General features: G+C 34.5%; 18 protein-coding genes across 24 annotated transcripts in view; 11 read left to right on the forward strand and 7 right to left on the reverse strand.

Annotated features, from left to right (window-relative positions):
- Positions 1 to 4032: 4032 nt before the first annotated feature.
- Positions 4033 to 6866, forward strand: LOC130644719 (uncharacterized). The gene is made up of 6 exons (XM_057450435.1): positions 4033 to 4094; positions 4221 to 4310; positions 5154 to 5359; positions 5714 to 5788; positions 6354 to 6417; positions 6696 to 6866. The coding sequence occupies exons 1-6, from the start codon at positions 4073 to 4075 to the stop codon at positions 6779 to 6781; spliced, it is 543 nt and encodes a 180-aa protein (XP_057306418.1). The 5' UTR covers positions 4033 to 4072; the 3' UTR covers positions 6782 to 6866.
- Positions 6867 to 9527: 2661 nt separating this feature from the next.
- Positions 9528 to 13358, forward strand: LOC130644718 (uncharacterized). The gene is made up of 8 exons (XM_057450434.1): positions 9528 to 9578; positions 10124 to 10207; positions 10291 to 10344; positions 10871 to 10951; positions 11659 to 11727; positions 12375 to 12464; positions 13034 to 13194; positions 13279 to 13358. The coding sequence occupies exons 1-8, from the start codon at positions 9561 to 9563 to the stop codon at positions 13322 to 13324; spliced, it is 603 nt and encodes a 200-aa protein (XP_057306417.1). The 5' UTR covers positions 9528 to 9560; the 3' UTR covers positions 13325 to 13358.
- Positions 13359 to 14183: 825 nt separating this feature from the next.
- LOC130644710 (homeobox protein MOX-1-like) lies at positions 14184 to 19856 on the forward strand. Its single transcript, XM_057450425.1, has 2 exons — positions 14184 to 15530; positions 18994 to 19856. The coding sequence occupies exons 1-2, from the start codon at positions 14900 to 14902 to the stop codon at positions 19302 to 19304; spliced, it is 942 nt and encodes a 313-aa protein (XP_057306408.1). The 5' UTR covers positions 14184 to 14899; the 3' UTR covers positions 19305 to 19856.
- A 2379-nt stretch (positions 19857 to 22235) lies between these two features.
- On the reverse strand, positions 22236 to 24714 carry LOC130644709 (uncharacterized). 2 transcript variants are annotated; one of them, XM_057450424.1, is made up of 4 exons: positions 24028 to 24714; positions 23786 to 23832; positions 23158 to 23199; positions 22236 to 23034 (listed from the first exon to the last, which is right to left on the reverse strand). In XM_057450424.1, the coding sequence occupies exons 1-4, from the start codon at positions 24563 to 24565 to the stop codon at positions 22900 to 22902; spliced, it is 762 nt and encodes a 253-aa protein (XP_057306407.1). In that variant the 5' UTR covers positions 24566 to 24714; the 3' UTR covers positions 22236 to 22899. The 2 variants fall into 2 exon arrangements, with proteins under 2 accessions (XP_057306407.1, XP_057306406.1); XM_057450423.1 differs by having other exon boundaries at positions 23786 to 24713.
- Positions 24715 to 30830: 6116 nt separating this feature from the next.
- LOC130644720 (uncharacterized) lies at positions 30831 to 46855 on the reverse strand. 5 transcript variants are annotated; one of them, XR_008982622.1, is made up of 4 exons: positions 46552 to 46837; positions 46121 to 46455; positions 42203 to 42332; positions 30831 to 37166 (listed from the first exon to the last, which is right to left on the reverse strand). XR_008982622.1 is itself a non-coding variant. In XM_057450436.1 (3 exons), exons 1-3 carry the CDS (start codon positions 45552 to 45554, stop codon positions 37153 to 37155), a joined length of 330 nt encoding a protein of 109 aa, XP_057306419.1. In that variant the 5' UTR covers positions 45555 to 46114; the 3' UTR covers positions 30831 to 37152. The 5 variants fall into 5 exon arrangements, 1 of the variants encoding a protein (XP_057306419.1); XR_008982619.1 differs by having other exon boundaries at positions 30831 to 42332; positions 46552 to 46842; XM_057450436.1 differs by lacking the exons at positions 46121 to 46455; positions 46552 to 46837 and adding an exon at positions 45369 to 46114.
- A 23-nt stretch (positions 46856 to 46878) lies between these two features.
- On the forward strand, positions 46879 to 50960 carry LOC130644715 (40S ribosomal protein S4-like). Its single transcript, XM_057450431.1, has 6 exons — positions 46879 to 46956; positions 47088 to 47165; positions 47250 to 47430; positions 49061 to 49158; positions 49525 to 49771; positions 50745 to 50960. The coding sequence occupies exons 1-6, from the start codon at positions 46954 to 46956 to the stop codon at positions 50915 to 50917; spliced, it is 780 nt and encodes a 259-aa protein (XP_057306414.1). The 5' UTR covers positions 46879 to 46953; the 3' UTR covers positions 50918 to 50960.
- A 3107-nt stretch (positions 50961 to 54067) lies between these two features.
- On the reverse strand, positions 54068 to 60601 carry LOC130644703 (BLOC-3 complex member HPS1-like). Its single transcript, XM_057450412.1, has 8 exons — positions 60051 to 60601; positions 58454 to 59185; positions 57944 to 58264; positions 57045 to 57209; positions 56647 to 56768; positions 55963 to 56214; positions 54919 to 55209; positions 54068 to 54660 (listed from the first exon to the last, which is right to left on the reverse strand). The coding sequence occupies exons 1-8, from the start codon at positions 60309 to 60311 to the stop codon at positions 54483 to 54485; spliced, it is 2322 nt and encodes a 773-aa protein (XP_057306395.1). The 5' UTR covers positions 60312 to 60601; the 3' UTR covers positions 54068 to 54482.
- Positions 60602 to 60672: 71 nt separating this feature from the next.
- Positions 60673 to 70807, reverse strand: LOC130644707 (zinc finger-containing ubiquitin peptidase 1-like). 2 transcript variants are annotated; one of them, XM_057450420.1, is made up of 10 exons: positions 70721 to 70807; positions 66090 to 66201; positions 64718 to 64758; positions 63708 to 63946; positions 63432 to 63597; positions 63081 to 63335; positions 62462 to 62567; positions 62115 to 62254; positions 61406 to 61644; positions 60673 to 61031 (listed from the first exon to the last, which is right to left on the reverse strand). In XM_057450420.1, the coding sequence occupies exons 3-10, from the start codon at positions 64725 to 64727 to the stop codon at positions 60996 to 60998; spliced, it is 1191 nt and encodes a 396-aa protein (XP_057306403.1). In that variant the 5' UTR covers positions 64728 to 64758; positions 66090 to 66201; positions 70721 to 70807; the 3' UTR covers positions 60673 to 60995. The 2 variants fall into 2 exon arrangements, with proteins under 2 accessions (XP_057306403.1, XP_057306402.1); XM_057450419.1 differs by having other exon boundaries at positions 64714 to 64758.
- Positions 70808 to 70912: 105 nt separating this feature from the next.
- LOC130644712 (cathepsin Z-like) lies at positions 70913 to 74162 on the forward strand. The gene is made up of 4 exons (XM_057450427.1): positions 70913 to 71147; positions 72131 to 72366; positions 72461 to 72661; positions 73644 to 74162. Exons 1-4 carry the CDS (start codon positions 71038 to 71040, stop codon positions 73994 to 73996), a joined length of 900 nt encoding a protein of 299 aa, XP_057306410.1. The 5' UTR covers positions 70913 to 71037; the 3' UTR covers positions 73997 to 74162.
- A 5677-nt stretch (positions 74163 to 79839) lies between these two features.
- On the forward strand, positions 79840 to 81506 carry LOC130644713 (cathepsin Z-like). The gene is made up of 4 exons (XM_057450428.1): positions 79840 to 80035; positions 80398 to 80633; positions 80727 to 80927; positions 81079 to 81506. The coding sequence occupies exons 1-4, from the start codon at positions 79917 to 79919 to the stop codon at positions 81420 to 81422; spliced, it is 900 nt and encodes a 299-aa protein (XP_057306411.1). The 5' UTR covers positions 79840 to 79916; the 3' UTR covers positions 81423 to 81506.
- Positions 81507 to 81629: 123 nt separating this feature from the next.
- Positions 81630 to 89565, forward strand: LOC130644702 (patched domain-containing protein 3-like). Its single transcript, XM_057450411.1, has 4 exons — positions 81630 to 85344; positions 87168 to 88107; positions 88719 to 88856; positions 88999 to 89565. Exons 1-4 carry the CDS (start codon positions 83956 to 83958, stop codon positions 89100 to 89102), a joined length of 2571 nt encoding a protein of 856 aa, XP_057306394.1. The 5' UTR covers positions 81630 to 83955; the 3' UTR covers positions 89103 to 89565.
- Positions 89566 to 89852: 287 nt separating this feature from the next.
- On the reverse strand, positions 89853 to 90943 carry LOC130645955 (uncharacterized). The gene is made up of 3 exons (XM_057452083.1): positions 90392 to 90943; positions 90215 to 90265; positions 89853 to 89924 (listed from the first exon to the last, which is right to left on the reverse strand). Exons 1-3 carry the CDS (start codon positions 90941 to 90943, stop codon positions 89853 to 89855), a joined length of 675 nt encoding a protein of 224 aa, XP_057308066.1.
- A 19966-nt stretch (positions 90944 to 110909) lies between these two features.
- On the reverse strand, positions 110910 to 111782 carry LOC130645956 (myb-like protein X). The gene has a single exon (XM_057452084.1). It carries the CDS (start codon positions 111780 to 111782, stop codon positions 110910 to 110912), a length of 873 nt encoding a protein of 290 aa, XP_057308067.1.
- Positions 111783 to 115042: 3260 nt separating this feature from the next.
- LOC130644716 (BTB/POZ domain-containing protein KCTD6-like) lies at positions 115043 to 121331 on the forward strand. The gene is made up of 2 exons (XM_057450432.1): positions 115043 to 116041; positions 119842 to 121331. The coding sequence occupies exons 1-2, from the start codon at positions 115698 to 115700 to the stop codon at positions 120176 to 120178; spliced, it is 681 nt and encodes a 226-aa protein (XP_057306415.1). The 5' UTR covers positions 115043 to 115697; the 3' UTR covers positions 120179 to 121331.
- A 2702-nt stretch (positions 121332 to 124033) lies between these two features.
- LOC130644714 (craniofacial development protein 2-like) lies at positions 124034 to 127341 on the forward strand. The gene is made up of 2 exons (XM_057450430.1): positions 124034 to 124869; positions 126562 to 127341. Exons 1-2 carry the CDS (start codon positions 124756 to 124758, stop codon positions 127339 to 127341), a joined length of 894 nt encoding a protein of 297 aa, XP_057306413.1. The 5' UTR covers positions 124034 to 124755.
- A 2427-nt stretch (positions 127342 to 129768) lies between these two features.
- LOC130644717 (chromatin complexes subunit BAP18-like) lies at positions 129769 to 131139 on the forward strand. The gene has a single exon (XM_057450433.1). The coding sequence runs from the start codon at positions 129810 to 129812 to the stop codon at positions 130470 to 130472; it is 663 nt and encodes a 220-aa protein (XP_057306416.1). The 5' UTR covers positions 129769 to 129809; the 3' UTR covers positions 130473 to 131139.
- Positions 131140 to 131837: 698 nt separating this feature from the next.
- LOC130644708 (WD repeat-containing protein 54-like) lies at positions 131838 to 136278 on the forward strand. The gene is made up of 8 exons (XM_057450422.1): positions 131838 to 132232; positions 133027 to 133089; positions 133166 to 133229; positions 133316 to 133372; positions 133796 to 134003; positions 134492 to 134654; positions 134901 to 134951; positions 135465 to 136278. Exons 1-8 carry the CDS (start codon positions 132005 to 132007, stop codon positions 135594 to 135596), a joined length of 966 nt encoding a protein of 321 aa, XP_057306405.1. The 5' UTR covers positions 131838 to 132004; the 3' UTR covers positions 135597 to 136278.
- A 2257-nt stretch (positions 136279 to 138535) lies between these two features.
- LOC130644711 (cathepsin Z-like) overlaps positions 138536 to 141347 on the reverse strand; it is a 6064-nt gene continuing 3252 nt past the window's right edge. Inside the window, exons 2-4 of the mRNA XM_057450426.1 lie at positions 140830 to 141065; positions 139451 to 139651; positions 138536 to 139084 (exon numbers count right to left, since the gene is read on the reverse strand). Of these exons, the coding sequence (XP_057306409.1) occupies positions 138738 to 139084; positions 139451 to 139651; positions 140830 to 141065 (784 nt within the window). The 3' untranslated portion in view covers positions 138536 to 138737. The remainder of the gene's footprint in view (positions 139085 to 139450; positions 139652 to 140829; positions 141066 to 141347) is intronic.

Below are 141347 nucleotides of genomic sequence, written 5' to 3' on the forward strand. Positions count from 1 at the left end.
CGTGTTTAATATCGATAGTCAACAGAGGTATAAAACAATAAATGCACGGTTTTTCTTTTAATTATAAGAATATCAGGGTGGAATTCCAGGTTAAAACAATAGCTATATTGTTTAGAACAATAGAGAAAAAGAATAATTTTGGTGAGTTTTGGTATTCTTATAAAAAAAGCGTGTATATATGTTTATAACGGACTATATTGTTTTGTTATCTCCAAAAAAGGTAGATATTCAGAGGTAAGAATTTAACCACGTTTAATATGACAAAAGAATATTTTCAAAAATCTACTTTTTCGCTGAACCTCTTTCGTCCCTAGGTATTTTTCTCGCCGACGATGCCAAAATAGCAAGAACCGCTGGGACGAGGTTGCACTGAATTGTATTTGTCGGTTAAACCCATAAATAAATGAAAGGTTAAAAGATGTCATATCAAAAGACAAAAAACCCTGGGGACGAGGGTGTAGGTTGGATAACCAACAAGTACCCCATGAACCACCGCGGTTGTTACCCGACCTAGTGACGAAGAAATAAAATCTAATAATTTTTAAAGTCAAAATAATCTTTGAATTTTTAAGTTTTTGAAGTTCGGCACGGGGTTACTACTTTTTCGATTTTTAGCCCAACATGCTGCAAATTATTTTAACACGTATATAATTTCAACACGTTTGACATGTCCATTTGTAGCACAAGGTGTAAACAGCAACAAAGATGAAATGTGACTTACGCTGAGAAATCACGTGATTTACGTATAGGAACTTTATTGGGCATACAGCAAATAACAATCTCGTCCCCAAGGACTATCTGATACTCAACGGCGCTGCCCTTTCTGATAGCTCCCGGTGCTGTGGTCGAGCTTGAGCAAATAACAGATTAGGTAGGCACATATAGACCACTTTCCGCGTGACGTGGTTGTTTTGATTTCATTTTGAGAACAGTGGGCATGCGCGCACTTTTGTGTAGGTAAAAAAGCAGGACTCGCACAGGGTAAAATAGTTAGCTATTAATGAAGTTTAAAGTATTTTTTCGGTAGCATAAGAGCCCAGAGGAACTGAAATAAAATTTTAACTATATTCTTCTAATTCTTCCTAAACAATTTCATTAATTTTGGGCAAACATTTCTTTTTTGGATGAATTTCTTTGATTACTGTGTTCTATTGTTTACATATTCTGCCTACAGAAATGCTTGCGCAAAAAACCCGCAAACTTTTTAACTTTTGTAAACATTGGCTCTATTTGAATTAGTTAAATTAATCTGTAAAAGATATAACATACGAATACATAAGATTTATACATTTTTAAAGCATATAATCACAAAAATAAAAATATTTTTTATATTTTTCTCACAGCTCTTTAATTAAAATTTTATCTCATTTGAGTCCTAGTACATTCTCTAAAAAAGATGATGTGTTATATGGAGACTCATCATTCGTTGTCTCAACTTCGTCCTCAGGGCGATCGCGTTGTCTGTCTTTTGGGAATCTGGGAGTGAGAAAACAACTTGAGACACCGTGCCAATTGTGTATTAATCATGCCAATAATAACATAATGATTTTTCCTATCCACCCGAGTTTAATTTTTGACGCATTCCAGTTTTACTACGGACGGTCGGTAATGAGGTTTCTTTGAGAGGTATTTTTCTTCATTAATATTTTTTAATCATACTGGTAGACCCGGGCAAATAAGGAATTCTATTTTCAATCTGACGTCAAATAATAATATGACGTCATACTATAATGAGTGTTTCAGCAGAAAGCTAATTTCAAGAACACAATGAAGGCCGCTTTGTTTCTCGCATTCTGCATGTTTACTTTCGTGAATGGAACAGTCATCACAGATCTTGAGAAATGGGTGAAGGAAAGTGATATTAATATATTCAATCCAAAAAAATACGAGCCTGCTTATAACGAAACTTATATACAAGAAAAATGGTCTTTAACTACCTATACCAAAATAGCCGAAGATATTGTTAAGATGTTTCATCATTCGAAATCATTTCTTGGTAAGTCCCTTCATATTCTCGCAACGGAAACAACAACACGAAGACAGCAACCCAATAGTATATTGAGACTTGAGATTGTTTTTTTCAGCACCCCTTAACCCTTGCCCCCTAATTCAATATTGTTCTAACAACGGAGCTTTAATTTTGATATGGAGAAATGTAGGGCTTAGAACTTGTAAAACGCCGCGTTTTGAAAACTTCCATCATATCTGCCCAAATTCTCCTTGATCATATTTACGCAATGTAAACATATTTTCTGCTCTTTTCAGATCTTCTCAAAGATTACATTAAAGCAACGTTTACAGAGCAAGAAACTGCAAAAACACAGAACCAGGTTACAGATGAGGTACAGTGATAGATAATTTTGTACATCCCTGTTCATTAAATGCGTTAGATTTTTTAATAAAGTGGACTTTGGAGGTGGATTCGATTTTTTAGGGATTTGCTATGACATTTGTTTGTGTCTAAACTTTTGTTTGAGAGAAACTGAATTTCATATTTTCGAAGAAAGCTTAGTTAACTAAGCTAACCCTAAAGATGATATTCCATGAAAAAGATAAACAGCTTGCTGATTCTCACGCTCCTAAAAGCGCTCATTTATTTCATTTAGTTTATCAGATTTGAGATCCCTTACTTCATAATGGCTGCCATACCACTTGTGTTAATGTTCATCTTGCCAATCATTGGATGTGTATTTTGCAGAAGACAAAGCAAACGAGATAGAAAAAATAAATTATCCGAAGTAAAAGTGATTGGAAAGCGAAAAACGCGACGTTTTTTGAGCGCATCTTTTGTTTTAACAGCTGCTACTTTCATACTGTATGTAATAATTTTTTCTAATTTAGTAAGTCAAAGAGTAGATAGTACAAGTAGCTCCCAACGCAAAGGAAAGGAGAACCATTGAAGACAACATGGCAATTTTTTACCAAAACGTTTTTGTAGCATAGAATCCCTATACTTTTCTATGATGAAAATCAACCAAGGCTTCACCAATCTATTAAGAATTAGCAAGAAATATTATCAAAAATGATGGTGGTCTTATTTATGCTGCCATTGGGCTTTTCTTATTATCATATTTTAACAGTACAACGAGATTGAGGGCTTTTAGTATAAGTTGGAAAACGTTATCAATCACAGCATTATAAGACACTTGATATTGCCTGTCTAGTTGAAAGCTAATGATGCTATATCTATCAATGCTAAAGTGATATCATTGATAGATGCGTCAGAGATGCTCATCATATAACATAATTAGCTCTCAACTAGACTAACTAAGAACAGAAGAGATACTTGGTTGAACAATAATACAACAGTTTAACTTTTTCTTATTTATGTATTTTTTTTCCCGCGTAGAATTGCAGGAATTGCATGCTTTCTAGCATCAGAACGTCTAGATTCAGGAATCGAGCTTGGTAAAACGATGTTAATCAACAGTATGAATAACATAGCTATGTTTGCAAATAAAACTGCTTCGGTAAGCTTTCTATAAGATGTGTTTACAGCTACTGTAGTTAAAATTTGTCATTTTTTGCGCATTGGTTGAATAGAGAAGTGGAAATTAACAACGATATTGGTGGTGGTCCATCATACGAAAAACGCGCCAAAAAATGATTACAAACATTTAAACGGAGGTGACAACGTGAAATAAAATGAAAACAACAATGGCTACTGCCGGAATTGCAGGAAAAACACAACAATCATTTTCTTTGCATGCTTTTTTCATCAGTATTTTTATAGGACTTTTACTTTATTAAAATAATTCACGTTCTACCGAAAACCTGAAAATTGTTCTTTTCGGGTTGTAGAAAGAACGGCAAATTTGTTTTGGGGGCTTACCCTGATCTGCTCATGCGCATTGGAAAACTTTTTCTCAGTTGTAAATAGAACCATTCTTGTTTCGTAAGATCGCTATTGGCGTTAATTTTCGCTATAAAGTGTAAAAAAACAAACGCCCACGGTCAGTTATATAGAATTATTTGTCCCATGTTTAACTTTATTTTCATTCTAACTCCTTATCCATCTATTCGGCAGACATTGCATGTACTTTTGGGCGATGATTTCGATATTGCAACAAACATGACGACTAAAGCACTTGACAGTAAGGACATGATAATGTTATGTTGAGCAAGTTTTGTAAGCATTCATTCGAAAGGTTAAAGTTTTCAGAAGCTCCACAATGCTTCTGCTCTAACCCCTATTGTTTTAACTCTAAATATTTTTTTAGCGCTACCTGAAAGGCTTGCTGTCGAGATAATACATGGTATCAATCTAGTAACAGAACCATACTTCAATAGTGTACTGCAGCTGGATAAAAGTAAGTAGCGACACTGTTTTTTTTTAAAGTCTGTCACTTATGAGGACTATATATAAAGCTACATCCATACTACATCGAGAGTAGTATTGATAATTAATATATTAAATACTTAATTAGAATCTGAGTTAAGATTATTCCTCTAATATAAAATGTTTCGTGAATGATTAATGTTAAATTATTAGCAAATCAAACGATAAGCATTACTTGAGTACCACTTCACCCTATTATATGCTAACGCAACAGGTAGAATAGGCCCTGGGAACAAGGTTGAGCATAATGGAGTCTAACCTGATGACCTGTTAGTAGCGTTTCTAACAGAGACATCTATAAATGGTTGTTTTACAAGATAGTTGCTCAATAAAAAAACGCGTAATGCTCTCCGGGTATATTTTATTTCCTAGATAAAATAAGATATTGAGATAAGATATTGAGATAAACCTCAATTGGTTTTGAGGTTTATCTCAAAGAGCTCTGGGGAAAAGAATGCGGATATGTACATATATGGTGAGGCACATAGGGCGTATAATCGAGTGGTAAGGACATTCGCTTCGTAATCAGGAGGACAGTGGTTCGATTCCCGGTTGAACATGTAGAACATTGTTACAGGTTAACCCATGTGGGGAAATAGGATGCTGATGTTTATCTAGTCAATGATATTATTTCTTAATGTTTAAACAAAGTATCTATTTTAGCGTTTGAAACACGTTTATCAATGTAAATCCTGTGTTTTAAATGAATGGCTATCCTATATCTATAAATATAAATATTAAAAAATAATACTAAAACCGTGAAATAATAAAAACTTAAAAGATTATGCGAAATCGTTTTATGTTTGAATTTTAGTTGTAAACGACAATCTCGACTATTTCAACACGATGGAGAGTAACAGGACGCATATTTTAACGCTAATACCAAATGCGACGACGCTTATCGAAAATATACAAACGAATTTAACGAAACTATATGAAGACATGTGTGTGGATAAATCTGTTTCATACTGTCAAGTGTTGAATGTAAAGAATATGAAGATCACAGAGAACTTTACGCAGGTATGGAGACGTCACAGGAAGGAGGTGTATCTGTCCACTGAAAACCTATGCTTTGATAATTATGTTTCTGACTTGCGGTAAATCCCCACTTTTTTAAGAAAAGGAAGCGCACATCTATGTTTCTCCCACGGCCTTTTTTTGGTGATTTTTTACTGGGATAAAGATTGATAAACATGGGCTTTCATTTCATGAGGGCTAACACGAAGCTGGCATTTCTTTTAACGATTATTTTATATCATATGGAGAGCTTTTTTGCTTGCTGTCCCAGACTTTATATTTCCAGAAGGTATTGGTAACGTATCACTTATTTTTTTAAATTTCTCGGATACATTTTAATTTGCGCTTACCGAACAGATCGTCGATTTATCAAATACAACATCGAGACTATCTGGACTATATGAAGATCAGCTTGAAAAGAAAGTAAATCAGGTATGGGTTTTGGCATGTAGCTACAGTGAAGCCTCTCCATACTGGTTTTGGCATGTAGTAAAGCCTCTCTATATAGCGGATACCATTGGGACTTCAAAAAGGTACCTGCTATGAAGAGGTGTCCGCTATGTATAATTTTTTCCCAGGTGGACTTATATTGCTTCAAAAATTATAGTGAAATTGACATTAGTGTATCAAGACGCTGATGTTGAAAATATATATTTTAAATATTCTATCTTTCATTTCAAAAATGAAACGGACTTACGACTGCACAAAAAACTTTGAGATTTTGCTTTGTCTTTATATGTTTTATATGTTATATGTTTTGTATTTTATACTTAACGTTTTGCCAGTATAATATAACAAACTTGTTATAAAAATTGTTTAATATCACCCCATTTTAGGGCGTGTCCGTTATAGAAGGGTCATGTTACCCGTTCCTCGGAATAGTATGCGTTGTAGAGAGGTGTCCGCTTTAAAAGCTGTCCCCTATAAGGAGGTTTTATTGTATTATACATAGAGTCAGCGTGCGCAATTAAAATATGAAATATGTTTTCTTGTTTAGTCACGCATGAAGATTGCAACTATCAGTGACGTCATTGTCAAGTCAAGAAATGACACTGCTAGTTGTAAGTATACATACATTCTTAAACCAATCGCCATAATACTTTCTATTTTCGCATTTGTAACCTAAATTTCGCAAATTCAATAGCAAAAAATTTGTGCAATTGTTCTACAAAAAACATAGTCACAAAACTGAGTTACTCGAGCCTGCCAATATCAACGGTTTATTACTTTTTTATTGTCTTCTTCAAGAGTTTTCACTTCTCATAGCTATCTTCACATGATATTGTGAATATACTCTGTTGTGAGGTGATAATGCAATAATATTAAATTCTATTTTCAGCTGTTAAAAATATGACAAAAGAAATTAAGGAATTCAAAGAGAAAATGCTAAATTCAGTTGATGCTACCAAAGATATGGTAAGTTGATTAGTTTGCATAGTTTTTATGGGGCAGCTTCTGAATCAAAGAGGACCTGCAAAATCTACACAAGCATCAGTTGATTACAAGAGCGTTTTATATAGGATTCATAGAATATGAAGGGGAAATGGTTTTTTTACTAACACTTCAGACTCGACTTTCTTAGTTGTAGACTAACGGACAAGGACAAGAAAAGGGTGGTGTGTGTGTGGACGTGGTCAGCTAAGACCACCTGAATGTGTAATATCAATGTGTCGATAAAAAAACAACAACATATAAAATTAGTCAAGAGGGCAAGTATTTTGCTTCCCAGAAAACTAAATAGTTGACGAAAAGACGTTTCTAGTTCGAAACTAGAATAGAAGTTAGAATAAAAAGTATAAATTAAAGTTAAATTAAGTTGGGAAACGTTTAATCATTTCCCCTGATTTTTATCTCCAGTAGACCTGCTCTTATAACAATTTGTATATCTCATGTTCAACGTTTAAATGTGTTTATCGCTCAGATCTTAAAAAGAAGATATACTACAACCGGGTTTATTTATTTGTCGGCCTAAACATTTCTAATTAACTCTTAAAAACATCATGACTCAGAGCTACATTCCTTCCCGCCGTTAATATTACAGCTTTTTTATGTCGATTTTTGTCATTGCTTTTAACTTTCTAACGAAAACTCAATTTAGGTCCACAACATGATATCGCCGATGAAACAAAAGTTGCAATCAATACGTAGTGATGCGTCCTTTAATAAAATTGAATTAATTATCTCCATCATATTGAAACTACCTTGTCTTTGTATAATACTAATGTGTGGCCTGCTATATGGAGGACTTGCGATTGGTGAGTTTGGTACCGCGCACACGTTTATTTGGGAGATCGACGAATTCAGTCCATCGATGAAAATGGCAAGAACAGGGAAGGATCTCATACTCAGGTTAGTTTGATGCAGCAAAGGATACCATTTTGAAGAAGTATTTCCCGTACATCCTACACCAAAAAAAGCCCTATCCTTCTGCGTCGTGACAGTGTGTGTCAACTAAGAATATCAATTCCAATGTTTTTAAACACTTTGTTTAGCTTTTATTTTAAATACAGTACTATTATCTTCCATTGTTATATTTTTTTTCAGCTTTATATATTTATTTCTCATGGTCTGTATCTTTCTGTTGCTCTTACTATCCATGACAACGTTACTTGGAGCCAACATGACGCACTTTTGCACGACATTGAAAGATAATACACTCATTGAAAAGGTAAAATTTCCTGTGAATAACTCAATAATGGTCAAAAACTTGACTGCTACATATTTAAACCGATTTTCAGTGTGTGTTTTAAGCGGGAAATAGGAATTACGACCGTAGCCGAGCACGTATCATGGTTAAGTTTTCAATCCATCTTACTTTAAGTCAACAATGACTGTACCTAATACATCATAATGTCCAATCGTTAGAATGGAGGCATCGGCTTCTGTTAAACACGAAATTAAAAAGTTAAAGAAAGCAACAAAAGCATTATATTTTTGCTTGTAAAACAACCTCGTCCTTAGGGGATTTTGTCTCTTTCAAACCGAGGCCGTCTTTGCCATAGGCAACAAACCCTGAGACGAGGATATTTGTAAATGTAATTCATGTGTTCCATATGGTTGTATTAAAAACGTTTAACAAATAATTCACTACTCTCTGCAGGAACATTTTAATTTAAAAAGAATAATACTTCCGCGGTAATATGAGGCAGGTATACTATTGAATTACAGAAGGGTTACTATACAACATTCTCCCCAGTGTCCTGTGACCCCTGAGCAGTTATTACGGAATAGTCAACAATTTTCGCCGTTATCAACAAGGCAAAATGCCCTGAGAACGAGGTTGATTATTATACAGTAAATACTGACACGAAGAGTACAAACTGACAAAGTGAACAAGCATTCTTTCACATTTATTTTAATGTCAGTTTTGTCACCATTAACTGTAGTTAGGACATTCAAATTTCTCTTAAAGAGAACCAATTTGGAAAAGATATTGAAATTAGAACAAGCGTAAAAGAATAATTATATGATCTACCAGTACATTGCCTTTAGCCAGGAACAAATGTATTTTAATGTCACGTAGCGTAATTTCGTTCCCAAGCCTTTCCGTCTACCTCATTATAAAAATGTATTTTTTAGGTGATTGATGACAATGAAACATGGAGTGGTTTCCCACTAAGTAAAATGTTGCAACATGAAGCTGGGGTGGAATTAAAGGTTTCTGAAATACTATTAAAATGCGGGAAAGGTGAATCTATTTGGCAGGTTCTACAACTTGAAAAATTAATAAATACTACAGGGATATCAAATATCAGAGAGGTAAATTTTTCTGAACTTTTACTTCATAAACTTTAAACTGAAATTCCTACGTGCATATTTTTTCCCCATTTATTTAATATTCTCCATACATTCGTGTTTAGACGTTTCCATCCATAGATAGCACAGCGGATATGAGTAACATAAAATCTGCTAATTATCTCCCTAATATCACAGATAAGCTATCTTCAGAGGATCTTAATTTAATTCACTTCAACACAAGTAATATTACGGTGAGTAACATGCAATATCACGTGGTTATCACGACTCCAATCAAAATTCAGTTTATCTTAAAAACAGCGGCTTGCTATGTACAGACTCATGAGAGTTCAGTGAAACAATGAAATATGTTAGCCTAAAGAAATATTTTAATTTTTTATTTTAGGCTACCAACAAATTTGTGTCTTTTAGTATAGACGACATCAAAAATGGTTTAACCAATTTTCAAATGGCTACGCCAAATCCTGTACGTATTATCGACATTGTGTATAAAAATCAACAATTAGCAATATGTTAAACTATTTCAAGGAGAATTTAACGGATATGTATGAGCCAACCTCAATCCCAGGACCTGTAGTGATTTTTGATATGAGGATGAACCACCTGATATGTGAGGTAATAGGTACAATCGCGGATAACTTTCACACGGTTAGTTTACTTTGAACACCTGATTATAATAAGATCTACTTTGATACCAGGTCATTTTGCGTTTATTATATAGGTCATCATATAGGTTATCCAGGTTGGCAATCATACTACATTTTTTCTTTTTCATAACCTGTATCACAGGTCTTAACCTTTCTACCTGAAGGGAGGAAAAAGAAGGAGAAAGATCCACTAATTTTTTGATATGCAATCCGTTACTTCAAACCTTATACCATATGAGACGCCTACGACAGTATTGGAGATTTTGATGCAAGCTTAGTTCTGTGCCTTTTATTTATTTTAATCAGAAATTCTTAATTATTACCGCATTTCGTTGTTTTTTTACAAGCAATCATTTGTTTTTAGGGAGATGCTGCCTTTTCATATCAAATTTTAACACAGTTGATTTTGCTAGATGGTACATACTTGCAAGAAATGATGAAAAGCTTCGTAAGCACGTCATCATTTGGTCATTTTGACAATTCAAGAAAAATAAGATTGTTTTTACTCTGTACACATCCTCTTTTCTTTAGAAATTCATCAATGAAACTGAACGGAAAGTACACGAAGCAATGGAAAACATGTTTGTAAGATCTTTTTTATTTTTTTTTTTATTTCAATCTGGTTTCCTGTCTTTGTTGCAGCCATTTTTGATCAACATAACTAGCACTGAAACCATAATGTATATCCACTAAGCATTAAAACGTCCCATATCCATTGAATATCTGATCTTCGTGAAGGAGAGATGTCAAATTACATAAAAATTCATCATCTGGGCCACCTATTGTAAAAGTAGACACTGAGAGGCTTTTTAAGTCAATTTTCCACAAATTTTAACTCTACGTCCGCAAGAAAGTACTTTAACTTTAACCCCACCCTTCCCATCCTAATGACCCAGGACCTGATCACATTGTCTTGGCATAGCAAAGAGTAGTAGATAGTTTCCTTATAACTGTTTTACTATGTCACAACCTCGTTTCCAGCGCATGCTGTCTCTTTTTTATATTTAGACGGCCAGACGAGCATATTCGTATCGCCGTCCCAATGTCAGAAAAGATACAAGATTCTCTGGGGACGAAGTTGACTATGTTACTATTTTTTTACTTTCTTCAGCTTGTCACAGAAAAGTTGGAAAAGCGAACAGTGGAAATGCAGAACTTCTTTGAGAATGGATTTGACAAATTAATAAATCAGGTTGATTTAGAATATCCTCAGTACCAATTTTTTTCAGCAATTACACAGTTTTTAATATTTAGATTTTCTCTAGGTTGAAGAGAACATAAATAACGGGAAATTAAAAAGAAATTTTAAAGGGCACTAATTTAACAGTTTCTTCGGGTATAATGAGATGTCTTCGGGTAAAAAGATGCAAAATGCAAAAACTAAAAATATTGTTTGGTCGGAGCGGTAATACTAAAGAAACAAAGCATTATTTTCTAGGCTTTATAAAACCGAAGTTTTCAATTTTCGTTAAAAGGACCCAATGTTGCTTTTCTAAAAATCGCGTTATTTACAAAACGTGTTCTCATATTACTGTTCAAATTTAAATAATTTAATTGGAAATTTTTACGGATTTTGTTTTGTTTTTTATCTTTTTTGCTTTCTTACGAGAAACTTTCACAAACCTTTTTTTTATTAAAATATGCAATTTTTCGTAGATACTGATTAGCAGCCCTTTATGTACACCTATTCTTTACACAAACTAAACCAAACTTGAATAAATAAATGCTGACTTCCACTTGCAAGGGAAGGATTTGTTTCTACTTTTTTTGTTGATCGATGTAATTGATTTAAATAATTTTTTTAGTATTCTTTAGTAAAATTGTTTTACTTATATTATGCGTTCTATCTAATCAGCAATACCTAACATCTAAATATCCATTCGACCTTAACTCTTTTAGACATTACTTATACAACAAGATGGTATTCTTCGAGTTATGGTGAGATATGGGAGTTACGTTATGAAAGAGGTTAGACTGAGTCTTCTTTTACAAGATAATATTAACCAGGAGAGACATTGGGATTTCAAAAACAAGAAGCTTGATTTGAATATCGTTGTAAACAGTATATTTTCCATTTCCCTCCTGAATTAGATGAGTTTAATGACACAAAAACACTTGTTTTATAAATTAAATGTGTTTCTTTTTAATTATTACTCGAAGGAGTAAATGGTAAGGGGCGAGGCTCCATCTCCACTTCAAAAGAATGAAGGATATATTAGCGATCAAGATTTAAGTACCATGAAAGTTCGGTTTGTAAATATGAAGAAAAAGAATGGTTGAACTGTGACCATTAATACTCCATCTAGGAGTAGCTACAATAGCCTGATACATGGTTGCTTCACCAATTCCTCCTTTTGTTTCTTCCCATTCATCCTTCGTATTTCATAATCAAATGTTAAATTTTGTACTTTGACAATTAATAAAGTTTGGCAACAGCAATGAAAAGCAGGGAAGATGTTTAGAAACTTGTACACAGACACAAAGACAAAATTAACTACTCGATGATAAGAATGAAAGAAAAACAAACGCAAAAACTAACATCTGAACTCGAACTTAACAGGGAGCAAGTTTAGCAGTCAATATCAAAACCTTCTTTGTTTTTTCTTTTGATTTAGTTAACAACGAATATGGGCATGTGTAATATTTTTCCTGAGACATATGACAATATGAAAGGCTTGTTATGTTTTTATCTCGCCGACTCTGTGGTACGTTCTTTATTTTATTCTTTTCTCCTATTTCTTTCGTTCTGTATTGTCATATTTTTTTGCATGTTTATTTTCACAATTTGTTGATTTTATGCATGTTCCAGTTGTTTGTGTATCTGATAATGAGAGATTAATGCTTGTTTATCTTGAATTTAATTAGATTTTAATGATTCCTACCCGCTTCCAACGAGCTCGTGCTAAATCTAAATGAAAGTTCACGATGACATGTTTAATGAAACATTAGCAAACAACATTTGTATGCAAGACGAGTTAATTATTAAGGTTCTAGTTACACACAGCGAAAATTCCAGAAAAGGTCTCCTTAGTACGAATTAGTCTTCAGATTTAGGCGCGATAAAATCCCAGCTTATTGCTGAAAACAGAGGCGACCATCTAAATAGTCAATCAAAATCTTTAGTAAAGCATGGCAAATATGAGTTGCTCTTGTGGTGGCTAAAAAAGTCTAATCACATAACCTATTTCTTCCTTGTGCTTTTACGCTCACAAGCGGAAAATGTGTTATTTCTGAATCGCGAAAATATTAATGCACTATTTATTTTTTTATTTAGAACGCTATCTGGCTATCTCTTGCAATCGTGGTGTTTTCTTTTATATTTTTTTCCCCAATGTACATGGACTTAATAACACACTATAGAATAGCTGCATTGGATTTTGAAAGTGAAAACGGGCCCTTAACGACTGAAGCTAGCGACTTAAAGTTTTCCATAGGGTAAGATGTGTTTGAGGCCTTATTATATTTCTAGCACGACTCTACTTAAACAAAATGTTAAGGGATACTTTTTTTCCTCCTTAGGGCTGCGCGACAAGTGTCCGAACGAGCGGAAAATCAATGGATGTAAATATTTTAATTTTATAATTATTTAAAAAACTTGATTTTTTATTTATCAGATTCTATGCACCATTCCCGTTAAAATTTAAATTTTTCCTTTAAAGTTTAACTTGTAAACGAGGCCGGCAGTATTGTTAACATTCAACGGAAAGGAGGAACGCACTAAAACACGAAAAGGCAAGTTAATATGGAAGATTAAGGCTTTTCTGGTTCTTTTAGTTCTAACATATTAGAATCATTTTTAAATTTTTTAGAAATTTTTATCGATAAACTGCGTATGTTTTTTCTTTAATTCACTTAAAATTTGCGAGAGTTTAAATTTATCCCCCTCTAGTTACCGATCTTCTATTTTTAGCGCTCGATTTCGCGCGCTTTCACAAACCATCATTTGGTCCACACTGTGCATTGAGCACTTCATTTTTAACGCCTCTTTCTAATTAACGCCCCACTGCTAGAAACTTGAACAAACGCCGACTTTCTGTTTGATGCCGTTTTAAACCTTCGCATGCTTCGGGAGCTTTATTTACACTAAATGCACAGTTTAAGAATTTGCAAAACAACCAATGCTGGCCTGGGACGCCTACAATCCGTCAAATAACCGGAGAGAGTGACGAAAAGGTTCCATTCATTAGTCTGTTAAGATCTCTTCATCCCCTTTGTTTATGTGTTGTATATATACTTTTCCAAAGTTATCAACTTGTTGGGGCGTTTTAATTTGTTCTAATTTCTCTGCTCTATCAATCTGAGATTTAGAAAGAAACTTATGAACTTTAAACAAGCACGCCCATTTCTAATTGACGCCCTTCCTAATTATCGCCGCCATAAGTATTTGGATATTAGCTCAAGGCCCTGGCATAAATTAAATGAAAAGGTTAGCCGTGGGATACAATAGGGTTTTTTATATTCTTTTTACTTTTCTTTTTGTGACCAACAGCAAAAGTATGATTTCATTACATTCGTTTTTTTAGCACCCGACAAGCCTCAGTCAAAACGCTGAACCACATGGTAAAATAATCACGTGGTCTCTTCTAGTATATATAACAACATGTTTGTTGATATATATTATACATACAATATTTATATACTATATTTATTATCTATTTTATTTACATCCACCTCTATTTATCTATTTACTTAAAACATTGCTGTACTTTTTTCTGTTAATCTCTAACACCTTCGGATTGGGTTTGAGAATTTATTTTATTCCTTTTAAAGAAAATGTTTTTGTAGTCTTTATTAAATCTCTGACAAAAACGCCGAACATGTCAGTTTAATACGCTTTAAGAATTTTACTCTGAGGATTTTTGTTAAAGTATCAGAACTTAAAGCAAAAGCCAATTCATCTATCACAAAGGAATGCAATTTTGATGAGAAGGCCAGTGAGAAATATTTGAAAAGACGCACATTTACATAAGTCAATCATTCGACAATTGATTGGTTTTATTTTTAACAGAGTCTGGCATATTTATTACGTTTGCAGAACAGTAAAAAACAGATGGCAAGGACGTGAAAGTGATCAGAGAGTTTTTAACATAATCTTGTGATGTAGTAGTTTAACAGAAACACCGGTTTAATTAAAGGCGATATGTATGTTCGCAATAATATGCTTACTGATGAAACGAGTTTGCCAGTTCCTCCTCGCTTGTCACATTTACCTCATACATTAGAAGCAACGCATCACTTTGGACAGCATTATCAACCATCAAATACTGTTCTGGGATATACATCATCAACAACGAGACATTATTTTAACGTGGCCACAACTAATGAAATGGTGAAGACAGTGCTTGATAATATGAATGAAATTCACTCACAAACCACTCAACAACAACCACAACAACAACAACAACAACAACAGCAACAACAAGAAGTAGAAATCCATTCAAATATGATTCCAGGCTTGTATGGCGGGAATTACACTCGAACAACACCTGGAGTATATCCCTCCCTGCAACAGAGCTCATATAAACATATAAATCACACCCTTCCAACGTATTTAAAAAACAACAATGAAGCAGCTCAACATCTACCAACTGATGGTACTATGCAATCTTATAAACCTTATAAATCGCCTTATGACAACTTTTTAACGACTGGTCAATCAAGTCTATCTAGTTGTATTACGTCTTCAATGTTCTCTCATGATCCGTATGGTTACAGGGCAAACTTTATTGCAGCCTCTCAAAGTTTATACGATTCAACGCAGAAGTACAGTGGTAAGTTGACTTGTTATTTCTGCTACACCTGCACGCAAAGTTTAATAATAAATAAAGATTATCAGCACTAGTAAAATGGCCGCCAACATCATATTTCATGAAGGTTGACATTCTTTATAAATTAGCTTATTGCTGACGTCGGGTTTTTTCGAGGATATTGTGAACTAAAGTATGGCTGATTTTCATTTAACAAAAATTGAGCAAAATTTTTATTATTATTATTATTAAAATTATTTACCCAGGGTAGCCTCTTCACTTTGTATTGGTATTGCTATCAACGAGGGTCGTGCGAAGGGGGTCCTGGTGTTTTTAAGCACAGCAATCGCTTAACTAAACAACCGACTCAGATATGAATCTTATTTCATGCTGAGGGCTAAGCAAAAAGGATAGATTCACACTTTTAAGTCTCTGGCATGATTCAACCGCGGTTTGAACCCAACACCTTCCGCACTGGAAGCAAAGGCTTTACCACAAAGCTACCAGTCGGTAAGTGGATGTTTTCCACTGAGCGTGAGAAATTTTTTATTTAAATTTCAAACTTTTGGCGGGAGTGTAAATACAATGCAAACAAACATGGCTGCTGTCGTCTACGTGTAACGACACTCTAATTCTTTCGACCATCTTTATTGTTATGTTTTTGTGCAAAAATCATAATGTCAAAAAATAAATGAAGCATTTGGATTGGTCAATCCTTGTCAGGGTTCAAGAAGTTTGGCGTTTAAATTTCAAATTTTTGAGGTTTTTTTTCTGTAGGAGCTTGTTCGATTTTTGCTAAATTTAAAAACATTGCAACATCAAAGCATATTTTCCACCTGCTCTGTCTGTCTGTTGAGTTTTGTTAAATGGAAACCCAACTTTTAGTTAGAACTAAATTGTATATCATTTCTGTCACGAAAACTTATTTTTATTATTGCAAAACTAAAAATAATTTGCCATCTTAGAACTAATTTGAGAGTTTAATTAAGGTCAACTTTACAGAAATGTTTTTTTTAAAAAATCGAAAGTAAAGTGAGTAACTTTGAAACTGTTATTCGCGAAAATTAATTTTCGCAAATTTTATTTTGCAAACATTTATCTGTGCGAAAATTTTTCGGAAAGGTCAATTCGTGATAGAAGAAATGACTTATTCGCTGCTAAGATTCACTTTGCGAAACATTTGGAAAAAAAGCCTCTATTATATGAGCAAGGTTAATTAAAGGCTATCTTATGTCAATAAAAAGGCCTGAAATAAATTAATACTACAAAAAATACTGAATTAGTGAGTATAATTACTATAAATAAATATAATTATAAATAAAAAAGTTAAAATGGTTCATTCGCGAAAAAAAATTTTCGTAAAGTTCCTCGACATAACTGATCTGCAACAATTAATCTTTGCGAAATGCATTTCTTTACACCTCTTCTATTTTTCGATACATTCTTATAAAAAACTCCGGTGAACTGGAACCACGGATAACTCCACCCCCCCCCCCCCCCCCCCCCCTTCCCCTGAGGCTAATGTTTTTGGATAACTCGGACTTTTTACTCGAGAATAGGAAATCGAATGTAATATAGATAGATAATGTTGTCTGTCAAGGAAAATTTAATTTACAAGACACTTGCATGCCTTTTTTCATCGCCAAGATAGCACCTTTTTCCGGTATCTGTTAATTGTATGTTCACACTAACACCTGATAACATTTAAAAAAAACTAGCGATGCTCATTTGAAAGCGTAATAGTAAGCGGTGACATTTCTTATTCAAAAATGCTGCATCGCAATTACGTATTAGAATCTTTTTAGATTTTTGACAATATTTTATTCCACTATTTCGTATTGTTTTAAAATGTCAATTGTAACTTAGCGTGAGAACATCTGTTTCAAACTAAGTTCTGATGAGAAAGTACTAAAAGAGAGTGAGAGAGATTCGAAAACTAAATGAAAATATATCGAGGCATAACCGTAACTGTATGTTTAAGGGGAGAAAATTTTTCGATATCATGATTTTTGGACAATTTCACGAAAGTTCAGGCTAGTGAAATATCGTATATCAATAAATCGCGAGTGTTATTATCCGCGATGATTGCAGCAAGAAAGTGTTATTCTGGCTCCATACATTTGAAATCTTGTTTCTGATGGGTTTTTTTCTCTGTCAAAGGTTTTGTCAGAAAAAATTGGAGAAATCTTTGTTTTATTTTACACATTCTATCCTAAGTAACACTTTCAGTTCTTTGTTTCGGTGGAGCTACAAATATTTCTCTGTATCTTTTCTGACATTGGCTTTCTTTTTTTCCCATTTGTATCTTTGAGGTAATTTGCGATAACTAGCAGAGGAAAAATAACGGAATTGAATCCAGCCACCCTATCTTTAACAGGGAAGGGATATAAATATTTGTAGTTACATAAATAAAGTTTCATTTTTTTCTATGTTTTGGCAATTAAATTATAGGTACAGTTAACTCCCTGTAAGTCGAACCTCCAAGCGACCACAGAAAACAGTTCGAATTAGCGAATGTTCGACTTATGCGAAGCTCCCGTTAATTCGAACTTAGACAAAAATGAGATATTAGTTCGAGTTAAGGAACATTTTTGCTCCTTTGTAAAAAAAAATCATTTAAGAGCAGCTTTTTCGAAATTTCTGGCTACAATACTGGCTATAATACACCAGTATTCATTTTCCGAACATTTATTTTTACTTAGACACTAAAAAGTTTGAGTTATCCGGCGAAATTAACTTAACAGAGACCTCAAAATGGTTCGAGAAAACGAATGTTCGAGCTATCCGGGATTCGAGTTAACGAGTAATTTTTATAAGGAATTATTAGGAAATGTCCAAGAGACCGTAGAAAACAGTTTGAGCTAATAAAAGTTTGAGTTAACCGGTGTTCGAGTTACTGGGATTCTACTGTACTTTTAACTTCCGACTTGCAAGATATTGAGAAAATTAAAAATGTGACTTGCTTCTCTTGATGAAGAGCATTTTAAAAGTAAAAAAAGACAGGGGTCAAGCTCTATAACGTTTTAGTGAATCTTCTTTAAGGTTAAAATAATCAGGTTGAAGGGAAAAATGTATAAAACAACGTATATATTCTCGTTAAGTAAGACACTAAGTGGGACTTTTGCTAACTCAAAATTCCCCAGCCCCTTGAATTAGTCATAATCATAAAATGACTGTTTCAGAGGACAATACCCGAAGTACTGACCGACGTCAAAGCATTGCCAGAGCTTTAAAGGGTGTTGCAAGTTGGTCCTAAAAGTAAATAAACTTGTGGCAAGTGGGACAATTTCACATGTTTTTTTTCAAAGTCCAACTTACAAGAGGAATTTTACGGTCCACTGAGAGTTCGGCGAGTATACTATCAATTTTTAAAAAAAATATATCCCGCGAAAAACGTTCTTGCAAATGATTGAGTTTTTGCCTGCTAATGAAAGTGTGTACACTTATAAGTTCAACTTTTAAGCAAATACATATTTTTCTCTTGTAGAGCCAGCTGTTTCAACAACCACCCCAACGAAATCACGTAAAGAGAGAACAGCATTTACAAAGGACCAAATCAGAGAGTTAGAAAACGAGTTTAACCGAAACAATTATTTAACAAGGTTAAGACGATACGAAATAGCGGTCAATTTAAATTTAAGTGAGAGACAAGTAAAAGTTTGGTTTCAAAATAGAAGAATGAAATGGAAAAGAGTCAAAGGACATCGAGGCAAAAAGCAAAAGGAACATCAGCAGCAGCAGCAGAAACAAAAAGGAGAGGATTCAAAAACATCTACCACGCCTTCCAAAGTCACCTAAAATAATCGCGCTTTATGTGAAACAACATGGTGACCATCGACTCTTTTAAAAGCGTGAAAATTCATTTTTTTTCATTTTTGAAAACACATTTTTAAAACATAATCATAGGTCAATTTCAAGTTAACTCAAAAGTTATTTCAAAATCTAGAGACCAAGCCCTGGAAATATAGTCATCGAGAGCTACGGCTGCCAAAAAAAATCACCGTCCATATGGTTACGAAAAAGCTAGGCTGTCCATCACATATTGCTCACACTTTCTTACCTTAAAGCATAAAACACTGATTATATTTTACTTTAACAAGGCAAACCACGTTGTGATTTTAATTTTTAAGATATTGTGCATCTCGATGAGAGCAAAACTGACGTGAATTTCTTTATAAATGTTGTTGTTGTACATATTGGCTAGCAATTATTAACTTTATATTTTGTATATATTCCCACAGTACGTAGATTCTATATACTGTAAAAATAGATGATGGACTAATGTTACATTTATGTGATGTAAGTAGAATATATTATATCAGTTGTTAGAAAAGTAAGTAAAAAGTTAACTTGTGGAAATTATAATTTATTTTGAACAACGTCTTATGTTTTTGTCTTCAATTCTGTTTTATCTTTAGTGGCAATAAAAATGCATTTATAAAGAAACAAGATCCAGTTGCGAATAAAGTAAAATTCCTATACCCAGTACATAATACAATCTTTGTAGTCACCATCTTATGCCCAAGTCGCTCTCTGTCCTTTTATCGGGACAAAATAGAGCTCCTTGGAAAAGGTTACGTAGCTAGATGATAAAAAACAACATTAAGGCAACACCACCAGCTACATCTAACTCTACTAACACTCTACTAACTCTACGATATTTTGATTCTTATTTGATTGAGAGTAGAAAAATATAAAAATACTAGTCGTTAGCCCGTGGAATAATCCACGGGTTTGCCCGTCCTTGTTATACCGCATATTGCGTGCGTCTCGCTAATTGCGCAGCTAAGGTACCATTTTGCGTGACAGACAGACGGACGGACAGACGTATATGGGAATTATAATATGGATAGTCGTTGGCTTGTGGATAAATCCACGGGTTCGCCCGTCCTTTATATATAGCATTTCGTGTTTCCGTAACACGACTTTTTCTCGCGCACAAACAGACAGACGGAATACGGCTATTATTAAAGAGTTAGCCGGGAAACCCGGCGTCGAATCGCCGGGATGAGCCACAAGTAAGAGCCACAACAGTTGTTGAACGCCCTAAGGAGCGCTTAAAAAGAACTGCAAACTGTGCGACATAGTCAGGTGGAGCGCTTTAGTACAGGTATGCAATATGTCGTAAATCCAGTGAAGAGCACACACCATTATAGTGTTGCGACTGTAACATATTTTTCAAGAAATAACTTTCCCACAACAAAGGCTAAAATAAAAACACAGTTTACAACCGTTGTGACTCCGTAGCAAAAACAATCAGTCAATATTACTTGATTTTGCGGAATAAGTCTTTGTAAAAGTTAAAAAATTAATCGTGACACTGGAGTGAGCGCTTAGTACAGTTAAAAAGTGTTATACAGGTGTATAGCGATAATACCCTTTTGAAAAAAACTTCCTTGCGGACTCTATCTAAATAAAAACACAAGAAACAGTCCTTTGCTAGCACAGGGCTAAGCGGTTAGTCAAGGAAAACATTGTTGCACATTCGTAGAGGCGTGATTCCCAAGAAAGTTTAAAAATTAATTGTTACAGTGGGCTGACGCGTATAGGCATAACAGCCTTTTCCAAAAAAAAGTTTATTGTAACACTGAGCTAACCGCTTAGTACAGTAAACAGACTTGAACTTCGGTTTTAATGACAACACAGGACACAGCACGTCGTTGTCGTTACCCCCCCCCCCAGCTAAAGCATTTGCTCAGCCATTTTATTTGCAAAAAAAAAATAAGGAAAATAATTAAAGATGTAGCTACCTAGCTAAACTGCACTTAGCATAAGATTTATTGCTGAGAATATTGTGATATTGATAGACAAACTGAATTTTTTATACTCTCACTTTTTAGGTAAATATATGAGATAGCTAAATGGCTATTTCCTCGACATAAAAATAAATGTTGGGTTGCAGAAAAACCTCCTATACCAAACAAAATTAGTAAAAAGTAAGGTTATTAGCTAGCTAGCCTTCAAAATATTCGTACCTAGCCAACAATCCTAAAACTGATGCGTTTAGATCTGTACGTAGCTAAAAAACGTGACAATATATTTATCTTCAGATTTTAGAGCATAAAAAAACAAATATTACAAATATAAAAAGCTTATAGAAGACACAAAGGTGAAACAGACTTAGAAACAATGGCCATCGTGTTTCTTCGTTGGCATGTCTAGGCCGCGAAAGTCTTGGATTGGTTTTTCAAAGAATCAGGCGTTTTGTTTGTCAAACTGTCAGTAAAACCATCCTATTGGTTTTCTGTGGCTCCTAGCGGAATCGGCGATAAGGTCACGGGGGTAAATTATTATTAAAAATGGCGCATTAAAATAATGAATTCATTGTTTTTTAAATTAGAGGTTTATCAATTAAATTAATTAAATTATGTAAGGAAATAAATTAATTTCTGTAGTTTATTTTGATCAATCATAAGATTTCCAATTAAACAACCCCCTGGTTTCTAAAAATTTGCGGAAAGATCAAAGGAACATCGGTCACCCTTTTGAACAGGCAAGATACGGCTATTATTATAGAGACTAGCCGTTAATCCGTGGAAAAATCCACGGGGCCGCCCGTCCTTTATATATCGCATTTCGTGTTTCTGTAACAGGACGCGGTTTTCGCGGACACAGACAGACAGACGACGGCTATTATTAAAGAGATGAAACAGTGATTATAACAAAAATACATAAATAGCATTTCATTTTTCATCTCTGAAGAAATACAAAATAAATTTAAGAGCATCTTATTACAAAAACATCATACAATTATTCTTACGTAGTTCGATTATCAATGAAAATTACAATGATAAATGTGAACGAAGTAGGAAAACAAGATCTAAAAAAGCAAGGTAGAGTAATCTGTCAATAAAATGAATTTTCAAGAAGAGGTCAGAAAAATCTCGGTGTGTTATTTTATGATTGTAAATTAAAAATAAAAGTGATATTTTCATGTTAGCAACACTCTCTTTATGACAGATAGAAAATACAAGGTACATATATAGGCGTCTGGTGAATCTACAACAACTTAAATGTGTAATATTTTTGAAATATTGATTTTTCAATTTGGTAAAATTTAATCTTCATATATCTAAAAAATTTAAACTTAAAAACATTTTTTTTTGTCTCCATCGATGTTTAAAATCTCCTTTTTGGCAATAATGATTGCACTAGCAACTGGAAAATTTTTAAAGTATAATTTATTTGTATTTTGTAGTGCGCAATTTTCACGTTATAGAATATAATCTACTACTTCCAAATCTTGATATAAATATTTTTAATACCATTGTACTTTTGTGAAGTTATCTGCTGCAATATTTATAGCAGGAATAATAATTCTTTCGAAATAGGAGACTGGACAAATATGGAGAATAAGAATAAAAGTCTCCTTTGGTTTGCATAACACAATTTCTCAATTTTTGTCCACAGTGGTACTCGCTGCTTGTGTTACAACTGAAGAACTCTCCACAGATCTCAGTTGTATGAATTGATTTTCTTTAATTGCTTTTCTTCTACGCTGTGCACGAGAGGTTTTCTGGAAAAAATCCTGAGAAAAAATTGAAAAGAAAGTAAGTTAAAATCCTGAAAAACAATTCAACTTCCTTCCTTGAACAAAATAGAGAGAATAATAAGACGCTGAAAGGAGAAACACGAGTTAAAATCTTATTACCTTATCGTAAAATATCGCTTCACGAAATAAAAAGTGAACACCCTAAAACAAAAACAAGGGATAGGTCACATATCTTCTCTCAACAGAACATTTACAAAAATAAATTATTTTTTCAGGCTAGCTCTGATTTTGAGGCAAGGATCTTTTAGTGATCTTCTGGGCACACAGTTTAAACAGATTTTAGATCATAACTGTATACTTTAAATGCAGAAACGTTCACGACAGAAACCTTAGCGAATTAATGCTGTTGAAAAATTTAGCGAATCACAAAAAGGTGACTTTAAAGATTTATTTTATTATCAAAGCCTAAAATTTTCATTCTTCGCCACGGAACTTTTTTTCGCCAATAATGAACTTTCCCCAATTGCAGTTAAATTTATTTTTGCCTTCTTAAACTTTCCCTAATTAATGATCTGAAAACTTCACAAAACTTTTCGCACTTTGTAATTATGTGGAGTCTTATATTAGGTGATTTCCTAAGAAGAGTGGAACAAAAATCTTTTCTCAAAACAAGCCTAGTAAATCAAGCTAAATTTGAAAGAGAGAAGGAATAAGGTTTCAGCGAAGTTCGTACAAAACGGTAATGCCTGTTCCAGATTCTACCAAGTCATTAGAAATGATAACTTACAAGCAATGCATGGAATGTCACAAACAACCATTGAACCACTGAACATTCTGTTGAAATGTGAATTACATCCAATATGAACAACACAAGTAATATAATGCCCAAAATAAATCCATTCACAAGTTTTTTGCTTTCTCTTAAACGTTTTATTTTTGTTTTAAAATCAAACTCACATTTTCCAAATAATTTCAAATGTATTTTCAAAACAAATACAGATATGCTTGCACCCAAAGCAACAACGATACCTTGTATAGCGATTATAATCCATTCATTGGAGAGGACGTTGTTCCATGAAAAATGTGTTCGATGTGTTAAGTATCCAATCAGGATGATAACTAATGTAAACAAAATTGGACAAGCATACGCAGTAAAATAGAACTGCCATCTTTTATTGGCAGCAGCGGGAAGGTATATGGTTATATACAAAAATAAAATATACAGACTTAAGAAAAGAAAATAGCAGACCATATTTACAAGTAAGATTGTTACAGAAAGTAAAGATTCTGTTATGTTATCTTCTTTGATGCTCTTCTGATAAGTTATCCTAATAATAACCAATGCTCTCCACAACATCAACACCACACAGCAAGATATAATGATGATTGCACGTGTTCTTCGCAGTGGATGATTTATAAGTGTCTCTGAAGCACTCAGCTGCTTCATATTTAACATGTATATACATGTAGTGACAAATTCACACAACATAGCAATGGAGTAAACAGTAATAACATAATTTTTGACATTGGTACTGAGGGAATTAATATTTTCAATTGTGAGAATCATGATCAAGCTTTACCATAAATTAGAATCTATCTATCTTGTCTGTATCTGTATGTGAAAAAAAAATAAATTCATCACAATTAGATATTTTCATGCTTTAAGCTTCTCTATAAATTAAAATCTATCTACCGTTGTTCATCTAAAGAGAATAAATTCATCACTAAATTCTAATGAGGTATTCTTCTCCTTATTCTTTATTGTTTTTCAGTAATTACTTCATTTGACACTAATTAGCACAGAATTTCTTAATTATGTTGTGAACGATTATAAGACTTTGACAAGAAGCGTCCGTTTGAGTAGATATGGTACATAAATACTGAATACTTTTTATAAACGGCAAGAATGTGTTTCTGAATGCATTGTTGACAACAGACAAGTTTAAAATTGCTAATTATTCAATATCGTGAAATTCTTTGAACAGGTTAGACTTTAGAACATAAAACAACTAAACTTTGCCCATAAAAAGTTTTCCCTGGTGGAAACTACAAGCTGTATGACCATGTTTTTATGCAGGCAACTTATGGCTTCTCAAAAAGACAGTTCAAGCAAAAGAATTCAGCCGATTAAAAAGTGCTCCGCTGTGTGTTGACACAAAGGCGACATTTACGACGTGCAAGTCATTAATGAAGTTTCTTCTCGGTTTCGGTAACCAGAAACGGGGGAGAACCCGTGCATGTTACTTAACAACGAGGGAGAACTACTTAATTTTTTTACAGGAAGTTTTTTCATTCACTGAGTCAGAGAAACGTACACACTTCAACAAGTCTAAATATACTTCTTGTTATCATATGTCTGCATTAAGGGGGTTTTATTGTAGAATTCAGAAAAAATTACATTTTTACATAACTCCAAACACGACGTAGGATACTTCACATAATTTCCAGAATTTTAAGTGGATAAATCAACGTGATTTTTTTATTTTTTCGCGAAAATAACCTAACGCAAGAATTACCATTCACGAAAGCAAGTCCATGCAAATTATTTCGGATTTGTTCACCTCCTTTCCTGGTGGCTTTTAACATTAATCAGCACACTCTCCCGTATTAAAGATTTAAACCAGAATACAATGCGCTTGAAAAATCACGCTTTTGAATCTAACTTTCGAATATTATACACTCACAATACTGAGAGAATTAGGAAATTAGAATTAGAAATAGAAAATTGAAGAATTAAAAGGAAATATTAGAAATTTGAATGCAATTTCATAGGTTCATGTGGTTTTTTTAAAAAATAAACGGCTAATGAGAAACTAGTGGTTGAAGCTCGCAAAAAATGAGAAACTTTCAGTACGGAATGCTTTAGTCTCCAAAAAAACTAGTTAAAGTAATTTTCCATAAAACATCTTTTTACTGCCAGTACTTCCATCAGTTTTGTTTTTTAAAAAATTCGTGCAACAATAAGCCTGATCAGAAACTCGTGCAGATTTAAGGGAATTGGGTTCCTAGTTAGCAATTAGAAAAGTTATATCGCCTGATCTAGTTGGAATATGAAATAGTGCTTTTTCACCCTTTTTCTTATAGAAATATTGTTTTCTCGTTTCAACATTAATATTCTTAACTTTCTGGGAAAAATCATCTTGATATATTCTAAGCACAGTTAATATTGAACGATCTAAAAAAGCAAATTAGAGTAAAAATCAGTTTAACTTAACACTGAAAGACAGACAACTAGATTTTTAGGGATGGAGATAGATCCTTTGCTGTTGAATGTCTCAAAGAAAATCAATCAAAAAAAATTTGACAGAACGAAACAATCATCGATTACTGACTTTTTTAAAAAACAGTAATTCTATGTAAAATTAATTGTTAAAAAGATAAATGATTCTCACAAAAATACCTCGTATTCTTACTTATATAACAATAATGTGAGTCTTGTGTAATTACACCCTTAATTTGTGTCTGTTCTTTGAAGCTAAAAACAGGACCGTTCCGTGCGAGATTTATGAGTAAGTGACCCATATATCTCGCACGGCAACGTTTAAATTTAAATTTGTTTTTTCAATATATTAGCATAGAGTAAGCATACTCTAAGTCTGATTGTGTTTCTTCGCATATCCCAGCCTAATTTCGAATTATCCATTGTTTATAAATAAAAAAATATGTAAGGCAAATTGGCAATTTACCCTTATTTATAGGCCAGTGCTTTTTTAGAAGGTACGAAAATGTCATTTTAAAACATTTGATAACACAAATGATTTAAGATTTTAAATTTTTGGCTCCAGTGAGCTTTTGCCATTATACCTATTAAACTAAGGAAGAATTATTCCATTTGTAAAGTAATCTATATGACGCATCTGTGAAGCTTTAGGCTGAAAATGTTAGGTATGAGTAGCTTTAGCTGAGTTTTTTTCCTTAAAGCAAAAAAGTTTAAAGAACATTTAAGGAAAAGATATTCCAGATTACAACAACAGGGATAGCTAGTCGTATCACTTTTCGGTAAAACTTCAAGTAAGATTCATTTAGAAAGCATATTTTTCCGCAAAAAAAAGAATAAAATTAATGAAGTGAACCTCAGAGAGGATGAACGTATTTCATTTAAGTTTTTTGGTAAAAACAAGTATGCGCAGTGAACAGTTACTCCTGCTTACAATTGGATTCGACAATGTTTTGTATGAGTTATTGAGTAGACACATTTTACAAACACGACGCCCTGTGAGTCAAAATTAGCGGCTTTATGATTATGAGCGATCTAGGTACATCTTGCTGAGATGACAAAGGTCGAGAAGCGATAAATTGCATTAATTTATTACAAGACAATAATCTTTTTTATTTTGAATATTCATTGAGATACAAAATAGGATTTTACATATTTGGAGCATATTAGAAAGGAATATTCCAAGAGTATAATATGCAAATATTGCAATAGGAAAGTATTAGAAATTATCAAAGTTCTAACAGAAAGAGTAGGATTCAAAGTTTCTTTGCAAAGTCGGCCAGAAGCAAAGCAAAAACAAAATATTGTGAATTCTAAAAATTTGGTTTCTTTGTTTAACGTAGAAAAAGAGAATTTTAGGAAGCTTATTCCATGAGTCAAGAATAAGAGAATAAACTTTTAAAGTGCAACAAATACGTCTGTCCTTTTTAAGAGCTCTAATAATCGCATTTCTAAAGAAGACATTGCATTGCCATAAAATCGAATTTTAACAAAGTAAACAAACTTCAGTCTTCCTTTGGTTTAAGTTTTATTTATGAGCTGATCAACAAGTAATTTACAATGGTTTCTCTTTGTCGAAGTAATGATTTGAGCACGATTATTTCGTTCGTTGTGGAAAATTGATGACTTTCTGGTCTATTTTAAAGCAAAATTTGTGCAAAAAGATATTCTTTCATAAAATCTGTGCCTAATTTGGATATCGTATGACATGAGCAAGCACAAAAATATACCTCATCGGTGTCCATTATCTACGGACAAGAGGAACGAAGAATTAAACATCCAAATCATGTACTTTAAAGAACACTGGACACACACTGGGTACGAAGTGATTAACATAAGCACCAATCATATCGCACGACTATATATGACGTCAAATTGATTTTGCGTCATCAAGAAAATGTTTATAAGTTTCATTCGACGTCAAAATATCCAGAGCAAGTGGTCCGTCTTAGAAAAAATATAAATAAAAAAAATAAGATGGATTGCTCGCCTGAGTATGTGAAAGATGTTGAAAGTAAACAAAAGCCGATAGCTTGTGTTGGTGAAGACCAACTGATGAAAAGAAAAAGCCGGCGGTCACGCCATATGACTATGAAATATGACAACATGTCAAAGATGATTTCAGATCTTGATGCAGCGAAGCAGCTTAACGAAGGTAATATTTCTTGATGAAATATATCTAGTTTCAAACTAAGTATTCAGCATTTATGCGTTGCTGAGTTAGCTATAGATCTTTAATAAGCATACTGGCTTTTATATATATAGGCGCATCGATTCAAAAATCTTCTGCGCATGAAAAGGAACATATGAAGCAGGGCACGGAGAAAGGTGGGCATGATACCAACCATGCGGTGGAGGATTATCAACGGGAACAGCCAGGAGACAAGGTAAAATCTTCTTTGGAGAAGGGACAAAAGCAGGAAGTTCAGTTGATAGAGAATGCAGACGATTGTGTTGGTAAGAACAAAGTAACACGCCGCGAGTTAACCAGGAGAATGCTGGGATTTCACAAGTTGCGAAAAAAAGTGATCACCATTAAGAAGGAGAAAGCACGTCTCACGAAATCCATGGAAAATCTTATTCAAAAACACCAGAATACAAAGCTGAAGCTAGTGGAGGAAAAAGAATCTGCTGAAATCAAAGCAGCTGAATTGAAGTCACTCAATTTGGTTCTTATTGAAAAGGAAGTGGAGCTGAAAGAGAAAGATGAGGAAATTAAATGTATGAAAGCCGATGTGGCTGATATGAAAGTAAGTTGACAAATTATGCACAATCTGACCCTCAGGACGTTTTAGGTTTTTTATATACAAAGTTAGTTCATGTTCCTTCCCACATAAAAAAACCCTTGGAGACGAGGTTGAGTTCCATAAGTTGATTAAATTGAAGTTGAATGTAACTTAAAATTTCACATTTGTATTTTTTGCTTAGGCAACAGTTGGTAAATCCATGCACAAGTCGATAACTACATTAAACACAGTAGAAGATACCATCAAAGCTGATATTGAAAAAATTGAGAGAAAGCTAGCACAACGTTGGCGTATTGTCGGAAAGAAAAAACTTCTGGTTGAAAAGCAAAAGCTTGCTGCCATGCTGGATACAATCTGCACAACATCGCAGACATTACAGGAAGATGCTGTCCTTTTGGACACCTTCCAATTTTAAAAACATTTTTATAATCATGTATATTTGAAAGGAAGCGGTGGTGGTTGTACATTCGTTCGTATTGTACAGATGACCACTTACTTTTGCTTTCACGAGCACAAAACAATAGATTGATTAGTGAACTGACTGTCTTGGTCCTCACTGGTAGCTCAGTTGGTAGAGCGTGACATCAAACAGTGTCAAGGTCGTAGGTTCGATTCCTACCCAGTAACTTGACCAAGACATGAAGCTTAAGATCTTTCTGTTGTTACAACATCTCAAGTGTTCGTATGTTGCAGAAAAGTGGTCGTCAAATGTGTTGTAAACTTGTTGTTTGTCTGTTTTGTATCGTGCAACTACGCCCTTCCTTTTCAAATCTTTTTTTTTTATTTTGGTAATATATTTTCACATATTCACACTTGTTTCCTTCCACGGGGTGTTGATGTGTGTTTGCCACGACTCCTTGATATTCTTTATTGCTAACATACGTGAAATGAGTCTACGCGAAAGGTAAACCTTGAAAACGCACTTCGTCGAATTTTCCCATTTCATGATTAAATAAAATTGATTCCTCCATTTTCGACAAAAATTGGAACAAAGAATAAAAAGCATGCCAGAAATGAATACCGATTTCCTCAAATAAGCGAATCCCCGCTACTTTTGCTAGAAAATATTTAAAATAAGCGCTTCCCTCAAATAAACGTCCCTTCTTTTTTAAAAAAAGCGATTCTTCTACATTCGAATTATTTTGTAACACTATTTTTTTTATTTTGTTAACCCCCTACTCCTTTTTATTACCCCCTATTTATCCAGATTGAAAAGCTTTCAGTACATTTGGGAATCGCAAACTAACGAAATGTGCATTCTTCAAAAATCTTAAAACTCCTAAAGGCATTCCATGTCAAGATTAACATTGTTTGATTAAAAAAATTCATCCTCCCCCTCCACCCCCTATATCAGACCTCTAAATGCCCGGCTATCGATTTGAAGGAAATTACCAACCCACGACTCCTCAATAAGCTCCCCCCCCCCCCCTCCCCCACAATTAGGTTACCAAGAGTACACAAACTAAAAATTTCTGATCAATTTGTTTATATTTGTCTTTTTTTCTTTTAAATTTTTGTAGACAAGTTAAAATTATTTCATTGCTGCCTCGATATATTTAATGAACGCTTGTAATGATACGGGCTTCTAAAAGTTCCAAAATTCTCTCTGATGCGAGTACGATACGGTACCGCCCTTTTGTTTACAAATGTTGCAGTCTTTGAGTCTTATGTTACTTATGTTGTTGCAAAAACACGCATGCTTTGATCTTGCTTACAATCGTGAACGAAACAGAAGAAAACGCCCTAAAAATATTGATATTGCGCCCTGGACCAGCATCTCCGATTCGTAGAGTGAATATTTTAAAGCATGTGTTTCATTAATTTTGTTCTTGACCAAACTTATAGCATTTAAATTAAAACTCAGTAAGAATATTGCTAAATAATATCTTCGTTATATGATATACAATAAAAATAAATAAAAAACAAGACTTTTTCCAATCTTTTATATTATATTTTAAATCAGGAATATTATATGTGAGAAAATAATAATAACAATTAAATACCACCTTAATTCATTAAATTGTCACGCCAGTTTAAAATTCGCGCATTTAATTTTCGCGCACCTTGGCTTAGTGCACATTTAATTTTCGCGCACCCGTTTAAAGTAGTATATAAGTAAACAAACAAAAAAATATTTTAGTGCAACCATCTGTTGATGCGCGCGAAAAATTCAAGAAAGAAGGTATTTTGTCACACGTATCTTAAAACAGTGGAATATAATTTTTTTAACAATCTCAACTGTTGCTTGTTGGCTATCTACTTGAAAAAACTAATTTTACGTGTTTGCTTTCTCAGTTTGGCTAATGCGCCGATCAAAATCTGATTTTCATTCTCGTCACGCTTGTGGTTGCATAAAACTTGAAGCTGTTGTTGTTGTTTCGTTCTATCCCTGTTTTTTTATTTTCGCCCTCGAGTGTTATTATAATAAATATACAATTTAATATAAATATATAATTAAATATAAACTTAAAATATAAAAAACCCCTAATTATAGCATTATATACAAACAGTAAGGGTAAAGGATTAGCTTCTAGTTGTTCTATGGCACCTACAGACAACATCTCCACTACTACCATATTTTCGCTGTTAGTCGGTACAAATAATTTAACTTTTAAATTTTGGAGTCACAAGTTTTGGCGAATTTGGATTTAGTTGTAAATAAGCTGACAGTGATAACATATCAACTTTTTTATCCAACTTAAGTTGAATGCTAATAATAATAAATAAGCACAGCTCGTGGTCGCGCTTACAGAACTTTATAAAAATATTAGGTTTGGTGAAAGCTTTTTGGTGAACATAAATTCCCACACAATATACTCGTATGTCTGTCACGCAAAATAGTACTCAGATAGCGAGACGCACGCAATACGGTATAAAAAGGACGGGCGAACCAGAGATTTTTTCACGGACAACCGACTAGTATATTAACAAATCAAATAATACTTTAGGATCCTCCAATAATTATTAAATTAATTTGGATCACTCCGTTTTAGAAGACATTTCAGAATAATCCCGATATTTTTAATTGAATTTCGCAAGCAACAACAAAATATACAGGAGACAAACATAATGATTCAGCAGGATTTGGCATACACCAGGATACAACTTACCAATGCGCAAATACAGCTTTTGTATGATAAAATCAGGAGTCGCAATATCCGAATCAGTATCAGTATTGTGTCACCCCACGAAAATATTTTCGATCACCTTACTTGGTCGCTAATGACTTAAACCCAAAGCAATTAGGTGCGACTGAGTGTTCTTCATCCAATGATGTTATCGGTACGGATTAGCCAAGGAGGCGAAGCCATTTAAAGTTACATCAAGGACATAAACAAACAGCGCTCATATCTCTAACTCTAAAGATTAGGAGAATACAGGGAAGTGCGAAAAAAGACAGAAAGAGACGAATATAACAATGGCATGATCCGCTAAAAAACTTCATGTTTTTAAAAAACAGTCCAAACTTTTCGGAATAATTTCCCTAAATATCAACAAAATCAAAAATTTGTGATTGCACTGGAAAGTGCGTAGGAAACACATTGGGTTGATTAAATTCAGTAAAAATACGCTTTACTTTTTCTATTTGTGGCTGAAACATATTCTGTACAAAAAATAGTGACAATTTGCCCTAAGCCATATTTGGAATGAAAGCATCTCAATAATTCGACAAATATTATGAAATAGGCAAAATCTGAGGTTAACACTAAAGAAATCTTTCTACCTGATTTATCACTTTCAAAGTCTTTTATGGTTTATTTTCACTCAAGCAAGTTGCTTAAAATTATTAGTTATTACTAAAAATCTTTAATTTTGTAAAAAAATAAAATAAAATGTATGATGATTGATCTCATCAATTTCGCCAAAAGTTCTCGGACCGACAATACACTAAAACGCTTTCTCAACACTTTAAGTCGATTGTGTCTATACTCTCAGTCTTGGTTTCAAATTAGTTGTAGTATTAGTAGTAGTAGCAGTAGTGTTGATTTTCCATATATAGGCAGTATACAAGGTAATAACTAACTAAAATATACAAATAGAGGGAGGCCTCCCAATAGTAACACTAAGAGAGAGGTCACCACGATAAGAGGATATATCAACAGTTTAGGAACTACAAGAAACAAGTAAAAAATTGCATGCTAAAAGAAAATAAAGAAAAATTGATAGAAAAACTTGGAAAATATAAGTAAAGTTGTTTTATTGAGACAAATCAAGTTAGATATTGATCTATAAGAAAACAAAAATGTTTTTAACTTATTAATAGAAAAGGCGTGTGTCAGGATGATGTTTCTGAAAGCTGTTCCAAAGGATTATTGATTGTATGTCAAGGTATGACATAGAGGTTTCATGAAGTAGCCCGTTGCCCTTCCTCTGGTTACATGTTCCACAGGATAATAACGAAGATCAAATGTGTTGATTATCTTTAAGGGAGTAAGTTTTTTGGAGATTTGAAAGATCAAAAGAGCATTGTGGAATTTTATAAGGTCAGAAATTTCAAGAATATTTGAGTTGAGTGATCAGTAAATTTGGAAAAGGTGATAAGTCAGATACAGCGCTTTTGAAAGAGAAGAATTCTGTTAGTGGAATTTAATTTTGACCCCAAACTTGACAAGCATAGTTTAAATGTGAGAGAAATAGTACATGAAAGACAGATAATAAGGATTTACGAGTTAAAAAGTGCCTTAGTTTAGCAATAATACCAGTTGCATTTCTACGCTTCAAACAAATGCTATCAATACGTTTGTTCCAATTCAAAAAAGGTTCAAGAAAACTCCAAGATACTTAACCGAGTCACTATATACAAGACACTTACCATTCAGTTTCAGTCTAGGAAAAAATTCAGGTATTTTTTTCGGTTTCTGAAGAGAAGAACCTCAGTTTTAGCAATATTCAAGGAGATCCTATTAACACATAACCACCAGAAGTTTTAGGTCAATGTTGACACGTTTATGGATTCTTCTTGAATCTATTATATCCGGTGCACATAATAGATTCAAGGTCAGGTCTGCGGGTAGAAGAAAGAGTCTTTTTTACGAAAAGGGATGTGCCACCAGCAGTAGATTCAGTTAGTGTATGATAGGAGATATAGTGAACAAGAGAATAAGATGAAAGTTTAGAAAAGATTCTGGTTTCAGAAAGAGCAATAACTATAAAGTCATTTACATATTGGAAAAAAAAGTTCAAACTATCAAAATGTTTATTTAAGGAGCAAATATTTATGTGAAAAAAAGATAGCTGGTCATTCTGAAAATTAAGGGAGTTCTTGAATATCAACATTATTGCAATCAAAAATATTAGCAAGAGAAACATCGTGGCTTTTTTGACATGGCTTTTTTTTCCTCCCAGTTAACAAAGGAGTTTGTAGGTCAGGTCTATTCATTAGAAACAGCTCACAGTTACATTTAAAACAAGACCACAAGCCAGAGTTATCTGATTCCACAAGTTTTACATTTTCAGTTTTACATTTTCTATGAACCCAGAGTTCACAGTAGTCACAAAAAATAGCATCAGATCTAGCTTGTTTGTCACATATTAAGCAGAGATATGAATTAACAGACATGCAAGGAAAATTTAAAAAAAGGGAAAAAATTAAGTTTGAAAAAAACACACACAAAAAGACAGATGTAGCTAGCTAACTAAGACAAACAATTAACGAATGCAAGCAAAACAAACTTTTACGGAAAATAGAGATATTCCAGACCGATATGACGTAAATCAATGGTTTTAAGTTTCTTCAATTAAGTTTTAGCCAATCCCAAAAATTTTTTCTTGTCAAATCGAACAATAATTCTTTTTGGTAAGTTACTTGTATTACCTTCCGTTGAACTCGATAATCTATGACATGCCACAATGTCAAATGGTAAAACACGTATACCAATTACATCGAATAGTTCAATGACTTTGGGTTCAAGTATATCATTCACAATTGAGTCTGGAATACCAGCTGTCTTGATGTTTTCCCATCTTTTATATTGGTCAAGACTGTTTAAATCCAATTTTAACTTTCTAATGATTATTTCTTGAGAGCTTACTTTTTTTTAGTTCTAAATTTTCACCAGCTATAGTTTGGACAACATCTTTAAGATCAGCGATATCTTCCCGTAAATTCTTTATTTCGTTGAAAACATTTAAGTTTGAACACTCACTTGGGTTGTCTTGAAACTACGCACTTTGCACTTCTTTGACCATGATGATAGTAGTAGTTGAATTGACGATAGCTATAGATGATCACAGGTTACTTCATTAAGTTAACGTTTGTCATGTTTGATTCGAGTGGAAAAAAAACTAACTTATCGGAGGAGCTCTAGAGCACACGTCCGATCGCTACGAGAGCTAGCGATGAAACATATGTTATATATCATCAGAATAAGATTAAAATAAATGTGCATAAATTTTCTTGGTGCACTTCAATGAGCACACCCTTAATATTCGTTCTGTTAAGCTCTATATAAAGTCAATCCATCAAACAAGGCAGTTACCTTTGGCAATAAGCCCAAATTTTCGCTCTTTCAGTTCTTACACTATTTAGTCAAAAACACGCATGCTTTGATCTTGCTTACAATCGTGAACGAAACAGAAGAAAACGCCCTAAAAATATTGATATTGCGCCCTGGACCAGCATCTCCGATTCGTAGAGTGAATATTTTAAAGCATGTGTTTCATTAATTTTGTTCTTGACCAAACTTATAGCATTTAAATTAAAACTCAGTAAGAATATTGCTAAATAATATCTTCGTTATATGATATACAATAAAAATAAATAAAAAACAAGACTTTTTCCAATCTTTTATATTATATTTTAAATCAGGAATATTATATGTGAGAAAATAATAATAACAATTAAATACCACCTTAATTCATTAAATTGTCACGCCAGTTTAAAATTCGCGCATTTAATTTTCGCGCACCTTGGCTTAGTGCACATTTAATTTTCGCGCACCCGTTTAAAGTAGTATATAAGTAAACAAACAAAAAAATATTTTAGTGCAACCATCTGTTGATGCGCGCGAAAAATTCAAGAAAGAAGGTATTTTGTCACACGTATCTTAAAACAGTGGAATATAATTTTTTTAACAATCTCAACTGTTGCTTGTTGGCTATCTACTTGAAAAAACTAATTTTACGTGTTTGCTTTCTCAGTTTGGCTAATGCGCCGATCAAAATCTGATTTTCATTCTCGTCACGCTTGTGGTTGCATAAAACTTGAAGCTGTTGTTGTTGTTTCGTTCTATCCCTGTTTTTTTATTTTCGCCCTCGAGTGTTATTATAATAAATATACAATTTAATATAAATATATAATTAAATATAAACTTAAAATATAAAAAACCCCTAATTATAGCATTATATACAAACAGTAAGGGTAAAGGATTAGCTTCTAGTTGTTCTATGGCACCTACAGACAACATCTCCACTACTACCATATTTTCGCTGTTAGTCGGTACAAATAATTTAACTTTTAAATTTTGGAGTCACAAGTTTTGGCGAATTTGGATTTAGTTGTAAATAAGCTGACAGTGATAACATATCAACTTTTTTATCCAACTTAAGTTGAATGCTAATAATAATAAATAAGCACAGCTCGTGGTCGCGCTTACAGAACTTTATAAAAATATTAGGTTTGGTGAAAGCTTTTTGGTGAACATAAATTCCCACACAATATACTCGTATGTCTGTCACGCAAAATAGTACTCAGATAGCGAGACGCACGCAATACGGTATAAAAAGGACGGGCGAACCAGAGATTTTTTCACGGACAACCGACTAGTATATTAACAAATCAAATAATACTTTAGGATCCTCCAATAATTATTAAATTAATTTGGATCACTCCGTTTTAGAAGACATTTCAGAATAATCCCGATATTTTTAATTGAATTTCGCAAGCAACAACAAAATATACAGGAGACAAACATAATGATTCAGCAGGATTTGGCATACACCAGGATACAACTTACCAATGCGCAAATACAGCTTTTGTATGATAAAATCAGGAGTCGCAATATCCGAATCAGTATCAGTATTGTGTCACCCCACGAAAATATTTTCGATCACCTTACTTGGTCGCTAATGACTTAAACCCAAAGCAATTAGGTGCGACTGAGTGTTCTTCATCCAATGATGTTATCGGTACGGATTAGCCAAGGAGGCGAAGCCATTTAAAGTTACATCAAGGACATAAACAAACAGCGCTCATATCTCTAACTCTAAAGATTAGGAGAATACAGGGAAGTGCGAAAAAAGACAGAAAGAGACGAATATAACAATGGCATGATCCGCTAAAAAACTTCATGTTTTTAAAAAACAGTCCAAACTTTTCGGAATAATTTCCCTAAATATCAACAAAATCAAAAATTTGTGATTGCACTGGAAAGTGCGTAGGAAACACATTGGGTTGATTAAATTCAGTAAAAATACGCTTTACTTTTTCTATTTGTGGCTGAAACATATTCTGTACAAAAAATAGTGACAATTTGCCCTAAGCCATATTTGGAATGAAAGCATCTCAATAATTCGACAAATATTATGAAATAGGCAAAATCTGAGGTTAACACTAAAGAAATCTTTCTACCTGATTTATCACTTTCAAAGTCTTTTATGGTTTATTTTCACTCAAGCAAGTTGCTTAAAATTATTAGTTATTACTAAAAATCTTTAATTTTGTAAAAAAATAAAATAAAATGTATGATGATTGATCTCATCAATTTCGCCAAAAGTTCTCGGACCGACAATACACTAAAACGCTTTCTCAACACTTTAAGTCGATTGTGTCTATACTCTCAGTCTTGGTTTCAAATTAGTTGTAGTATTAGTAGTAGTAGCAGTAGTGTTGATTTTCCATATATAGGCAGTATACAAGGTAATAACTAACTAAAATATACAAATAGAGGGAGGCCTCCCAATAGTAACACTAAGAGAGAGGTCACCACGATAAGAGGATATATCAACAGTTTAGGAACTACAAGAAACAAGTAAAAAATTGCATGCTAAAAGAAAATAAAGAAAAATTGATAGAAAAACTTGGAAAATATAAGTAAAGTTGTTTTATTGAGACAAATCAAGTTAGATATTGATCTATAAGAAAACAAAAATGTTTTTAACTTATTAATAGAAAAGGCGTGTGTCAGGATGATGTTTCTGAAAGCTGTTCCAAAGGATTATTGATTGTATGTCAAGGTATGACATAGAGGTTTCATGAAGTAGCCCGTTGCCCTTCCTCTGGTTACATGTTCCACAGGATAATAACGAAGATCAAATGTGTTGATTATCTTTAAGGGAGTAAGTTTTTTGGAGATTTGAAAGATCAAAAGAGCATTGTGGAATTTTATAAGGTCAGAAATTTCAAGAATATTTGAGTTGAGTGATCAGTAAATTTGGAAAAGGTGATAAGTCAGATACAGCGCTTTTGAAAGAGAAGAATTCTGTTAGTGGAATTTAATTTTGACCCCAAACTTGACAAGCATAGTTTAAATGTGAGAGAAATAGTACATGAAAGACAGATAATAAGGATTTACGAGTTAAAAAGTGCCTTAGTTTAGCAATAATACCAGTTGCATTTCTACGCTTCAAACAAATGCTATCAATACGTTTGTTCCAATTCAAAAAAGGTTCAAGAAAACTCCAAGATACTTAACCGAGTCACTATATACAAGACACTTACCATTCAGTTTCAGTCTAGGAAAAAATTCAGGTATTTTTTTCGGTTTCTGAAGAGAAGAACCTCAGTTTTAGCAATATTCAAGGAGATCCTATTAACACATAACCACCAGAAGTTTTAGGTCAATGTTGACACGTTTATGGATTCTTCTTGAATCTATTATATCCGGTGCACATAATAGATTCAAGGTCAGGTCTGCGGGTAGAAGAAAGAGTCTTTTTTACGAAAAGGGATGTGCCACCAGCAGTAGATTCAGTTAGTGTATGATAGGAGATATAGTGAACAAGAGAATAAGATGAAAGTTTAGAAAAGATTCTGGTTTCAGAAAGAGCAATAACTATAAAGTCATTTACATATTGGAAAAAAAAGTTCAAACTATCAAAATGTTTATTTAAGGAGCAAATATTTATGTGAAAAAAAGATAGCTGGTCATTCTGAAAATTAAGGGAGTTCTTGAATATCAACATTATTGCAATCAAAAATATTAGCAAGAGAAACATCGTGGCTTTTTTGACATGGCTTTTTTTTCCTCCCAGTTAACAAAGGAGTTTGTAGGTCAGGTCTATTCATTAGAAACAGCTCACAGTTACATTTAAAACAAGACCACAAGCCAGAGTTATCTGATTCCACAAGTTTTACATTTTCAGTTTTACATTTTCTATGAACCCAGAGTTCACAGTAGTCACAAAAAATAGCATCAGATCTAGCTTGTTTGTCACATATTAAGCAGAGATATGAATTAACAGACATGCAAGGAAAATTTAAAAAAAGGGAAAAAATTAAGTTTGAAAAAAACACACACAAAAAGACAGATGTAGCTAGCTAACTAAGACAAACAATTAACGAATGCAAGCAAAACAAACTTTTACGGAAAATAGAGATATTCCAGACCGATATGACGTAAATCAATGGTTTTAAGTTTCTTCAATTAAGTTTTAGCCAATCCCAAAAATTTTTTCTTGTCAAATCGAACAATAATTCTTTTTGGTAAGTTACTTGTATTACCTTCCGTTGAACTCGATAATCTATGACATGCCACAATGTCAAATGGTAAAACACGTATACCAATTACATCGAATAGTTCAATGACTTTGGGTTCAAGTATATCATTCACAATTGAGTCTGGAATACCAGCTGTCTTGATGTTTTCCCATCTTTTATATTGGTCAAGACTGTTTAAATCCAATTTTAACTTTCTAATGATTATTTCTTGAGAGCTTACTTTTTTTTAGTTCTAAATTTTCACCAGCTATAGTTTGGACAACATCTTTAAGATCAGCGATATCTTCCCGTAAATTCTTTATTTCGTTGAAAACATTTAAGTTTGAACACTCACTTGGGTTGTCTTGAAACTACGCACTTTGCACTTCTTTGACCATGATGATAGTAGTAGTTGAATTGACGATAGCTATAGATGATCACAGGTTACTTCATTAAGTTAACGTTTGTCATGTTTGATTCGAGTGGAAAAAAAACTAACTTATCGGAGGAGCTCTAGAGCACACGTCCGATCGCTACGAGAGCTAGCGATGAAACATATGTTATATATCATCAGAATAAGATTAAAATAAATGTGCATAAATTTTCTTGGTGCACTTCAATGAGCACACCCTTAATATTCGTTCTGTTAAGCTCTATATAAAGTCAATCCATCAAACAAGGCAGTTACCTTTGGCAATAAGCCCAAATTTTCGCTCTTTCAGTTCTTACACTATTTAGTCAGGAGTCCCAGGGCAAAAACACAGATTTTATTTATGATTTTATGCCAATTTAACCCTATTTATGCTATTTTTTGCCTTTCACTTCTAATTTCATGCCATTTTTTATGAAAATTGAGCTAATTTTATGCGAATTTAATGCCAATGCCTAATTTTGATAACCGTATGGATCAATGGTCCTTACTAATTTCTCCTTCCTACAAAAACTGGATAACCTTGGAAAACTGGGTAAACACATAAAACGTGCTTTGAATTTGCTTTGTCAGTCTATACTGTTATTACCAAGGTTCCTTCCTTAACATGTGGTTAAATCAATCAAGTCTAATGGTTTGCCTCTAAAAATGTTTTCTGAAATCCGTGTCTCTAGACCCTTCTAATCTTACTAAGATGAAAAGAAAACGATTAACCAAACACATTTTGGAGAAATCCCTTTGAACAGTTGAAGAAAAACAAAAAATAAGGTTAAAGTCAATGTCACTAACGGCAAACAGAATTATAAGACACACTATAAAAAGAATGTCATCAGTGATCTCAGAGCCAGATCAATAAAGTATAACAGTTTGTCTCTCAAATTTGTTTCTGAAATCATGACATTTTATCCTAGAGACTCTCACGAAGATAAAAAAAACGAGAATCTAACTCCATTCGCTTTACAAACTCGTCGTAATGTTCAACAAGATAAACGGCAGTACAATGTCTTACAAACAAAGAACCAACATACGCACACACAACCTTATCATGACAGTTAGACCAATAGGATAAGTATGCATCATACTGCTTCTTCACTTGATTATTTGTATAGTTTTATCAAACAAAAAAGAATATGGTACATGTAACTCCAGCCTGAGAGACAGAAAGAGTTCAGATGAGCTAAGAAGCAGGCTAAGTACCCGTAGATAAGAAGATAAGAAGATTGAATTGTCTGGGGCACTTCGAAAGAATGGAGGGGGATAATTGGAAAAGAAAGTGTAGAGAATTGATAGTTCCTACGGCAAAGCCCAGAGGCAGACCGAGAAAGACTTGGCAGGAAGTTATAAGGACAGACTTGATACAGAGGAAGTTGAATTTAGATCTAACACAGTCTAGATCAGATTGGAAGAGGGTCGTTAATATACCCCGTCCAACCCATGCTAGCATGGAAAACAGATGTTAATCCAAGAATGATGATGATGATGATGATGTGCATTGTTAACATCATATATTAATTTCTTTCTAAGGTTTTCTGCTATTCCAAATTTTATACTATACCGCGCTTTAGTGTCTGCCATACTGTAAGATTTAGCAATACTAGAACCAGGAACATTCAACGAAATCTTTCGCTGTCCTCCTTAGCGGAGGCAAACAAATGGTTTTTATCAACTATCTGCAAAGCTTGTAAAATTTCTGCGTTCGTTTACTAAATCTTCTTGTCTTAAGAATAAACTGCCTTGACTAAGACTTAACTTGCCATCTTCGGAACTAGTTGTATATGTCCTCTGGTTGATAAGATCTTTTTTTGATTCAGATGCATGATACTTTGCATGTAATTTTAGAGAGTAAAGAGCTAAAAAATATAAAATAACTGCATAAACAAAATTTTGGAGAACACATGTTCAAAAATTATGATTTTTTATGCCAAGAAATCAATTTTAGGCTAATTTTATGATTTTCGAGAAAAAAATTGCTCATCTTATGATTTTTTATGATTTTATGCCGGCTGGGACCCAAAAACCACATATGTTACGTCATTATCGCAGAAAAATGAGAGTATTATATTTCGTAAAGCTTTCTTTCATGAATAAAAACGTTAATTGTCTTGCTATACACTGAAAATCAGAGATTTCACCTTTAAACTGAAATGACAGTAAAATACAAATACATGTATTACCGTGATTAGTCTCCTCCGCACTGACCTTCTTTAATTGTGTTGTCGTTGGTGAACTCACAAGAGTTCTAATAAATTGACTTTCTTTAGCTGCCTCTCTTTGACGTTGTGCTCGAAAAGGCTTGCGGAAATCCTGAAGACAAGAAAAGAAAAGTTTAATGTATATACCTTGTAATATAGACACTTTATGAACACCTTTCATCATCATCATCATAATCACCGTCATTCTCAGTTTAACATTTGTTTTCTATGTCAGCATGGGTTGGATGGCATACATTAATGGCCTTTTTAATCTGATCTAGACTATATTAGTTCTAAACTCAAATTTCCCTGCATCAAGTCCGTCCTCCTGCCCAGTCTTTCTTGATCTACCTCTGGACTTTGTCCAACCAACTTAATCTTCTTATCTGGATAACATCTCTAATGCTATAAATACTTAACCTGCGACTTATAGCTCATCTGAACTCTTTTACCTCTCAAAATGTTGTTACACATCCACCTAAACAATCTCATATCATGCTGAAAGGAAGGATGTATTCTAACTTTTATTATTTTCAATTGTGAGAATCATGATCAAGCTTCTCTGTTAAGTAGAATCTATCCTAACTATAAATATATGCAAGGCAAATAAACTCATCACAGTGCAATAAACAAACTCAAAGCTGCTCAAAGAAAAAAAGAGCAAATTTGTTACCATATTCAGATTATTTCTGTATCTGTACCGTATTTTAAAACTGTTTTTATCATCTAAGAAGCAATCCCAAAAACTATTGTCTGATCATGTCATTATTATGAATTGTAAACGCATTGGTGTTAATTAAACAGAATACAAAATGTTCTTTTAAATAAGCCCTTGGCTTACTTTAGCCATGATCAAATCAACATTTAAAAATCAATATACACTTGACAAATTCCCTAATTGATAGTTTAAAACACCGTAATTTTTTTACTGCTTTACAAATAAATTACTTATATACTTAATTAAATAATAATAAATACACTAATCAAAAAAAGGTACTATGGAGCCACAGTTATATTCATATTAAAATAAAATCCATTGTGACACCATTTGTTTACTTTTTAGTGGTAAGCTCCTTGGCTCTGGCATTTGCGTGAGAGGAAAAAAGATGCTATGGAAGAGCTTACTACTGAAAATTTAGACAACAGAAATTATATATCTATAGGTTTGTTTAATCTCTAGAATATAACTAATGGTCTCTGATGTCAAAACTGTAAAAGTATCCAAGCTATAGCTTGGTGCAATGTCAACAATAGATATATCCAAAATATATTGAAGTAGCAAAAAAATTAGAAGTTTTGAGAAAAGTAAACACAAAAACGCTTCATAAGAATTTTGTTGACACTACTTTGATAGTTTTTCACCACATCGTTTAGTAAAAAGCATGTAAAAAATTTTTTGCAGAGCTAAGGGAAGCCCATTTTCTTTTGTCAATAGTGCAGGTGTATATAAAATTTCGGCATTTTCCTTACATATAGGTGAAATTTTGAGTTGAACCCACTTGTTTTTAGGCGACAAGACACTTTAAGCGCAGCTGCGGTCACTTCTTGTGAGTATGGTTAACAACAAGGCAAATAGTCTGGGACAAAGTGATAAGTGCATATCCATTCTGCAGCATTTCACTGTCAGACTTATGTCTTTTCAACAACGCAATGCCCCCTTAAATCCTCTATTAAATAAACTTGGTATTCTGAAATTCTGTGACTTGATTCACCTTAAAAAATGTGATATTTCTTCACAGTTTGTATCATAAAGATCTCCTCCAAACACTTTAGTACTTTCAATAGTGACTTCACCCACTCTCATAGCACTCATGGTTCTGCTCCTGGATTAAAAAATCTCTCCACTGTCTCCACTATATCATTTGGTTCTAATTCAGTTCGTTATCAGCGTGTTTTTCCTGGAATTTTTTACAAGGTTCCCTTCTCTCTAAAAAATTTGTCTCTCTCACCACTAGACTAAAGTGCTGACTCGCAAGAACCGCCGCCAAAACCATGGGGCTGTCGGCGACTTCCGGCGTTTTAAAAAAATTCAAAGTTTTGCCCAGAGAAACCCGAATCAACCCGTGACATTTTTTTAAACATTTAATACCATGATGTATAATTTATTCTTTTAATGTCGAGCAGTTGTAGTGGATGTTAGACTTACTCTGGTTATGATGGAGGGTTAGTAAACGAAATAATAATGCATATTTTTATATTAACATAAACATCTGTCTTTTGTGTATTAACAAAGTCTGTAGATACTTTACAGTACAGCTACCGCGCCATTACAGCGCATTTGCATATCGGCACATAACAACATGGTTAAGGTACCCAATACCCACACAGGGGAAGTTCTGAAAAAATTGTTTTTTATATCATTTATTCAATAAATATAGCTGTAATAAAATCCCACAAATAATAAACTGAGAGTAAAACGACAAATTAGCACCTTCCTTCTTCGTGACAAAATTTAAATAAGAACAATGAGCCTTGCGTGCATTGCACAATTCGGGCGGTTTCGGACTGGGCTCAGGCTTTTCCGTGCAGTTACAAAAGAAAACCTAGAAAACCCCCGAAAAAACGCCTGCGACCGTTCTAACATATACAGCGCACCACTAGTAATCTTAAATTATGTCTGACTAAAATTTTTCTCTCATTGTATAGCTGAACTCACCTATTGTCTATTCGGAATCATTTTTTATTATCTATGATTGTTTACTTTTATTTTCCTCAAGCTACTAATGGTGGTCTCCCTACAGTAAATAACACTAGTAATAATAATAATAATATATATAGTAATATAATAAATGAAATAATAATGTTTCTCTACTTTTATTTGCTTAACTCAAATGTAGTTATTACTGTTAAATAAATATAATTCACTTAATTGATTTATTCATTAAGCTGTATTTTACAGCTTATTTAGGAGATCTCCAAATTAACCTACATCATCATCATCATCATCATTCTCGGCTTAACCGTTTTCCATGCTAGCATGGGTTGGACGGGGTATATTAATGACCCTCTTCCAATCTGATCTAGACTGTGTTAGATCTAAACTCAACTTCCTCTGTATCAAGTCTGTCCTTATAACCTCCTGCCAAGTCTCTCTCGGTCTGCCTCTGGGCTTTGACCCAGGAACTATCAAGTCTTTACACTTTCTTACCCTATTATCCTCCTCCATTCTTTCCAAGTGCCCCAGCCAATTCAATCTTCTTATCCGGATAACATCTTTAATTCTACGGAGACTTCTTAGCTCATCTGAACTGTTTCTGTCTCTCAGACTGGCGTTACACATCCACCTAACCATTCTCATATCATTCCTATGTGCCCATGTCCCATGTCTGCCCATGTACACATTGTTTTTTATAAGAAGAAAGTTTATAAGAACAGAGGCTTCAAAACCCCAAAAATTAAGAACATGTTAAGAACATTATGAAGGCTTCAACGCGATTGGACAAACAAATTAAGGTCAGAAAAAAAGAAGAATAATAAATCACAAATATATTCTTTTTCTTAAAATTAACAAAAGACTTAAGACAAATAATCAGTATATTTGGGGTGTGCGATGATTCGCACGTGTAAATCAAGTAACGTGTGCGATGTAAAAAGCACGTGCAAAGAATGTTACGCATGCGTTACGGGCTACGCGGTTATTTTTGTTGCGCATTCATTTTGCGGTAGAAAATTGGGACACTTCTGACAAGCAAATAGCCCTTGTAGCAAAGTTGTTGTTGTTCTCAAATGAAACGAAATTTCATGGCAAATACTAAATTTTGGGATTCGCAAGTTTAATAACTTTTCACAAAACTTAATTCACGCAAAAAGAAATAATTTAGGTTCCGTGAAATTTAGTTACTTCGAAGTATATTATGTTGAAATGTATTTACTACAAGAGTAGTTTATACTAAAACTTACATCGATACTTTTTTCTTTCGCTATGTCTAGTTTTTAGGGGTGTTCTATTTTCCAAATAATGTTTAATTCACAAAAGTTCAAAGAAAATGCCAATCACAGTCTGCCTGGCCAGCCATTATATCAGCGTTCATAATCCAGTCACCATGACATAACCAGTGCAAAAAAAACATAATCGGACCATGCGTAAATAATCAGGCTGTCCCGGTTGTAAACAGGCCGTTTTCGCAATCCAGGGCAGAACACCCCAGCAACCAATTCAATCTTCTTACTGGATAACATCTTTAATAATATGGATACCTAGCCTGCTTCTTAGCTCATCCGTACTCTTTCTGTTTCTACAATAAATATTCCTCCAAAAGATGTTGTTTTGTATCAAGTTTATTTCTTAGTAAAAGTTAGTTACATCATGACAGACCAAAAATTCAACTTACATTGCAGATTTATATTCAAGTACATTCAAGATGGAGAGAATTAAAAATATTGATCTACACCTAGATCCCTGTCGGCATTCAATATACTTTTAGAAAAAAAGAAAGTAAGAAAGACGTGGGAACGTCTGAGAAATTGTCAGGGGGCAGCTGGCTGCAGGAAGGAATTAAATATTTCTTATCAGGAACGCGAATGCCCTTTATTATGACTGGTCTCCATTAACCAGTTTTTCGCCTCGTGATACAAAGTACAGATCAAGACGGTCGAGATAGATACTGCACCCCGAAATTCATTCCCTACCACCCCTGCACAGATAAGTTGGTCATGATTTTATATTAGTAGACAGCGTTTGCACTTGGTAGTAGTTAGCGAGTAAAAGTTTCTTTTACAGAGGAACAACCAAAATGGTGAGAGAACGCTTGCCTGGCTATATGATTTATATCTGCCTTCATCATCCCTAAGAATTTTGTTTGTTGTTAATTGACAATGAATAGTCGCTTTTCATTACTTTTTAAACGTTTTTTTGCTACGATTTCAGGTTCGAGGTCCAAAGAAGCACCTCAAGCGGCTCAATGCCCCTAAACATTGGATGTTGGACAAGCTCAGTGGAAACTTTGTAAGTTAGGTTAAATTTCGGTTGTATTTAACTTTTTTTATCAAATATTTTTTTCTGAGTAGTAAATTTTATCTGTCTGTTTAGGCACCACGTCCATCACCTGGTCCTCACAAACTGCGAGAATGTTTGCCATTAATTGTTTTCCTCCGAAACAGATTAAAGTATGCTCTAAATTATACAGAGGTTACTAAGATTATGAAGCAGAGACTTATCAAAGTTGATGGCAAAGTCAGAACTGATGTATGCTATCCGGCAGGATTCATGGGTAAGTAAAATTGATGCATGCTATAGACATTTTCGGCAAATGTTGTTCTGTTTGGAGGTAAAATAAATGGATTATGGGTACCTGGCCAGTCAGAGACAACTGCAAATTACTTTGTTCAAGCAAACGTTTTTGTACTTGCTTTGTAGCTTGTTTCTTCGCGCAAAGGTATCATCACAACTTTATATAAATATATGTCAACAAGAAGAAGTTATCCATCTACACTTAATAATAGGTTAAAGCCTCAAAAATGTTTCTGTAGAAAGAATTGGGATGAAAAAGACCTTTTCTTCAGCAAGCTTTATTATTGTGCTTTGCTTTAAAATGTGAAAAGGTTCCTGATAACTAGTTAAAAATAGCGCACGAAAACTTCATTTAAACGAGATGCCTAGTTATCATTAACGGTTTAATGACGCGCATTAATGGCTGGATGGAGGGATACAATTTTTCGAATTTTTGACCGACTAACTGATTCTATTTTTGGTGTTCAAAGGACTCTAACACTACATATTTGGGTTTGAATTAGAAATGTATGTTTATCTCTCGAAAATTTGGACGTTGGAGCAGTGTAGACCACTGTTTATTCCTTGTTGCCATTTGATGTAATAGCAATAATTTTTAAAGGACATTTTATCAAGGTTTAACTTAGCCTTATGCATTTGTTGTTGTACTTTTGCCTGCACAATATTTTTTTATAATGGAGACAAGATGTTTGTTCGAGTGATTCTATTTGTAACGATGTAATGATGAAATCTGTTGTGAAATAAACCCGTTAAACCCGTCTTCTGTTGAAGTTGACTTACTTTTTGCAAAGAGAATCAGGAACGCGAATGTCCTTTATTATGACTGGTATTATGACTATGACTTTTTTGCATGTACCTGCTATATCTAAGATAATTTGACTAAATACTATTATAAAATAATGCTGAATTTGAAGTTAATTGTTTTGGTTATTCAAATAAAAACATTATAGAATTTCTTTAAACCTTTTTTGAGCCAAAGTTTATTCTTGTTTGTCAGAAAAAGAGTCTAAGAATTGTAACGATTCTCCAGCAATTTTATGTTTCATATAGCTACCATTTCCCATATTAACCAGTTGAAAATAGCTATCAGTTAATAATTACCAATATAGAACAACAAAACCTTATTTTATTAACAGGGTGTCAACTATACCAGGTATTTTAATTATAAATAGTTAATCCCTCAAAAACAGTTTATCAATATGGTTGTAATTTTGCATGTGTAGGCAATTTGAAATCCCAAAGTTATACGTTTTGACTAAAAATAGCTAGAAAAATCGGGAAAGTTTACACTGAGTGTAAAGCTCATCTGTAACTCAGACCTTAAACCAATCTCTGCCATATTTGTATATGTAATTTTTTGATTTTTTTAATCAATTTTTTTCGTTTTGTTTTAAAAGTAAAAACAGATCATAATTCCAAGTTTACGAGAATTCATTACTTGCTCTTATTTTATGGAAAAATTCAGACTTCTGCTTTTCTTAGTTCTTGTAAACAATTTGAGCCTGAAGTTGTAAATAGAAGGCGTGTAATTGCAGGTAGCAAAATTTTCAAGGCAAAAATTATTTGAAATTGATATTAAAATGAGTTAAGCTAGTTGTTATTTGCTCTAGATGTGGTCACCATTGACAGAACTGGAGAATTTTTTCGCCTCCTGTATGATGTTAAGGGGCGATTTGTTTGTCACAAAGTCAGTGCAGAAGAATCTGCTGTAAGTAATTTTTTTAATTTCATTGATTTGTCAAGATTGTTTGGTGCTAAAACTTTCTCTAAACGTAATGTGGCATTCTCTAAACATGGCATAATGTGTTGCCTTAATTCTTACTGTTTGTGTGACAAATGTAGAGCACACAATTCTAAAGGTTAATGTAAAGCAATATGCTAGGTATTAATGCAAAAATAGACTTCCATGAAACTGATTGCAGAAATTTCATATTCAGTCCAAAACACGTAATTTTCAGAGAATTTCTTCAAATAAACAAAAAAGCTAATGTTTTGACAATAGACAAGTTTAACAGGCTTAATGTGTATATTTGTAGATTTAATATAACTGTTTTATATACACATTTTTTGTTAGTACAAACTTGGCAAAGTAAAACGTGTCGGCCATGGAAAGAAGTCGGTTCCTTACATTGTCACTCATGATTCTCGAACCATCCGATATCCAGATCCATCAATAAAGGTTAACGATACTGTTGTTATTGACATTAAGACCGGTAAGGTCACAGACTTCATTAAATTTGACACTGGCAATACTGTCATGGTTATTGGTGGACGTAACACAGGTCGTGTTGGAATCATTACTCACAGAGAAAGACATGCTAGTAAGTAGTTTTTAACTTGTTGTTCAAATTTAAAGTTGTGTATATTGGTAAATGTCTACAAGTTAAAAGTCATTCATATAAAATCACCTTAGAAAATTGTTTTCTTGGCATGTAGTGTAATAGGATTTTCTGTGGCTCCCAATTTTGAGGTCTGAATTGAATCCAACTAGCTACCAGACAATGTACTTGCGATGTACAAAGTAGCTCTTTTATATGATTATACTGATAATACTGCCCTGTTCTGGTCTGGCTGGGGTGTACCATTCTTGGTACGGAGGACAACATATGATCGATCAAGAAAAACGTACAGTTTATATAGAGTTGGGTGCTGCTATCTTACTGAAACTAATGTTTTACTGAAATAAAGCAAGTCAAATATAGAAATAAATTTAAGCAAAAAATTTTGTTGCAAATATTTTGTTAACTGATTGCTGTAGAACTAGCTTCTCCATTTTGGACAATAAAATCGAGAAAAATGTACAGCGAATATAGATCTGCTTGCCGCTATCTTACTGAAACCAATAATGTTTTACTGAGACGAAGCAAGTCAAATATTGAAATAAATTTAGATTTTTGTTACTGATTGCTGTAGAACTAGCTTCTCTATTTTGGACAATAAAATCGAGAAAAATGTACAGCGAATATAGATCTGCTTGCCGCTATCTTACTGAAACCAATAATGTTTTACTGAGACGAAGCAAGTCAAATATTGAAATAAATTTAGATTTTTGTACACTTGGACATTTTTTTTGTTAACTGATTGCTGTAGAACTAGCTTCTTTATTTTGGACAATAAAATCGAGAAAAATGTACAGCGAATATAGATCTGCTTGCCGCTATCTTACTGAAACTAATAATGTTTTACTGAGACGAAGCAATTCATACATCCATTCACAATACGGTCTATAAAATCTCGGTTATAGCGAAGTGTTTTTGTAACACCCATTAATGTGAAATCTTCTGTTGTTTTTAGGCTCGTATGACATTGTTCATATCAAAGATGCAGCTGGTAACCAATTTGCCACTCGTCTTTCCAACATTTTCTTAGTTGGCAAGGGAAACAAAGCTATGGTCACTCTACCGAAAGGAAAAGGGGTCAGACTTACCATCTCTGAAGAAAGGGACCGAAGACTCGCTCACAAATAAGTTTGTAAAATCACCTGTGAATGAAAAAAATACTAGAAATACATCCTTTTTACGTTTGATTTTACCCTATATCTTTCTTGAATTTATTTTGATAACGGGGATGCTTCTCATCAGAATCATATGCGACGTTGTGATTTTCACAGAGCGAATTATTCTGAAGTTATTTTGAATTCTTTCCAGTAAAGACTTTCTAAAAATAAACACTGAATATTGGTAAGAAAAGTTTCTATTTTTCAGCGAATTTTTTCGAAGCAAAATAAAAACAAATAAAACAGCGCATGCCTCAGATACATTACGCCGTCCAATTCCTTTTGTAAAAATCCCTCTTCAGATAAGTGAGCGAAAGGTAGTGTTGGAAGCGTCTTTTTATCGCAGAAAAGGAAAAGTTTGCGCACGGCCCAGGTGTAATAAGTACACGTCTTATTTACTTTTTTTTTTCGGCCTCTGTTATTACGAACCTTTTAAACTTGCAGTTGCTTGGTTTCCGAGTCAAATTTTAGCGTTAGCTCAAAGTAACTCTTTCTATGTCAGGGTTCTCACGCCTTCTAATAATTCTAAAAAAATGAAATCCTAAGTAAATTCATTTTTTTAACGGATTCTTTTGTGGGGTACAACTCCAAATACTGGATCAGCTAAAATGTGGAAATGAAATTTGATATTCTAGTTTGTGGGGAATTCTGTATAGTATCAACTATACAACTATACTTTTGCAAATACAGCATTCCATTCCACAATATTTTTCTAATTTCGGTCTGTTTATTCGAGATAAGGAACTTTCTCAAACCAAGAGATCTGACAATGCAACCTCGTCCCAGGGTTTTTTGGCTTTTTGAAATCAGGGGCTGGCGCTAGCGGTTTTGACAACGGGCAACAAGATGTCAAGAAAGAAGTATAGGAATTAGTGGAAAAGTCTGGCGTGAAGATTCCGGCAGTTAGAAAGCCAGGATTTAAAAATCACTGAATTTACTGAAATTTTAGAATTCAAATCTTTTTTTTTGTAAGTAACCGATCTGTAATGCAAAATTTTACATTACAAACAACACCACTAAATAAATAAAAAAATCAAACTTCAAATTTCGCATACATATTGCAAAAAAGTAAAAACTTTGAACTTTATCTTAAAATTGATCTAGAAAATTCTGGAAATTCCATGATAATACAAATCCTGTTATGTAAAACTGAAGATTCGAATAAAATAAGTTGTTCTCAACAAGTTCAATGAACCAGGTAGACCATCACTCTATCAACTCCAACAACATATATCATCCTTGAAATGTTTCAGTATCCAGGAGTTTGAAACGACTATTTTGATCCAGATTTTTTGAGAATGTTCTGTATAAAAATTGACCTGAATCTAAAAGGATGTTAGAATTTCCGCGCCCGAAGGCGTAGGAAATTCTTTAAAACCGTCGTTTTTTTCTTTCGGAGCATTTTTTGAGAAAAAATCGACCATGGGATTTCACTTTGCTCAGTCACAGATGTAAACTTCGTACCCAAGCTCCTTAACTACTGGGAAGTCTCGTATTGACGTTTCAGGTCAAAACTGCTTTATTTTCGACAAAAATTGACACAGTTAATAAAAAAGTATGCTGAAAATGATGGTCAAATCAAAATTTTGATTTTTTGTCAACTAATGCCGTTTAAGACCATAAACGTTTCAATCGCAAGACTTTCAACCATGAATGATAGGCCGTATTTTTTGTTAGCAATTTCTTTTAAAATGTGAGTTTAATGACACGTTTCGATTTGTTTGCGTTTGTTGTAAGATATAATGTCAGTGGTGTGCTTTATCTTCAGAGGTTCATGCACCGAACCCCTTCGAATGTTTGGCACAATAACACAACGAATTAGCAGGTTTTCATCAAATATTTTGGTAGCGCGAGGAAATTCTTAGAGCCCCCAGGGCTTCTTGTTAAAAATTTGAAACGACAATTTTAGCAGAAACTGAATTACCTGGTGTTGCTATTCAATTATTGACTCAAATTTGATTTATACTTTGATTTTTATTTGACAAATCCGTAAACTTAACTTGCCCAACGCCTAAAATCTTGAATTCCATAAATAACGGATTCAACAAGTTGGATGTTGTATCTACCATCTTATCCAATTCACTTAATGGTGATTGCCCTTTCTCAGGCCCATTTCGTTAAAAATGGTTGAAACGATCAACTGTATTGAACACGGAGGGTAACTAGTGAATTATTGTTTTGAAAGTTTTGGTATTCTAAAATTAATTTCACAATTTTTTCATATTTTTAGCTAGTAAAAGAAGTGGGGTTAACAACAGACATAAATAATAGGGCAAAAATGTTTCACAGGTTATCTCTGAAACATTTTTATATTGTTTTACGGTGCTTTTTATATTTACAGGGTTCTTACGCTGTAAAATAAAGTATTTGAGGGTTTGCAATTTTTAAAATTCAACATCTTTTGTTTTGTAAGGATAGTTTGAACAAGTTCAAAGAATTTCTCAAAAAAAATTAAAAGATATATACATAAACCGAAGTAAATTTAAAAAGTAAAATTTCATACCACAGAGAAAAGTGCGTCTGGTTTGCCAGCAATAAACCAACTTTTCTCACTTTTTTCAATGATTCTTGCCTGATAAAATCATGAATTCACAAAAAATATCAAGTTCTGTATCTAGCTACACCTAGGGTCTACAATCTTGGCGAAACAAAACAGCTAATTTCGAATTTCGTCACCACAAGCAATTGCGTAGGCCCATTCTATATTAGATTCACAAATCTTGAACTTGTCTATGTTCAAAGTTAACTTGTTTAAGTCCAAATTCATAAAATCAGCTGATTGTTGCTGACTTTGAGACCCCCTCGACGTGAATTATTTCGGTACGCAGGCTTGCTAAAAAATGTGACTAGCAACTTTTCAACGCTATCTACTTTTTGTACCTGTATGTAAAAGTAGCGACTTTTACAGCCTGCTGGCCATATTTAGAAAATAAGGAAAAAACTGCCTCCATCTCAATATTTTTGTCCAAGATTGTACATCTATCTTTCTAGGTTACACCAACCAGCACAGTAAGAGTAATTATTTTTAACCACAAAACGTTATGTTCACACGAAGAATACTCTATTCTTAAGCAACTATTTGTGTTTAGATTGGTCAGGAGCATCCAGGGAGTTATGGAAATACCGAGAACGTTTTATTTTTTTATTTTGTAGCAAGTTTGTTGACAAGTGTAGACAAAAGAATCCTATATATTACAATTCATTGTTACATTATAAAATTTCTGAAAAAATAAATTGGTATAAAATTGAAGGTTTAACAAACCAAGCCAGTAAATATCCTCATATTCACATATTCAACGTTGAGGCTACAATGTATGGCATAAGCCAATGTGTTCAAAAAACGGGACTAAAAACAAATAAATAAAAAGGGTTGGGCATAAAACAACAGGAACCAACATGTTGTCCGTAGGAGAACTCAGGTTTGCCATATCATAAATAAAAGTTAGCAAGAAGCTAAAGATTAAATTGTAAAAAAAAAAAAATGATGAAAGGGTCAAGATCAAAAAAAGTTGGGCACGAGTTTGATTAGTACCAAACTACAACAAATTAATGGGAGAATTTGTTTCACCCGACGACTCCCATAAAACTTTGGTTAACTTTCTACAAGAGGTCGCGACAAAGTGATTGCTAACGGCGCCTATATGCATGCATAGAAGTTCGTAACATTGCACTGAAGAAGAGGATTCCGATGGAAATAAATAACGAATGATGTCTCTAAAGAATAATAACATTGTTCCAAATTACAGCTTGAAAGTAGCAAAAATACAATTTGAAAGTAGCAAAAACACGGTTTGGAAGTAGCTAAAATAAAGTTCCGAAGTAGCATTTTACTAATTGAAAATCTTAACAAGGAACTTTCTATAAAAAATTCAAGTTTAAACCAAATCTACAAAGTTATCGTAAATTCTGTATTTCCAAATATTCCGAACGATGAAATAATAACTCGAAGAATTCTTTAAAGTAGAAACTTACTTGTAAAAAGTGCCCGACATTATTCCACTCGGTTTATTTTCGTTCAAGTCTTTTAACGACTTTTTCGTGTACAACGGTTTACCCAACAAATCTTCGAACCATAAAAAATAAGAAAACATGAAATCGCCTTCTCTCACCATGATAGCAGTGTAACCATTGGTTAGCATGGTTTCAGAGTATTGCCACATGTCCCATATCCTCTGTTTGATGACGATGTATATGGGAAGTTTGTGTGGAGACTTTGAATCTGTATTCACATTAATTGTGGGCGCTATTAATTGATCAGTACTCCTGAAAACAAAAAAAGCTAAATAAAAATCGCCTAACAAAACTTCGACAGACAAGTCTATCAAGGGTTTCACCTTCAATTTATCTTGAATGAACATCTTCTGGGAGTTACACATATATTTTAGCACTTAAGAATTTTCATAGTTTTACCTTTTTTTTCTTTTTTTTTATTTGTTATTACGGCCTTTTATTAAACTGCTTCCGCGATTATCCAGATTATTATTATTCCGAATATTTATACAGGATATAACCACTTCAGTGTTGGAAACACTGTTATCAATGTGGGTCCAGTGTTCGGAATGTATACATTAAGTATAGACCGGCAGTACGTACCCAATTTCCTTCACATGACATGGGTTGACCCGTAGCTGTAGTAAAGGCACTTGCTAAACATGCCCGCGCTGAGGACCGAACCACGGACCTTGCGGTTACGAAGCGAACTCCTTAACCACAAGACCACGCGCCACAATAAGAATTTTCAGAATCTTTAGGTAATAAAGAAAAATAACATGTGTACAATTACAATAACCCATTTTGAGAAGAAAAGTTAAGAACTTCCCTAACGCAGCTATTGCTGAATCCTCCATTCAGACCTCAGAATGAAAATTAACCCACTTCAATTTATTAAATCCTCCCCAACAAACACCCTTCCCTCTTCATTGAACAATTGCTTATTAAGAGTATATCGTGCTTGCAAGTACGAGACTTCAAAGTAGTATTAAAATGAAAAACAACAAATACAACAACAAAACTCACCTGTTTACGTAAACAAAATGAATAAGACCAGGGAAATCATTATGATAAGCTGTCATGGTCACATTTCTCTGTCCTCTCACTTGCAAGTAAGAACTGAAATGACGCAGTCGGCGTGTGGCCATTTCCCGTATGTTTAAGATCACTTTTAACTGTTTCTCGTAGCGAGATAGACGTCTTTGTGTTTTACTGATAAATAAAGAAGTGAAGAGAGCTTTCGTACTTTTAATCAACTCGTTCAAAGAATTTTCCAACCTAAAAAATATGAAAGAAATTTTCACAAAGTGAATACGATGAAATTTGTTAAAATCGGACATCTGTTTAAGGCGGACACGTACTGTTCGAACGGAATGATTTACAGTCAAATTATATAGAAAAATCTGTAAAGCGGATATTATATAACATATTTTCTAAAATCATTTCATACATTTTTTTTACTTTCGTATTTACTACTTTTCCTAATGTCTTCCCCCGTAACGATGACTGTTGGTCAACACTTTTTATGTAAATGGACATAACTGTGATAAAACATTTTCAAATTGGCAGCAACAAATATAACCTTCCTAAAAAAACTTAAAAAATCCTCGAGGACAGAAAAAATGCGATGCGTATGTTAGTTTCTTCTGAAGGTCAAGCCTGAGCATTCAAGACTTATCAACTTGGTTGACATCTTATGTTCAAACTAACCTTTGTGGTATCTCTTCAGCCGTCTGTTCGCCATGTATAAAATCATCAATGCCACCGTCTTGAACAAGTTTCCAACACTTTTCAAACATCCTAACGCTCTGTAAAAGTCTTGTTGATTCCAACTAAAAGCGAAACATCACTACATCAATCTTTTAAGCACTAAGTACTGTACAAAACTGGTATGATACATGTAGCCATGTACTTCACGATTAATTCTCAGTGCGTTCTTTGCGTTGTTCTCTACAATATTGGCCTCTACCGTTACATGTTGCAACTGTAACAATAAGGTACTAAGACCAAAGGTAAAAACTCACATTTTAAAACCGACATCTCTCTGGTGATGGTTAGGCGGTCAGTACACTTTTAAAACAATATCTAACTGTATTTAAGGAACTTACATCGACTTGTTTGTATACAACACCAAGTATTTTATTGATGCATTTCTCACCATCATCCAACAGTCTGGCACGATATGACGGTAACTTGTGGATGTTCAACTTTAAGATGGATTTAAGACAACGAAGAAGATTTTGAATGTACGTAGCAAGGTTCGTGTGACGATTCTGAGGAAAAAAATACAAGACTTCCTAGTGGGCACTTCAACTTTAAAAGACGTTGCATGTGACGTTAAATAGACGTTGATTTCGCATTGAAAATGACAGATTTTTTGACGTCTTTTTCCGACGTCAATTTAACGTCAGACATTAACGTCTTTTTAACGTCTAGCAACGTCTCGCAACGTCTAATCAACGTCTCGCAACGTCTAATACGTTGTTCAGAAATTTTGCCGCAATTATTTACAGTTACAGCTGATTTATATTACATGTTTTTTTCGTGTGGCGATTCTGAGAAAAAAATATGTAGTAAATTTATCAGAACACGGAAATTCATTGGTTTTAATTGCTGAACCAAAGGACAAGGTGAATGTAATCTTTCCTGAAGCACTTAGAGTGCTTTGCGATTTTAACTGTTATAAATATTTCACACATTGCTATATAGCAATTTAGCTGCCATTTTAAACAAAATTCAAATATTACGTTACATTCTAGTAGTTTACGCTCATACTCTCCAATTTTTTATCATCCAAAATCTGGCACTTTTTGCCAAACCATTCTAATCTTAAATGGGAATACATGGAGTATTACAACAAACAGATTAGTTGCTTTTCGCATTCTGAAAGTAATTTCTTTCTCGTAGAGACAATCTTTTTGGGGTGTTTGAATTTTAATGCTTGATTTGTTTCGCAATTCAACCGCTTATCCACAAAGGACCTACCTCGACAAAAATATATATTTACCTGAGATATGATAATAAGTACCGTAGCTTTGTCGAGTAGCAAACAATGAGCAGTATGAGGAGCGTACCCACAATCCCCTGCACGCAGAAATATAGATTGCTGAAAATATTGCGAAGCTCTCTCCTCCTTTGTGTTTTTAGTCGACCCATCATCCTCTGCATCTTCATCATCTATAGGCTCAAAGTCAAGAGATGGTGTAGTTGTGGAGGAGGAATCAGAATGTCGAATCTCCTCCGTTTTGTTGCGATCGTCGTCAGTTTCGTCGCCGTCGTCGTCATCGGTAGAGTTCGAAACATATTCAAGATCTGCTTCGTTCATCTTCTATAAAAATAAAAACAACACTAAATTTATAGTATTTTTCTTAAACAAAAGCAAAATTATGGAATTGTTTAATTTTTCGTCCCTTTTGTGTGAACTTCAAGACCGATATCAAAAACAACATATTTTCTCTTTCAATTTAAAAAAAACAAAATAAAAATCGCAAACCACGAAAACAAAAAAAGGAATTACCAAATCAAAGTCGACTACGCCGTCAGCACTGGGATTGTCACCTGCAAATGCCAATGTCGTTACCTTGGGCGTATGGAAGCTATTACTCTGAGGTGTAGAACTGGCAGAATGAAAATCCTGTTTTGAAGACGAACTGGAATCTTCATCAATAATCACATCAACAGGTTTTGACGTTTGACTTTTAAAATGAAACAACCCTTCGTCGCTTGCAAGTTGCGTTGAGTGGCTGCTCAGCGGCGGCGGCGTGCGGTGACAACTATTCGGTACCGTATCATCACTGTATTTAAACTTATTTTTTACAATCACTATTAGCATTAAAATATCTGAAACTCGTAGCTCAGGCGAGTTCTCATTCGAGTATAAGCCTAACAATTTATTATTCACTAAAAGCAATGCATGGACAGTATGCCCGTCACGGTTCGTTTTTAACAGCACGTCACCTAATAAATTTAACGACACGTTATTCAACTGTGGATTTACATGCAGACGCTCCAGAGCTTCAGCTAAAAACATTTGCTCTTGTTCGCATAAAGTCTGCCATGTTTGTAGCAACTCTTCTAAGTCCTTCCACGTCTGTTTGCGTATCATTGGATACTGTGATTTCAAATGATCCGACGCACACGGTCCGTAATAAAGTCTCAACAAATAATAAAAGACGTTCAATTTACGCCGTAAAAAAAGTTCGGACTCTTCACCGTCTCCACATGCTGCGACGAAGTATAAATTAGATAGCTAAAAATAGAAATGAAAAAAAAAAATCAAATAAAACACGTGTAACGTGTTTTGTTTAAATACCGTACAAAAAATAAATTTAATAGCAAACCAATTCAGTAAAAAATTAGGAGGCCTTGGACGAGCAAACGAGTGTCATTTTGGAAAATTATGTTAATCAATTCACCTTTATAATATCTATGCATTGATAAAGTTTGTGTGCATATCCCTTAACAGGTCTAAAAGTACTGATGACAGAAAATGTCAAAATTTGCTATTACTTAATTGTGACATCATAATTTATGCAGCATAATTAAATCTGAAATTCTTTAAAATGTGAATATTTTGAGAACGAAAAGCGCTTTTTTAGAAATTTAAAAAGACTTAAGGTTTCCTTTAATGCTCTAATAAACACCTCTAAAATCTCAAAAATGTAATAAATGCCCGCGGATATTATAAACGTATTTACAGTAACTTTTTCTTTAGAGATAGAGAAGTTATTATCTGTAAGTTGCTCTTGTCGTCTTTGTGCTCCATGTATACCTCAATGAGGCTATATTTAAATTTTACAATTATTATTTATTTTAATATATACAATATTAAAGTCGATTTAAATTAGCCTTAATAGGCTATCATATATTTTATTTTATTTTTATTTATATCTAAGTTTTAAAATGTTGTACTATTGTACATTATCGACTATATATAAATTAATTGATTGATTGATTGAACTTATCTAGGGCCAACTATAATTTTTTTAATTGATACAATTAGCACTAAAATTACATTTAAAAGCCAAAACTGCGGGTAACTATTTTGAACAGACAAAATACAGGTATTAACGAGACATTAAAATATTCTAAAAATGGCGAAAGTGTCTCCTTACCTCACTCATAACAAATATAAATCCATTTTCACAAATCATTGATTTATACGAATTACCAAGTTCCTTCATGTATTTATTTGACGTCACGAGAGGGGAAAAGAAATGCCCTGCATAGCTGATCACAGCCTCTTCGTCATGGACTGTAGATTCGTCAACCAGTCCATTCTTGATGGCTGTTTCTATCAAATGAGTTTGGAACTGTCGATCTTTCCACAGGTACAAAAGGTCTGGCAATGTACTGAATACTGCTAGACATTTCATAGTGAGAAGCTTTTCATTGTTTAACTTTTCTTAATTTTTGTTTTTTTATATTCCTTTTAAAAAAAGTTTATCATAACGTTTTCCAAGCGCAACAATAACAACAATACACATAGTTAGATTTGAAATTAAGCAGTCACAAAGAAATATATCCAGTTTAGCCTTCTAGCCATATCAGAGAAACACTTTTTTGCACAAATATCATAGAATGCATTTACTTATTGGGACAATGTTTCAAAGCACATAAGTTTTTTAGACGATGAAAGATCTAAAGAAATATAAAAGAAATGATCCCATCAAAGCTACTTTCGAAGACAGTTGGTTTAGAAAAAAATAGTTTCAAAAGAATAAAGATAAATGCAAATCCTGTTGGGATATAGAAATTTCGTGTTGCATGCAGCAACAGACTCATCTATATTGTTCAATTTTTTTATATATATTTACATTAATTACAATAAAATATCTATCTATTTTTTTTCACATAAAGTTTGTAACGAGTTTCAAAAATTCAATTTTTTAATTTTGATAAAAAAATACCAAATCCACTGTAGATCGTATCTGTTCATAGCAACTTACTGTCATGATAAGTGTAGCTAAAAATATCTTTATCAACAATTCCAACCAAACACAACCAAAAAAATCGAACAAAACCACCAACTTCTTATTCAACATCAGCTCTGACGTCATTCATGGAATGCGGATAGAACGAATGACTTTACCTGCCTGAAGTAAAAATTTCAATATATGTGGAATGGCTTTTAAAATTCTCATTGGACGTTGAAAACGACAACTTCAGGAAATGGAGAGCATGCAAGAAAATGTCAGATTTTTAAGAAGTTTATTTATAATAGAAGAAATATTAGAAACTTGTCCCTTCACTACTCGCATTTTAAAACTGACAAACCAATTACGAAATGCGTCTTGATAAAATTTAAGAAGTGTCTAATATGCTCAGAATGAGTTTTAAAACTTAGAGGTTACACCTTTGACTTTGTGAATGCCATAATCTGCAGTATAAAACACCCTGATCACCTTGTCGTTGTCTCCTTCCTTTTTTAAAAATAAACAAACAAAAAATTGTAAAATGTATAACAAACCTCAACTTCCGCTTCTGTTTCATAAAATCCATCAATGAATATGATTTGAAACTGTTTAGATTTCATTTGTTTTAAAGTTTTACGCAACATTCTCAACTGTGGTATTTTACTATGATCATTCAGGTTTGCGAGCAACGCCCTCATAGCGTGATATTTATGTCCAGGATCAAAAAGTAGAAGTTGTGTTTTGAAGTCAGCTTTATCTACTTCCTCGCATCCAATACACAGACGACTATGTCCTGTTAATAAAAATGTCAACACACTACAAACATGGCATACTGACACGACTTGAAAAAGAAAAATTAATTCTTTATAGTTCCTTGACCTAATGTTTTTTTCGTGAAAATAAATGCTGCAGTGGTTCAGGTATAAAAGTCTTTTTGTTTTTGTTTTTATAAATCGGCTCCCTAGAATTATTTTTATTATTCGGTATACTTTTAGTCTTTAAATTATTTAAAGAATGCAGACCTCTGCCAAATTGCAAGTGAAGTTATGTATATAAAAAGACATTCTACAGCACATCAAGTCTCTAGGATGCATCTTTGGAGTGAGCAGATTTTTTTGTAACACTAGGAGTTATACAGAACTAAAAGTTGAAAACATTAGCATTGACGACATATTGTATTTCAAGGGTCTTAAAATGTAAGAAAATGCACAAAGTCCAAATTTGGAGAATTGGATCCTTGTAGTATCATATCAAAGACGAGACCTTGATGCTGCAAGTACAGTGGAAACGGTGGGAGAGTTGTTTCATTATTCCGTTGCTTGAAATAAGATTCCAACCATTCAAACAGCCTAACATGTGTATTTTCTAATGAAGTCGGTTTATGAAAATCAACAATTCTTGCGCTAGAAGTAAAAAATAAGGAGAAAATCACAGGCTGTAGAATGAATAGCTGTGGAGGTAATATTCAAATAACCATATTTTTTGATTTTAAATTTATAAGGTGTAATTGAAAGTAACAAAAAAAACTTGAAGGATTACAAGCGTGTGATTTAAGCAGTATCAGTGGTAAAATATATCGATAAAAGTAAAGGTTGGGAAAAATGTCTCACTTTATTTTTGCCCAACGAAGAAGAGCTACAACTTCAGTCGTCCCTATCCATTTTCTTGTACCTTGCAATTTTCCACCAAGCTGTTCACAACCGGCTTTGTCAAAGCCTAAAAATGATGACATCAATAGTTATGACAAGCAACAATATATATTATAACAACTTTAATGGGGATGCAAATATTGGGAGATTCAACCACATAGTTTATTTTTTCCAGCTGGGTTGTTTAATCAATAGCCATCTGTTTAGATATACTTTTCCTTCTGTATTTATTAAAAAACCTTAGATTCTGTATTATTTGTATCCAATATAATTAGTAATGTAGTAATTACCATTAAGATTTAAAATAAAATAAATAAATACGACTGGTTATAAATGGGATTAAATAAATTTAATTTGTATATTACTTCTACAAATAACGTAAGAGATTTTAAAATAACTTTAAAAATCTAATTGGCCAAGTCAAATACCTAGAAACCCATGGCCACTTCCTAGCTATTAAAATCTGTGTATATCTTAAGAATTATTTTAAAACACATTAAAATGAAAGAAATTTCCAACAATGTTCTATGACACTTTGGGGGAACAACTTTATGTATGCTAACACATAAAAAAGGAGTACCATCCTTCCAAGCCTCTTCAATTAGCGCTTGTAGTTTTGTTACTGATGGAATTTCATCATCCTTAAATTTCTCCTTCAATTTGTTACCATACAATTCATTCTTAGAAATTGCAGACAACAACATTTGTAGATTTCTGTAACCACAACCCCATCCAGAATCACCGACAGCAGCTGAGAAATGGTCTGTACTGTTACACAAACAACGCGATTTTATATTTCCACTAATGTTTTGGTGTTTTAATGCCTCGATTATTCCTAAAATAAACAAATGGTTAGTTTACAAAGCATACTATGCAAAACAAAGGTTACAAAATATCATGGTATGCACGTAGAATGTTTTAAAATATGAACCTTGTGTTCTTGTTTCATAGCTATCAACTCCAAGCATCATCTCACTGTGCATATTAGCTTTCCGAGTAAAATAATCAGTTACAGAAACATTTCTGCCAACTTGCCGATCCATTTTCTTCTCAAATTGTTTTGAATAACTTCCCTTATTATCCATGCCATACATTTCCTGAAAATTATTTACGTTTACATAAATTAGCTTGCCACTCCAGACATTCTTATCCATTCAATAAAGTTTTACAATTTTAAATTTAAAAATTACAAAGATAAAAAAAACACCTGCAACTTTTTGAATTCCTTTTCTTCTTTCTTCTTTCGCTCAACATATTGTAGTCTTTGAGCCAACAACCCATCACTCTCTAAGCTGTTTAAACCATTTCTTATGCTACCATCTTCTTCCTCTTGACTTACTTTAGCCAACAAACTGTCATTGAGATTATTAGAAGCGGTCGACGGTCCATCTTCAATATTTGACAATGTATGGGCCAAAAGATGATCATGGTATGCTTCAGTTGAAACTAAAAGTAAGCATGTGATAAAAAATTCTAAAAGAAAATATCTCATGCGAGTTACCGAATGCCAAATTTGTTTTCCACAATAGGCTATGCTACCAACAGTGTACTTTTGATGTTTGTTACACTTGGAATATAGAAAATAGGTCAAAAACTTGCTTTGCAATCTCAAGTGACTATGGCACAACTACGGCAGCTTTTTGTGATAGAGTAGGACACAAAAGATGCGATTTTATCACACTTCTCGTGGTCAGTTACTAGCGCCCATATAAAGAAAATGTGGTTTAGCAACTTCACAGTACTTGATACACGAAGCTGTGATGAAGATTCTTTTATTTTTAACACAAACTTCATGGAATTGCACCTGGATTCACTGGAGATGTCGCTATTCAGGCAGAGTATTTTTTAACATTTTTGTGATCTGTGAATTCCTTATTAGCTTGTGCATGATGCATAACAAAAAACACCTGTGATCCTTTTTAATTCACTCACAGGAATTTATGACGAAAGTAACTTAGTCTGTAAGGACAATGCGTACATAAAACATCTTTATGTAAATATAAAAAACTCTTATACAATGTCCTAAGTCTTGAGTATGACATGTTGAGGTAAATTTTGGTGGCACTGTTATATACAAATTTATGCATAGAAAACTATATTTTCCACATTCTTACAATTTACGTGTTTTGCATGCACCTATATTGCCATAACAAAACTTATTCAAGGATGGATAAGTTTTCAAGGTGTATCCTAAAGTCAAACAAAATACATACTAACAGCAGAACATCCAGCGTATTCGCAAGTTTTCTTTGATGGGCCTAAATGAACAATAAAAATTCATACAGTGTACACCAGTCAGGTTAGTGTATAAAAAATATAAGTGTATAAAGTGAAGTGTTTTTAAGCCTGCTATTAGCTCCAGAGAGTTCACATGAGTACATCAATTATAATCTTATGTGAAGTTCTAGGTAGAAAGGGTTAATTTACATTTTTTTTATCCTCAGGGCATATACACTGGTAGAAAACACACTGATAGAAAACACACTGGTAGAAAACACACTGGTAGAAAACACACTGGTAGAAAACACACTGGTAGAAAACACTCTGGTAGAAAACACACTGGTAGAAAACACACTGGTAGAAATCACTCTGGAACCACAAGGCTATTAAAACATATTTGTACACAAAAACAGTTATTTAAACTTCTGTCGTGATTTTTCATTGCAATATTTCACAAAACAGGGGGACTTGACCAATCTATTGTAATCCTGTATTAAGCCTGAGTCAATTTTATGTTGTTATATTGGAATGAGTTATGTGCAGCGAAGCAGAAAGACCTTTGCCATTTAGATATGAATGATATGTAAATGGTCAAGTAGATTTGTAACATCATTCTTAGATTGAAGGTGTTATCCAGATAAGAAGATTGAGTTTCTCTGTACAGTTGGTGGAATGGAGGAAGATAATTAAATAAGAAATGTGTAGAAACTTAATAGTAACTGGGCAAAGACTTGATGCAGAGGTAGGCCAGGAAGACTTGACAGGAGATAATAAGGACTGACTTGATGCAGAGGCAATTGAGTTTACAACTAACACAGTCTTGATCAGATTGAAAAAACGTTATTAATATACCCTATCCAGCCAATGCTAGCATGGAAAACAGATGTTAGGCTGAGGATAATGATGATGATAATAATTTCAGTGCATTGTCTATAATAATATTTATGGTTGGATTATAGTTTGTACTTCATCAAAATTACCACTGTACGGTGTAGGAGTACACATTTGTAATTAGAGCTAATTAATTTCTTAAACGTCATATATTTCGTTCTTTTGTAGCAAGGGGTGTGTTTCTATGAGTCATACATAACAAAAAACCCACAAAATTTGTAAAGAATTAGAATAATGTATGCCATACCAAACTGTTTATTAAAAAGTGTCATTCAATATTAAAATGCTGACTCAGATCAGGACGATCATGACACAATATTTCATTAAATTTTAAAAAGCACCCATTAGTTTCAGGAAGTATATAGAGTATTCTCTTTTAAAAAGACACCAGTAATAAAACAACATTAGTAATAAACAATGTTGTGCTGGGATTTATCAGAATCTTTTGGCTGTATAAAATTAAAAAACTCATGCATACCTGCCACGCCCTCCTCAAAATGTCCATTTACATGAGAAGATATTTTCTCAATTGGAAGGTTTATATTGCATACAGGACAGTTCATACAAGCTCTTTTTGACATTTTCATAGCCTAAAAATATAAAAAAAAATAAAAGTATGATCCATTCACAAACGCAAGTTGAAAACAGCATTGCAGAATGTTTTTGTATTGGTAAGAACTTTTGTATTGGTTAATACTTATATTGACTCTCTGAATTTGTCAGTTACACTGTGGCTATGTTTAGTGTGATGCTAATGAGGAAACACCAAATCATCCCTCTGATGAAGGTATAGCACCTAAAACTGTTAAAAATATAGTTTTTTGTTGATAGTTTGTAGAGGAGGTTTGACTAACAGTGTGGTAAAAGTTAATCGTTATTGCTCCCTAACTTAACAGGTGCAGGCATTTTGAAGAAGTTTTACATAAATTCTATATCTCTGGTCATTAGCAACAACGCAGGGCTATGCCGTGATATCCTGAAGCCTAGTATCTGTTTTACAACTATTCCACTACTACTAAAACTTGTGTAAATTACATAATTATCGGCTAAATAATGTTGGATGGTTTATCAATGAAAAAAAATTGGGTTCTATTGATATGGAAATTTAATCTATTGTTATCTTATTGTTATCCTACATTATTATACAACAAAACAGACCGAAGGATGTTGTAAAAAATAAAAATGATTGCTATGTGCTGTCCTCCTCATATCTTTTTCATTGATTCACTTCGTCGTGTTTTCCCAATGACCTGTCTGCTTTTCCAAACAATGAAAAAAGATATGTATGAAGCAGCCTTTGGCTACATCTAGGGGAAGTCAGTAAGTGTTACGACCACCACCTTACCGATAAAAAAGTTTTAATTGGCCGCAAGATTAATTAAAATAAACAAATCACATAGAATTTGCATGTAGGTTTGGGGCCACACATAAATCAATCTCAGAATAAAAACCATTATCGTGACATTTGGGGGGGGGGGGGGGGGGAATTCTCCGGAATCAGATACATAGCAAAAGGCAAAGTAATTTATTATAACACCAAACTTTAGATGCATTGTGTAAATGTATTGATAAGCTATTCCCTTAAATATTAGCGTGAAGTAATTAAATAATAAAAATCTTTCGCGAAGTTTTATAATACATTGCGAGAGAATGTATTGTTGATTTACTTAAAAAAATTCCAGCGCGTTTAATCTAAGAAACATACGAGAAGCATTGTTCACAACTATTAAAGGCCACTTTTCGTTTTTAAACTTTTAAAATGGGATTTATAAAACCCTTCTATCGCCTCTTTTCTATTTTAAACTTTTAAAATGCGATCTAAAACACATTTCTATCGCCGCTATTTGTTTTAAAACTTTTAAAATGCGATTTAAAAAATATTTCTATCGCCGCTTTTTGTTTTTAAACTTTTAAAATGCGATCTAAAAAAACATTTCTATTGCTGCTATTTGTTTTTAAACTTTTAAAAAGCGATCTAAAAAAAAGTTCTATCGCCGTTTTTCGTTTTTAAACTTTTAAAATGCAATTTAAAAAAACATTTCTATCACCGCTGTTCGATTTTAAACTTTTAAAATGCAATCTAAAAAACATCTCTATTGCCACTTTTCGTTTATAAACTTTTAAAATGCAATCTAAAAAACATCTCTATCGCCGCTTTTCATTTATAAACTTTTAAAATGCGATCTAAAAAAAACGCTTAATTACTGCAATTAAAATTTTCAAAAGAGTTCGCGCAAAATAAATTGCTAAAATTGATCTTGCAACCAATTGTGATTAAACAATTGATCGTGTGGGGTCATTGTTTATCAGCGAGGCAATTATTTTCTTAAAAAAACAAAAGCTATTGTTCTGTGTAACTATTCATGCTCGTTTCATGTCCGTGGTAGATTACATTCAGACTGTACTGTAATAGGCCTTGTGCGTTGTTTTTTTTAAAGAATTCATTTTTATAAAAAAAGGAAAAAGTATATCAGTAAGTTTGTAAAAGTTGGATATATGTATTTTTGTGCTGTTGTCAGACTCTGCCACAATGTCATTCACAACAACATTCGCTGAATGCCATCCTGGATTCAGAGGGCTGTGTACATCTTTTTTACAATTAAATAGGGCGCTCAAAAAAATTGCCAATAAGTGTATTATGCACCTTTAAGACAAAGACAGCGCCAATAAGTCGCATATAAAAGGACAAGTTAGGAGGGACACTTTTCATATTAAATTGCCGGTTGTCCTCCAAAACCGCCAACACTTTTCCGAACTCGCCTGGAACATCCTCGAAATGCAATTCCTTGTAACATACCATGCGGAAGACAATTAGGCGCTTTTTTCAGGCACTGTTCGGGTCTACGCAGGTTTTTTCAGGTGAATATTTGAATTTTTTTTCGCCTGCACTTTTTATGGCAAATGCAGCTTATTGGTACCTCGTTTAAGACAGTCAAAATCATATTGAGTAATTACTTAATATTGATAGTATAATGCAACTGGAGAGATTTATATTTGATATACCCTGTCAAGTGTTTCCAGGAAGGATCACAAAGGTGCTTACACAATGTTTTTAGGCTACCATTTGAGCTACAGAAATCTGTGCAAAATTTAGCAGTCTAATTTGGATAGCAAACATCTAATTAAGTTCCATAAAAATATAATCATTTAATAAACTATGATAGAGTCAAAAATGCGTGCTCTTAACGATTGCACAATGAGAAATAATTTATTTGAAAGTAACAAAATTCTGTCAAAGCTGATCAACAACCATTTCTTAAAGGGGCTACGGTACGGCTGTTGGTTTTCGACTGAATTGACTTACACGAAAGTCGAGCTGATGGCGGCGAAAAACAAAAATGTCTCTTTTTCTGGCATGTATGTAATTTACAGACTCGAACATATAGATACAGTAGACGTCTGTTAATTCGAATGCCGCCTAATTCGAACTTTCCGTTATTTCAAACAAATTGCCAAGTCCCTTGAGTTTGGTTTAATAAAGTCTTCATTCAAGTCAAACATTTCGCTAATTCGAACAGTTTTTTAGTCCCAAAAGGGCTGCATTATGCTTGTTAATTCGAAATTTTGTGTATCGATAAATAAAATCTTTTGGGGAAACAAAAAAATGTTTTCATTTTTATTGCATCAATGGTAGCAAAGTTTCTTTCAATTTATCAATTAAATTGGCATTTCCAATAAAATGAAGTTTACAAGAAATTTGGAGGGCTTGCCCATCACCAAGCAAACAACAGTAAAAGATTTTTATAAAAAGTTGTCGTAAAGTTGTAACAAAGTTATGTTAGCATAAAACCTTTAAACGTTTATTAAAATTCTTGTTTTTTCTGAACTTCTGATAATCCAAACATTCATTAATTCGAACAAATAATCTAGTCCAATAACCTTGCATGTTCGAATTAACGGACGTCTACTGTATATCTAGAATTTTTATCTTCTCCAGCCTTGGTCATGTTTTCATCTAGGATAAGTCTTGCTGAAATATTTCTTTGTAATATACTTTTCGAAACAAAATATTGAACTGGCTAGCAAAGTGCGCTGGTCTTTTCATTGCGCTAAATTTTTAAATTTTTAAAACGTGCACAGGAACGAGGGTGCCGATAAGCCGCATATGCTGTAAAAAGTGTGGGCGTTTTCGGGCAAGTTTGGCGTTTTAAAAAAAAATCAGGTATTTGCCCGAAAAAACCTGCATAGTTCCGAACAATGCCCGAAAAAAAAGATTCACCATAAATGACTTTCGAAGAATTATTTAAAAAAGTATAAAAATTAAAATGAACTAACTATATGGTAGCTAAGTTCTTAAAAGAACTGTTTTTTATGGTTTTTGATAAGATTTACTTGATAAATAACTTATATATAAACTTTATTACCTCCTTTCTCTTCAAGCGCGTTCTTTCAACTGTCGTCCGCCATGTTTATGTTACAAGGTGTTGCATTTCGGGAATGTTCCGGGCGAGTTCGGGCGTGTTCGGGAAAGTGCGGGTGATTTCGGCGGACAACCGTCAATTTAATTCGAAAAGTCACCCAAACTCACCCTTATATATGTGGGCGTTTGCGGTTTAACGGCACCCTCTTGCACTCAGGATATACGGAATGTGAGCATTTTAACCGGTTTGTAGCCCCTTTAATATATAATACATGACAAAATTTGGCAAAAGGAATCCTAATTTAGCCAATTATGTCTCTGATATCTTTAAAATGCGTATATCTAGCTACAAGGCTTGAAATGCTTAATTAGGTGAAGAATTGTTAAAATAGGCATTAAAAAAACTTGACTTGTGGACCACAAAGCAGCTAAAAGCTTCAGCACTTTTTTTCATCGCATAATTAACATTCTTTTTTTACAAAGGTAAAATCATTAATTTTTTGGCTTGAATTTGATCTAAAGGCTGAACTTGGCTTGGCTGAGTCATCCTAAATATAGTCTCTACAGCGTGTATAACCAGTCTACCATATCTTACTCTGAATTTGCAGAACTGCCTAAATGGGGAGGGCCCATTAGCAGTTTTCCTGACTAAACTAGCTAGCCATTAGCCTCCCCTTTTCATTGAAGAGTTCTTACTTAAGGTTTAGCTAGGTAGGGTATTTGTGTCACAGAAAAAATGTGCTATATACCTTTTCCAGTAAACTTTTTTGCGAGTCCAATCCAATGCAACAAGAGAATTCAAGGACTATTGATTTCGTGTTAACAAATCACGAAGTTTCCGCACTTTAACGTAGTGTATGTTTTTCGATTATCAAATAGATAGATTAAATTATTAGGTTAAAAGCGTGCTGATGGAGAGTGGTAAACATTGATCACCTGACAAACTTGTGAGAAAACGAAACTGAATTGTGGCAGAAGTTATAGTTTAACAAACAAGCACAACACACTCTCCAATCCAACCAACAGTGCAGCTAATCATAATTTACATAGGCGAAGTGAATAAAATATGAAATCTTTGTATATATTATGTGCTGTGATTTCCATTGCAAATGGCTATTACTTTAAAGATGATTCATGCTACAACCCTGGTTATGACAAAGGCGTTAAAGAAGTCGTGTACGTAAAACCATAATTCTATCTATTAATTTTTGTGTCTCTGTCCGCTAGTCATTGTTGCTACATTATTTATTTACTCTATTGAAATGTACTGGAATGTATAGAAAGTGATACTAAGAGAAAGCAGAACCACATCGGATAAATTAGCCAATCACTGATATGTTTTCAGGATCCAAAATTCAGTTAAACTGACTTTTCTCAGCTGTTTTTTTTTTTAGTAATTTCACAAATTTAAGTAAAGCTTTTTCTTGAACTGTATTATTTCAAGTTACAACAGTTTTTCGATATTGTATGGATTTGTCCCCATCATTTTAAACCAAAAACATTTGAATTACTTGTCTAGCTTATAATCTGCCAACTCCGTGAAAAAAACACATTTAACGTCCTTATATCCATATCGTCAACATATCGGTTATTTCAAATTTTTATTATCATAGCGCTATCTGTCACAAACTGTTCGGGCGTATGACAAGAGAAAAACCCATTTATTAGTGGACAAATAAGCCGGATCCAACATGTACTATCATCTGATGAAGCCGTGATGGCTCCTTCAACTCCATGAAATTTGAAAAATGAGTTTTCTTGCTTTCTGATGACTAGCAAAAATAATTTAAAAATTTAAATATTCATTAGAAAACATTCTCGACTCATTGGGCCATCAGAGAAGGTATAACATGACCATAATTATAATCAATTAAGTGAGATAACAAAATATATCAATAGGTATAGCTGGCTGAACTTCCGCCAAATTTTTGTCATACACGAGTTCTGGCACCCCTAAAATGATTAAGTTGTAGTATCAACCCCCCTGAATCGAATTCATTCATTAAAAATGGTAGACAGAGCTGTGGTAAGTTGTTATAGGCTTCGAAAGCGGTTTCCGGAGTTATCGGATTCACGGAGTTGCCAGATTATAGCTAGCTGTGGTTAATATTTTTCGACAAAGTTCTTTTTCAATTTTTTTCTTTTTTATATTTATGTAGACTTACCAAAAGACCACATGAAACCATTGATGTAAAAAGCTTACCGAAAGAGTATGATAGTAGAACAATAAATGGTAAAAACATGGCTAGCACAACACGAAATCAACATATTCCTCAATACTGCGGTTCTTGTTGGGCACATGGTACAACAAGTGCATTAGCTGACAGAATAAACATCATGAGGAAAGGAGCTTGGCCTTCAGCTTACTTGTCAGTTCAAAATGTCTTAGACTGTGGTGAGTTTTGTCTTGGCAATTAAATAAATTTACAACTTCCCTATTTTTCTTAATTAACACTGATACCGCATAATTTTTTTGATTTTGCTTATAGCAAATGCAGGGACTTGTCATGGTGGTGGTATGATCAGCGTATACAAATACGCTCATGACAAAGGAATTCCAGATGAAACTTGTAATAATTATCAAGCTAAAGACCAAGAATGTAATACCTTTAATCAATGTGGAACATGTTCAACATTTGGTGAATGTCATGTCATCAAGAATTACACATTATTCAGAATTTCTGAATATGGTAAGTTCAGCAGATATTTGGTGATTTATAAAATGTTTACATTTTTGCATATTGAAACATCATTATTAATTTTGATGTTTCAATTTTGCTATAATCCTGACAGGCTTTTTTGAAAAAGTAACTTAAACAATCAATGAAATACAATTCCACACCTTCCTGTAGAAAACTTATAACATTCAATGCGATTTACAGCAGAAGTCATTTAACAGGCTATATTTTTTACATGAAAAAACAAAATAGCATTTGGTTGTCATTTATAACCTGCAATTTATGATATATTTCTTCATTTAGTTTTAAGGTTTCGTATAAGGTCGAGATAATTGAAGTTAAAATGTTAAAAACAGTGTGATTTGAATTAATTATAAAATATTTAAAAGAAAAAAAAGATTTTGTGTGTGTTGAATATTTCACAGAATTTTCTTGAAGAATGCTTGATGCAATAACATCCTTTTTTATGACGAACCAAGTTGATAAGAAAATTTGTGTCATCCTAAGAAACTGCTTGCCAGGCTAAAATTTGAAAAGTTATTCAACCAAGACTTAAACCCAGTAATAATAAATAATAAAAATAGAAGGAAGTGTCAGCCGCAACAATCAAAAAAAAAATGAAAAGCGTAACATTTTTTCCTTAGCAGCTGATGCCGACATAAAAAAGAAATAGAGTTTGAGAGAGTTTGTTTTAATAAAAACTGTAAATTATAGAGGGTTTCCACTGCTAGGCTATTGGATATATAGATTAATTAAAAAAATCTTGCATGCACAGTAGGCTTCGTATAATGAACTGTTAAACGAATCAAAAGTAAAGCTTTTGATAAATATTTACGTCAAATGCGAACGTGTTCAAATTAACTCAACTGAAAAATCCAATCCCTATGAAATCTAAATTTATCATTTAAAGTGATTTTTATTGGTAATTATAAGCAAACATTGCGCATTAATGTGTTTTTGTTTTTTATAAAATTACCATTTTATTAATGTATAGGATCTGTGTCAGGCCGTGAAAAGATGATGGCTGAAATATATCAACGTGGCCCTGTAGCATGCTCAATTATGGCCACTCCTAAATTGGACGCATACACAGGTGGTGTGTATTCTGAATATCATCTTCTTTCGATATCTAACCACATTATCTCTATTCACGGGTGGGGTGTTGATGATAATGGTATTGAATATTGGATTGGACGAAACTCGTGGGGCCAACCGTGGGGTGAGCAAGGATGGTTTCGTATTGTTACTTCTACTTACAAAAGCGGCGAGGGAGGCTACTACAATTTAGGAGTAGAACAAGACTGTGCATTTGCTGTCCCAATTTTACCGAAATCATGGAGAGTGTAATTCTTTTACGTACTTATTTTTTGTATATTTAAACGTATGGACAATCTCCTCGTATAATCTAACATTAAAGCCAATTATGTTATCTTTCTAATTTATGTTTTTGTATGGTATTTCACGTCTTGGCATTTGTATAAAAATTTTTTATTAAAGCTCTCACCGGAAATAATGATTTTTGTATTCCCTAAATTCCTAGGAGCCTGTCCTTTAGGCAGGTCCTACTCAAACCCAAAGTTGTCAAGTCAATTACCGTCGACTGACAAAAAACGTTTAAATCAATCCTGCTTTTAACGTCGGTCGGCGTCGATTACATATCTTTTCCATGACTCGGCTCGCAGCCACAGGTGTAAAACGCTGGAAAATTCTCACTAGGGCAACAAAGATCTGGCAAGACCTGCTTGGGGGTATGCAACGTCTTTGCCGAACCATTACTAAATTGAATGTGACAGTACATCATATTATTTTTTACATATTGAGAAACATTATTTTGATTCAAATTTATTGCAAAATTGATAACACAGAAACTTTGTCAAGAAAAATGCTTCTAAACTCCCAAGAACTTCATAACACTAACCAAATAATAAAACCAACCTACCAATACTCAAGCCTTTTTCTTAATGCCATACAACACCTAAATTTTTCCCAACATAGTAGTCAATAAGGCCCGTGGAAAAATCCAGTTAGGAATAAAAGAACAATAAAATAAATCCACGATTTAAATTTCGTTGACGTCAGCAAAGCCCCCTGGTGCATTCAAAGTTCCCATCAATCCTATTCTCCTGTTGAACGTAAAGCAGATAAGATCTACCGTATTAGCGAGCATTTACCTTGGCGATGAACCAATTTTTTTATATTTTTTTTTGCGAGCATTAAATTTGGCGATGCCGAAAACATCTTAAATTTGGCGCGCATTTAATTTCACAATGACCATTTTGACTTAAATTTGACGTGCATTTAACTTGGCGATGTAAAGACTTTCTTTCATTTTTTTATGTTACTTACAAATTTTATCTTAACAGCTTTAGAGAACAGAAAAGATAAAATAAAATTTAAACAAGAGCATGCTTTATGTTAAAACAAAGAAGGTCATGTAAAATTTAGTTGAGTTTTCTTTGTCGTCTTCGTCGTCAATGATTAGTCGAATGCGTTATGTCGAATGCGTTTCTGTTGAATATTTTTGTCTGCAACAGATTTCTTCATGGATTAATTCTGGCGAAGGAGAAAAATAAATTTGGCGAACACTTAATTTGACGATGAAAAAAATTAAATTTGGCGAGCTTTTATTTTAGCGATGGATGAAAAAAATTAAATTTGGCTATCGAGGACTTAATTTGGCGATTTCAGACGAAAAATTTAGTGTTTGCTAAAATTATTATGAATAAAGTATTTACACTTTTATAGTCCTGGCATGACAAGATCTGGGTTTGTACCATATTAGTATTACTGTTTTAAATCTGTAAATTGCTACAAATCGATCTCTTTTGTATCAATCAATCAACATTAAATTTATCTGTCTATATTTGTAAGCAAACTAAAAAACTCCGCTGCTAGAAAAAGAAATGAATGTTTTGCCTGCTATTCTGCAATTTTTCCATCCACAATATACTAAAAGAAGTCTGCATCCATGTTCACGGTAATATGGTTGTGTTGTAGTTTTGTGATTCCTGAGAAGGATTATCTTTATTTATCACTACTTTTTGTATTTCACCATTTCACTACTATTCCCCGACATTCAAAAGCGATTTAAAGGGGAATTAAGCCCAAATTTTTTTTCTTCGGAAATATCTTTTACAAACCCTACTTATTTTAATGGTATATAAAAAAAATTGAAATTCTTTGAATTTACATCCCTTTTCTAGCATAAAAGTTGACAAAAGTAATCGCCATGTTTAAATCATAAAAAATCTGCGATGGAGACCTATGACGTATTATACGCTCATTTCAATTTTTTGATCTCTTCATCTTTTTTAAAGTTGTTTACACAATGTGAACAAACGTAACAGCGTATTTGCTGATGTTATCTTTCTTCCAAAAACGATGCCTACTTGTAAAGCTTATGGCTGTAGAAATAGTACTGGGAAAGGAGAGGTGAAGAAGTCTTTTTTTATGATTCCTCGACCGAACAGTAACGAAGGAAAGTTCCGTTGTTTGAGATGGATAAACAACATGGGTCGTGCCGATGTGAACATCAATACGTTGAAATTTGGTAAAGACGCTGTGTTATGCGAAGATCATTTTCACCCAGATTGTTTAAAAAAAGAAATAACATTGCCAGAATATTTTACGAAAAGAAAAGAGAAAGAGGCTTAGTACCGGGGGCAGTGCCAACAAAATTTTCGCACAAAACATACGATTAAATAAACATGGACGGCACAAAACATTTACAGCAACGAAAATTATCTGTTAGACGAAATGAAGAATTAGCACGTTCTGAAGTTGGTCACTTTTTTCTAACATATAATTACATCAGTTTTCTTTCTATTTTTTATCTAGACTACCTCTGGAGTGTTTTCAAATGATATTGTTTAGGTCCTGTTTACACTGAGTTGTATTTAATTTTGTGTTTTGCGGCTTATCGGCCATCTGCTAACGGAAAACGAAGTTTCTCAAAACGAAACTGTGAATGTTCAAACAAATCCAACTTTGGTTGAAGAAGAAACCATCATGATCATAAATGTGAAGGATGTAAGTCACGCTGTAACCATAGTCACAAGAAAAAAAGATAGTCTAGTTGCGTGGACCGTCGGCATTGTTTACGCGAACTATCCTCAATCAGCCTGGGACGGCCCGCTCATCCTGCACAGAAGTTCAAAATGGCGGCGCATGCAGGAAGAGACTACCTTGCAGGCGAAGATCTTGATGATTTATTTGAGTTACTTGAAGGCGGTTTTCTTGATGAAGATGTGGATTTTAATGTGGAATTAGATGCTGCGATAACGGAAGTGGAAGCTTACGAAGAAGTTGGGTATCCTTGTCAGGATTGTGATAAAATTTGTAAAAGAAGAACAAATTTTTGAAAAAGCTACACCCTTTGAAGTTGAAAGTACTTATCACGAAGAGTGCTGAGATATGCCTTGGTGATCAAATGTTTACCCAAATCAACCAGGGAAGTGTTTCGTGATTTCAAAGTTTCTAATGATGATGCGGTCAAACTTTGGGAAAAACTGAAGCCAATCATTGGAAAGTATAACGGTGATGCAGAAGATTTTTATGAAAACTTTTATGGTCTATTGAAAGATAACTTGCTTCCATCAAAATTTGAGGACACTACTTTGAGCAATATTATTCTAACAGAACTTGCAAATCATGTTTTAATTCATCTTTCGGGTAATGATAAAGTTGTCGATTCTGTAACTGAAGCTGTAACACCTATCTCGGAGAATGAACAAAAAAGCCTGCAATATGTGGCTGGATTTATCGTTCACAAGCTTTGTACAAAATTCCGTTTTTCGAAAAAGTCTCAACAAAGTGAATTCAACAAACAGGCTGTATCAATCCTACAAGCATGCAAAGTTGACTGTGATGATTCACAGACATTGATCAATATACGCGACCGTGGTGGCTTGTGGAGAGTGAACAAACAAATACAAGAACTTTTTCGAGAATGTGAAAAAATGTTTCGGTTGAAAACTTCAAATTTCAGCACAACACTAAATTGTCAAGACCTTGTTAAAAATATGCTCAAAAACTGTTCTGTACTTTCCAATTTCAAAAGTGTCTGTTATACCATTGATCCACAAGTCAGTAAAGAAGTCAGTATGAATCTTCTGGAACGCATGCTTACTATGTTTACAAGAGTTCGCAGCTTTTCCTATGCTAGAGACATACGTGAAAAACATAAGGCTGCTAAAAAACTTGCAAAGAAAAGATCATTCAGAACTGAAATTAAAAAAGCCAGTAGCAGCAAAGACATGGGTCACTGATTCATCTAGTTCCGGGCATGAACTATAAAATCTGCCACAATGGCTATTTTTATAGCCACACATGTGATAAAAAAAACATTACACATGGCTAAAAATCACAATAAAAATTCATTCCTTTTTTTTTTTTTTTTTCTGGTTGAACTAAAAAGAAGGATCCCTCACAGTACGATTTAGAGGTGCCGTGTGAGAAATCCTGTTACTTCATTTACGGTCAATTTAAGATATCAGGATTCCTCTGATTTTCCTGTAAATATATGCGTGAGTAATTCTGACGCGTTTTGAAAAAGTGACAACATTGCAATTTTTCCATAGCTAATAGCTTTCACAAAATAATAGATAGATGGGACATAGAAAAAATAAACATACATACTCATCCAATAACCATCTCCTAAAGTGATCCAATGATAGAACAAAGCATCTCCAGTCCCACAATATAAAGAAAACTAGATAAAATTGTCAATTAATAACATTTTTTTAAATGTGTGGCTATAAAAATAGCCGTTTTGTTGGAGTTGGGTAAACCCATATTTGATCCTCTGAGAAATGACGTTCACAAATAAACAATTTGAACGTGGAAATGCGACGTCTCAGCTCGTCATCTACCTCCCTATATTTCGTGATGATATTGATGAGCTTCTTTCCCCATTTTTTGTTTACTTCATTATTTGGCAACGGAACTTTGAAAATACTGATGTCTTTATTTCTCCTCGATACAGAGCATCCATATATAGCACAATTTTCACCAGCATAGTAAAATCTTGTACGAAAAACACCTAAAGTCGAAATAAAAACACCAAACTAAGTACACACAACACCCAAAAAATGCGCCATTTTGAACTTCTGTGCAGGATCGGAGGTTTGGGAGCCACTATAGTTCAGCCGTAAAACATAGAACAATGGCCTATTGTTTGTTGCTAGACTATCTTTTTTTCTTGTGACTATGCTCGCTGCTTTCGCTCAGCGCAAGCTTATGCTTCTACAGCGTAATATACGTCACGACATAACAGTCTCCAGAATCAGCCGTGGCCTCAAAAAATTTAAATGGCGCTTACCGTTCGCTCATAGAATGGGGTAACTTTTATATTAAAATCAATCCAAATAATATTTATTTTTCAAAATTTTGACCAGAATTTGGGAAACGAACATAATGTTAACCGAAATAATGCTATTTAAGTTTGAGGCTTAATTGCCCTTTAAGCATGCACACGGGAACTATCTAATCCAACGTAAAAATCCTGGAGAAGAGATTGAGGAGAAATAAAAAATTTATGGATTTTTATAGCTTTTGATGGACCAGTTTACATTAAACGGGTTGGTCTACTTTTTCAGACGAATGAAATAATTTTTGTCAAAATATCGAAGCGTTAGTTTGCGAATAGATTATACCACGTGAGCGATCTCTTGTTTTTGTGGTGATTCACCATAAGATTACACTGCTATAGGTGTTTTAAGTAAGTACCTTAATGTCAGAAAATTCATGATTTCCGAAAGTTTTCTGAAATGAAAGCAGTATCCCCGCCTTGTGTACTTCAGAAGTCAGGCATTACAGTTGAAATGCCTGACTTCTGTTGGTGAAGAAATAAGTGGTAAAAGTCCTATGTGATTTAAATCAAGCATTGTATATCTTTTCCGCGCGAGATTTTCCAGCGTGAAAAACGATTTTTTTTTACGATTTAAAGAAAGAGGTATCATCATTTTGCGTTATGTTGACGTCACAGGCATTGTATCGGCAAAAAATGTTTAACGCAGATGTATAAGACGATATTTCCTTCTTGCTAAATTTGTTTTTTAAGTTTGCGTAACGGTTACATAGAGATCTCTCCACCACTGTAGATAATTCAATAAAGAAAAACATCCGGACGTCCGGTAAATAATACAAACGAAGAAGATGCTACGAATGACGTAGATAAAATCTAAAATTACATACACAAATAAAGTTTTGAGTTATAGAGACGCTATATCACTCGAGCAAAAAGTCTAACATCTGGAATCTGATCACAATGAAGATTGTAATATTACTGTATATACTTGGACTTGTTGTTGGTGATAACATATATAACTCCAGGATAACTGAACCATGCTACATGCCACATTTTGATGAAGACGTTGCAGAAGTTGTGTAAGTTTGCATCACTTGATATTCATCATGATTAAGGCAGATTTTTCGGGTTTGACCTTAAATAATTGAGAGATAATTTCAAGTAGTCCGGATAGGATAATGTAAAATTATGGCTTCCAGCGCCTGTCTTATTTTTATATATCGGGACGGCGAGACGAACATTTTCGTCACGCCGTTCCGATATCAGAAAAGATAAAAGATGTCCTGGGTACGAGCAGGTTACTGAATTACCATTTTTCTTTAATTTATTATTTTCGTATAATCACGTTTAACAAATCATACGTTTATAAATTTTCAAGTAAGAAAATATTTTTTGGTCATGCTTGTATAATGCTATAAAAAAAATCCCTGTATATATTTAGAATTACCAAAAGACCACATGAAACCATTGATGTAAAAAGCTTACCGAAAGAGTATGATAGTAGAACAATAAATGGTAAAAACATGGCTAGCACAACACGAAATCAACATATTCCTCAATACTGCGGTTCTTGTTGGGCACATGGTACAACAAGTGCATTAGCTGACAGAATAAACATCATGAGGAAAGGAGCTTGGCCTTCAGCTTACTTGTCAGTTCAAAATGTCTTAGACTGTGGTGAGTTTTGTCTTGGCAATTAATTAAAATTACAACTTCTCTATTTTTCTTAATTAACACTGATACCGCATAATTTTTTGATTTTGCTTTTAGCAAATGCAGGGACTTGTCATGGTGGTGGCATGATCAGCGTATACAAATACGCTCATGACAAAGGAATTCCAGATGAAACTTGTAATAATTATCAAGCTAAAGACCAAGAGTGTAATACCTTTAATCAATGTGGAACTTGCTCAACATTTGGTGAATGTCATGTCATCAAGAATTATACATTATTTAAGGTCTCTGAATATGGTAAGCGATATGTTATGTTACAACGATACCGTCTTCCTAAAAATGTAACTAAATTTGCATTGTACAAAAGATTGAAAAATGATAACAAGGAGAATTTCATTGACTTCTCTACATGTCATCATAGGTTCTTACAAACTCTAATTCCCTTCAGGTTCTGTAGCAGATCGTGAGAACATGATGGCTGAAATATATCAACGTGGTCCAATAGCATGCTCAATTATGGCAACTCCTAAATTGGACGCATACACAGGTGGTGTATATTCCGAATATCATGAAACACCCCACCATAATCATATCATATCGCTTCATGGATGGGGCGTTAGCCAAGATGGTATCGAGTACTGGATTGGACGAAATTCATGGGGACAACCTTGGGGTGAACAAGGTTGGTTTCGCATAGTGACATCAAAATACAAAAACGGTCAAGGAAAATATTTTAACTTGGGTGTCGAAAATCAATGTGCTTTTGCAGTTCCCGTTTTGCCAGCACATTAAAGAGTTTGAATTTAGGAAAATTTTTCTTATTTCATTTTGTATTAACATTTTTGGCATCTTTAAGCGGATTCTTACTGACAATCACTTTTGAGTTTGTTTTTTTTTAGTTAAAATTCCATTACAGAAAATTAAAAGACAACAAAGAATTATTTGCCACAGTGATTTTTACTGGCCTTGGACACATGCGTGTATTAGGTGGCCTTTACATAAACCTGACATATAAGATTTACCCTAAATGAGATTTCAAACCTCTATGAAATATCGTTGTGTTTACATTTTTGTATCCGGGTTGTCTAAATTTGCACATGCGCCATAAATTTGTACACATGCGCAGTAACTTTTTAAACACGCACAATGAGTTTATCCGCATGCGCAATAGTTAAGGGCGCGAAATGTGAAATTTCATTTTATTTTTTTAGACCGACATGAAATCAACACCGAAAAGAGTTTCATTTCGGTGTTGATTTTAAGCTTTTTCCTTCTTGTTTTTTTTCTCTCCTAAGGCAGGTCTTTTGCTTACCAGCTGTTTTGTTAAGCATTTTAAACAAGTTTTGGTGATAAAAAAATGTGTACTGCGGCGGTGCACTTAACGTCCGATTTATTCTTTTAAAAACCACTTTCTTATAAAAAGTATAATTTATTTTTTTGGATAAGCTATTTTGTTATGGTCCATTTTTGTGAAATTTTGTAGCCTAGCTACCTGCTAACTCGTTTACCTTATCGGCAACATAAGTCGGTAAAATGCGACTCAGTAGTCTAATATTTTGTACCGACATAAATTTTTTTCAGACTTTTTTACCCACCACACATCGACTTTATTGTTTGCCAACTGACTCTTTTATCAAAATTTGCTTTTTCTTTTTTAGTGCACTGAGAACTGAAATCAAATGCCTTTAAAATTAGAATACAAATGTTAACTATATTTTCAGTTAAACATATAAATATTTTAAAAACGAATTAACAGTCACTTTCATTTACATACTTTTTATTTTATAAACTCAACTATCAATTAAGTTCAACTAAAAATTAAGTTCTTTTGGGCGCAAAGTCCAATTTTAAGGGCGGTCAGTGAAAAGACTGGTCATGTCAGCGTCTGAAGATTGACAGAGGGTGGGGGAGAAGAGTAACTCAATGCTACAAAAAACAATATCGCGCCCTGTAATTAAAAACATTTACGCGCCTGATAAAGAGTAAAACTATACGTAAGATAAATTATTATTTATGAACACGCAGATTAATCTTTGATCTAAATGACAACAACAGAGTTGTGCAAATTAATCGATATGGACACCAATTTCCTTTTATATGTTAGGTTGGACTGTGATTAAATTACAAACTCGAAAAAAAGAACATCTGTTCACTAGTTTCATGCCTCCACATTAAAAAATTGCGCAACATGCGCTGCTTCAAGCAAAATATTAGTGCCTAGTTCTTCATTAGTTCGCTTTCAAAGTACTTTTTGAGTATTTCCAAAACTTTGTAGCAACACAAAATTGCAAAGTATTTTTATTAAAATAACGACACTTTTACCAAAATCATGTTCGTCGAAACATGTCAAACAAACAAAAAGTGTCGTTATTTTTATAAAAATTCCAGGCAATCTTGTGTTGCTACAAAGTTTTGGAAATATAATATTTGATATTGCGCACAAGTATAACGGAGAGCTTACAGTCGGAGACTTAAGTAAGTACGAAACGTTATCATACAAAGTTGAAAAGAAGATTGTATGTAACTAACTTTTTGAGTACTACTTATGAGGGAGAGAGGGAGGGAGGGAGGGCTTGCATGTCTCCTTACTCTTTTTTTCACTAGAAACGACTTTCAACGACGATCGACTATCTGGAAGTTTATTTTGAATTTTAACGTCGTATAATTAGAAATTGAGGTAAAGGAGATACATCTTCTATAGAGCTATTAAAAGCATACTCAATGGACAAAATGTTTGTGATTATTTGAAATTTGGGAAGTTATAGTTGTGTTTAGTTAATACAGCCCTTATAAGTCCTTGAGTACATTGTTTCCAACCTGTTTTAACCCCCTCTCATGAGAAGTTTTTCATATTAGAAAAAAAATTAACAAGGCCTGGAGATGAGGTTGGACTAGGTCCAAAATACAGAACATTCATATGCAAGCTATTTCACATAAGCACCGAAAAAAACAAAAACAACACGAGTTACTGGAATGTGGATTAAATAGAAGATGACATCGTGTCACATGATGTCTTTTGAAGCATGTCACTATCTGTCTGTTTCACTTAAGAGGTCACAACGGTTAAAATTTGGCTACAATTTCTGAAAGAATAAATAATGTTTTTTAAGAAAACAAAAAACGCATTGAAACACTTTAACGTGAATGTGTGCGCACACTTCAAATATCACATGCATGGTATTGTTCCATTGAGGAGGCATTATATTTCTCTAGTGGTTTGAACAACTATATATTTCGGGTTATCTTTTTGCTGTGTTTGTCTCACCTTACATATACCTCCCGTACTGACGTTCTTTGCTGTTGTTATATTTAGCGCTACTACACAATGTGTCTTAAACTCTGGTACACATTTTGCAGCCGAGTGAATAATTTCCTCGAAAAAGTTTTTTATATTTTGGGATATTTAGTTGCTTCAAGACCACACCTAATATTGGCGCTGGTAATTACACCATCATTGCTAATCATGGTTGGATTCATTAGATTTTATGATTTAAGTCGAATTGATCAACTTTATATTCCTCAAAATAGTCAAGCGATGCAAGACTTAAATCGTGGAAACCAATATTTTACATTAAAAATTCGAGTAGAAGAATTTACACTAAAATGGAGAAGTAACGATTCAGTAATAAATGATACTTTATTTCAATTGGCTTATGGTGTACATAGATCAATACTGAGTATTCATAACCTTGAGAATGTCTGTTATAAAGATCATCGAAATAACTGTGTCGTCAATTCGCCTTTAGAAATGTTTAATTATAATCCTGCAAATTTAAAAGATGTTTCAAAAACAATAAATTACATCTACACGAATTCCTCAATTCTTGCCAGTAATGGAAGAGTAGCAAAAATGAATTATCCCGATTTTTTCGGATATCTTCAAATAAATCGCAGCAATGGAAACGTTGAAGCCAAGTCAATTCGCACAAAATATTTTCTGAAGTTTCCAGACCACAAAGACTTATATAATGCAGAAATGGCATGGGAAGGGCGTTTCTTGAAGGTAATGAAAACCTTAAAGACCGCTTTTCATGACAAGGACGTTGATCTGTTTTATAGCGCAGGGCGTAGTATAAACGATAGCATATTGGAATCGTCGGAATCAGATATTAAGCTCGTTTCAGTATCCATCATACTTATGATAATATTCTGCACGTTTACCCTTGCTAAATTTCGCGATCAAGTTTCTGGTCATTTTCTTCTTGGAATGGGTGGTATCGGCACCTTAATTCTCGGAATCGGGTCTGCTTTCGGTTTCGTTATTCTCATGGGAAACCCCTATATTGGTTTTGCTGGAGTGCTACCTTTTCTTGTTCTCGGTGTAGGGATTGATAATATTTTCATAATCACAGACTGCTTCGATCGTCAAGACCCAAAGTTGCCGGTAGCCGAAAGAATTGCAACATCATTGAGTCGAGTGGGTGCTTCTATTACCATGACAACAGTAACAGATTTAGTTGCTTTTGGAGTTTCTACAATAACAGATTTTCCAGCCATAAAATATTTTTGTTTATATGTCGCGCTGAGCATCACGTTTTGTTATATCCTTGTGGTCTCGTTGTTCACGGCTTTGCTAGCTGTTGATGCAAACAGAATTCAAAAAGGACGAAAAGACTTCTTACCTTGCATGTCATTGCAGAATAATGACAGCAAGAATACTGACAATAATAATAACAACGATAGAAAAGAAGATGACGAATCGCTTACTAATAAGGTAAAAGGTTTATTTTATTTGTGAACCACTCGTTTCTACGTGCTTGACCAGTCTTAATACCTAAGTGGCAAAGTTACCTAAAGAACTTGTACTTGAACTACCCAAGTGCTTAAGAGTTTTACGTGTCTCCGTGCCTTAATGTTTTGTGTACCCTGATAATCAACTTGCCTTGAGTCGCCACTCTGTTAGAATGATTCTATCGCCAAGTATATATTTACAATAGAACAAGTCTAAACATTTGAAGCCTTGAAAATCAAATAAATTTTAAATCACCCCAAACCCAAATCCTACATGTTAGAACCTACGAGGAAATGCGATTATTTATGGGTTGTCCATATTTTACAAGCAAAGAAAACTTTCTACCGCTTACAATTTGACGCTTAGAGAAATCCTCTTAATGTGGTTTTGATAAAACTAAACCGAATCTACTCATTGACGACGAGGTACTAGATTAGAAAATTCTTCTTATGTAATCTTACAGCAAGTTTTATTTTTTTATAATTTTTAAGTACTCTTCTGTCAACGCTACCAAGATTCCTGACAACTTTGAACGTTTTTTTTTTATAAGAAACATGTTTATAAGAAATCTACATGTAGAATTTTCAAAAATTAAGAAACTTTTACTACTACATTCTATGTCTATTTCTGAAATAAGAAACTTTTTTCTAATTAATTCTTATAATTAATTAAAGATGTTACAATCATCACTAGGGAGTAAGTAGTTTTATTACGTTACTGTACCTAAGGTCCCAATGGGAATAATAAACACCACAGTAAGTCATCAATAAAACACGCACTCAATTTACAAAAATTAAAAAAATTGAACTAGCTATTTATTTGATATAAGAAACCCTAATTTTACTAGGAAAATTAAAAAACTAGGTAAGAAACTTGAAAACATGGAAATTCAGCCTACAAATAAGAAACTTTTAGAACTAGGCCCTTCGCCTGGTTTCTTATATAAAAAAAACGAGTATTAGTTTGGAAAATTCTCCTGTTGATAAAACGAGATACCGCATATTTTTTATTTCAATAACATGCCGCCTGCCTGCCCATTAACGCCGTACACACAAAAAACAGTAAATTAGACCCGCCTACCTCCTTAATAAAAATCGCACATTTGTTTTCGTTTGTGTAGTTTTTTAACCTGGATATCCATAGAACGGCACCGGAAATAATGCTTTAATTTGATTGGTTTTTTGCTAATTATTCTTTTGTTTTTAAACATCTTTCTATCCGTAAAAACAAAGTTGATTTAAACTTTAAGTTTGAATCGGAAAGAATCGAAACGGAAGATTTTACAAATCAATCAGAGAAATCGCAATTTATGTATCCTTTTTGGTTCGAATTCGATCAATACTTTTTCTCAGAATACACTAAATTAATAGTAGCTAGTTAGACACGATGCAAACATCTCTCGATTTTGATATTTTTGTACTCACTGCAACTTCTTCAAAATTCTCCGTTTACTCTGCTTCAATATCTACATGGACTCAGAATATTGAATATTCGCTGTACTGAGCATAGCAAAAGAATTGTAAATACTATCACGCTTTAATAAGATCCTTTTTTTGTATGGTAAACACATTTCAAAAAGAAAGTAACATTATCGTAAATAAATAAAATTATAGCATATAAATTTGCTTTAATGGCGTCTATGATAAAAGTTGTGTTGCTCACTTATAAAGTATCCCTTCTTAGGTGTCGGCAAGTAACCATGGCCCTCTGAAAAGTAACAGTAATTGCTTTAAGCTTTAATATAAAAAAATGACCTAGACCTGTGTTAATCTATATACTACTTAGAAATTTGCGTCATTGTTTAGATGATGGCCATATACGGCACGCACTTAATGAAGCTACCAATCAGAGTGTTTGTTATTATGATGTCTGTTATTTTATTGGCCGTCAGCTGTTATGCTTCGACCAATGTTGATCAAAGTTTTGATGCACTTGATCTTGGACTTGATGGTTCAGTTTATTCGAACTTCTACAGCTATGGAGTAAAAGGGTATCCTACCAGCTTTCAGATTAACATAATTCTCGATCACCCAGTTAATTACGCCAGCAAAGATATCCAGGAGAGATATGTTAATTTAAGTACAATTGCATGTCAAAATCAATATATCAAAAACTTCACATTAAATTGGATGAAGGAGTATTTAAGTTGGGCAGAACACAAAAACAAAACTACAATAGGAAGAGAATTTTATAAGAATTTAGGGGAATTTTTAAAAGAAAACAAGCAATTTTTAGTAGATTTAAAATTTGATTCTTCCGGAAAAATAAATGCTAGTCGGATAATCGTGTATAGTGGCGACGATGATCATTCTTTAGTACGGAGAGACGAAATGGTTAGCCTGAGGAAAGATTTAAAATCGAAAACAACACTACCCGTTTATGCAATATCGCTTCGCTTTATTTATATGGAGCAATTTGTGATCATCTTAAGAGACACGATTCGAAATTTATCCATATCTTCAGCCGCCATTTTAATTATAACTCTACCATATTTAGCAAATCCCTTAGTAACAATTTTTGTTTTCCTGGGCTTTGTAAGTCTTATTTTTGAACTGCTTGGAATGATGTACGTTTGGCACGTTTCACTGAATTCAATATCGATGATTGTTATTGTCATGGCGATTGGATTTGCTGTTGATTATTCCGCACATGTTGCACATGCGTTTGTCATATCCAACGAGGCAACGCCTACAAAATGTGCTATTGATGCTTTAAGAACGATGGGAAAAAGCGTTCTTATGGGAGGTAAGGAACTACAATTTTATTAAAAGAAAGGAAAACCAAGAACAACAACAAAAATTGCTTTCTAAAAATTGAAATGTCTAATACTAAGGTGTATTGTACTTTCTAAGCCAGCACAAGTTTGAAATATCAAACAGTGTTCACTTTATTTTGTAGCACTAAGATGCTGTTTTATCCAAAGTTAGCAAAATTCAAGTAAACTCTTTAGGTGGATGTAATGGGGTACAGAAACGTAGGAATAGTGAGCTAAATGCTGGCAAGTGAAGAATTATATCGCTACTAAATTTATCTCCTATCAAACATATCTTATGATCACTTATATATGATCAATGTCGACCTAGGTTACGCGTGTACAAAAGTAACCTGCAAAAATATTGGCCATTTCACGCTTTTGTACACATTTGAAAAATGGCGAAAAATTGTTGATTGTACTATGAATTACTGACTAGCATCGCACTAACTCCACACACATAAATTTAAGCAAAATAATCAAAAATGTCAGTGTATGCTACGAAGTCTAATTTTCTGATTTTAAAGAATGTCTTAGCCTGATTTTGTACTCACGCAGGGAGTGCATCATTTTTATTAACCGATCACTCTTCTGCATTGTTTAGGCTCAAGTACTTTTGTTGGTATCTTAATCACAGCATTTGCATCCAGTGAGATATTTCGGATATTTTTTAAAATGATGTTTGGAATCATTACACTTGGCCTGTTACATGGCTTGCTGTTCCTTCCCGTGTTGTTAGCAAGTAAGATTATCTGTCTGTCTGTCCGTTCGTCCGTCTGTTCGTCTGTCTGTCTGTCCGTTCTTCCGTCTCTCCGTTTATCCGTCTGTCCGCCTGTCCGTCTGTCTTTAAACGTCTAAACCTAATTGCGCGTTTTTGTTTTTAGCTTTTTGTAAACCACCTCATCTCGAACAGAAACAACTGCAAACGTATAGAAAAAGCACTGTGGCACCAACATGCTCCAGCAAAATACAAAGTAGCTCATCATGAACACAATAAATTTCCTGGTCGAATCCTGCATTAAAAGATCTTGGACTAATTGTCAAGTTTACTAATATTAAACATTCCGAATCGAAATACACAAACACTTTATGTGGTCAAATATTTCAACAGTTAAATATAACTTCTACTTATTGTACAAAATCCTTAGTTGTTAAAATTTTTTAGGTCTTTAAAAGTGTATATTTTACTTTCAATAACTAACTATATCGCAGCAGGCTGTGATAACGTTGTTAATTTACTTCATGACGCAGCGTTTTGTATTGTTTTTAAATAACGAATAGCCCTTATGCATTTATTATGCGATAATTTTTATATAAAAATAGCTAGCATAAAATATTTTACATAGAGAGTTAGATCGAGGAAACATAACGGCAAAATGGTAGGATGTTTATGTAACGAGGTTGTATCAGAACAGAGTGGCTCTAAACTGAAACTATTAACATTTAAGTAAGGCTATCTCTGTAGGTTTTTAAGAAGCTTTTTTTAGGCTTTTAATTGGAGGGATTTTCACTTCTAAAAAAAAAAAAAAAAAAAAAAAGAAGCAGAATATTATGCTAAATAATTTTTAAGTCTTTTTTGTTTGTATATATATTTTTATTTGATGTTGTGTATCTTTTGTTTCTCTTCTGTAGTTTAAACAAAACACTTTAAAAACCTTATTTTTTCATAGATTAAATCTCTCCCTAATTCGAATTTTAATTCTTCTTATCATGACCTTAAAAAGAGTCAACTGTAAGATTAATGTCTAAAAAATAAACGTTTTTTCAACTTTGTAGTGACATCTCTAGTAGATGTAATCCAATACTTTTTCTGAATTGTACATGAACTATTTTAGTCGGTGATACCAGAATACGAAAAAACAAGAAGAATGAAATAAACTCAGGTTTTCGGAACACCTAAAAATCGACATTTCCTCTCTCTTGTTTAACACGGAGTCCCATTTAGAGTTGTAAAAGTGTTGAATAATGTTTCAAACCAAGTGAAGTTTCATGTAAGTCTGCTAGCTTTTAAGATTTCCATCTCCAATATATTTGGAAAATTCTAATGGAAACCACTTTTTAATTTATCTTTTCAATTATTTTTTTATTTTGAACTTTCACAGATTGTAAATTTAATATGTTATTTGATTCAGATGAACTTGGAGAGCCACTCTAAGGTGAATATCATTTTGCACTTTTTTAAAAAAGTGCAAAATTTTTTTAATGGCCTCCCAGTGGTATTAAGTCTCTTAAGGGGGCGCAACATGTTGGCCAACATTGTGACCAACATCGACTGACCAACATGTTGGCCAACAATGTTGGCCGGTTTGCGTTAGGCGCCAACATGCTCAAGAAGAAAAAAAATCTCAAAAAAAGTTGGCCAACATTTAGTTTGGCCAACATTTCGACCAACATATTAGCTTTCGAATGTTTTAATTCGAATTTTCTAAATCGAATGATCTTAATTGATTCGAATGAATGCGGAGGTCTTACTAGGATATGCTTTCCATCAATAGCGCCTATGCAATTGGGCAAGTTCCACCTTGATGCAAACTTCTCAGATATCTTGTTCCAATCATCTAAACTTGAAGGTATCTTCATATACTCTTTTCCAATGTACTCTGTGATCGTTTTAGTAACCTCATCAACAATATAAGATAATGCTCTTTCAGATACTCTGAATTGGAAACTTAAAGACTTATAAGTTTCTCCTGTCGCAAGGAACCGAATGGTGAGCACTAATCTTTGAGCCGCTGAGATTGTTTGATGAGCTCCCATTACACCTGATTCTTTTAGTGTTATGTATGGTTCGATGAAAGCAAGAATCTCTTTAAACGATTCATAGGTCATTCTCATCCTGTAACTTTTTGTGTCTTCAGTCAGTAATTCCTGTACTAAGTTTGTATACAGCCCTTCGCTGTTTCTTCTTCAAACCCATTTTCTTGTAGGACCACGTCTTTCTTTGTTGTCTTCATCAAAGCAAGAGGACGAGTGTCAAACATGCAGCAGCTACAGACTCTGACATCCTTCTTCATTGGAAGTCAAAACAAATGAAAACATTTCGTAATGTTGGCTACTTGTTTTTTCAAAAAACATAAACCGTACCAACATGTAAGCCGAAATGTTGGTCGAAAAAGTGCCCCACTTTACTATACGTTTTTATGATTAGCCAAAGCCAAACAAGTTAAATTAAAGATAAGTTAATTGTTTAGGTCATACATTAGTGATATAACAGGTTTTGTAACTGTTCAGTGTGATAATTTAAATTATAAGATGAGTTATATCATATGGTGAAATGAGGCGTTAGTTTCCTTATTAAGGCAGGTGGCATCAGTTCATACTTACGAAGAGAAATCATCCCGGGATAGAAAGTGTACAAAAGACTTAAAAAATTTGTCAACGGAGCCATCAAGTGAAACCTTTTGTTTACCTTTCAATGTTGCCATTGTTTCAAAGCCTTTGTTCCATGCCTATGCTGCTAGTTCACTCGATGCTGTTTTAGATGAGCGAAATCATTTTACTTTTTACATCGGAACGGAATCATTTCGCTTGGCATATAGAGGATAGGCTCAATTTCGTGTGAAAAGACACCCTTTAGCATGTTAGACACAATCAAGCGCAACTACGCGTCTAGAGAGTACCAAGATTTACTTTGCTGAGATGGTATAATCATATGGTTTCAGTTTCGACTCCCTAACCTCGTCCCCAGGGTTTTTTGCCTTTTTGACATCGAGATGGGCAGCGAATTGGTTAGCCGTCAAGTAAAGGCTGATTTCCACTTGTCTGCATTGGACCGGATCAGACCAGGATGGGATCAAATTATAATCCGATACAGATCCAAGTAAAAATTTCCAATTCTGAAAGAGCGCCAATTTTCATTCAAAAAAATTGTAAACAGAATGGCTGCAATAAATACTAGAGATAGAGAAATGTTCCTTCTGGCACAGTCCCTAAAACGCACCCGCGCACGCCCAAGAACAATCCCCTAATAGCCACCGCCCGGCCAAGACCTAGTCCCTATTATTCACTACAGATGACGTCATCAGGGTAGAATAAGAGGTCCAATAATTTCTAACACAATTCCCTAAAAATCAACGCGCATACAGGGGAATTTCCCCGGGGGAATTAACTGTGTTAGTCGAGCAGAATAAAATCCTCTGAGAAAGTAAAATCCATACAATAAAGAATAATAACACATACTGTAAAACAATTACGCGATATTGCAAAAACCCGTGGACTTAGAGGGTATTATAGACTACGTAAAGCTGATCTTCTTCAACATATCAAAAACGATATAGCAAGCCAGGAACATTGGATTAAAGATGTTGACGATCTGTTCCATATGGTCGCGTTTATCCCGGACCGGTTCAAAACCCAAGACATGTGTAATGGGGTCATTGCAAAGGAGCCCCTGATGCTACCGTATGTCCCGGATAGGTTCAAAACTCAAGACATGTGTATAAATGCTATTGAGGAATATTCGGACACGTTCGAGTATGTTCTGGATAGGTTCAAGACCCAAGGCATATGGAGTATGGTTGTTGAAAAGAGGCCCTACCTTCTCGGAGATGTACCGGACCGGCTCAAGACGCAGGACATGTGTAATGGGGTTGTCGAAAAGAGGCAATACTTGCTTGGCCATGTGCCGGACCGGTTCAAGACCCAAGACATGTGCAGTAAGGCTGTTGAAAGGAATTCGGATATGTTCGAGCATGTCCCCAGCAAGTTCAAGACGCGAGACATGCGCAACAAAGTTGTTGAAAAGAATCCCTGGGCACTCCTGGGCACTCCTGGGCACTCCAGGACGTGCCGGATAGGTTTAACACACAGGGCATATGCAAGGGGCTGTTGTTGAGAACCCCTGGGTCTTAGGTTGCGTGCCGGATTGGTTTGTTACCCCGGGTATGATATGAAATAGAAACGCCAAGCCTAAATGGCGAAAAACCTACCGCCAGAGGAAATCGGAAAAGACTAGAAGAGTTGGCTCCAATAACATGGCATCCAGATAGGGTCATCGATTGGTGCTTTTCAGAGGATGAAAAGGCAGATCTTGAAAAGGTGTGGGGGTTGGCTTAGGCCAAGGTTATCTTGCAGCAATTGTTGCAAGATAATAGTATACTAATAAAGATGAGTTTCAAGACTCAAGACATGTGTAACAAGGCTGTTGAAAAGGAGCCATGGCTGCTGAGGTATGTACTGGACCGACTCAAGACGGGAGATATGTGTAACAAAGTTGTTGAAAAAGATCACTGGCAAATCATACATGTACCGGATAGGTTCAAGACGCAAGAAATGTGTAATGGAGTTGTTGAAAAGAATCCACGCATACTGGAATATATATCGGATCGTTTCAAGACGCAGGGCATGTGCAATAAAGCCGTTGAAAAGTATCCTGAGCTGCTCAAATAAGTTTGAAACGTTATCTTACAACATAGTTGTAAGGTAAGTGGTATAATAAAAACATTAACTGTCAATATAGCTTAAAAAGTATGTTATTCATGACCTTCCTTACCGCCTTTGGTTTATCCCTACCACTTGTAACCCTAGCATGGGTGCAAGAGGAGATGAGGAAAAAGTATAGTAAGCAGGGGATTTAAGACATATGGGAACGTCTTGATGACTTAGAGGATCGTCTAATAAATGAATGAACAATGCAATGACTGTGAAAGGGTAATCGATGCATATGTCAGATGTACCTGCGGGCGTAGGTTCGTGGTAAGTGGTAAAATGTTATGCCGGTACTGCTATCATGAAAATATCACATATAAAGGGGGAGGATGCGCATGTACCATGACATGTAATTCTCTGAGATCGTTCGAAATATACAATAAAGAAGATGCTGAAATTTGAGAATGAGCTTGTTAGTACTAAATTATTCTACAATTTTGCCGCTACGTTTACAGACATCAACGATATCAATGTGGAATACTCCTGCCAATGGAGCTAAGGATCAAAGGTATATTATAGGATACCATGCGCAGGATCTTGTGGTGGCTCTCGGAGTGAAGACACCGAAAATCTGGTCCGCGCACGGTACGACGCAAATGCGTCACCGGAAATGAGCCTCGTTTTCGAAGAGTATCCAGGCTGGATCGCGAAGTACCGTCAAATATGGTCAAAGGTCGAAGAGTTGTTTTCCGAGCATCTGACAACGGAACCTGTGAAAAAGGATCGATATGTGAACGCCAAACTCCTGTAGCACAAGGACGCGATCACGACCAAATTCCATGGTATGCCGATACCCTACGATGACCACTGTCAGGTCAGTGCCATCCTGGGTATTTCATCGGTATATGTACAAGGCAAAAACCACTATCTTCAGGTACATATTACGGAATGTTGGTACAAGCTTCGGGTATGCACAGGTATGCCGCGAGTACGCCGCGGACCCCGACGCCTTGTACAAATTCAAGGCCATTATGTCCTCATTGACAGATGGTAAATGGTGACCTCAAGTTGAAGGTGATTGGGCCAAGTTCATCATGCCGACAAGTCAGGGTTTATCATCTGAAGGGTTGACCAAGCTAAGCGAGAGTATCCGGGTTTATGTGGTCCTATTGCTGGAGTCTCAGGCAGGTGCCAAGGCATCCCTGATTGGATCTAATGAAAACTATACAGCAAGACAAATTCTGGTACAGAGATTTGAAGCCATGGTTCAGTGTCAAGAAAATGTAAGCCGTGACATTACCGAATTCCAAAAAGTACTGCAATATGCCCGGACTCCAGTGAACTTCGCTGTAATGCATCACGTGTACATGTTCCCCTCCGATATGAACCTGCGTATGGGGAGGATTGTGGGATATAACAACAACATCCTCATAGCTGATTGGCATAAGGCTTGACTTAAATAATAGGCCTATTGTGGGGCATACAGAGAGGGCTATACAACCACCTCCTAGGCATACCATCAGATATGTGGCAGATATCAAACTACCACCCAAGCATGACACGCATCCCATCCCTCCTTTTCATACTCCTGATCATACTATACAGGCCATACCATCTATACCTCCTACATCTCTCAAACATGTCACGCCCCCAATACCCTAACAAACCCCACAAAATCAACACGAGGATACCAAGTCTGTTATTATCATAGCAGGGGTCGGCCTCATCCTCGCATATATATGGCTGAAAAAATAGGCCTATTTCCTGATATAGAGCACGACAAAACCAACAGCAGCAGCAGCAGCTGCCATATACAGATGCTTAGCTGCATATGTAACAATGGTCGACGCTACCCTCAGAAGGATGGAGACTACTGTACCGATAATACCCGGCAATGCTGCGCCTGCTTTAGCTGCCATATATTTCAGGAAATTTTCGAGTCTCTCAAGTTGTTCTTGTACAAACCCTTTTTCACCGCCCCCTGCGGTTCCCTCTGCAGCACCACTTCCTCCTGTAACGGCAAGGACAATGGTGGAAATTAGTAGACCCACAGCAGAGACGATGCTGGCCAAGGTAAGACCCTGCTCCCGAAAAAGGGTTTTAAGCTTCTCCAGCAATGGCATGTCATCACCGGCAATTTTCATTAACGCAGACATAATATTCCTTAAATGTTTAAAAACCTCGGAGGAAAGCAGGCCATGCTTACCCAGTTCATCCTTCCTATCCTCTTTAACTTTTTGATGTCCTTCTCAAGCTTGGCAATATCCTGGAGCCTTCGCACCATAGCCTTTTGCATCTTAAGTTCTTTCAATTTACCCTCTTTTGTATTTATTTCGGTATCATATTTCATAATTTTATCCTTCACGTCCATGACATTCTTCTGCAAGTTTTCAATTTCGAGCTTTATTTCCCTCATATCAACCTCGGGAGCCTCATGGTCGATGCCTGCAAATGAAGTATCTATATAACCCTCTACGTCGTGCGCAAAATTTTCTATACCATCAATTGTTTCCATTTCTATAGCCTCCCCCCCCTCATCAAAGGGGTCCTCTCATCATCCTTATTTACAAGCACATCAACATCCCAGATTAAATTCTGGGCCTCTGGCTTGCTACCGCTGTTGGGTGTTTGATAGTTACCAAAGCCTATGGCCTTCATACGCGCACTACCCAGCCTCTTTTTAAGCTGTCCAATAGTTGGAAAATTACCATCTTGCAACGTTAGTACTACTTCCGGTAAGGATCTTTTTCCCGTCACAATCTTTTTAATTATAAGTTCACCATTCTCACCCATTCGGAACCTATCGTAATGCATCGCATTGGGCGTCATTCCCAGTCCATCCCTAAGATTGGTGTATAGGGTATCAACTTTCGAATTAAATAGCACCGTCTCGACCGATTCCATGCCCAACCCCAATCGCCTGGGCGCACCACCCTGCTGCTGACCTGGCGTTGAAGTCCCCGATGTTCCAGGGAGTTGCTGTGTTGATGGGGAATCCTCCTTATCATCCTCATCGTGCCTACCAATATCCTCTTCAGGTGTAAATACTGGATTATCAGCCATTTATTTACAACATTACCCCCCCCATTCATTCGGGACCATTCTAGATCCATATACGGAGACCAAGCAACTACTGGGTATGAAAGGTAGGAGATAGAGGGTTCAAATCTCACATACCCCATCACCTATAAATCAGAACGAGGACTGTACATTGACATACCCAACATGCCCAAGAATGATGTTATCTTTCCGGGTAGTCTAAAACTCCTATTTGATCTGACGCTGACGGGGACCAATACAACAAGAACCATCGTGTCAAACATAAGGAAAAGTCTGGTGAAAAGCCTATGTATCACCCTAAACGGCAAGGAGGTCCAAAACATTAGCAACTACAACATTCTAACCGTATACCGGGATCTCTGGCTACCCAAGTTTGACTGGGACAACAACCAGCATAATGTGCCCGTCGTAATTCATTAGTGACCTCGACAAGTGTCGGCGAATTAAACGATTCGTCGTACCTGAAGAGTACTTTATTATTGACATGTCTCTCATAAGTTTCCCAGGTGTAGCCTTCCAAGAATTGAGCTTGAATATGGTCCTAGAGGATGCAACGTTTGGCATGGTCTTTTGAAATCCTACCGAGATCAAGGCATTTGATGTTTTTGTAGATTGCCCTTTCCCCTTTCCCTTGAACTGATTCAATGGGAGGGATTTTAAGCATTTAAAACACTGCTTGGCCTCTTCCATATTTATATTTGCCTAGTGGCAAATATAAATATTATCGTACAGTCTATTTCGGAGCTATTAATAATTTTTTAACCATCCCTGTTTAATCGCATATTCGTCGAACAGTATCGCTGCACTCATATACCCACTTAGTTTCAAGCCGTCCTCCATGTCCATCTTAGCACCTGGCCTGGAAATCCAGGGCTTTTTACCGCCCATGGCTATGAGAATAGTATAGGATACCAGTCTGACGGAATCCCATAAAGCATCAATAATCATGGTTTCCTTTGGACCAATATTTTCATCATGTTTACTTGTCATTTATTATTACTGCATTTGGAAAAAATCGGTTTGGGTTTTGCCATGCTGAGGCTCCGGATTAGTTGCCGGTGTGGTGTTTTGGGATTTGTTTCCGGACCTATACTACCATATCCCGACGCCTATGGCAAGCACAGCTATCGCTCCAACTCCATATTTGTAAACCGACTGTACAGAACTTTGCCCAGAAGAGGCTTTGACTGCAGGCTCTACAGTACCCTGCTTCATTTCTTCCTTCCTCTTCTTCATCAGTGCTGCCAACTTGTGTCCCTGTGCAACCCTTCCGGGATGCTTTGGCGGCTTTGTAATGACCCTCTCTTCTTGTTTTTCCTCTTCACTCATTTATTCTTATAGCACCGTCTCGGCCAACTCCACCTCGTTCTCTGCGTTCTCTTTTTTATTCCCCGTAAGTCGAGCCGTGTGAGACAAGACCAGGAACGGTGCAAGATATCTGCCTATGGTACAGTACACCAGGATCCCGAAATCCGTCATACAGTCCTGATAATTGGGTCTTCCTCAATGTCCCTGCGCAGTTCTTCGACACTGTTGATATCCACGAAATTTCCAATCAAATTTGCGTACAAGTTAACCACATGGGTAGACAGTGCTTTTGCAGTCTTCTCACCCTTCTCCTGAAGTTTCAGCTGTACATACTCTGTATGTACCTTGTCGATAGCCTCCTTCGGGGTCTTGTCAACAAACTCCTCCGCACATTGTTTGGGCAGGAGATGCCCCTTGCCTTGCATAGGGCCTCCTACAAAGCCTGGCGCTTATCTAAAGGTTTCTCTATCTGCTCATAGGTTTCTGCAGAGGCGTTGTCGAATACTTGTGCAATATCGGATGACATCTTTATTATACGTCTATATCTGAGGAAGCAAAATGCAATCAGGGCATAGGGCAGGAGTATGGCTATATAGAAACATGCCTCCATTTATTTCCGCGTAGATACCAGGCTGTAATGACCTCTTGCAAGCGTCGTAATTTGATCGGGTTGTACGATACGTTTGTGATCTGCTCTGTTACGGGCTAACTTCGATACCTCTTGTGTGTATACCTTATGACCCTTGTTTTAAATGAGCACTTGGCTCTTTTAGATATCATTGCCCTTTTTTTCCAGACACTGCTTATAGTCATCGAAGGTGATGGATTTTTCAGTGACACATCTCTCCACACCCTTCGCTTTGCGAACACCTCCCTCTTTGGTGAGGCTCCAATAGGCGTAGAGTTTGGCCCTCAGGGTGACAAACTCATTCATGATTTTTCCACCTAATTTGTCCTTCATCAAGCCTACCACCTTCTTGTTTTTCTCCATAGGGTGGGGCCTTTCATCATCGGGATTATAGGCACTTGCATCGAAGCGTCCTTCAACATCGTTGGCCATATCTTTTTTGAAGTCCTCCATTCGGATGTGGTATACAAAGGAGTCTGTATCCATGTAACAGAGTTGGAGCTTGCTACCGCATTCTGGCTGCATATAATCATAATGAAACTCGTACATGACCAGCTTACTCAAATCCAATATAGCCTGGCCGATGTATATAGGCCTATTCATCTTCACCTCGGTCTTACCCATTTCAACGCCTAGTAGGTGCTTGCTGAACCTGCTTCATGTACCTGTCCTCTTGGTGACCAGTTGGATGTTGCGGTGATTTCTAATATTCTCCATGGTCTTGCTAACTACACTTAAATTCATCAGCTTGTAGAAATCTTTCTCACACTCGTTCCTCACGTTGGTTCTCAGCCTTGTGTTGTGATCGATATAGCCCGCAAGCCATGCCTTCTGATTGAACCTGATGACCCTGTGTACTTTGTGCAATTTAAGACCATGTTTTATATCCTCGTGGGCCCTGATATGCACCACATACTTTCGGTTATCCTCCAAATTCGGTACCAATTTCTCTACCTTGTGGACCATCGTGCGTTCAGGTAGGAATGGCAGCTCGTTATGTTTATCGTGTAGATCCTTTGGGTATTCGATATCTACCTCTAAGATGTACCCATGCCTATTGTCCTCAACGAGCTTCTTTATCCGCCTTTCGGTGAATGCCTCGACATTCCACACCCATTTGAATCCATCGTGGGGAGGTCTTGACGCATCGCCCATCCATATAGGTTGTTGGCATCCAGATATTGTAGGTAGGAGGATTTAACCTCTTAATCGTACTTGTCTCCCATGTACTTATTGTTAGACTTGGCATATCGGTGTAAGGCCTGGGTTATACCTCCTCTTATACCCTTCTCAAACATCAGGAGCATGTTGGGATCTGTGAGAAGCTCTAATTTGGTACCTGTAAATTTCAGGGCTGCTTTCCGGGCTAATCCGGGCGCACTGTAGAGGTGTGTGGGATCAAGCTTGTAGTTGTCCAGGAAGACGCCTCGAAATGTCTCGAAGACGTCGGCTAATAGCAGGACGTCTGTTCTCAGGTACACATCCTGGTAGTCTCCCATGGTAACATCATCACTCTCTGGGGTAATACATTTCCATACCTTTTTAGCGTTTTGATAATCCTCATTGCTTATCCCATCCAAATTAAGCTTGCTGTAGAAGGCCTCCTTGGGAGGTAACTGTGTCTGCTCAAATCGATTCCATCCATCCATGTACTCATAGGGGTACACGCCCTTTCTGCGCATGAGCTTAAACCTTTCATCCTCGGTGAAAAACCAACCGAGATTTTTACACTGCTCATCGCTGAGGTTGCTTGCCAATTTGTCCAGTGATGATGCCATGAATCGACAGCAATCTATGAACCGTATCTCTATTGTTTTGTACTTCTCGCCATCACTATATCCCATACCTCCAAGGGACACCTTGATTTTCATGTTGAAACTGATGTACTTCTCCGTGTTCTCAGCGATGCAGCTTATGTCCTGAGTATCATATTTTTTACCCAGTTTCCGGATAAACAGGTGGGCATCATACCCCGAAAGGTTATGGAAGATGACAGGGATGTGGCTGGGTATCTTGTATTTGAGGTTGCATATTGCGTGTGCTGCGCCTCTATACAAACCTGTATAGTGGCAGTGGTCCCTGACCTTACGGTTATTCTTATAATTATTAAAGGGTTTTAGGCAGATATGGCAGTGCGTGGCCTCGTCATGTTCCCTTTTTAGGACCTCTGTTGTTTGGTCATGGGCTGCTGCGGGTAGGTACTATAGAGACGTTTCACCTCATTCTCTTGGTGGTTAATGAAGCGGGTGACGCCTTCCTCAACCCTGTAGACTTTTAAAGGATCTGGTACGTCCCCATAAGCAAAGGTACTATAGGTACACCAGGCGGACAGCACTTGCTTACTCAGCCTTTTCGTCTTGGTATCCCTTGCATCTTTTACCGGGACTAGTAGACTCTCGAAATCTGCATAGATGGCAAAGGGTACCTTGAATTGCTGCTGTCCATCCCCATAGTATAGCCATTTTTCAGCCTCATTTGGCATCGTAATTTTAACAACCTCGTGATTGATGCAGTACCTATAATGCTTGTCCCTCGATTCAACCGTAGAAAGGCCTGTAGACAGTTTAGGCAAAAGTGTATTGCGTTACTAATCTTTGAAATCTCCTTGCCCATGAGCCTCGATAGACTTTTGACCGCCATATAGTGGGTCTTTTTGTCATCGGTGATACGCAATAGAGTCACCACCTTGGTACGCCCATTGTATGTCTTTCCCGTTATGTATAAGACGTTTACCGGAATGTCAGGGTTATTCTTTTCAAACTTGGATATGTCCTTGATACTTGTAGGGAACTCTATACCATCCCAATTGTAGTGGTCCACGTAGGGTTTCATCTGAGAAACTCTATTTGGGTTCTTCCCTATCTCCTCATGATGCAGTGATGTTATAATAGCCCATTTGAAACACTCCTCGTCCTCGTCTTTTTGGATGCTACCCATTTGGGTAGTTCGATATATGATGAGCCACTTGTCAGGCGTAGCTTTTGAAAGTCTGCATCGAGGTATAATATTTGGGAGATTGTGAAGCCACTTGGGGGTAACGCTGAATTTTCTACATGTGTTTTAACTTGAGCAAACATCCTATCCAGCATGTCATCATCAGGGTACATCGTTACCCTAAAATACCGAGGCCATATTGCTATGAAAAACTTCCTTAACCTCATCATTGGCCTCCTCCGGGTTCATCTTCTTCTTCTTCCACATGATACATAGTGACAGCTGTACCTTCGCTGACCCCATATCTTCTATCTGCCCATCAACCAAGGTTTTCACGTTTGGTCGCACCATCCCGATATACCAGTCAACGTCGGCACCTCGCATACCAGGAATTCGGAAACTCCGGAAGGTCCTGTGAAGAGCATGCTTATGTTCCTTGGGTGTAAAACCCTGTCCCGGCTGATTGTATAGATTTTGTATATCTTCCAAATAGTCTTCTTCGGCCTGTGTATATGTAATGTAAAAAAAATAGCAAAGGCGCTATTCTCGTGGTAATCCCTTACATGTTTCCGTTCTTTGAACATTTGACTTTTATCATGTGTTATCATATGGTTATCATATGTTCGGTTTTTTGTTAATAATCCAATAACATTGTTAATATTGGTTGTTAAGTTGTAGATACTAGCTAAATTGCGAGATTGTCAGTTGATTACTACCGTCATCAGAATTTTCAGCCCCGTCCGGGTATGGACTAATCAATAATTCCTCGTGGTAGCGGACCATGCTTTATCAAGCATTCTCTATTAGCTAGGAGTATCAAATGTTGTAAAATAGGTAAAGGTTACTCACCATTTCCGTTCCTAGCGTCAAATTCGCTTGAACTGAGGAGATCGTTAGTCTGCATGATGAAATATTTATTTGATTCAATAAAAAAGCAGTATTTTGAATAGTGTTGCTACGTTCTTGTTTCTGTTGTAAGAGGTCGTTTTATGCCCATTCTCAGCCTTATATGGCTTCGGTAGGGCCGTTTAAGGGTCGTTTTCATTTATTTATTTTTTAATTTTTATTGTTCAGTCTTGTAGTTGTCATAGAAACAGATGTTTAAACTGAATGTGCGCACAGATTTAGAAACGCAATTTTATCTTCAAATCGTTTCAAGGCAGGATAGTGCCCAGGTTTCTATCATTCGTGTATGCTTTCTCGAAACCAGATGATATGCCTATCACTTATTACACAGGATTTCTGTGTTGTTAAGATAATAAAAGTCGTTATTACCAGCATTTCATTATTACATCCAACCTCGTTTCCAGTGCTACAAATATTTATTTGTAATCTATATCAGCTTTGTATGAAAAGTTAAATTCTAGCCATATGGTTCAGTGTATAAGTTGTATTTTCAGGAACCCTTTTTATGGGTCGTAATTGTGTAATTTATTGATTGATTTATTTAAAGTTGATGAGTGTAGTTGTTATAGAAATGAGAGTTTTTTAGTCAAACCGAATGAAAGGTTTTGTTATGTTGTTATGGAAACGAGATTTTTTCTTCGTATCGTTTCACAGTAAGGTAGTACCAAGGTTGTAACAGTTAACTTCTGCACCCAGTTATCTCTGCTTACACAGTTATCAAATATTATATATACACATGCACGTATTATTTTGATTTTCACGCGTATGTGAGTTTGTTATTAAGTTTTTGGTCATATAGTTACTTGGTTTTGTGTGTATTAATTAGTTTGTAAATTAATTTTACAATCCATTCCGCAGGTTATGATATATAAATGGATGTCAGATTAACAAATAAAACGGCAAAACGTTAGCATGCAGTATTTTGTTAAAATATCAAAAAACTGTTTTATGTGTAACAATTTTATTATGATATTAATAAACTGAATGTTATACAAATCGAATAAACGTAAAAATTATAAAAAAAAAACTTATAATGAAAGGCAGTGGTCAGCAGATCTCACCTTTGCTCTGATTAAATATTCCTGTATATTTTTATGCTTGGTGAAAGTCAAGAATGGTTTGGTTGGAAAAGCGAGTCGCAGAGCAGGGTCGCTCTCAATTATAAACAGTATTTATTTACAGTATGTGTAGGGTTCGCGCCGGTTACCCTGCCATAGAGATCCATCACCCTGCGTTTGAAGGCCGCATAGGTCCTCTTGACCCCCTCTTTTATGGGTTTGGGGACAGCATCAACTAGGCAGTTATACCATCCCCTCATCTTGATTTTCACAATTGAGCGATTTTTTGACATCTCCTTTTTCTCGAAATCCATTGACTCAGGCGTTGTTGCTATAGTTACTGGCCTTATGGGCTTTCGTTGTCCGGCCCTTCTGAGTGGCCTCTGTGGCACATCCTTCGATGTTGGTTTAACCGGAAGCCTTTCAGGTGGCCTCCAGGCGTATTGTGGTACGTCCTCCAATAGGGCAATTAATTCGGCTTTACGTAGTCTATAATACCCTTTAAGTCCACGGGTTTTTGCAATATCGCGTAATTGTTTTACAGTATGTGTATTCATTCTTTATTGTATGGATTTTACTTTCTCAGAGGATTTCATTCTGTTCGACTAACACAGTTAATTCCCCCGGGGAAGTTCCCCTGTATGCGCGTTTTTTTTTTAGGAAATGTGTTAGAAAATATTGGACCTCTATTCTACCCTGATGACGTCATCTGTAGTGAATAATAAGGACTAGGTCTTGGCCGGACGGTGACTATTAGGGGATTGTTCGTGGGCGTGCGCGGGTACGTTTTAGGGACTTTGCCAGAAGGAACAAATCTCAATCTCTACACTTTGCTACTTTTGATAATTTTAAAGAGAAAGAAGAAATTAAGAAATAAATACAAAAAAGACGGTGGGTAAGAAAAAATCCATACTTGGATCAGAAAAAAGTAGAAAATTTTTCAATTTTTTTCCGATCGGTTTTGTAACACTCTCGGATCATTTTGGATAAGAAAAACCCTCTTCTGCGCGTGCGCGGACAAAAAGAGAGCCAATCCGTGTCCGATCCAGACAAGTGGAAACCAGCCCTATGCGCTAGCGGCTTTGGCATAGGAAACAAACCTTGGAGATGAGGATCCGGCGCACATTAAATATAGTGTTGAAAAACTTCCCGTTACTTTCTTACTGTAACTTTTATCTACAATCCCGGACTTAATTTATTGGAAAAGAGGGCCTAATTTCACAGTTCGTCCCACAAGCAGTTATAAACACTGTTTCTACAAAAGACAAAGGCATTACGAACTTGTCAAAGTTCATCTGTCAATGATCGCAAACGGACTTAGGACTTTAGGTTATTTGGTTAGTTTCAAATTCTTAACCCATACTAATTTTTGCTGACGTCAGCACACTCCGTTTCCCCTAATTTTAGATCTTTAGCGGGCCGGCGTGTGGATTGTATGGAAATGCGGACGTAGCAGAAACTGCCAGCAGCTCATTTTCGACGCTACTTACCTGGCCTACACATCTCCCAAAGCGAAGCTTTTGCAACCTGCCAGCTGCAGAGTTTTGACAAGGCGATTCCATTTGGCCAGTTCGAGAAATAGCCGAAAATCGGCCTTTTCCAATAATATTATGTCCAGGATTGTAGCTTTCGCTGGTATTTATTACCGTACACTATATCGCGCCAGCGTCAAATTTTATCTTATTTCGGTGCAACATTATCATATTTGTCATAACTTTTTGTCACATATTTCCCAACCTCCAAATAAATCGAAAAAAAATCGTAAGAGTTAATAAATACCAAACTGAGGGACTTAAAAAAGTTTCGGGATTTTTTATCTGTAAATTATCGCAAATCATTAAATGACGTCAAAATCGGATTAAATCCAAGGGTAAGTCGTCTACGTATTACTTTATGAATATGAAGGAGATAACGTATTCAACATGCGTTAGACCTATGTACGTTCCCAACCCTTGTGGAGATAATGATGTTCTATTCTCCATGAAGCACATTGTTGTGAGGCTCATCAATCTCTTTTGTCGAGTGTAGCAAGTCCTTTCTTTCCCTGTAGTACAATGTAGTAAAGCGTAAATTTTTGTAGCGATGTGTAGCAGTACGTTATTTTCTGTAGCAGGCCGTAGTAGAGCGTATTTCTTTGTAGTAGAGTATAGTAGCCGGTAGTAGCATGTAGTAGCCTGTAGTAGAGTGTAGTAGCCTGTAGTAGAGCGTATTTCTCTGTAGTACAGTGTAGTAGCCTGTAGTAGAGTGTAGTAGCTTGTAGTAGAGTGTAGTAGTTTGTAGTAGAGTGTAGTAGCCTGTAGTAGAGCGTATTTCTCTGTACTAAAGCCTATTTCTCTGTAGTAGCTTGTAGTAGCCTGCAGTAGAGTGTAGCTGCTTGTAGTAGAGTGTAGTACGCTGTAGTAGAGCGTAGTAGCTTGTAGTAGAGTGTGGTAGGCCGTGGTAGAGCATAGTAAAGCGTACCTGTCTGTAGTAAAGCAGAAAACCAAAGCAGGGATGCATTTCTTTATAGTAGAGTGTGATACGGCGTATTTTTCTAGTATTGTGTAACATAGTCATCCACTTTTAGAATGTGACTAAGAAGCAAATTACAATTCATCACTGTACAAACTCTATTTACAAGAAAAATAATTATTCATAGAGTACTATGGTTAAGAAACGCGGGGGCTTACAGCAGTAAAGCTTCAAACAAATAGTTCCAAGAAATATTCTAACTATTCAGTCAAAGTGAACTGGCGAAAACGGCGTTCAAAAGACTGATATCGCTATAATGATCTCGCACTATATAAAAACGAAACAAAATCTGGACATGTTCCCACAAAGAGGTTTTTCATCAGTAAATCAAGTTTAGTTAGTAGGCAAACAAGGCATAAAGGGCGATTCGCCAGTCTTGATCATAATATCACATACAAAGAAGGAAAATTAGCAGACCTGCTTAAATATTCCTTTTTAATTTCACATCTTGTGTTCTACTGTGCTCACCCAACGAGTTTGAAAAACCTAGAATGCACACCATTGCCCTCCAATGCAGCAAAAAGTGTTTATCCATACATGATCAGTTTGTTTGAGTCTTACAGAATACATCACAAGCAATGTATGTCCTAAATACCATTAGTGAAGGCGAGTGATCAGTATTACGTAAGAGATACAGTTGTTTCCGTAAATTAGACCTTTGATAAAAATTTAGAAAAAAGCTCCTGTTTTAGAAGCAATCCATACATCACAGATTCGGTTGTTTCAGTAAATTAGACCTTTGACCTTTGAACATTCAGGAAAGAGCTCCTGTTTCTAGAAGCAATCCAAACATCTCAAAGGCTTCATTTACTTTTTCCATGAAGACTTTTGTAGTGTTTTCGCAAATGCCAAACACGGTAGAGCAATTTTTAGAGTAACAGTTTCTGCACTTGAAAATTATGAAGTATGAATGACATTACAAACCGATTGTTTAAGTTTCAGCTAAAAGTACTGAAATTTCGACTGTTCTTTCATAAAACCGCAGCTAGACATTCAACAATCAAGAGCAAACTTAATTTGGGTAGAGTAACTTCTGTTCAATTGACGATCTGTGTATAAATACAAGCGTAATAGCGACCACTTGGCTTCGACCTATATGCCTTGTTTGCCTACTAACTACACCTGATTTACTGATCAACAGCTCTTTGTTGGATGTAAACATATGTAGATTTAGTCTCGTTTCACACAGTGTACGGCTATCATGCATTGCGTATGGACATAAACACGACATTGAAAAGGCTTCATGTACTTTTTCCATGAAGTCTGTTGTAGTGTTTTTGCAAATGTTAAACACTGTAGGGCAATTTTTAAAGTAGCGAATTCTGCCCCTGAAAAGTATGAAGTATGGAAGACATTAAAAACCGATTGTTCGAGATCCAGCTTAAAAGTACTGAAATTTCAACTGTTCTTCCCTAAAAACCACAACTAGACATTCGACAATTTTTCATTTCACTGAGGATGGGAGCATTTCACACTTCGTGTATTTTTATGGCTGTAATTGGTAAGCGGTTCACCGATGGTGGTTTGCGTGACTTGATTATTGAATCTAACATATTATATAAGTCCCATGAACTTGAGAGAAGTGTGAACCCTGCCTACTACCGAGTCCTGTTTTTAATTTTTTTTTTTTTTTTTTTTTTTTTTTAATTTATTTTGCCGTTGAAGAATTTACAGTTTTCCGTAAGAATAAAATACAAATCTTCAGCTATTATATCGTGTAATCTAAAGATAGGATTGCATATGCTAAAAATATTAGCTAGAGAGGTAAAAAATGGCAGGAGCGAGAAGAAGGCTATAATAGCCTTATCACCAAGCCCCCAACCTATATAAAAGGTTAGCATTGAAGATGATGAGGAGTTGTGTTATATGTGTCGTACGTTGTAACTGTCGTGTGTTCTAAAATAAACATAGATTGTCAGTAGTCAATAGTTTATGTTTTAGTTTATGTTTAAATTCGTTAAGTGATGTAATAGTTTTCATGTCGTTATCAAGAAATGTATTCCACAATTTAGGTCCTCTGCTAGTTATAGAGAACTTTGTGATTGTATAATTAGTTCTAGGTTGAAAAAAACTGTTAATTGAAAATCTGGATGGATATTTATGTTGTATCTTCTGAAACATATCATTAAATACTCTTGGTAACATATTGTTTTCAAGCTTAAACATAAAAATAAGAGTTTGATAAATGTTTAGTTGGTATAAATTCAGTACACTGATCTTTTTGAATAACTCTCTGGAGTGAGTGTACCTGTCAACATTTAAAATAATTCTGATTGCATGTTTTTGTTTATTTTGTAATTTTGTCAATTTTGTAGCGTTGGTGCTGCACCACGCAATATTTGCATAATTTAGATAGCAGTGAATGAAAGAAGAATATATGTTTTTTAAACAATTCTGATCTAGAACGAATTTTGCTTTAAATAGGATGCCAATATTCTTTGCGACCTTTTCTTCTAAAATATTTATATGTTCTCTCCAAGTAACATTTTCATCAAGAATAACTCCTAAAAATTTCATGGATTGTGCTCTTTTTATACTTATATTATTAATAGATAAATCAGGAAGCTTCAATGGCATATCATCTTTTTTATTGTGCCTGTGAAAAAGTGTGTACTTTGTTTTAGAAATATTTAGGGACAGTCTGTTTGCCTTAAACCATTCTGCCAGCTTAGAGAGTTCATAATTGACTGTGCGAAATAATGTTTTTACATCTTTATGTGCATAAAACAGATTTGTATCATCTGCAAATAAAATTGAATGTAAAATATTCGAAGCTTTGTTTAAATCATTTACATATATAAGGAATAAGAGTGGTCCTAATATGGAACCTTGTGGAACTCCACAGATGATTGTTTTGTAGTTTGTACTTCCACCGTCAAAGGAAATGTACTGTTTTCTATTGGATAAATAACTTTCAAACCAGCGAATGTTGGAATTGCGGATACCGTAGTTTTTGAGTTTTTCTAGTAGAATTTTGTGATCTACGGTGTCAAATGCTTTGCTTAGATCTATAAAAATTCCTAGCATGTACTTGTTTTCGTCAAACGCCTTTGATATTTCATTAACAAGTTTAACTATTGCATGATCAGTAGAATGACCTGCTTGAAAGCCAAATTGATTGTCGTATAAAATATTATTAGCAGTTAAAAAAGAGTAAAATCTATTGTACATTATGCGTTCTAGTATTTTTGAGAAACATGGAAGAACTGATATTGGTCTATAATTAGATGCATTAGTCTTTTCGCCTGTTTTATATACTGGTAAAACTCTTGCAATTTTAAGTTTTTCAGGAAAATATCCTTGCAGCAGGGAAAGGTTAAATATATGCATTAGTGGAATTTTTAGAGCATTTTTTGTTTGTTTTACAACGTTACTATTGACGTCATCAAAACCTGGACTTTTATTTGATTGTAGTGAGTCGATCGCTTTGAATAATTCATTTTCACTTAGTTCGTTATTTTCCATTTGTGCGTTATTAACAGTGAGAAAGGATTTAAAACTCAAATTGCTAGGTTCAATCTGAGATGCCAGATTTGAACCAACTTTCACAAAAAAATCATTAAGATCCTCAGCTATTAGACACTTGTTCTCGATTTTATTTCCATCAATATTCAACCTTTTTGGAAGTTTTTCTTTGCTTAGTGTTGTTTTACCTATTACTTCATTGATTATACTCCAAGTTTTCTTCGCATCGTTTTTATGTTTATTTATCAGTCCACTATAGTAAAATTTCTTGGAGCGCCTCTTAATAGTTTCAAACAAATGTTTATAATGTTTATATTTTCTTTCATTCTCAAGAGTTCTGCTTTTCAAAAACTTTTCATACAAGCGCTGTTTCTTTTTAGATGATTTTAACAAACCTTTGGTTAACCAAGGGTTTAACAAAGTTTTAATTTTAACAAATTTTGTTTGTTCTGGGAATGCCTGATCATATTGTTGTTGAAATATTTGAAGAAAGATTTCATAAGCTTTATCAGCATTATTGTTCTCTAAAACAAGGCTCCAATCCACACAATACAGCAGGTTATTAAAATAACTAATAGATTTATCATTGATCAATCTTTTTGTTATTTTTATTTTTTCAGAGCAATTGTGTAATTGAGTCGTTTGTGACGTAAGGAAAATTGGAAAATGATCAGAAATATCTGTTTTAATTATCCCTGTTTTAATTGTTGTATTAGTGAAATCGTTGGTTATGATATGATCTATGGCTGTAGCACTTAATCTCGTCACTCGTGTTGGTTTATTTATAAGTGGGATAAACCCATTTTGAAAAACTGAGTTAAAAAAGTTTTGTACAGATTTGTTTGTGTTAAAATCAAGGACGTTTAGATTGAAATCACCAACGAGGTACACGTTTCTACCCGTGCCTTTGTGATCAGTAAGAATATTTTTCACATGATTCTCAAAGTTTTCTATTGATCCTGCAGGTGGCCGGTAGAGTAAATGCATGTGGATGTTTTTAGTTGCTTTGTTTATTATCTCTATACTTAATGACTCACAGTCGTTATTGTTAGCGCACGTGTCTGATTTTAGGTTGAATAGAACAGAATTATGAATAAACATGCACACCCCACCGCCTTTCTTTTTGCAATTTCTAATTTGATGAATTACTGTGTAATTTTGCAATTGAAAATTTGAGTTTTTCTCCATATTTATATCATTACACCACGTTTCGGTAAAGCAAATGATTTTAAATGTGACTTTCAGGTTATGTAGAAGATGTTTAAAATTTTCAAAATTCTTTTGTATGCTTCTAATATTAAGATGAAGTATTGAAAAAGATTTTATATCTATTTCTGTAGAAAGATTTTTTGTATCTGGATTATAATATTTTGCGTTTCTAGTTATCTCATTATTATAAAAATTTATGTCTGGATCAGTTAAATCGTTTAAAAGTACAGTTTCGTTACCCTGGAATGGGTCGAATTCCAAGTTTTCGTAGTTCGTTTGTTCAGCCATTTTTAGAATTAAAATTTAATTACTAGAAATTATTTGTAGCCTTAGGCTATGTGCAACAAAACTAGGCATTAGCAATCCTATCCCTAAATTCTCGAACTATCAATTTATCATATAACACTACAGCATACCTCCCTTCCGCCCTGTGTGTTTTCATCTCACCAAACAGTTTCTTCCTAATCATTCTTGTTTCATACGAGAAGTCTTCGTTTATGTAAATTCCTGTCCCTGCAAGTTTATTAGTATTCTTTAAAAGTTCGGTCTTAGCTTTATAATTTAGAAGCTTCAAAACAATAGTTCGTGCTGGTGGTTTCTGTACATCTTCTTGGTCATAAGTGTTTTGTTCTGCCTTCTCCTCGTTCTTTTTTCCAATCCTATGCGCGCGCTCAATGACAACATTTTTAACTCCAAGCTTATTCTCAAATAGATCCAAAACTTTCTTTTCCGTGTCATCCCAGCTCTCACCATCATTCTCCTGCAACCCACTGATCCTTAAGTTGTTCCGTCTCTGTCTATCTTCAAGCTGTCTAAATTTCTCTCTATCTTCCTCTTCCAGTTCTCTTAATTTCTTTCTATCTTTCTCTTCTTTGTGGTTACTGTGTTTTACCCTTTTTTCCAATTCTTTAATTTTCTTTTCCTGTATGTCTTGTGTTACGGTAACACTCTCCTCCAGATCTTTTTTCACATCCTCCAATTTTTTAATCCTTTCTTCGTTTGTTGTAACTTTGGATTTAAGTTCTTTATTTTCATCTTTTAAGCAAGTACATGTTTCTTTTATTTCTTCTAGTTCATTTTTCATTTTATCAAGTCTGTCGTTCAGAATTGCCCTGTTACTACTAATAATCTTCAAAATATCTTTTTGTTGCTGTAGAAACATTTCTTTGAATATATCTCTGACTAGCTCAACTGAAATCGTTAAGTTGTCTTCTTTCTCCATATTTTTATTTAGCTATTATCTATTTATTTTTATTTCTTAAACTCAGGGACCTAGAAATAGTGTGAGTTTTTTTTATCTGTGATGAAATGGAGTTTCTTGCTTTTAGGTACACGTTCTGTGGAGAGAACTTTGAATGGAAAGCATTACAACCATGCCATACGCACGTTGAAGTACGTTTATGAAGCGCTTTTTCGCTTAAAAATTGAACACTTGAACACTGGTTAGTACAGCATGGTAAAAATCTCAATGACTACATTTTAACGGAGGAGTTCCAAACGTGCTTAAAAGAGGTACAAATACTTTAGCTTGTTTTGTTTCTTTGGACCTTTTTTGACTTTTTAGAGCAGCATATTTTCAGATGGTTATTCATTTTACTGTTCAGGTTTCATTTCAATCTTTCTAAGATGTGGCTGGCCTTGAAGTTCTGTTTGAACTGATGGAAGAGTACGAACGTGATATTATACAAGCAGGTAAAACAGCATTGTATTGGTTGTCTTTCATGGAGATGATGGACGTGTTGCTTGGATTTATACGAGGTTTAAAAATTGGTAACTGGTAATTACACCTACACGCAACACGCCAAATGCTGTCACGGTTTTTTGCATACGACCGTCCCAATTAATCCCGCTATTGTACATTCCATGTCATGGAGATGCTGGAATATGTGAGGAATTCACGTAAGTCTAATATTTCGTAATGCGTTGGCAACTTGTGGTTTAAACATGTAGTTTTTTGAGAAAATTTATTAAAACTTTTTAGTAACGGAAATTTTGCGGTTAGAAGATCTCCTGGAAAATTCAATAAAATTCCCAGTGACCAATGCATAGAGCAAACCATTAACAGATAACAAAAATTTCATGGTGGAATAACTGGATACAGCACTTCTCCTGGGACTATACAAAGATGGGTATTTACTAGCCACACTGTTGCAAAATGTATAAGTATCCTCGAAGACATGCTGACAATCAAACAAAAAATGTCACATCCCAAAGAATTAGGTAAATCCAGAATGGAATTCGTTACTGACCAGTACTTCCAGAAGTCTGTGAAAGGCTATGAGAGAAGCAGACGTACCGCAGATGGAACACTCCGAGTACGCATCGAAGAAGAGATCAAAAGAAGCCATCCCAGCTGAAGAAGTACATGCGCAACGACGAAAACAAAAAAGAAATCACTCCGTTTTTATTTAACGACTGGTCCAATGAAAGTCGATTTGTAGGTCTACTAGATCGTCGTGAAATTTACTTCAATTGTTTGTCTTTTACTGTAATTTACTTCAATATGTCGTCAATGGTCGTATATGTTGTGGAGAAGAATCGTCCTTAGAAAACCACCAAGAATAGGCAGACACCAAGGTATTTCTCTGTTGCAACCAGGCAAGCGTGACTGGCGTTGATAATGCATGCATCGTAACTGTGGACAGTGACATTGTCATATATGCTGTACATTTTGAAAATAAAATTGGAATCAATATTTATCTACAGATCGGTTCGGGTTGACGGAAACGAATCTTAAGTGTGACCAAAATTCGAGATGCTGTTGGTCCCGCAATTGCAGAGGCTCTTCCAGCTTTCCATGCTTTTACAGGTAATGACTTCACAAGTGCATTTCACGGCATAGGGGAAGCCATACACGGCATAGGGGAAGCCATACACCTTATTGAAAGCTAACAAAATATTCAAAATGTGTTCCAAGCTAGGTAAATCTGCGACATTTGATGTTGACCTCTTTCCGCACATTGAGCAATATGTGTGCAAGTTATGTGGAGTCAGTGCAACTAACACAGATGACGCACGCTACAACAAGTTCTGTTCGTGTAAACCTACACCTGAGCCGCAACAGCTTCCTCCAACTCGAGATGCACTACTAAATCATTGTAAAAGAGTTTCATATATCCTTGGAGGAAAGAATACTTTCGCTATTTCGAACTTTTCTTTCGGTCCCTTGGGAGTTCGAGATAACGAGCGTATTTCATGAAAAGTTCGAACTCAAGGGACGAAGAAAAAGTTCGAGATAGAGAAAGTTCGAGATAACGGAGGTTCGAGATAATGAGCGTCGACTGTACGATTGTGCTGTGTGAATATCAGAAGTTCTCCTAAATTTCCCAAAAAAAATTTACTCAGCGCCCCGACTATTAGTTATACTCTATGTAGCTAACCTTCCAATTCCATCTCATTTTAAAGATGCCAAATATAGTCTTAGCTACTAACTTATAGTGTATATAAGGTAGCTTGCTAGAAATTACTAGGTTTGTCCACTTTAAATCTAGCTAGAGATAGATGAACTTTGTTTCTTAATTTGATCTTGAGTTGGAAAAAATAAGGTTATAGTATTTTTACTCAACTGTTAAAAGTGTATTAATAAGGAAAGAAACAAAGTTGTCCATTTAAAAGCTTCAAGACTTTTTAAATCTCCTAGGTATTTTGATAGCTAGCTATCATTCCATCAAATCATTAAAAATCAAAAATGTAGCTAGAACTTATTCTATAACTTATCCATCTATAAAGGACGTTTGCACACTTTTGTCACTTTAAACCCCCCTCCCCTTTGATTTTCTGTCTGCTGTTCTCTTAACCCCTGATATTTTCTTCAATTATTGAAGCAAAGTATTCTTGCACTCATTCTTGCACTTTGGGATAAAAAGTGGACTTTTCACAGTCAGACCTTCACAATAGAAACCTTAATTAAACATAATTTAAAACCAAAATGGCTTACTAAAATGATGCTAAATGGCAAAAATTCAGTATCTGAAACATGTTAAAGATTTGACTACAAAAAAAAAAAAAAAGAATTCCTTGAAAAACCCAGTCTTGTATTTATGAAAGTTTCACCACAAAAATATTTTGACTACGGCATGTGTACACAATTTCATAGGTTGCTTTATCTGAATACTGGCCTTGATTGGTTCAACAAGTATTATGACGCAAACCCAACTGCAAGAATAGGTGCTCAGTAAAAGTAGATAAATACCCTGGACAAAAACAACAAAAAATTCTCATTTAAAATGCTTTTTGTGTAAAATGGATAACAAAACGATTTATATATTGCATTCTTCTCTATAAAAAGACAACTAAATCAATGAGAAATACTAAAACATTATCAGTAAAGGATGATTTCTACTTTTAATGTTTTCACAACCCACAATTTGAAATTTACAAAGTTGGTTTCACAAGTTTCAAAGCTACTTTTGAAAATCCTGCATGCTTTATTCTTTTTTCAATCTTTTTTTCATGTGTGTTAATGTGAGTGTGAGGATCAAATATATAATAACAATTAAAGTGTTTTTGAACACTTTACATTTTTAAATATCTCATCTAGGAATTTGAAACTATTTTTTTTATTGTCACATAATAATTATAACAGATTGTCTGTAACAGTGATGTATAAAGATTCTTTTCTAATGTTTATATAATATTCGTTACCATTTATTTGTTATCCTGTTACTTCAAAAATAGTCACTTTTTTATTGTGTATATAAATATATATATTTTTTAATAACATGTCCAGACATATCTGACATGATAGTATATATTTACTAAAACTATTTAACACCATTGCTTTTTATAGTACATGTGAAGTATGTTTATCATATATTTTGTAATTTTGCTAAATGCACTTTCTTATACCTCATTATGGCACAAATTTTTCAGAGATTTGTCTCTGTTACAGGCAATCTTCTCTAAAGTAAGAATCATTTCACTTTTTTTGTCCCAATCTTGTAGATTGTCTTCAAGAATAAATACAAAAATTAACGGCATATTGGCTGGTAATTGGCTGGTTTATCTTCAAAATGCAAATTTTCTTGCCTAAAATTTCTTATGGAACAGGAACTTCTGTTTCTAAAGTGCAGGATTTAAAAACTTCGTGCAGACTTTAGGTTTCTTTGTTTCAGGAATTACCCACCAAAACATAAAAATGATGCAAAGTAAGCTCATATCTGAGACTGACATTATAGTTTTAAATGTTGGTGGTTATGAATACACTACATCAAGAGCCACACTGACAAAGCATCCAAATACGAAACTTACCACCATGTTCTCTGGAATTACTGCTACAGTAAAAGATGATAAAGGAAGACACTTCATAGACCGCAATGGTAAATTATTTGATTATATTCTTCAGTATTTAAGAACAGGATTTGCACTGCTGCCAGATGATTACATGGAATGTGAAGCTTTAACCATAGAAGCTGATTACTTTCTACTTGATAATTTTTCTAAACAACTGGAAGAACACAAAAACAGGTTAATGTTGCAAAAGTAAGTTTTATGTTATTTTACTTGTTCCTTCGGTTACTACATGTTTCTGTTTTGGTTGTTGAGGTTTTAGGCAATTTGACGATATAAGCACGAAACGCGTCTTGCAACTTTGTTAACATAAACCTACCCACAACACCTAATGCTGCGATAACGATGTCATTATTGTGTACACCTTATGGGGTTGCATTACTATAAATTTATTGGCAGCCATATTGGCAGAGAAGACAAATTTAGTTTGCAATGTTTGTAGCTTAGTATTGCTTATTGCCAAATCTCAAATCCATTTTTATTTATTGATAATTCTAAGTTTATTTCACCTAATAATAATAATAATAATAATAATAATAATAATAATAATAATAATAATAATAATAAATATTTAAAGTGGCTAGCCCAGAAAATCACAAAAACCTATAGTTAGTGGATTGTTTCCACTGGGGGCCACTAGAACAAAAAAGAAACAAAAAATGATAAACCTTAGACTGCCTCAGCTCAATCAAACATAGTAACATTTATAATCTGTGAAAATTGAAAAGAAAAAGAATAAAAAACAAAAATTAAAAAATTAAAAAGTGATCTCCATTAGAATTTGCCAAATACTTTAGAGATGGAAGTCTTAAACGAAAGCAGACTTCCATCACAGGTCACTTGGTCTGGAAGATTATTCCACACTTTTGCAGCTCTAAATGGGAAGGCTTTTTTGCCAAATTCCGTGTTGACCAAGGGAAGTGTGAACCTGTTTTTTGAAGCTCCTCTTGTTTGATGATTATGACAGTTTTTTGTCAAAAGGAATTTTGAGCGCATGTAATCAGGAGCAATGTGATTCATGGCTTTGAAAACTAATATGGCATCGTTTTTGATGAGTAAATTATTCATTGAATATTCCCTCTCTTTCCCAAGAAAGGTACGGACACATTTTAATCGTTTTTCTAGTTTTCCCAATCTACCTTGGGTGGCACAAGCCCATGCCGAGGAGCAGTAGTTGAAATATGGCATGACAAGTGCATTAATTAAAAGGTTTTTTGTGTGAGGTGTTAAACAGGATGCAATGGTTCTAATTTTAGAATATTTAATTAGTATTTTTCTATTTATGTCATTAATGTGCTTTTCCCATTGCATTTTTTGATTAAATGTTACCCCAAGATATTTAACTTTTTCGCTCCTCTTCAAAGGAATACCCATATAGTTGATAGTTTTGTTCTCAACTTTTTTTAACTGGCTGTGGTTGCCGAAAAAGATTGTTTCAGTTTTGTCCGTATTAAAAGTCATTTTGTTATTATTCAGCCAGAGGTCGACTTGCGAAAGTTCTAACTCGACCTGGGAGACAAGGGTATCCAAGTTTTTATGAGACGAAATAATTATTGTATCATCCGCATATAGATGGTGGTAGTTTGAATTGATGACAGATTTTAAGTCATCAATATACAAAAGAAAGAGCAGGGGCCCCAACACAGATCCCTGCGGCACCCCAAAAGCGTCTTCATGAAGCAGATCTGATCCTGTGTCGTTTACAAGAGTCAGCTGCATTCGGTCCGTTAAGTAGGACTCGAACCAGTCAAAGGCAGCATCTCTGATGCCAAAACACCATAGTTTTTTTAACAAAATTTTATGATCAACAGTGTCAAAAGCTTTTTTAAGGTCAATGAGCACAGCACAAACAAAGTTATGTTGGTCGAGCTCAGTAAGAATAAAATCAGAGACATCGACTACTGCAGTTTCTGTGGAAAAGAGTTTTCGAAATCCGGACTGTCTGTCATTCAGGAAGTTGTGCTCAGAAATAAAATGAGACATTTGCTCATGCACTAACTTTTCAAAAATTTTCATAGGAATTGGCAAAATGGAGATAGGCCGATAATTAGTAGGATCTGTTTTATTGCCACTTTTAAAAATAGGCGAGACCCTTTTAGTCTTCCAACATTTAGGTACATAACCAGTAAATAAAGATTTGTTGAAAAGACTTGATAAATAAATACTTAAAACTGACGAACCTGCTTTTAGCAGTCGTGAACCAATTCTGTCCAAGCCTGTAGCTTTATTAAGTTTTAGTGATCTAATTATTTTTTCGACACTTTTGGTCTCAATACGAGCCCACCGAAAATCGTGTCCGCTAACAGGTGGATTAACATTAGTAGTGTCAGAAGAAAATTTAGAGGCTAGTTTGGCACCAACACTGACAAAAAATGAATTGAATGTGTTGGAAATTTCTTTTGGGTGAGAAGTTTCTGTACCATCGTTTTGGACTACTCGTTTTATCGAGGTAGTATTGCCTGACTTATCAGGAACCAGTTTTTTTAGGGTTTTCCAAAGTTGTTTTGGCCGTTTTTGAAAGTCCTGCAAAACGTCATTATAGTACTCGTTTTTGAGTCGATTTTTGAGACCTATTACCTGGTTCCTTTTTTGTTTGAAAGCTTCCCAGTCTATGATGGATTTTGTTTTTGATGCTTTCCGTTTCAAGAAGTCTCTTTCTTTGATGGCTATTATTAATTCATCAGTGACCCATGCCTCAACACGGCCAGAAAATCTATGTGTTTTGAAAGGGGCATGTTTGTCAGCCACTGTTTTAACATTTTTATTCAGTTTCTCACATGCTTTATCAAGGTCATCATAATTATTAAAATATGACCAGTCTAAATTCCTGAGGTCCTTCAGAAAAGCCTCTTCACTGAAGTTCTTGTAGCTACGAACCTTGCATGTTTTAGGTTCAAATTTTGGCCTTTTGAATTTTCTGATCACATAAACTAAATTGTGATCACTGATGCCTAAATCCATGACACCAGTTTTAGAAATACAAGAACTGTTTGCTAAACTAATTGCTGCAAAATCACAATTAAAAGCTATATACAGTTTGTTATTAAATACCCTGGAATAGTCACATTTAATTTTTTGCATAATGATTAAACATTCTGTATAAATTGCATTTTTTTTACGAAATAAAGATTTTAGAAAAATATTGTACTGAAATTTAGTGTTTTTTAAGAGTGTCTGTCTGTCTGTCTGTCTGTCTGTCTGTCTGTCTGTCTGTCTGTCTGTCTGTCTGTCTGTCTGTCTGTCTGTCTGTCTGTCTGTCTGTCTGTCTGTCTGTCTGTCTGTCTGTCTGTCTTTCATGCAAAATGGCAACTGCAGTAGCAAGACACACAAAATGCGGTAAATAAAGGACGGACAAACCCGTGGATTTATTAACAGGTCACCGACTAGTATTGGAAGAATAATAAATAAAGCAAGGGTGCTACTCGTACTGGAAAATGCTTGCATTTAAAATTAGAAGTTGATATTGATTTGTACAGGAAAATTTTAAATTTAGTCATTTTCCAGTATATATACTTTATAAATGATTCAGTTTGGCTCACTGGGTGTTTCAATTTTTACATAGACCCCTAAGGCTGTAGTATTAAGTATTTCCAAACATTTAGCTAAAATTAAAAAATACAAAAGTTAGTTGAATTAAAATTAAGCAAGCATTAGAAAACTTCAAATCTAGATGTTGACTAAAATATAAACACATTGATATCTGACCAAAGTTCTAAGTTGCTTAAAAGAAATCTTGTCTTTAGGAGTTTGCTTAAAACATTGGCTCCTAATTCCAATTTACAATACTTTACAAAACTTAACTGAAAGGTACTGGAATTTCTGAAATTGAGCGGCAGCAAAAAAAACTGAACTGATAACAATGCACCTATAAGAATAACACGACATAAGCATTTTTTGGTGGCATGTTTCCTTTTTTTTTACTGTGAACGGAGGAAAGCCTCCTGTAATTGAAATCTAACAAAAGATAAAGACAATTCTGTTTACTTTTGTAGTGATGGTATGGAAATTGTGAAAGTCAATGTTGGTGGGAAAATATTCGTTACTACTCGAAAAACCTTGACAGCTTATCCAAATTCAATGATTGGCCGGATTTTCAGTGGTAATCAAACTAACGAACATCGGTATCAAGGGAATTATTTCTTTGACCGTGACCCGGACCTCTTTGTACATGTCCTTCAGTTCTTAAGAAACAAACATTTTCAATTCTCTGGCACTTCTAAAGAATCTCAGGACTTTTTACGAAACTTGTTATGTGAAGCGAGGTTTTTCAAATTGGAGGAACTTGTTAGCACGTGTTTTTCTCTGTTGCGTTATTGTGATCAGGAATAAAGCTTTAAGCCGTCATATTAAATTCAGTTATATTTGCAAATACAGTGTAATTCTAGTAACTGGAAACCCCAAACACTCGAATAATCAAATCGTCTAGTGGGAGTACCTTTTTTTAATAAGAAACCACTCTATAAAAAACCTTAAGCTTAGAAAGAGAAAAATTTTAAGAAACTGTTAGAAAACTTTAGCAGATGGAGAAAACCTATAATATTAGGAAATTATACAGACAACAGAAAGAATAAGTATATCAAATGTCGTTTGTATATCCAAAACCATAGTCCAAACCTTATAAAAGCCTTGTTGTTAAAAAAATGTTACATGGTGAAGAAACCTTTGAGGCTCAAAATCAAAATTTTAGAAAACGTGCATCATTTTAAATTTTTTTCCTTAATACGGAAAGAAAACTATGTTTTGCAAGGTTGCATTTCCAAATTTTGAATACATTTCTGTTAGTTTTTACTTTTTTTTTTTTAAATATATATATATATAATATATATATATATATATATATTTTATAAACTGGCATTTAAGAAATCTAATCCCTTCGGAAATTTATATAATCCCTGAAATTTTATACTCCCCTGAGATTCCCTTTATTTCAATTGTTTGTGAATTTGTCTATGTGTAATTGTTAATTGGTTTTTACGGTTTCCTGCTGTTAAATCTGTTGTTATAACTTACTTTATTCAATTCAATTTTCAATTGAGCGCCCCACTCAAATAAGCGCCCCTTTTGAATAAGCGCCCCACCTTTAAAGCAGAAATTTTAAATGGGCACCCAAAGAGCTTATTTAATCATTTACGGTACTTAGTTAATATTAGCTGTGCTATTTATATGATTGTAAATAAATTATTGTCAATATGTTTCATGAACAGGTTTTTTATTGACTTTTATAAATTTAGTAGTGACAGCCTCCTTTTCGTGAGAGAAGAAATTTTCTTTTATTCTAAATGTACATCAAATGAAAGTAGATTTTGAAGTTGTCTTCCACGGCTTTTACTGTATTTGGAGGACGTCTCAACTGCTTATTTGTTGTCCCTGTAGAAGAAAGGTGCTTATTTATTTCAATTTTTAAAATAAAAAGAGAATTATGTTTATTTTTTTTAATGGAATTATTTTATTAAGTGAAAAAAATATTTTAAAAGACGTGAAATCTGTTTTCATGTTATGAAATTTCATCTCCTAATACCAGCACCAAGATATTTGTCAAAACTGTATGGTGCTCCTGTGACTAGCCAGGACGTGAGCGTCTCTCTTCGCGTCCGGGAAAAATGTCTAAAGACGAACTCCACTCCAACAAATTTCCCACGATAGGTGTGCAGTTGGAAATTATTGTTGCAATCGTTTTCTTTCCCAGAATAAAAGAAAACGAAGCAGTAACAATTCTGCAACATGATTTATTATTTTATTTTCTTCTATAGTTTTTTTCTTGTGTTCTGATACAAAATGATTGGCCAAAAAATGTTGTACGAAAAAAGTAGTATATTTTTAAATTTTAAAATGAACTGTTTCACTAACTTAATATTATTGCGATAAAAACATCAAAACCCTTGTTGTTCATGTTGCATCTCCGTTGACGCATATTCTAAATTGTTGCATTACAGACTGCATATTTCCATCTCAGTGCTTTAAATCCATCTGAACAAAGTAATTATCTTCCCATTAGCGTATTACCAGTTTTGCCAAAAAAATATTCGAACGGATTATGTTGAAGCAGATTACCATTATACTACGAAATGTGGTCACTATTTCTTAAATTGCATTTTAAAACCACTGCTCGACCTAATTTACAGATTTGATATCTTTGCCAGTATGTCAAATATTTGTATGATAGATGGCACAATATTTAAAATACAGTTCTTTATCCAACCTTGTTCCCGGCGTCTGTTGTATCTTCTTTATCTCAGGATGACGAGATCGCCGTCCGATGTTAGAAAAGATACAAGATGCCCTTATCTTATTAATACTACAATTTGCACTTTTGCTAATTTAACTTTGCTATTTAATTAGTTATCTTCATTCTCAGCCGTCTAATTGCGGTTTTTAGACTCTAGATAACGATAAGTTTTGTTTGTTTGCTGTTTGTTGTTTGCTTGTTTGTTTTACCTACGTTACATAAATATTCCTTACGCATTTCTTGCCATTGTGGTTAATAGATGTCAGAAATATATCGAATATTGTTATTATTATTTCAAATTATTCCGCCCAGCTTGTTGTAAAATTGCTGATCAGTGATATCAGATCATCAGATTAACGGCTGGTATAGATTTATACGCAAAAAGAAGGATGAATTTTGATTTCGGGTTTTTCCGGCTACCGTAGAGTTAGATTCTCGTTTATTTCGCGCAAACAAAAAGTTTTAAAATGGCAGGTGTCTGGAAGCGGGATCCAGAATGGAAAGGATTGATTTGTTTTGTTGTTCTCTCTGGTTTAGTTTTGTTTCTTATTCTCTGCTTTTTTTTAAAAAAATATTTTAATGGATAGTTACCTAGGCTGTAGCAGGCTACATGCAGGTTAGTGTTAAGTGTTGATAAGAATTGTTTAAATTATAAAACAAAAGTGAATAATAATAGTGCCTTTCAGGGCCTTTTGGTTCACACAAAGTTACATAAATTCAATAAACTTGCCTATAGCTTGATTTGACAAAGCAAGGAATATAATATCGGCACTGATTTTCTAACTTCTTATAATAGATCGAGACCAATTTGATGTCTTATTTTTTAGGTTTATTTTTCCTCATGTTTTTGCATATTTAAGAAGCCTTCGAAAATTTTTTTGGGGCCCCATTAGCGGTATATTGTCGCTAAGAGGGGAGGGGGTCTAAAGTTTGAAAAAAAAAATCCGCTAAGGATAGCGAAATTTCAAAAATCTGTTTGTGGCCTGAAAATTCTTTGTCGTTTGTGAGCATAATTCCTCTTGTCATCAGTTCCGATAACTTTTATCTACAAAATACGCCCCTGAGCCTTCCAAGATGGAAGGAAATGTGCTAAAAGAGGGGGAAGGGTGTCCGAATCTTAGCGACAATATACCGCTAACAGGGCATGAAAATTTTTTCGAAGGCCCCTAACAGGCAGTCAGAGGGTAAACACCTAATTAGGTTACATGACCTAATTAGGCCAGGTATTAAGTTAGGCGACGTGATGTATATAGTATAATTAGGCGACACGTATTATAACTAGGCGTACGGAAACTTACTGTTGTAAATACGTTGAAATCATTTTGTGTTTCGCATTATAAGTTTCATGGGAATCAAATTTGTCCACTTTGCAGACAACTTTGACCAATTATTGTCTTATTTGCATCGCGCATTGGCAACTTATGTTCCAAACCTTGTGTGGCACTATTTGTTGTTTTAGATAATGGATTTCAGCCACCCACGCCACAGGGGAAAAAATAAATGGTAGTGTTTGAAAAAGATCTTAACGTTGTTAAAACAGGATGTGAATAAAAAAGAAACATTATAAAACAAACAAATTAATTTTTACAACATCCATCTTAAAAAAAAACAAGAAACCACGATCGATTTGAAATCACACATAACGCCTTCCTGCAGAGATGTCAATATGATACAATATTTGAGGGGACGGGATAAAATTCAAGCTAAATTGTTCATAAAACTAATTAGAACACTGTGTGTCAAAGGAGGAAGAAAAAATAGCTAAGAATAAAGCCAACCAGTCACAGAATGCCCTGTGTACGAGGTCGTGAAATTTTCTGTTTTTTTAAAAATTTTATCAAACATTGTATCACTCCGAACAGATGTTCCATTATTATTATTATTATTTCCGAATTTATATACAGGATGAGTATGTCGGTAAAAAATACTGTTATAAATATACGTGCTGTTTCAAAAACACATGGTTTTGTATGCAAGTTTTGTCCTCTGCGCATGAGAGCTTATTTCAAAGAATATGCTCATCATCATCATCATCATTCTCGGTTTAGCGTCTCGGCTTAACGTCCGTTTATGCTCGTTTATGCTTGTGCTAAGGAAGAAAAACAGAATATGAAGTTTTAAGATAAGGAAGAAAAACCGAATATGAGTTTTGCTTTTGTGAGATCGTGTGTGAAAAAAATAAAATGAAAACATAAACTTTATATTTTTCAAAAAGTTGAAACTTTATATATATGTTAATACAACATTGTCCAAATAAAACACAATTAATTATATGAAAGACAAATTCTTAGCTACACTTCTAGAATCAATAGGAAATACGCATTATAATGAAAATTGTTTTTTTTTGTTTGAGATGAAAAGAAAAAATTTTTCTGCATAAGGTCTCTAGATTCTGGCTAGAAACTCTACAATCAGAAAGAAATATTACATATTGTGATTGAGGATGGCTAGTGTAAATGTTGGTACTCTGAGAGGTAGAGTAGGTGAAGTAGTTGAAATGTTAGAACGTAGATCTGTTGATATGTGTTGTGTTCAGGAAGTCAGATGGAGAGGAGCTTCAGTGAGATTTGTGGAAGGTAGAAGGGCAATGTATAAGCTTTTTGGGATCGGTAATAGTGATTGATATGGAGGAGTTGGCATATTCGTTGCAGAGAAATGGGTAGAAAAAGTAATAGATGTTATGCGTGTTAATAGTCGTATTATAGTGATAAAGTTTTTGATAGGTAATAGGATTATCACTTTTCTGTCAGTTTATGCTCCACAGTGTGGACTCAGTGAGGAAGATAAAGATACAGTACAGTCCAGATGTAAGCGTACGCGTACGCTCAAGTTTCACACCTTTTTCTCGGAGGCGATAGTTGTTTGTCTTTTGTTCTTATTAATTATCTTGCGAGTCTTGTAAGTCATTAACTTGCGTGTAATAAACAAAAGATTATCGAAGAAAAAATAACTTATTACAACTGCGCGTAACTATTGTTAAATAGTGTTAACATAACTATTCCTAATAGCATAATTGCAAATGTTATCAACTCTATCAATGTGACACGAACAGCCATTGTTTAATATTTTTATTAAACAAAAGTTTTGCGTGGAAACTAAATAAACTAGCGAGAAGGCATTGTTGGTTGCGCGGGTTAAATAAAGCTTTTAAGAGATAGAAATTATTATATTTTAACAAAGATTGAAACTTTAATTTTGATAGAAAAGCTTTTTTAGATTGCATTTTAAAAGTTTAAAAACGAAAAACGGCGATAGAAATGTTTTTTACATCGCATTTTAAAAGTTTAAAAACGAAAAACGGCGATAGAAATGTTTTTTAGATCGCATTTTAAAAGTTTCAAAACGAAAAACGCCGATAAAAATGTTTTTTTAGATCGCATTTTAAAAGTTTCAAAACGAAAAACGGCGATAGAAATGTTTTTTTAGATCGCATTTTAAAAGTTTAAAAACGAAAAACGACGATAGAAATGTTTTTTTAGATCGCATTTTAAAAGTTTCAAAACGAAAAACGGCGATAAAAATGTTTTTTTAGATCGCATTTTAAAAGTTGAAAAACGAAAAACGGCGATAGAAATGTTTTTTTAGATCGCATTTTAAAAGTTTAAAAACGAAAAACGGCGATAGAAATGTTTTTTTAGATCGCATTTTAAAAGTTTAAGAACGAAGAACGGCGATAGAAAGGCTTTGTTATATCACATTTTAAAAGTTTAATAACGAAGAGCGGCGATAGAAATGATTTTTTAGAAAGTTACAGAACGAAGAATGGCGATAGGAAAGCTCCGTTAGATAGTGTTTTAAGTATTTAATATGTTATCAACTCTATCAATGTGACACGGCGAGCCATTGTTTGATAGTTTTATAAAATAAAAGACAGCGAGATGCATTGTTTAAATCTTTAGATAGAGCTGTTGCGCGGTGGAAAAAACAAAGACAATGTTTTTAACAATAAAATGTAGCGTTATACTATAAAACGTCAAAAGTTATATTTTTGGATTTTTTCTTTCTTCGGTATTAAAATTTAACTTGTTTTCGAAATCTTATCGCGAAGGGAAAAGTCCCGAACGTAGGGTTTTTCCGTTTGCGTTGCTAAACGTTGCTTTTTATAAAAAGAACTTTTAAAAGTTTCGCATGTTAAAAAATATGTTTCGACGCATAGCATTAGTTTTTTTAAAATATTTAGATCATTGGATTTGTTATTTTTTAAAAGAGCTTGTGTTTTTTAAATAAATCGAGATTAAAATTGCGTTACTATAATTAGTTTCGTTGTTAAAAAAAATAAAAATTCAATGGCCTTCGCGTTTAATTTATTCTCGCGCAGAGTATTGTTTTTAAACAATGTTTCTTGTTATGCTTTTGTTTTTAACACGAAGCAATTATTTTCGCGCAATTTGAAAGGAACTCGCTATCCTATTTTTTTTTTTAATGAAAGCAATTATTTTTGCAAGTTAAGCGTACGCGTACGCTTACATCTGGACTGTACTGTAAGTTTTATGATGAGTTAATAGCAGTCACATCAAATTTTGGAGACACTGAACTTGTCATGGTGGGCGGCGACTTTAATGGTCATGTTGGGAAGTCATCTGAAGGTTATAGAGGTGTGCATGGAGGCTATGGATTTGGGAGCAGAAATAAGGAAGGGGAGAGATTGCTTGAGTTTGGAATGGCAACGGACATGGTGGTTTGCAACACATCATTCAGTAAGAGACAGAGTAGGCTGATAACATATGAGTCAGGTGGTTGTAAGACACAGATAGATTACTTCCTGATTAGAAAGTCAGACAAGAAAGTGGTGAAGGACGTGAAAGTTATATCGGGGGTAGAGTGTGTTTCCCAGCATAGGTTGCTGGTTTGTGATATTATCTTGAAGAGTGTTAAAGAAGCCAAGGGAAAGTACTGGCCCCGTCAAAAAGTCTGGAAGCTGAAGGAAGAGATTGTAGCAAGACAATTTAGTGCAAAAGTTCAGCAGTTAGCCCACAATGGTCATTGTGATAGTGACAATGTTGAAAGTACTTGGACTACTTTGAAGAATTGTCTTCTAGAAGCTTCTGATGATACCTGTGGGTGGACGAAAGGACCAGCTAGATATAGACAGACCTGGTGGTGGAATAATAAGGTTGACCAGTGTATAAAGGAAAAGAGGAAACTTTGGAAAGAGTGGAAGTCAGGTGGTAGTAAAAATATTTACTTAGAAGCTAAGCGTCGCGCTCGTACAGCAGTGTATAAGGCAAAATCAGAAGCAGAGAGAAACAGATTTGCAGATTGTTAAGAAGGGAAGACCAGCGCAATGAGGTATTCAAGATAGCAAAGCAAATGAAGAAGACTAATCAAGATGTTGTAGGTGAGAAGTGTATACGTAATGATGAAGGTGTTTTGGCTAGCACAGAGGAGGAGAAAAGGGTAGCTTGGAAGAATCATTATCAGAGGTTGCTTAACACTGAGTTTGATTGGGACGAGGATAATTTGTCTGATGATGATGTTGTAGAAGGGCCAGCTATGCAGATCAAGACAGAATGGGTAGTGGAGGCTGTTAGGAAATTGAAGATTGGCAAGGCTGCAGGAGTATCAGGTATTGTTGCAGAGATGGTAAAAGCATCTGGATATATTGGAGTTGAGCTTATTACAAGTCTTGCTAACCAGATTATAAAGGATGGTGCTATTCTGAGTGAGTGGCAGTCGAGTGTAATAGTGAATTGTTTCAAGAGCAAGGGTGATGCATTAGAAAGGGGTAACTATAGAGGTTTGAAGTTGGTTGATCAAGTAATGAAAGTTATTGAAAGAGTGATTGATAAGTTACTTAGAGAAAGAATTGATATAGATAAGATGCAATTTGGTTTTGTTCCAGGGCGTGGCACTACAGATGCAATATTTTTACTCAGACAGCTTCAGGAAAAGTATTTAGAAAAGAGAAACAATCTCTATTTTGCCTTTGTAGATTTAGAGAAAGCTTTTGATAGAGTGCCACGTAAAGTTGGTGGGCTATGAGAAAATTAGGAGTGGATGAGTGGCTAGTTACGATGGTACAGTCTATGTACAGCAATGTTAGAAGTCGTGTCAGGATTAATGATTCACTTAGTGATGAATTTAGTGTAAATGGTTCTGTACTTAATCCTTTGTTGTTTATTCTAGTCTTAGAAGCACTGTCGATGGAGTTCAGAACAGGTTATCCATGGGAGTTATTGTATGCAGATGATTTGGTTCTCATAGCAGAGTCGATGGAAGAATTAGTTGAAAAGTTTGAGAAGTGGAAGAAAGGACTAGAAGAGAAAGGGCTAAAGGTTAACACAGCAAAGTCTAAAGTCAATCAAGTCATCCGAAAATTGTTTTTTCAATTCACTTCATTTTTGCTTGAAAAATTTAAGCAACAACAGCTTTATTTTTCATATTAACTAAACACCAAACTTCAATAAAAACAGCTAAAGTTTATCTTTATAGCTGTTTTTATTTAGGTCTTCTTCTTTAACTTATCATCAAGAAAGTCAATAGCATTAAGTTTCTGTTTACGCAAGAAAATAGTAGACAATTTTTAATCCAGTGAAATAAGCAATAACAATGACCCGAATCCAGTGTGATAAAACTTTCCTGAAGACCGCCGTCGCCGTGATGAAAGAGTAAACCAACATATCACACTACTTCGTACATGTGATTTAAAAACAATTTTTTTGCATTGTTTGAAAGAGTATCTTCATTAAATTATTGCGTATTTTACTATCATCACCTAAATAGGCAACACTTAACCTAATTAGGTTATATATATTTCATTTTAACATAATTCTTACTTTCGCGAACATATCAAGGCACGAGTAACAATTTTTGAATCATGGTCGCGTAGACTATCCATTCTGTACAAAGATTTTTTGCGATTTTATCTTAGGAATATGTGAAAAGCCGTTAAATATTGTAATGTCTTAACTAGGTTACATATGGCCAAACTAGTTAGGGTTAGGGTTAGGGTTAGAAAGGAGCCCTGAAAAAAAGAAGAGGCTAAAATTGTGCATATTTTACATGGTAGCCTCACAAATTCCAAGCGATATACCCTGTTTATTATTTCCAGATTGGACAATGGCTTAGAATTATTTATTATTTATATTATTTATATATTATCTATATTATTTAATGTTGATTTTGAGTTATGCAGACCCAATTAGGGTCTTTGCTCTACCTGACAACCCCCTGCAACATCCAATGATGCACACAATGTGCCATCTCCCCAGTTTCCCTCACATGGCTTGTGTTAATCCCAGGCTATGGTACCATTTACTCACCCATATTGAATCCCATTCAAGGGGAAACTGTATCTCGAAATACTCCTTTCAACTTTTGAAAAGATTGTTATTATCTATACATATAATACAAAGCTTCCATGTGTCTGTCTGTGACTTGCAAAGACACAACCTTTGAATTTCGCTTCGGCACTCGGCAATTGCCGAAGTATTAGCAGTGATAAGGCTTACGCTTTGGCAATAATATAATAATTCGGAACATACACATTGACGCAGGACAAACATAGCAGGTTTTACAACTGAAGTTTTTATCCTGTATAAACATTTTTGAATAATTCGCCACCATATAAGGATTTTTGATATATTCCAAAAAAAAAAAAAATCCAGACAACTGGGACGAAAAACTAACTCCATCTGATGAGAGTGTATCAATCAAACTGCCTTGCACAAGTAAACAAATACGAAGTTATACAATGTCTTGTTAACAAATTTTTATGTTTTAGAAATATAAATAATGACGCAGGCAGGAAAGGTTGCAGAAATTTTCTCCACTGCTGGAGAAGCATTTTCAAAGTTGGGTACACTAGCTATGTCTCTGCAACCCAACAGTGAGCGCCCTCAAGATGTTGGAAAATGGGGAAATGAAGAGATTGAAATGTTACGCAAGGCAGTAACACAGTTCGGAAATGATATTGAGAAGATAAGCGAACAAATTAAAACAAAATCTTCTATTCAGATTAAAGCAGCTTTAAAACAGAGAGCTTTGGAGAATTTCGCAGTCCCTTCAAATAAGAAAAGTTCCCTGTCAGTAACAGGTTCAAGTATAGCATCTCAATTAAATAAATCTCCCATGAAAATGTCAACGATTGCAAGGACTATTGGTCAAAAGAGTAAAGTGGTTAATGTAATGCCTATTATTGGAACTCCGCAGGCAATAAAGAAAGCAAAAATAGATATCCCTGGAAATCTAAATGTTTTAACCTCAACACAACCGAAACCTGTGATTATTCATCAAAACCAACCAGTTGGTATACCAGCTGTTGCAACTAGCCAAGCTTTTCAGATGATATTACCTCATACGAAAGTGATTCCAAGTCCTGTAGCTGTCTTGCAGTCTGGTGTCGTGCAGCGTGTTTCTGATGCCAATACAAGCGGTGCAGTGGATGTTGAAAGTTAATGGTTTATATTGACATAGAATATTATCTCTCAAATTTTTGTATATAAGAGATTTCACAGGTTGTGATTGTACTATAGACTGTTTTATGGCAAATAATTACAAATTCAACTAAACATGATTGAGTAAATTACAATTTCTAGTTTGGTTTTTGCTTTTTATATTTGCTTAATTTATAACATTTGCTTTGCTGAATAATTATTGATGTTAGCAAAAACTTCTAAAGTTTGGATATATAAATTTTTTTGTGATGCATGTGAACCAGCATTTTTAATTCCTAACGCCTTATGGAATATTCTTGGGACAGTATATACACATTTTTTTTATAAGAAAATGCGCCTCAAAAACCTTAAAATCTTAGGAATACACAACACAAAGTTTATTTTTTTCCAAAACAATTTTCTTATAAAAAAACGTGTACATATATCATTTTTTCATTTTTAAACTATATCCAAGTTGGTTGATATGTGTTAGCATAGTCATATCATGTATGTATATATTACATTTTTTATGTAAACAATATATATGCATAGAATCAGCTTTTCGTATTGAGCTGTATACTAATGTAAAAAATGCTCTTTGATGCAATATTTATGATATAAAAGAAGAAAACTTATATTCTTTATTTCTTATTTCTGTAAAATGGTATAGTAATTGAAGCTGTAAGGGGGGGAAAAGAAGATATGTGCTGGTTAATTTCATAATAATTTTGTTACAAACTATTATTTTATAAACACTCTTTTTAATTTATTTTTGCTTGAACTGAACATGGTTAGACAAATTTTATTTAAAAAATCTTAGTGTAAGTTTGGCTGAGAAAAATATCAATTTATATTCTAAACTTGCTGTGTGGATATGGAAAGAAGTGATTCATTTCTTCCTGTTATTTGCCCTTATTTTTCGAGCATATTTAGAGTGTGGCTAGGGTCGGGAACAAGGTATAGAAGGACAGATTAAAAACTAGTAAAATTAAAAATCTTAAGGAAATTTTTCTCCAACTATAATACATTTAAAACTCTTGTATTGAATCTTAATTTTATAGTGATTTTTCAAAGTTTGAGTGGAGATGTAGTTTGATTCCATCTTAATTTTCAACATAGACATATTTTAAGATTTATTAGAGGGAGTTACAAAGGGAAGACCTCTTGATAATTTACTGTGTGCTACCGTTTACTTCTTGTTCTTATGGGCAGTTTGAACAAACAATTTGACAAGCATAAGAAATAATAACATAACTTTATTGAACTATTGCTAAATAATGAAAAGCTTGTACATTTTTCACAAAATGTAAAAAATAAACTAATAAATAAAAAGGAAAAAGGTTTTTAAATAAAGGGTTAGAAAAATATCAAACATTGTTGACAAACTTTTGTTCCTTAGAAAAACAAGATAGTTATTATGCTCCTATAACCGTTCTTCCCATGAAAATTGTTTGAGATGCAAGAGTGTTTATTTTTTGTTGTTGTTTTGTTTGTTGTTATTTAACTTTTCATGTCAACTTTGTTTTTTAGAAATATAAAAATTATATCGCAACAATGTATTCAGCAGTTACTTCTGTTCCTATAAAGTCTAGTTCATCATTATTATATAACAATTTCGATGCGTTACTTTCTGAAAATCCTTTGGAAACTTTATATAGCATTGTACATAAATCGGCAGTTTGGTTATTTAACCCTAAAGCAGCATTAGAAGGAGATAGCACAACTTATAAAAGAGTAATTTGCAAAGGTGAAGGATCTCATTCAAGCTCTTTGATATTTCAGGTAAGTAATGTTCTCATGTTTGTGTTTCTTCTTATTAAGGCTGCCTCTTTTGTTATTAGTGTCAACATTTACTATCTTCTGTAACCCCGTTATTTTTTTTCCTGTTTACTGCTCAGCTGTGACATTTATAGTTTAAACATTTTTAACCATAATTAGAGGAGTTTTGGGACCCATATAAAAAAGGTATCAAAATTAGGCGATTTGATCAGATTACATCAGATTTCAAAGTTTCTAAATAAATACTGTTAAAAAGTCTTTGGAAACGTAGACAAGACTATGGATATACGATATGTGCAGAATATGATAGATGTAGTGCTGTAGTTATCCCTTGAACAAGAAACTCAGAGTAACATTTTGTTCTTTAAACATTTTCTTTACCTTTTTCTGCAGTTTTTTAATCATGTGACCAGATGATGACATAGAAGTTTTATCCAGGTGTCAAATTCTTCTTCGACTTATATAAGTTAAAAAGAGTCAAAGTTACATCGCCATAGCTCTAGTACTTTTATTTTTCCCTCTGGAAAATTAGCCGACAAATAGCTGGGAATGAAAGGGTAAACAAACAAATTATAGACTTTATTCTTGACAGAATAATGAAAAAATTGTCATAGCGGTACTAGTTTGATTTTGTTGCAAATTCAGAAATTCCATTATCCAATATCAGATTTTGCAAACTCTGCAGTTACACTACACAGTAGAAAAGTATTTTTCATATTCTTTATATTATATTATATATTTATATTATATTATTATTATCTTAATATTAATTAACTTGCATAAAATCTTTATTTTAGGCGAAATGGTGTGTGTTGGCGCACAGAACTTTATTAGTTGTCACATCTGTGAAAGGAACACAGGTTAGTGTAATGTGTTTGCGAATGAAATGTTGAACTTGCGTAACATTTTACGATTGTATCCTATTTTATGTTTTAGTTTTTTGAATCGGATGGATCCATCATGGTGTTTTGGCAGTCTCTATCACCAAGTGCCACAGAAGGTTGAATTCGACATTTCAAGTTTTTGATTAGTTTAACTAGTTTATTTCTTCAACTGCTGACAAAAATCGTTTTTCTTCATTTCCAGGTCTTGCACAGTATGCTCGTGGTATTACAGGAGTTGGAGAAAAACATATTTGTTTTGGTATGATAAATCAATTTCTACTTTGTTGCACTGTTCAACATGTTTGTGAGTGTGAGGTATGCCCTGTAAGTTAAACGTAATATGGCTACCAAAGTTCTTCAAGCTATGAATTGCGTTTTGTTAGGTGAACAGCTTTATTACAGTTTTGTTTACACTAAAAGACATTAATACTTGTGTGAGCTATCTGTAAACTGGAAGTCATATGTCCTGTTAATACACCTACAATTTCTGTTTTATTTTGGAACATCACTTTCCCGTTTTTAAATTTGTATTGTTTGAGATGCAAGAACATCACTCAGTAAATACAAAAGATAGTTTGCTTTGTTTTGACCACCTCCAGCAGAAGGATTTTAAGACCGTTATTTTTAAAAACATGTACGACGAATCAGCAAAACATTTATTTTCAAGTCGTCTTTTTTCTAGGAACTGCTGATGGAAGCATTCTTGTGTTTGATGTACCTTCAAAAGGAAATGGTGTCAAGTTACAAGAAACATTGAACGCACATGATCAAAGTATTACTGAACTACACGCCTCTAACGACACGATGATATCCGGTGATGAGAAGGGGAAGATTGTGGTGTGGAGGGCTGGCGGTTACTTTCAAAAACTTAGAGTCATTGATGGTTATAAGTATGTTTCCTAACAGAGTTTTCCATAAAGCTTTTACGGAATTACTGCGAAGGAGTTTTTTTCAAGAATAAAATGAAACAACCACACTGTGAAAATGGGTACAGATTGACCCATAGGACTGGATGGTTCGTGTTATAGTTGAAATTCGCCAGATGATGTTAATATTGCGTTCGGACTGTATTTACTTCTTTTTTGACAGCTCCAGCGTATAGCTACAATGACAGTTTTCATGTATAAATGTCGCGAAGAAACATTTTGTGTACTAAGTTTTCGCACATTGAAAGATATCGAAAAAGCTCGAATGCAGCAAAAATCGAATTGATACACGTAAAATCAGAAACAATCAAAATTATTTCTGCTTTTTCCTATTTTTAGTATCGTAAATTTAAATTTTTGTTTTTCATAATTTCGCAAAGTTGACAGATATTAAGTGATTTTGCACATCAATGTTATGGAGCAATTAGCTTTTCATATTTGTTTTTCTTTAGCTATCCAGCATCTAGCATTCGCATATGGAAAAACTTTGTTGTAGCTGGTTATGGTAGCGGACATGTACGAGTATTTAACTCAGAGACTGGTGTTATTATTGCTGAAATCGCGGCTCATGCGAGGTGGATTAATGCAATTGATATTGCAGAAGATAGTGGAATGGTAAGGGAACATTGTTTAAAAATTACGTAAATCACAAATATGGCTAGATGAAATGACTAGCTGATGTACCCAAGGGAAACAGAGTTATCAGAAAAGGTTTTAAAAAAGTCTAGTTAAAAAATTCAATTCGTGAAGTAATTTTGCGCTAATAAAATCTTTATAGTATTTTGCAATTTTCTGGGGAAACATTTCTTAGGGTTTTGATAGAAGCAGTCGAATAAATTTGTTGTTGTTTTTGTTTTCCAGTTACTGACGACATCAGAAGACAGCTATTTTCGAATATGGAATCTTTCTTCTGTAAGTTTTTTTTTTTACCAATCATTTTGAAAAAGCAAAAAACTTTGTCATACTTATTGCACGAATTGCGATTTGCAATTTGATTAGCCTTTGATGGATTTGATTAACACTATACATCAAAATAAACCGATTTCAAATTAGGTTTTACTATTTCAAGAAAGTTATCCGTCATAACTGGGGAAGATAATCTTCCATATTAATTACTGCTTTCTATCTCTTCGTGCCCAATAATAGTTGCTTAAAATGCACCGAAAAGGTACTGTCAAAATCGCCGTGAAAGTTTCTACGGGTTTAGGTCTACACCATGTGTTTCCTAGCTAGTTTTTTAAAAGGCAAGAGGAATATAAAAAATCCTTGAAAGTTTTAAAATTTGTAAATTAAAAAAACCGTGAGCTAACAACTGCATCTATTTGTTTATTCTAACGATCTTTGTCTCTTCTTGAAAAAGAGGCAAAGCAGGGTATGGGATTACCAGGTGAATTTTTCTCTGTTATTCTTTGTGTGTACTCTTAGTTTGAGGTTGTTCAACAAACATCTATCGGAGATATACAAATAACAGGTGCAAAGTTTCTCAACAGTGAAGGAACGAAATTTGGATTGACCGGATATGATTTAACGGACGTACTAGTGTATCAAAAAACCTAATGGTTGCCTTAGGTGTGTAGTTTTTTGTTAGAAAATTAGAATTACTACTTATAGATCTGTGAAATTTTTTTTAAACTGTGTAATTTATTTGTCATTCATTGTATATATTATATAAGTAAAACCCAGAAGCAACTGTTGTTGTTGTTGTTGTTGTTGTTGTTTTTAATAGTAGTGCTTCTATAGGTGCCTTTTTGTGATAGAACAAAGAGAAATAAGAGCAACAGTGTATTTACATAACCGAGAGAAACTCTATGTCCAATCTATCGGCGAAAGTCAGGATAGAATTCAACAAAATGATTATAAACTCGTCAGGAAAATATCAGAATTTTATAGAAAATATATAGGTCTTTTACAGTAACCTTCGTCTACGACAAGCTGTTAACGGCTTCACATCCCAGATTTTCTAATAATTATATCAACGTTTAGATGTGTTGTAGAAACTTTTTTATTCTGAAGGGGAATTTTTGTGTTTTGTTTGCCGGAAATTTTGGACTTATTAGAGGGGCGGATGCCCTGGACTCTGTCCAGAACAATCTGCGATTAATTATTTCGGTTTTTGGTGTGTGTTTTCTCTTTATTAAGACTACACAAGATATTTTATCATACGTTGTACAGAGTATCAAATTATAATTTAAAGACATAAATTATTCAAGCCTTATGAAGAAACTTTTTTTTATTAGAACCTTTTTTGTAATTCTTGTAACTATATTTTCCACTCGCAGAAAATACTACGCAATTTCGATCCTTTTTTTTTAACACATTAAGCTTCCTGACAAAGCCAGCTAACGTGATTTGAAGAATTGCGGGGAGAAAGTTTCGCGAGGATGAAAAAAAAACGCAAAATTTTAGGAATTACTTTCGCGAATCTATTTCGCGTAAAATAATCTTTCGCGTTCAACTGGAAAACTTTTGTGATTTTTGGTTTCTGTGAAAAACAGATTTGTTTACATCAACAAATTTTTCTTTCTAATTAGTTTAAATTGCGGATCGACTTCCTAGGCGATTTTGCCTGGGATAAACTTTCACAAATTCACATGTCAGTCTTTTTCGCAAAAATGGCCAAAAACGAGAAAACTTTCTCCGCGAAAAAGATAATTTTCCCTACGTACTTCCCGTTTAAGATAGCGTCCAAGGTAGTTCCCCTAGAAAAAATTTTTAAATTTCAAGAATTGTCATTTAGCTGTTTTTCGACAGCAAATTCATCTTAGAATACCGTGCGGTGTTCCACAAGCATTCAGAAAGCTGTCTTAACCACGCCCCCCCCCCCCCCCCCCGAAGTGAACTCGTCAGACTTTACTCGTCATCGATTAGACTTAAGACCTTAGGTATTTGGTGCTTCACACGCCAAAATAGTGATGCCGTACACCTTTTGTTGATGCACCAGTCAAGAATGTCCATAAAATAATCTTTAAACAAGTTTTTTTGCCGTTTAAGTTTGGAATCCAAGCGAAACAAGAATTCTCAAGATCGTAGCACACACACTTTACAATTTCCTCTGTCATTGCATTATTACCACCTAGTGTTTAAATGAAACCGATTTTCAGTTATCTGGAAGACGTGAAATGCGCTTCACTCAATCCATACACGTGACCCTTGAGGAACAAAAGCAGCCGAAAAGGCGTTAGAAATAACGCATGTTAATCAGTTATTTGGATAAGTGTTGAGCAGCAAAATGTCATATTTTGCCTATACTTCTTCTAGCAACGGGTAACCATGGCAACCAATCACTGAAATTTTTGAGTTAATTTTGTCCTACTGCCACATACTATGATATCCTCATCACGTATCTTCAGAAAAGACAATCCTCTGTGATATGTTTTTTTTCTAGGGGAACCACATTAAAAGTAAAGATAGTAAAAAAAATCAACAAGTCCGCTTCATTAGCGCTCTTTTAGCGAAAACTATTGGGTAAAGTTTGCCAAAAACTTACTTCTCACACATCTTTAGGGCGTAATAATTGTATTAATTCCGCGCAAAATTCATTGCGTGAAACCTAAAAAATAACATGATTGTACATTTATACATTTACGTAACAATCAAGGGCAATATGCAAGCAGTTTGTCTGCTGCGTATGGAGAGGAATGAAAACAATTCGCCACACATTTCTGTTACGTAAAACGCTGAACTCGCTCAGCTCTGCAAGGTTTAAATAAAACTTTGGTTCATTGAGACATATCTCATTAAATATTACGCCCAGAAAACTGTGTATTGGAGGGTCACGTGACGAGGCCTCCTCGAGGGTTATGTTCGTCTCGCCGTTCCGGGATAAGAGACAACAAGCGCTGGGAACAAGGTTGCAGTATTTTGTCTTCGCGCTTAAAAAAGTCGTAAATAAAAAAGCAAATGTGATATTTTTTATTTACTTTGTTGCTGAATTTCAAGAACGGGCGGTTTCCAGATAAACAGGTATTTAAAAAAGGCGAGTAACCGACAAAACAGCCTGGACAAAAATCATAATAAAGATTAAATTTGGCACACTTGTCTCAGGAACTATCAGGATTGACTAAAAAAAAGCCCATCATAAACCTTGGGAAGTCGGTTTTAGGGTGAAGTTCATAATAGCGAATATGGTACATTATTAACTTTACAGTTTGAAGAACTTGAAGGTTGCCGCGCTTCCTAAATATTTTCACAAGTTGTGGTGAAGACTGAAAGGAAATAAAACTCACTGTCGAATAGACGTATTTACCACTTTTTAAGAATCCCCAGTGGCCGTCTTATGCAAGTTAGACTGCACATTTGCATTACTTTGATGAATTGTCAATTAGGATTTAAAAGGGATGCAAAGGGGGTTAAAAAGGAGGGTGTATGTAGTACGGTAGTTCAAAATCATAATAATAATCACCATCATTCTCGTTCTGGAATTTATTTAGTCCTAAATGATTTGAAACACTGCAGAAATTACTTTTACACCGCGATCAACATTTTAGGAAGAAACATTTCGGGGTATTTTCTCTTGCTGAAACGTGTATATATTTACAGGAAGGTAAATATAAAAGTAACTTCAATAATTTAAAAAAATTTATAAAAAAAATTTCAAAGTATACAATTAAATAAACCCAATAGCTTGGTGCAGCAAATCTTTTTTCCACTTTGGATCGGATTTATGCTGGACAATGTTACGTGAAAGACATTCAAAAATTACCATCCTTTTGGCAAAATTGGTACACCAAACGAACAATCTTGTTCAATTCCCAAGTTATACTTTCCACCTTGTCCGCCCTTGTAAAGACTTGTTGGGACTTTAAACCACCCTTGTTCGCCCCATGGTTGACCCCAAGAGTTTCGGCCAATCCAGTATTCCACACCATTCTCATCAACGCCCCACCCATGAACAGAAATGGCGTGATTAATTGTGGATACTTCGTTATATTCAGTAAATACGCCACCTTCATATGCATCAAAAGCAGCAGTAGCCATGACGCCACAAGCGATCGGCCCACGCTTAAAAAGTTCCGCCATCATTTTTTCACGACCGCTTACTCGACCTAAAAAGAATTTGAACTATATTATATACAGACACTAAAACGCGAAAATAACAATTTTAAGGACTGACCGCCAGAGCATTTAAAAAGTTAAAAGCTTTTATTGTCCTTCAAGTTTCCACACAAAGCTGAAAACCAAAAAGTTAGAAGAAAAACTCGCAAATTACGAGTTTCACAATTATTTCAGAAGAAAATAATTTTCGCAAAATTGACAAAAACTCGAGAAATATAACTTTTGCAAAAATAAATTCCTAAAACTTGTCCAGATTCGAGCCTGAAGGTTTCTTTTGTAAATCACCCTTTGTAATGGTTTCAAATAAAAATCTGTATGCAAAAAAAATTTGTAACATAAGGAAGCGAAATATTTACCGTATTCAGAAACTTTGAATAATGTATAATTCTTGATGACATGACATTCACCAAATGTTGTGCATGTTCCACATTGATTAAAAGTATTACATTCTTGGTCTTTAGCTTGGTAATTATTGCAAGTTTCATCTGGAATTCCTTTGTTATGAGCATACTCGAATACGCCCACCATAGTGCCTCCGTGACAAGTTCCTGCACCACCTTAATAACAAAAGTGTTATTGTTTAGATATGTGAATGCAAATTGCACTTCTTATTGCTTCCACTAGAGTAGCTCTACCGTTTTACATAACAGTGAACAGATAGGTAAAACCATCCATATTGCAGCATCCTTAACAATTCAGGGATGCCTACCTGTTGTACAGCAAGTATATACTTCTTTATAATAATAGCTGTATTTTGTTTGTCTGTTTGCAAGAAAAGCGCCGCTCAACGGACACATAACATAGGGTTAATTTAAAGTCAGACAACTCGGGTGGATTTTTCCTCAAGTTAACAACTAGTTTGGAATATGTTCATAAACTGTTTGCATTTAAAGATATACTGCACAGATTTGGTTTGATTACCTGTATGGCATGGCATTGAAAAGTAGGAAACACAAATCTGAATGTTTAGTTCAAATTGTATTGGAATTACAGGATTTTTCAAACACTGTTTCAAAAAAATCTTCCCTGCATTCCAGATTTTTCCAGGTTGTAAGCTAAAGTTATTCTTTGCAATTATATATTTCTCAACAGTGTGATAAGCATCCTGGAAATATTTTTACACATTTAGTTTAATGAGATAGCCCAAAATGACTAAATACATTGTCCAAACGTTTCCATTCTGCTATATTTGGAGGTGACAATACCACAAAGAACATAAAAAATTGTTTTGAATTATTTTTTTAAAAAAGGGAAGAAAAGCACATTGAATAGAGTGGAAAGCAGGGGTTAGGGTCACAAATGGGAGGGGCGATGCCCTTTGATTAATTATTTATGAAAATTTGATACCATATTGGTAATTTCAACGAGTAGTCTCAAGTATGTATACACAAATAGAAAAACAGGGGGTGGTGGTATTCCAAAATCAAACTTGAGCAGACAAGGTAGGGTGGTGCGGGGTTGTGAATACATAAGTGAACATGCTCTATAAATCACCCTACGGCTGTAAAATGTTAATTTGTACTGAAATTTGTGTACTCAATACCTATTATTTAATAAATTGGCAGTCTAAATGAATTGATGTGAGACTAAAACTCTCTATTTGATAAAACAAAACAAAAAAATTTAAAATAGAGCAAGGATTGGGTTTCTTTTTTCCCTGGTATGTCATTAAAGGATCATTTATTTTAGCATGGGCTTTTATAAAATATTCAATTAAAAAATCAATTCAGCTTACCACAGTCAAGCACATTTTGTACAGAAAGATAAGCTGATGGGAAAGCTCCCCCTCTCATTATGTTGATACGATCTGCAAGTGAGCTAGTTGTACCATGTGCCCAACAGGAGCCACAATACTGTGGAATATGTTGATTTCGTGTTGTGCTAGCATAATTAGTTCCATTGAAATTTCTCCAATCAAGACTTTTAGGAAGAGATGCTAAGTTTATGTATTCATGAGGTCGTGGTGTTATGCTAAATATAAGAACATAGATGTACTAATATATATAATAGATCTGTTAAAGTTCTTTTCAATGATTTATTATGGCATCTCAACAGTTCACTGGATATCATGTCAAAACACACATTGAAACTTGTCTATAGAAGTTAAAGAATGCGAGACAATTTTGTTATTACAAGTGTTCTTGAAAAATTCTTACAAAGCATTTTTCCACTCCTTTTGTTGAAAGTATTACACACAACTAAACACATAATTTTTTTGTGGCCTGTCAATGGCAATGAAAATGGTGAACAGGT

Source organism: Hydractinia symbiolongicarpus, chromosome 5 (assembly GCF_029227915.1).
Source record: "Hydractinia symbiolongicarpus strain clone_291-10 chromosome 5, HSymV2.1, whole genome shotgun sequence".
In the NCBI taxonomy this organism is placed as follows: Eukaryota; Metazoa; Cnidaria; class Hydrozoa; order Anthoathecata; family Hydractiniidae; genus Hydractinia; species Hydractinia symbiolongicarpus.

Coding starts and splice junctions, on each gene's coding strand:
- LOC130644719 (XM_057450435.1), top strand. CDS start 4,073: ATGACGACTAAAGCACTTGACA. Junction 4,311..5,153: donor TGTACTGCAGCTGGATAAAA/GTAAGTAGCGAC, acceptor TTTGAATTTTAG/TTGTAAACGACAATCTCGAC. Junction 5,360..5,713: donor TCACAGAGAACTTTACGCAG/GTATGGAGACGT, acceptor CTTACCGAACAG/ATCGTCGATTTATCAAATAC.
- LOC130644718 (XM_057450434.1), top strand. Junction 10,952..11,658: donor TTGACAAATTAATAAATCAG/GTTGATTTAGAA, acceptor TAACTCTTTTAG/ACATTACTTATACAACAAGA. Junction 13,195..13,278: donor GACTTAAAGTTTTCCATAGG/GTAAGATGTGTT, acceptor TTTCCTCCTTAG/GGCTGCGCGACAAGTGTCCG.
- LOC130644710 (XM_057450425.1), top strand. CDS start 14,900: ATGTATGTTCGCAATAATATGCTTACTGATGAAACGAGTTTGCCAGTT. Junction 15,531..18,993: donor TTCAACGCAGAAGTACAGTG/GTAAGTTGACTT, acceptor TTTCTCTTGTAG/AGCCAGCTGTTTCAACAACC.
- LOC130644709 (XM_057450423.1), bottom strand. CDS start 24,565: ATGATTCTCACAATTGAAAATATTAATTCCCTCAGTACCAATGTCAAA. Junction 23,200..23,785: donor TGACATTCCATGCATTGCTT/GTAAGTTATCAT, acceptor TTTTTGTTTTAG/GGTGTTCACTTTTTATTTCG. Junction 23,035..23,157: donor AAGCGATATTTTACGATAAG/GTAATAAGATTT, acceptor ATTTTTTCTCAG/GATTTTTTCCAGAAAACCTC.
- LOC130644720 (XM_057450436.1), bottom strand. CDS start 45,554: ATGGGCAGACATGGGACATGGGCACATAGGAATGATATGAGAATGGTT. Junction 42,333..45,368: donor GAATGGAGGAGGATAATAGG/GTAAGAAAGTGT, acceptor TCTTGTCTTCAG/GATTTCCGCAAGCCTTTTCG.
- LOC130644715 (XM_057450431.1), top strand. Junction 47,431..49,060: donor CTATCCGGCAGGATTCATGG/GTAAGTAAAATT, acceptor TATTTGCTCTAG/ATGTGGTCACCATTGACAGA. Junction 49,772..50,744: donor TCACAGAGAAAGACATGCTA/GTAAGTAGTTTT, acceptor TGTTGTTTTTAG/GCTCGTATGACATTGTTCAT.
- LOC130644703 (XM_057450412.1), bottom strand. CDS start 60,311: ATGAAATGTCTAGCAGTATTCAGTACATTGCCAGACCTTTTGTACCTG. Junction 59,186..60,050: donor TTATATTTGTTATGAGTGAG/GTAAGGAGACAC, acceptor TTCTATTTTTAG/CTATCTAATTTATACTTCGT. Junction 56,769..57,044: donor TTGTATACAAACAAGTCGAT/GTAAGTTCCTTA, acceptor TTTCGCTTTTAG/TTGGAATCAACAAGACTTTT.
- LOC130644707 (XM_057450419.1), bottom strand. CDS start 66,198: ATGAAAATGTCAAAAAGAGCTTGTATGAACTGTCCTGTATGCAATATA. Junction 63,336..63,431: donor CTATGAAACAAGAACACAAG/GTTCATATTTTA, acceptor TGTTTATTTTAG/GAATAATCGAGGCATTAAAA. Junction 61,032..61,405: donor AAACAGAAGCGGAAGTTGAG/GTTTGTTATACA, acceptor TTTTTACTTCAG/GCAGGTAAAGTCATTCGTTC.
- LOC130644712 (XM_057450427.1), top strand. CDS start 71,038: ATGAAATCTTTGTATATATTATGTGCTGTGATTTCCATTGCAAATGGC. Junction 72,367..72,460: donor TCAAAATGTCTTAGACTGTG/GTGAGTTTTGTC, acceptor TTTTGCTTATAG/CAAATGCAGGGACTTGTCAT. Junction 72,662..73,643: donor ATTCAGAATTTCTGAATATG/GTAAGTTCAGCA, acceptor ATTAATGTATAG/GATCTGTGTCAGGCCGTGAA.
- LOC130644713 (XM_057450428.1), top strand. CDS start 79,917: ATGAAGATTGTAATATTACTGTATATACTTGGACTTGTTGTTGGTGAT. Junction 80,036..80,397: donor GAAGACGTTGCAGAAGTTGT/GTAAGTTTGCAT, acceptor GTATATATTTAG/AATTACCAAAAGACCACATG. Junction 80,928..81,078: donor ATTTAAGGTCTCTGAATATG/GTAAGCGATATG, acceptor AATTCCCTTCAG/GTTCTGTAGCAGATCGTGAG.
- LOC130644702 (XM_057450411.1), top strand. CDS start 83,956: ATGTGTCTTAAACTCTGGTACACATTTTGCAGCCGAGTGAATAATTTC. Junction 85,345..87,167: donor ACGAATCGCTTACTAATAAG/GTAAAAGGTTTA, acceptor GTCATTGTTTAG/ATGATGGCCATATACGGCAC. Junction 88,857..88,998: donor CCTTCCCGTGTTGTTAGCAA/GTAAGATTATCT, acceptor TTTTGTTTTTAG/CTTTTTGTAAACCACCTCAT.
- LOC130645955 (XM_057452083.1), bottom strand. CDS start 90,943: ATGACCTATGAATCGTTTAAAGAGATTCTTGCTTTCATCGAACCATAC. Junction 90,266..90,391: donor CATTGTTGGCCAACATGTTG/GTCAGTCGATGT, acceptor TATTCACCTTAG/AGTGGCTCTCCAAGTTCATC. Junction 89,925..90,214: donor ACATATTAAATTTACAATCT/GTGAAAGTTCAA, acceptor TGTACAATTCAG/AAAAAGTATTGGATTACATC.
- LOC130645956 (XM_057452084.1), bottom strand. CDS start 111,782: ATGGAGAAAGAAGACAACTTAACGATTTCAGTTGAGCTAGTCAGAGAT.
- LOC130644716 (XM_057450432.1), top strand. CDS start 115,698: ATGATGCAAAGTAAGCTCATATCTGAGACTGACATTATAGTTTTAAAT. Junction 116,042..119,841: donor AACAGGTTAATGTTGCAAAA/GTAAGTTTTATG, acceptor TTACTTTTGTAG/TGATGGTATGGAAATTGTGA.
- LOC130644714 (XM_057450430.1), top strand. CDS start 124,756: ATGCGTGTTAATAGTCGTATTATAGTGATAAAGTTTTTGATAGGTAAT. Junction 124,870..126,561: donor GTGAGGAAGATAAAGATACA/GTACAGTCCAGA, acceptor CTGTACTGTAAG/TTTTATGATGAGTTAATAGC.
- LOC130644717 (XM_057450433.1), top strand. CDS start 129,810: ATGACGCAGGCAGGAAAGGTTGCAGAAATTTTCTCCACTGCTGGAGAA.
- LOC130644708 (XM_057450422.1), top strand. CDS start 132,005: ATGTATTCAGCAGTTACTTCTGTTCCTATAAAGTCTAGTTCATCATTA. Junction 132,233..133,026: donor CAAGCTCTTTGATATTTCAG/GTAAGTAATGTT, acceptor TCTTTATTTTAG/GCGAAATGGTGTGTGTTGGC. Junction 134,952..135,464: donor GAATATGGAATCTTTCTTCT/GTAAGTTTTTTT, acceptor GTGTACTCTTAG/TTTGAGGTTGTTCAACAAAC.